Here is a 144,179-nt window from a genome sequence, read left to right as displayed (position 1 = left end):
ATCTATCTATCTATCTATCTATCTATCTATCTATCTATCTATCTATCTATCTATCTATCTATCTATCTATCTATCTATCTATCTATCTATCTATCTATCTATCTATCTATCTATCTATCTATCTATCTATCTATCTATCTATCTATCTATCTATCTATCTATCTATCTATCTATCTATCTATCTATCTATCTATCTATCTATCTATCTATCTATCTATCTATCTATCTATCTATCTATCTATCTATCTATCTATCTATCTATCTATCTATCTATCTATCTATCTATCTATCTATCTATCTATCTATCTATCTATCTATCTATCTATCTATCTATCTATCTATCTATCTATCTATCTATCTATCTATCTATCTATCTATCTATCTATCTATCTATCTATCTATCTATCTATCTATCTATCTATCTATCTATCTATCTATCTATCTATCTATCTATCTATCTATCTATCTATCTATCTATCTATCTATCTATCTATCTATCTATCTATCTATCTATCTATCTATCTATCTATCTATCTATCTATCTATCTATCTATCTATCTATCTATCTATCTATCTATCTATCTATCTATCTATCTATCTATCTATCTATCTATCTATCTATCTATCTATCTATCTATCTATCTATCTATCTATCTATCTATCTATCTATCTATCTATCTATCTATCTATCTATCTATCTATCTATCTATCTATCTATCTATCTATCTATCTATCTATCTATCTATCTATCTATCTATCTATCTATCTATCTATCTATCTATCTATCTATCTATCTATCTATCTATCTATCTATCTATCTATCTATCTATCTATCTATCTATCTATCTATCTATCTATCTATCTATCTATCTATTTATCTATATATATATATATATATATATATATATATATATATATATATATATATATATATACTTATAAAAGCTTAACATTATTGTAACTTACTTACATGTTTAGAGACGACGACATTTATATTATTAAGTGAAAGTGTTCTGATATTAGAAAAAATCTATTTTATGTTGTTATTGAGTGAGTGAAAAGTTTAAATGCTTTTATAGACACCTAACTGAAAACTAAACTTAATGACGTCGTAATCTTCCTTGAGTTACCAGTCGAGTTTAACCTTATACTTATTACCTCACGATAGCTAATATCGTTGACATTTATTTTTATTTGCCCACTGGTTGTTTTGTAAAACACCCTAGAAGTACCATCTAATCGACAGTGTCTAACAGGTTGTAAGACTGCAAGCTCCATCAAATTGTATGACAATTACTTTAAAGAATACAGAAAACTCGCAGTATGAACAAAATTCAGGCAATTTTATATGGCAGTCTCAAGCAAGGGAGACAAGCAACTGACAAGTCTTAACAATTTTAATTATGGTATTACAATAACTAGCTGGATAACCGTGCTCCGCCACGGTTAATCTTTTTTAATTGCACCAATTTGGGAACAGAACAAAACTAAACACCAACACAACAGAAACACATCAGAAACACAACACAGCACAACACAGCACAAACACAACACAACACAACACAAACACAACACAAACACGACACAAACACAACACAAACACAACACAAACACGACACAAACACAACACAAACACAACTCAAATGTAAACACAAACTCAAAAAAAAAACATAACGCTTTTATAGGCGCCCGCGTCCAGAGAGAGCCTTTCCAGCATTCTCTAAAAGTCTAATTTCATTATCCGTTTTAATAACACCCAAAAAACAAAAACAAAAAATATTGGTTTTGAGAGATCACGGACTAATTAGAAAATAATATTAGTAATCTTAACATTTTTCTGTTTTAATTATGAACCATAACATAAAAAAAAAATCAATGCAGTAGTAAAAGAAAAAATCACTTAAATTATTGAGAGTGAGTTGAATTTATATTTGAATTACCTCCCCTGGCAAAATTTTAAATAATTTAATTAATTCGTTTTTTCGACCCTACTGTTACTAAAATGTATCCAATTTTTAAAGGAATCTAAATGAAAATAGTATTTGACATTGATTCGTTTAATATATTTTAGCAATGTGCGTTTATTTAATATTTTCTTCACGTTATGCAAATAGTAAAAACAATGTAAACTATACAAAAAAGTTTATGTGTTATATAAACAAGCCCTTCTTTTACGAATATAATAAGGCAAATGCACCGTAAGGTGTGATGCTTATTTTAATGGTGCCAAAAGCTATCTTTTTATTAACAATTGTGAGGTGGTAGGAGAACGCCTTGGGGTGTCACAAAAAACTCGGCATATCTGGGAAAACTTCGTAAAGGGGTCAAAACTGACCAGTTGTATTTCCTTACATAATCCTTGTATTTTATGGGAAAAACAGAGTGAAATTCTCCTTATATGATATATATATATATATATATATATATATATATATATATATATATATATAAATTGACGAACGATCCCCTTAATTATATTATGTGACGTCGTAGACCGACCCTGGAGGGTAACATAAAAACTTTATTCCCGTTGGAAACAGCCATTGTAGTCGTTAAATATGTTCATATACCGTAATTTCTTATTTAAGCATAGCAACTGTTTGTTAAAAAAAAGTAAACAAAGACATACGTTATATGTTAAGTTTTCAAGGGAGGTAACTTTTATAAAATTATTATTTTTCAAATAATTGTATATTATTTTAAACAGAAACAGAAAATGACGAAGTATAGCATTTGTTTTGGTACAAAATTAAGTTGTTAATTCAGTTACGTATCCTAAATAAATAAATTAATTAATTTCAAAAGGCAATGTCGCATAAATTATGAGATATACTGCTCATGGAACCTGTGTAGTTCTAATTCCATTTTAGTTATAAATTGCGCACTTTCCAATAATTAAGTATACCATATTAAATGAATGAAAGCAGGCTGCAAGTAAGAAAGAAATATTACTATTGTAAATCTGTATCAGCCCTCACAAGCCTATGATGAAAACTGTAATACTAAAGCGAACACACAACTGACGCTATAAATTACGTGTCTGAGGCGGGAAAAAAAATTAAAAAAATAAAATAAAGCATTACTGTATAAATTTAAGCACTCCACACCCAATCCATCGCTAAATAATTAAGTATTCAAATTCTCAAATGTTTTTTTAAAAACCTAAGCCTAGTATATATATATATATGTCTGTCTGTCTGTCTGTCTGTCTGTCTGTCTGTCTGTCTGTCTGTCTGTCTGTCTGTCTGTCTGTCTGTCTGTCTGTCTGTCTGTCTGTCTGTCTGTCTGTCTTTCTGTCTGTCTGTCTGTCTGTCTGTCTGTCTGTCTGGCTGGCTGTCTGTCTGTCTGTCTGGCTGGCTGTCTGTCCTTTATGCATTACTACACCTCTCATCACATCGCCGTGAAACTTTGGGAAGTTGTTGAGAATATTCCTGGGGAGGTTTCTGCGAAAAAAAAATTTCAAATTCGCAGGGGTGGCGCCTCGACAGGGCGCGATTTGTTTTTTCGATATACGGTATATAAAAATAAAAGTCGATTTTGGTTTAGCATCGTTCATCCGATAGCCATAAGACTTTGGGGAGTTCATTATACCACTCTAGGGAAGGGTTCTGTAAAAAATAATTTTTAATTTCGCAATGGCGGCGCCACGGGAGTGTCCGATTTTTCTCTATATACGGTATATAAAAATAAAAGTCGATTTTGGTGTGACACCGTTATCCGATAGACATGAGACAGACTTTGAGGGAGTTGATTAGAACAATTCAGGGAAGGGTTCTGTAAAAAATTTTTTTTTAATTTCGCAAGGGCGGCGCCACAAGAGACTCTATATACTGTTAATAAAATTTCGGTTTCACACTGTTCATCCGTGTACCATGAAACGATTCCTCAATGGTAGGGTTCTGCAAAAAAATATTGTTTAATATTGCAAGGGCGGCGCTCCCGGGGGGTGCGATTTTTTTTTATCTATACACGGTATATAAAAAATAAAACTCGGATGCGGTTCATCCGAGTGCCATGAAATTTTAGGGAGTAGATGAGAATACTCCCGAGAATATTTCTGCGAAAAAGAAAACTAAAGTTTCTTATGGGCAGCGCCATATAGGGTACAACTTTCGTCAATACACGGTTTGGCGCCCAGAGATTTAGATCGACTATCTTGGCACTTGGCATCCGTTAATCGAGCGTCCTGCAAAGCGAGTAGGGGGTAATACTATAGTCAGCGGTAAAACTACAACAGGCTTCTAAAAATAGCTTTGTAACGCGAGGAAATCCTTCTGTACAGTCTCGTCACCTTGCGAAAGATGAAAAAAAAACTTTTTGAATATGAGGAGCCTACTGTAGAGTTTCGTCGTCGGGGGATGGGGGCCCTGAAAGCGCCCCTCTACGTCTCTGACACAGGGGCGGTCACCGAAGTGTGTTCTACCATATTATTTCGGTGAGTGATTAATGTACACTTAAGGTTTTCATGCGGTCGTGTAGCAGACATTGTTTACATTTAAATAACTCATTTTTAGAAAAGAAAGTCACGCGTCTAAGAACATATAATTTATAGCGCGTTGGTGAAATCCTTCTAATATATTTCGTCAAACTTTCTTCTATCCCCGCGGCAACGCGCGGGGGTCGGGTACGCTAGTATATATATATATATATATATATATATATATATATATATATATATATATATATATATATATATATATATATATAAAGCATGTGTCTATAGTTTTGACTCACCCCCTGAAGCACAAACATGCAAAGACGACATTCCTTTTATGGCCGGATTCCCTCGCCATGAGCTCCAGTGGTTTTTAGACACCCATGGCTTGCTTCAAAAGTGTGTCGCGTCGAACCTTGGCTTCACGATTACGGACGCCCTCGAGAATCAGGCGATACGATGTACACGTGAGGAAGGAAGGTCTGTTTCAAACCTTTTAGGTCCGAGCTACCCCTACGGTCGAGCCTGATACTGGGACGTGGGGTACGAGTTTTACCCTGCGTTCAGTGGGGTGGGAGAAAAATCTGGTGAGAACCAACGGACAAAAGCGACCGATAAATGGCTATAAAACATTTATCTTTATAAACCAGTTTGTAGGAGTTTGCCGTATTCAGATCTGCATGGTTTTAGGGAGAAGCTCATGACCCCCCCCCCCTATTCTTAAACGCTATCTCACCGATATTTATTACAATTATTTATGTGTAATTTACGTGTAAATGTTAATTAAAGTGTTGATGTTAAATTAACAATACTAAGTTTTATTAAATTTTATTATTATAGGGTAATATTTTAGGCAATATTTTTTTCGTAAACCTCAAAGAAGCCTGTTTATTTGTTTATAAAAATATGTTTTAATAACAAGTTTTATGTAATAATGCACTAAAAGAGAAAATAAATGCTTTTCTTTGAAGTCGTATAAAACACTACAAACTAAATAGCTGTAAAGAAAAGTCTGGTTTTATATATTTTCCATTGAATACCTTTACCAATATTTAGAAAGTGACCCACGCTTTTCTTAATGGTTATTTAAATAGTAGTGTATTATTATATATTTATTTTCTCTTTTTAGTGTATTGTTACATAAAAATTTGTTATTAAAATGTTTTATGCATTTTTTGTGACCTCGACAACCGAAAGGATAACATGGTCAGCACTATGCTCATATTAATCTATTGTTAGAACTAAAACAGTAGCATTCAACGAATACAATCTGGCTTTTAATACATTTTATAAATTAAATCACATTTTGAAAAAAAAAATGCAAATATCAGATCATTTTTCTTTTAGCTCTATCTGTATTATACTAATATTGACCCACTGTTACACGTTTGTATATATCAGTTTTGGGTATTTAATAAACTAATATGTATTTGTTTTGTTGATTTAAATGTTTATATTTAAGTTGTTATTTTAGGTACTAGTATGCGAATGCTCTATTTGATGTGAGGGAGTTACCACTAAGGTAACCTACCATTGGTACGTCCAAAAAACTCGACTTTTTAATGAAATTTTTGGGTCAATCTCATTTAACATTTATTTTTTCATCATATATAGGTTTTAATGTATGTCTTGTTTTAGAGCTGTGTGATCATAAACACTAGGATACAAAAATATGTGTCTTAAACTTTTTTTGGCGAATAAAAATTAATTATCACTTAATTATTCTTTTTCTTCGTAGTTCTTCACTGTATTTATGTCAAAGTGATCAAACAACAAAATCAATTTCAGCAAGGTTGTCCGCGACCCCATATCCTTGTATCTGGGTGTGGCCCGGGGTCCACTGCACCACTTTCTTACTGCAGATTATTTTGTTTATCCTTCCAAGGGTTGTCCTGAGCGATAGAGCATAGAAGGCTTCTGTGATTTTTAGAGACTGCACAACAGGTCTGGCATCTGCAAGAAAAACTAACAATTTGGGTAACAAAGTGACTTGACGGGAGATTAGCTCCTGGAAACTGTCATTCAATGATGTTTCCATAAAAAGTTATCCGTGTAATAATTTAAACAAACACCAACAATTTAGTAATTGCTAAAGGAGGCTATTTCCCTTTTCATGTTGGTGCGCGATGAGTTATATAATTTATTTCGGCATTTATCAGCAAATTTACAATCTATAAATATCATTTACCACGTTTATAAAAGCTACTGAGTCCTCTGGTCAGTTTTAACTGCCTCTCGGGTTTTTTTCCAATAATAATACTTTTTATTGCCACTTGGCATCGGTCTAGTACCTTAAGAAATATGTTGGGGTCTTAACATTAAGATTATTTTTCGATATATAGCTGATATAAGGATGTCGGATGGCGTGGACTTAGGACTGTATCATTCTGATGGGTACCAGACTCAACTTGGGGAAATTAAATATTACTGTGCATAGTGTTGACCACACCATCCCTTCATATGTTGAGGTCAAGAAAAAAATGAGCTTCATTTGCCGTATGGATATTTAGGTCTGAAAATGCAGCTCTGTTGATATAAGTACTTTTCACTGAAAGCCAATTTAACCACTTGGCGAGGTCGTACATGCTGACCGAATATTTCCCCGTATCACCTAGCCAATTACGGAGAGGACCAGGCAAATAAATGTCATTGAATGTAATAGCTTGAGTTTGAAATGTTGCGACCGGCGGTTGGCTGTTCCTGTTCCTTGTTCTACTCTAACATCTAAGAGACCTACACATTCTACAAATTGTGATGTGATCAGTTTAATTTTAATTCCAACAATAACATGGTTTCTTAGGTAACAGAAATCTGCAAAGCGTTTATTGTTTTCATTGTATGTGTGCACCACTTGTGTCCCATAATGAGCTCCTTACATGTGGTTTTTATCTTACATTTTGTGTTTGTACCGTGATTTTCTGTATGTCTCTTTTAGGTGTGCCGTCGAAAGTTTTGTAATTCTTTTTCAAATATTTTTGCGTCATTGGTAAGGTATAACATTGAACACGAGTCGGCTTGGCATTAAATCTTGAAGTTTTTTGTTTTGGCGATATTGATTAGATTAAACGACTTAAATGTTTCCGTTAAAACCCCGCTTTTCAGTGGTAATTTTATTGTTTTGGGCCAAGAAAATTGTAAAAAATTTGTAGCGTACGTCTTGATAAATAAATCTATAGATCTAAATCAAATTTGAATAAAATAATTCATTTGTTCATATTCTAAAATTGGATAATGTGGGAAGCGAATCTTCTTGAAGATGACGTCATTTTCAAATTTCGATATTTATTTAATTTTTTTATCCTACAATCAATGACGCCATTAATGTAGTGTACCTTCCTTAGTTAAACTTTTTATTAACATTGTTTCATCATGATATTCTCCTATTAGTTTCATGTGATATTTATCTATGTGTCTCATGTGACGTCATTCTTTTTTGCCATAGATAGTTTGTGTGCTACCTACATGTTGCATAATTATTGTTTCTACATTGAATACGCCTTCATTTTTATTTTCCTTCTCTTAATAAAATTTAGTTCACACAATTAGTTCACCCAACAAATTATTTTCTACATTCGTCCATATCATCAAATTCTCCATACATTGATGAAGATGCTGATTTCATAGCCTACGAAAATGTGTGACGAATATATTGAGAGAGAGAGAGAGAGAGAGAATTTGAGAGTGAGAGAGAAGTGCGCACACGGGCTTTTATATATTAGGATTTGGATGTCAGAATGATTGTGGTATATATCCATGTTGAGACAAAATGATTGTTATTTTGTACATAAATCAAAACTGATGTCTAGAAAACTCAATATTAAGAATTTTAAAAAAGTATGGATTTTTCATCGATACATTTTAATCAACGTAAATTACATAATACTTCACATACTTGTTTTTCATAAAGACCTGTGCAGTGCTTGAACGTCTTGAAGTACTATAAATACAACAGGATATTAACGCAGACACGTCAGATAAGTGACAACTCAGAATATTGCGATACTGTTTTTATTTTTAAAGACAATCTTATACAATTTTCGAAGTTCAACTAATTAAAAACTTTGGCTTGTATTTATTCTCTAGAGACAGATCTTGTGTAAATAAGTGTTAGAGAAATATGCGAATTTTTCAAATATCCCGCTCAAGCCTAGTTTTCTTCTCGCGTGTGTCTTGGCTGATTCCAAATTTTGGTCAAAGAAACAAAAAGTCTTTTTCTCATTACGTATGACAATAAGATGTACAGTCCTTCTGATCCATTCATGATGTTGTGTATTATCCAGACGCTAGTCGAGTCCACGGCCAGTGCTAGGAAATACAGTATCCAGCTGAAGCCCAGGAGCAATGAGAGGTTAATACACAGCAGCACTTGTCTGCCATGATGGCGGTGTACATTTGCGTTTCTAAATCGAAAACTCTTTATGACGGCAATCAAGATGGCAATGGAACTGCTCCAAGTCACAACAAGAAGACAAAACACTGGGATGGCAAAATAGAAGATCAAAGCTTTTGTGTTTCCAATCCAGCAGCTTCCGTTAAGTCCATAGCCCATGTTGGCATATCCAGACCAGTCTAGGCAAAACGATATGACAGCTAGAGAACACGGCAAACCCCAGCATAATATACACATTGCAAATAACGTGTGCATGCTTAATATATCTATTATAGAAGAGAATCTGTTGTATATAGTTAAAGCCAGGTGAACTGACATGGCAGCCAACCATGAAAACGAGGCCAACCAGGCACCGTGATGGATTGCAGCATATATTTTACAAGCCAGTCCTTTGGGTAGATCGCTACACAAGAAGAGAACTTGGGCCACTAGTAAAGTTGACGAAAGTGACATGACAATTTTTCCTGGTAAATTTCTTAACTCTGACACTAGAAAATAGACAACAAGAACCACGACCAATGCACTAATTGAAACAAGGGACGTTACTAGGGTCACTAACTCTTCAAGTTCTAGATTTTCTATCTCCATGGATTTGTCCTGTAACACATCTCCGAAATTCCAGCACACTAAAGCTTCGTCTCCAACAACTTTAAACCAGCCAGGGCCAAGTATGAGTACGTCTTTAGAATGGAGTAATTCCTTTCCCATATTTTGTCGTGTCAAGTTCTTTTCTGCATGAGACTTTAAGGTATTATAAATTTTTGATTGTTCAGAATTATTAATTAATATCAAGCTTTCTCCCATCTCAAAAAATTCCGATCGATTTACTTTAAAATAAGGGGATGATGGGCATCTTGAAAGAATGATGTTGAGACTGCACCATATAATAACGACCTTTTCAATTCTAAATTTTTTTAATGAAAACATAATATCAAACCAAATATGCTCTTTAATTTTCGTGTCAAAGTTTGTGACGTAAACTCCAAATTGGTCAACTTTAACTTGAATTTCCTTCTGGCGCGTTATCCAACCATAAGGACACAATGGAACAATCATTGTCTTATTTTGTATCGTAGAATTTACTGTACTTGTAAATTCATCTTCTTCAATACGAATCGAACCATTATTGAAATTAGACAGAGATAGATGGCTAATTCCAAAACTTAAATTAGCTGAAAACATGAGAATTTCTGGTACTAAACTTTCAATGGTATTCACTAGCCATTTAAAATTGCCGACATTCTGAATTTTAAAAACGTAAGCTACACATGCATTTATATCATCCTCTATACCTTTATGTTCTGAATTAAAATTGTAATTCGAAAGCTGTAAAGCAAGCCTCTGACAACACTGGAAAGGATCTCTCTGTTCAGATGTGTTAGCATTTTTGTTTTTAACTCTGTCTAGCAAGAAACGTGGTAAGTTACTTTGGAGTGGAATAAAGCAATCTGTTGCTGCAGAAATTATTTCATTTTCGTAGATAAAGCCTTCTTCACAAAAAACGCTTTTGAATATACGAAGCAGAGCATCTCGAATTTCGTAAATAAGACGAAACATTGCTTTATAAACATCAGAATGAGTCGAGTTATAGTTTGCTTTTAAATATTTAAATATATTTTTCCTGTTGATTAACTTTTTTAGTGTCTCCTCTTTATCTAAAAAACGAAAACTGTCTTCGTTGGATTCTGGTTTTTCGTCATCGGTCGAAGTTTGTAGTGAATAATAATTAAAAGCAAAGTTCATTCTTAAAAACATCGTGTTTGAATCTTTAATAGAGATTAAGTTCCATAAGTTAGATAAATAAAGTTCGTTCTCACTTTTCCTTTTGCCTTTTAAGTCGCTAACGTCGTCATTGCTGCAAGTGTTTCTACTAACGGTCATACCAGCTGGACAGTCAAGGTCAAAACATTTTCTGTAAAAAGGAACGTAGATTTGTCGCGGACTACAGAGGTGGGTGTAGATGTGCTCTGAAGAATGTTGTTTTTTTGTGGCTGGCAAGATATCTAATAATGAACGGAATTTAATGTCTTTGAAACTCGCTCTTTCTTTTGATAGCAAGCAGACGCTTTCAGTACCATCATATATGAAATCATTTTTGACGTATGATGCATTATGTTCTACCTCCAAGGATGTGTTCACCTTTGAAGCAAACAAACAATGTCTGTTTTTGTATACTTGGCCTGTTGCATTAGTTTGAAAGACATATTGATATTTTTCACATAATACTCTAACGTTGTATTTAACAACATCAAGTATTCTGCTGTAATTCATTTGTAGTTTTGGCATTGTTGCGATGATATCTTTATCGGCATAACACAAACGTGGATATTTAGGTGTATAATTTTTAGGGCAACAGCATGCAGATTTGTCTGGGCTTCGCTTTTTTGGATTTCGTATAAAATCAGAAAGAGATGGCGTGTAAAACAAACCTTTTGTTTTTTTTACAAATAAGGATAATTCATCTGCTGAAAAACCATTACATAATGCGCAGAAGATATTTTTAAAGAAAATGAAATTACGTCTCAATAAGGCGACAAATTGTTCTTTTGTATTTAATGTATCCAAGTGACATTTTTTAATAACTTCATCTTTAGTGTACTCATGAGACAAAAGCCTTGAATTTCTTATTTGAACATCAAATTTTAATTGTATTTCTTTATCTTCACTACATTTTGAAACCACTGTCATAAAAACACCATCATCTAGATACAGCTCGCAAGTTGAGTGCATAGCCAATTGTAGGCCTTGATAATATGTGTCTAACTGCCAGTATGACGTTAGTCTGCTTAGCTCTGTATTTAAAATATCAGAATAGCTGTGGTATATATCAATGTTGAGACAGACCGAGTAGTAATCAGAGCAACAGTCGCCGTAGGCCCAACACAGATTGTCGCAATGACAGGGGTAGCTGCTGCCAATTATCAGATATGTGCGGAGCCTTCCACACTGGCCGTTACAGGATTCCCAATTGCTATGATTTAGTTTGTAACAACTAACCGTATCACCTGAAATGTCATAATAGCTCGTTTTATCAAATATATTGTCAACCTTCATTTTGAACCAGGTACTTGGGTCGATATTTCCAATTGTTTTTTTCACAATAAGGAATCTTTCAGGTGGTGGTTGTATAGAAATCAATGTTTCTAACCAATCTAATTCGCTGACTCCTTTAGAAACATTGTGACTCTCAACCGAAGTTTTATTTTTACATGAGGTACTTAATGTGTTATTAACGGTTACACTATTCTCCTTGTGAACAATATTAAAGTTTTCCGCTTTTTTAAAGTCAGTCGAGTTTTCATTTATCTGAACAAAATTATTCATGGGGTTACCTTTGGTTAAAGTTGTAGATGTTGTCACCCAAGAGATATTCTGTTTGACTGTATTCAAATGTTTCAACGAATTTTGTTTTTCTGGTTGGTCAAAATTCCCATTTATATCTTTGCTGACGTTTGTCCATTGTGTTTCAACTTCATCACATATTCGCTTTTCTTGACTGCCATTCGTCATGAGATTTTCAAAAGCTTCAAAGATGAAAAAAATATATTTAAGCACAACTTACTCTGAAGTAGGGGCTGTGTTGTAGGGGGCTCGATTGCTACCTCAAAATCGTGAATTCGTATCTCCAACTCGAGTCTTTAGGAAACTGAAACTAACTGACTTTGCCAAAGTAAAAGCGGCTGTGCATATTGCTAAACACATCTTCACTTTATTTATATGCAGTAGTTAACCCTTTGAACGCCCGCCACCGTTTTATCAGTCCGATAAGGATGTCATGACTTAGGAACCTAACCTTGTATAACCTTACTGGTCGCAGAATGTTTAGCTGCCTAGTTAAGAAACAAATTTACTACACTTCATTTACATTTCCTCTGGGGTATTCAGTAGTAAAGAAGGAATAATACAGGTATTCTATTAAACTGTTGACACTACACAGTAAGTAGGGCGTACAGAGACCAGCTACTGTATACTTTGTATTTTACACAAACGTCAGCTGAGCCACTGTGCTGAGCATAATTTAATTACCAACCACTTTAAATTGGAGTTGTTTTCCATTGTGATATATTTGGCTATGTTCTTCTGAGATCCTTAACTTGAAAATATTTTCGATAACTCTCCGTTTAGAATTTTATCGTATATATATATATATATATATATATATATATATATATATATATATATATATATATATATATATATATATATATATATATATATATATATATATATATATATAGCTTACCTGCGTAGATGGGCACTAAAAAAATGGTGCAAAGTAAGACTACAACCATTTTCTGCGAAGAAACGAAAGTATACATGGTTAGTATCAGTTATTAAAACGGAGTTATGTGGTAAGTATTTTTGTTAAAAGCCTTTTTATTTTTTTTTGAGTTTAAAAAAAACAACACGATAAGCTGTTTTACAAAATCGGGGAGCTTACGTTGTAAAACCACCAGTCCCCGCAATAGGAGTGCGGCGGGCAAATTATTAGTTTTCCTAAAAGTTGTCGCCAAATTTATTCAGCTTTTTAAAACCCGAAATTTTCGTGTTTATTTGGTGCGCAGTTGTTTTTAGTAATGTAACTATTGATTAAAAATTTTTGAAGAACTGAAAAAAAATCCATTTTAAAAATTCATAAAAAAACATTTCAATAACAACTAAGAACCTTATCTATCAACTAGGAGTGCCTGTAATTTCGCTAGACTGAGGAAGTGAGTTAAATAAAAGCTTGTAAAAATATTTTAATAACAAGTTTTTTTTATGTGCTGCGCGCGGGTGCCGGTGGCACGGTCTTGTGTATGCATCGCATTGGCGCACCCCTTATGTAATTTTTGATTGGGACACAACTTTTCAAAACAAAACCCGTGATTCACGTATCCGGAATCAGAATCATAATAATTATGAGACGGTTTCCTTCTAGCGCGAACCTCATATGAATTATAAATAAATAAAAGAATAATAAAGAAATTATTAAAACATACGTCAAAAAATAGCAATCATTGAGAGCCATTCGTGTGCTATGGGAGTTACTTTTGTCCGCTTTTTGGATGGGAACATTAAAACTAAACCAATTCACAATGGGCCCGTACCCTTGAGTGATTACTTACTTACTTACTTACTTAATCCTCATCACTCCCTGTGGAGTATAGGGCAACAACAAATCTCCGCCATTCCACCCTGTCCTGGGCGAGCCACTTTAGTTCATGCCAGGTTTTGCCAGTAGCCTGTACTTCTTCTTCCATCTCCCTCCTCCATGTTCCCAGTGGTCTTCCTCTACTTCTCTTTCCGGGTGGGTTCCACTTCAGCGCCATGTTGGGGAGTCTTTTTTTGCTCATGCGTAGGACATGGCCCAGCCATCTCCATCTCCTCGTTCTAACTTCTGAGACAATGTCGTTTAATCCTGTCCTTCGCCATATTTCCTTGTTCGGGACTTTGTCGTCCCACTTTATCCTGAGGATGCGTTGGAGGGATCTTCTTTCAAAGCCTCTGAGTCGGCTGTCTACTTTCTTGTTTAGTTTCCATGACTCTGCAGCATAGAGGAGTACAGAACGTACATTAGACTTATAGATCCTTATTTTAGTTCTCTGCTGCAGTGAGGATGATTTCCAGATCTTAGCGAGTCTGTTAAAAGCTTGTGCTGCCATTGCTATTCTGGTGGCAATTTCTTTCTCCATGCTGCCATTTGCTGATATATAGCTGCCGAGGTACTTAAAGTCTTCGACCTCTTCTAGCTCTGCTCCATTCGCAAAGGTCTTGAGAGCACTTTTGGTTTTTATTTTCATTAGCTTGGTTTTTCCGGAGTTTATCTTTAGCCCAACGCTTTTGGCAATTTGCTCTATTCTTGTGGTTTTCGCTTGGATGTCTTTTTGGGCATGTGAAAGTAAAGCCAAGTCATCAGCAAAGTCACAGTCCTCTAGGTGGTTGGTAAGTTCCCAAACAATTCCTCTTGGCTTATCCTCAGTGGCTCTTCTCATAATCCAGTCTATTACCACCAAAAAGATGACAGGTGAGATGACACAGCCCTGTCTGACTCCTGTTTTTACCTTGAACCATTCACTTTGCTGATTTTCGTGTCGCACACAGCATTGGTTATCATAGTACATGTCCTTAAGTATGTTTATGACTTTTCCTGGAAAGCCATATAGCTCTAGTATCTTCCATAATGATGGATGGTGGATGCTATCAAATGCTTTCTCGAAATCTATGTAGTTGATGTAGAGAGACGAATTCCACTCCAGGGACTGTTCCACTATAGTGCGCAAGACAAATATTTGGTCGTTACATGACCTGTTGGCCCTGAAGCCAGCTTGTTCTTCACGAAGGATCCCATCAATTCCTTTCCTCATTCTTTGTAATAGGACTCTGCAGAAGACACCCTTGAGTGATTAGCTAAGGCGCTATCTTCTTGGCAAGAAACTCTCCGTCTATTCGCTTTTCTTTAAAGTTATTTAAATAGTAATGTATAATTTATTTTCTACTTTTTAGTGCATTATAACATAAAAGCTTGCTATTTAAACGTTTTTTATGAATATTTTTTTTAATTTGCAAGAAGTGTCGTCCCCGCGGGTTGCCGAGTGGTTAGAAATTCCGAGGACACATCGCACCCTACCGGGGGCGTCGGCGGAAGCACCTGATTCTGTTAAGTGAACGACAATAATGCTACATAGTATCCATTGTCTATCGCACTGTTTAAAACGAATTGATGCGCTTTAGCGCTCATGGGATAGCCCAAGGCGCCAAAATTGCACCCTTCCGGGGCTCTGGCCTGATTCAAAGTGATGAATGACTAAAACGCCCCATCTTTTCCATAGTCTATCGCACTGTTTAAAACGAACGTAGGTGCTATAGCTCTCACGGGATAGCCCGAGGTGCCAAATCGCGATCTATTTTAATAATTTAAAAGATGAATAAAACATACTACTGAAAAAAAAGAATTAATTCATGTTTAATGATTCTTCTATTTTAGAAGATACATTAATACGCACATAGAAACACAAACACAAACACACACACATACAAACACACACACACGCACACACACACACACACACACACATATATATATATATATATATATATATATATATATATATATATATATATATATATATATATATATATATATATATATATAAATATATATATATATGAATATATATATATATATATATATATATATATATATATATATATATATATATACATTCGAACATACATCAATAACAGTTCGCCACTAAAGAATTGACTGTACTTACTTGTAGGTTACCAGTTAACAACCACATTTATTTTATTTCATTTTGGTGTTTCGGAGTCATGTCAATTGTAGTTTGTGTGGTTTTTTAGTTACCGTAAAGATTAACTGCTTTTATAGACAGCAAAATGAAATGGAACCTTAATTATTTCGTAAATCTTTCTTAAGTTACAAAGCCATTTAACCTAATACGAATTACTCTACCTAAGCTACTTATGGTGACATTTGTTTTTATTGACATGGTAGTTATTTTTACAATTTTATTTTTGTAGATGTTTTAACTTTTTTTTTTTCTTTTACAAACGCAGATGAATGATTTTTTTTCAAACCTCGAAAGCTATAGTTCTACGAAAAATAAATAAAAGATGATGGAATAATATATGCTGTGAATTATATAATATGTTCAGTTCTGAAGGCAACATTCACCAAAGATCATTTCTCAAATAATTTTCTTTTATAGATTTTTGTTAGATATTGTCTACTTCGCAGGCTTCCGTTTATGTCTAAATTCATATTTGTCAACGATATCTATCTATCTATCTATCTATCTATCTATATATATATATATATATATATATATATATATATATATATATATATATATATATATATATATGCTACGGTCAAAGCCCGAAGTGCGGCCGGCCAATGTGCGCATTGGTCGGCTCTCTTGGCCAAAGCCCGAAGAACTTAGCACTAAGAGCTTATTACGTACATTGGCTGGCCTATGCGCGTACTGGCTGGGACAGCGTATTTTGTTCATTGGACTGCCAATGCGCGCACTGGCCATGATGTCCTGGCCAATGTTCTATCTAGACTAAGTTGTGATCGCGTTTTCATTTTCCTGGGTGCGGTTTCATTGTGAGTAACGTATTGTTTTGGCCTTTGTTTGTATAACATTCTATATGCAATGCAATATGGACCAAAAGGACCGTCAGACCACCAAGAGACAGACATACCAGATGGCTGCCTAAATAAATAACCCAAATCCTATTGGAAAAGAATTTGTGAATGAAGTTATTTCTGAACTAAAGAACATGTAGCATGAAACTTAAACTAGTTCACATAAAACCAAGGCATAGCCAAAGCCAATGTTCAGTCAAACGTGTCAACCAACTTGTTCAAAACATGATGATGACATGGATGCAGACAAATGAATCAGCTCATTGTCTTAAATTCATTCAATTTATGAATTTATGAATCAATGAATCCAGCAATCGCCATACGAAACCTTGTTTGGATGCAAAGCAAAAATGGGACTTAGCACTTCAAATCTACCAAGAGAGGCTTTCGATAATTTAGCTACTGAGGAAGATCCTTAGAACATTGAACAAGAAACGGAGGTTGCCATAAATGCAACGACATCCTCAGCTAACACATCTGCTGCCGTGGCGGAACGTCCAGACCAGCTGCGTGACAATAATAAGGCCAACAGATTCGGTGTATTTTGTGAAAAATATTGTAGTGCTGCCCATTCTTGTGGGTCCTGTGGCAACAATGTCCATGCAATATGCGGAATAGCCAATGAAGCAGACGAAGCGAGGCAACAGTACTCGCAGAATATGTCACAATAAACAAGAAACCATGGACAACAGGTCAGCAGCTCATACTAGCTTGTAAACTCAAGGTGCTAAGATACTAACAAAAGTTAAACAAGCGGAAGTGGGAGATACTGGTCGCATCCGTATTCCAGATGTTGGCAGAGGTCGCGGTGATCCCCGAAGCGTCATTGCAGTTGTCATGAGCGTCGAGGGCGCTTTCTACAAGCTAGGAACGGAACATGGTGTATTTAAACAACTATGTGCTAGAAGTGAGTTTTCAATTCCTCGCAAAAAACTGCTCTCATTGTCGCCCTGAGGAAAATCACTACGAACCATCGCATCTTCACAATCACTGACCGGCGGCCAAGGCTACATTTATTGCAATTGCACAATATAGTGCACAAAAAATCGCTGCAAGTGTAAAAATAACAATGTAATTCTAAATAATAATAAAACAAAGACTTAATTTTTATTGTCCTTACGGTATTAAAAAACCTAAATCTGCTCATGATCTTCTAATTCGGACTTTAACGAGTCGTCCCTAGCCAGATGATCTTCTAATTCGGACTGGCCGGTCTACCATGGCCAGTCCGCGGATTGGCTAGCCAAAAGACAAAATGAAGTTTCGGACTTTTGCCAGTCAATGCACGCTTTGGCCGACTTCGGACTTTTACCGTATATATATATATATATATATATATATATATATATATATATATATATATATATATATATATATATATATATATGTATATATATATGTATATATATATGTATATGTATATATATATATATATATATATATATATATATATATATATATATATATATATATATATATATATATATATATTAGATAGACACATGATTGCTTGACCTTTCACGAACGCACGAATGCGAAAAATGCCACGACTAGGATAAATATCCGAAAAAAACTTGCACGGAGGCCAGTTTCCTTACATTTACAACACTTGTATTCGGCGATTGGGTTGCAAAGCCGCTTTCGTTTGATTTAATCTTGTTAAACAAGTGTTGTGTAGTGATCATTCCTTACAAAAATGATAAGCTCCCACTGTAATTCTTTCCTTGCTAGAAATTACTCTCTTACCTCTAAATATTGATCTTCTCCTTCAAACTAAACACTTGCCACATTTTCTTATAGTCAAAGAGCTTTTACCGTGTCGTAAACTCACAGGTGTACACTACTTTTATTTACAAGTTACCTTTTGCTTTAAGTCATTTTATTTAGGGTGTTACAAGTGATTCAAAAATTATAGTCGTCAAATGCTTATTTTTCAACAAAAATTAAATAGTTTATAAAATGTGTGACATATGTACAACATGCCTTCTTGTTATATTAAGGCTAGATATATTCAAACAAGTTTAAAGTAATAATATAACATCTAGGCATAATCGTGCCTTGTCATTCCGTATAGGACATAAGCCACCGACATTAATTTTTCAGGCACCTCTATTCCGATGTAGTCTCTCTCTCCGCAGGCGTATTCCTTATTCTTCAAGTTCGGGTCTCCAGGTCCTACTGGGGCAGGGGGGGGGGCTATTTTTTTGTCCAGTGGCTTCTTTGTGATAACCTGTTTTGTTATGCCGGGTACAGGCTGTCTTAGTGAATGGCAAACCCATCTGCCTCTTCTGTGAAGGATCTTTTCTCCCGCTGGTAGATGGATTGTCTGCTGAAAATGTATCTCATGGCTGATGGTGTTAGGTCAGCCAATTCGAGGAATCTTTTTAAGTGTGCTGTGTGATGCATGGACAGTAATGCTTATAGTCTAAGTTTGTAGTAATGTTAATTGTAACGTTTAGTCCATTGGTTATGCTGTAAACTGGATATAAATTTGTGTTCTACAAAAATTTTTCATAAAAAATGTATCTTGACCCACGTACCAATTACGAATCGTATCTGTCAGTTAGAAGTGCCTGCAATTTCGCTCGGGCGTTTACATTAGTAAAGCTATCCAATAGATACTAAATTGACCCACGCTTTTCTTTATATTTATTTAAATAGTATATAATTTATTTTCTACTTTTTAGTGCATTAGTACATAAAAGCTTGTTATCAAAACGTTTTTTATGAAAACAATTGTAATACTTGAAAACCAATTCTCTAACTTTAGGTGTATTCTTTTAAGTGGGACGCTCAGAAGGAACAAGGTCTCGAAGTTACCCATCAATTAGACGTACCCTACATTCAAGCATAGGTTTGTCCCCTTGTGTGTCTGTTCCTATAACACTGATTTTTAAGCAGAGATATAAAAAGAAATCAATTGGTAATGCTGTATCCGATGCGCTAAATGAAATGTTTGGGACTAATCGCCAACCAATAGATGAAACCATTACATAAAGATTCACACGAACCAGCGTACACGTTAGATAGCTGAGCAAGAGCATAAGAATTAGAAATAGTGTTATGTCCAGGAGTATAGATTATTTTTTGTTTATTTACTGCAGAGACTAAAACATAATCATGTTAAAATCTCAAACTATGAGTCGCAGTACTATAACTGTATTTATTGATCAGCTGTGGTATTTTTACTTTAAATTGGAAATTAATTATCAATTAAAAAAAACACTCAAAATTATGTTTCAAAAGCTTTTAATCAATTTAGAGAAATGCATATTCAAGGCTAAGTTTGTTCTCGCTTGCCTGTCGATCAATTCCATTTTTTTTGTCAGAGAACTAAAAAAACCTTTTTTTTTTTATTGTATATTACTAAAATATGTACACTTCTTCTGATCCATTCTACCTAGCTTTGTTCCCGTGTGTGCCTGTTCCGATTCCACTTTTTAACCAACGACATAAAAAGCCTTTTTCTTATTATGTAAGACAAGAAGATGTAAAGTCCTTCTGATCCATTGGTGATGTTGTGGATTATCCAGAGACTAGTTGTATCCACGGCCAGTGCTAGGAAATACAGTATCCAGCTGAAGCCCAGGAGCAATGAGAGGTTAATACACAGCAGCACTTGTCTGCCATGATGGCGGTGTACGTTAGCGTTTCTAAATCGAAAACTTTTTCTGATAGCTATCAAGATGGCGATGGAACTGCTCCATGTCACAGCAAGCAGACAAAACACTGGGATCGCGAAAGAGATGATCAAAGCCTTTGTGTTTCCAATCCAGCAGATCCCTTTGAGTCCATAGCCCATGTTGGCATATCCAGACCAATCCAGGCAAAACGATATGACAGCCAGAGTATACGGCAAACCCCAGCATAATATACACATTGCAAAAAACGTGTGCATGCTTAATATATCTATTACAGAAGAGAATCTGTTGTATATAGTTAAAGCCAGGTGAACAGACATGGCAGCCAACCACGAAAACGAGGCCAACCAGGCACCGTGATGGATTGCACCATATATTTCACCAGCCAGTCCTTTAGGTAGATCGCTACACAAGAAGAGAACTTGGGCCACTAGTAATGTTGACGAGAGTGCCATGACAATTTTCCCCGGTAAATTTCTTAACTCTGACACTAGAGAATAGACAACAAGAACCACGACCAATGCACTAATTGAAACAAGGGACGTTACTAGGGTCACTAACGCTTCCAGTTCACTTGCACTGTCCTGGAAAACATCTCCAAAATTCCAGCAGACAAAAGCTTCATCTCCAACAACTTTAAACCAGCCTGGGTCAAGAATAATTATATTTTTAGACTGCTTTAATTGATGTTTTATATATTCTTGTGTAATATTTTCTTCTTCATTTTCTGACTTAAGTTGTTTAATAAGAGCCAACCGTTCAGATTTATTTACCAACAACAAATTTTCTCCAGCTACAATGTAATTTGATTTACTGATTTTAAAATAAGGGGATGAAGGACATCTTGAAAGATTCAAGTTTACGTCACACCAAAAAACAGAAACCTTTTCGACTTCTAACTTTTCTAACGAGAATTTGAGATGGAACCAAAGATGTTCACTGATGTTTAAATCAAAGTTTGTCACATAACCTCCGTATTGATCCAGTTCAATGTGTATTTCCTTTTGGTGTATTTCCCAACCTATAGGGCATACACGAGACGCTTTTTCATCATAGTTTATCGAAGAGTTTACAATATTTTCAGTATTCACATTTTCATTATTATATAAATTTATATTGAAGTTTGACAGTGATAGAGAGCTAACACTAAAACTCAAATTTCTAGAATATACGAAAATATCTGGTAACAAAGCTTCAATTGTACTAACAAGCTCTTCGAAAGAACTTATGTTTTCAATTTGAAAAGCGTAAGCAACACATGCAGTCATATCCGTGACTTTATTTTCTAAACTGATATTATAGTACGACAGGTGTGTAGCAAACCTCTGACAACACTGGAAGGGATCCCTAGGGTCCTTGTTCGACGCGTTTGTATGTTGAACATGAGCAGGTTGGAGTGAGAACATGGGCAAATATGATTGAAGTGGAATAAAGCAATCAGAGTTAACTGTATGCAGTTTATCTGGCAAAAAATCTACACTAAAAACCTTCATAAATGAATCAAGAAGAGAAATTTTAATTTCGAAAAGAAGGCGAAACCATACTTCAAGTAAATTTGAATGAGTAGATTCAGTGTTTGTTTTAAAATGTTTGAAAATATTTTTTCTGGTACATAGACTTTCAATTATTTCAAATCTGTCGTAGAAGCTGTGGTCATTATTATCAGAATTTGTTGTTGCTTCTTCAGGGTATTCTAGGTCTGAAACATAATTAAACGCAATCACGATTCTAAACAACGAATTACTTCGAAGTGTGGTGGATAGTAAGTGACTTAATTTGTTGAAGTTATATTCTTCCATTTTTTCCCTTTTTGGTTTGCTAACATCTTCAAAGCTGCATTTGTAGTCTTTAACGCTCATGCCAGCTGGGCAGTAGAGATTGAAGCATTCTCCGTAGAAAGGAACGTAGATTTGTCTAGGGCCACAAAGATGTTTCAATGCACGCACTGATAATTGTTGTGTATCTTCTGTAAATCGGAAAATATCGAATAATGTACGGAAAAAAACGTTCGTGTGCACGTTTGACATGCTCTCTTTTGACATCAAGCAAAGACTTTCATTTGTCTCATATGTAAACTCCATTTTATCATATGAATTATTAGGATTTACATTAAATGATGCATTCAGATTTGCAGCATAGAAGCAATGTCTGTTTTTGTAAGCATATCCTGTTATATTGTCTTGAAATACGTATTGATATTTATCGCATAGTGATCTAGTTTTGTATTTATCTACACTGATTACACTGGCATGATCTAATTTATCGTATGGTAATGTGCTGGTAGACGGAAAACAAAATCGTGGTATTCTATTTACAGGTAGGAATGTAGGAATTGAAGAAGAAATCAAGCCGATGCTTCGTTTAAATTTTTTAACCTTATACCCGGACAGTACATCAGCGGAAAATCCGTTACACAAGGCGCAGAAAACATTTCTAAAGAAAATAAAGCTTCGATTAATCAAAGCGATAACACGTTCTTTCGAGTTTGTTGTTTCAAAGTGGCATTTCTCAATAACTTTATCTCTAGTGTACTCATGAAACAAACTATTTAATTTTCTCATTTGTACATCGAATTTTAATTGCACTTCCTTTTCTTTGCTACACTTTGAAACCATTTGCATATAAAACCTTGCATCTTGATGAAATTCGCAAGTTGAGTGTATCGCCAGTTGCAAGCCTTGATAATATTTGTCTAACTGCCAGTATGATGTTAATCTGCTTAGCTCTTTATTTAAAATATCAGAATAGCTGTGGTATATATCAATGTTGAGACAGACCGAGTAGTAATCAGAGCAACAGTCGCCGTAGACCCAACACAGATTGTCGCAATGACAGGGGTATGTACTGCCTACACCTTTTGACGTGCGGATCATTCCACATATTCCGTAACAGGACTCCCATACGCTTTGATTTAAAATATAACAACTAAACGTAAAATCATTTTCCTTAGAACTTTGGGTTTCAGTTTGTGTTCTCTCCCCTTCTGTTTTATTCAAGAAAAAGGCATCCATGTTTGCCTGTGCGGTAATAATAATTACATAGGAATTCAATTCTCCGCTTAATATTGCTGAGTTAAAATGTTCATTCCAGTCTAATTCAATCGATTCATTTGTCAAAAAATTTCTGGTATGGCTAACGTCAGTAAGACTATTGTTGCTGTCTTGGATAATCCGTGTTGAAATGTCTTGCTTGTTAAAGTTAGTTAATTCAATATAGCTGTTGTTTTCTTTCTTTAATTGAGTCACATTTACAGGAGAATTCAAACAGGCTTTGTTCTTCACGTTGACACTTGGCCACATTTTTGACAAGTCGATAAGCTTTTGCCTCTTCAACCCAGTAGCAGCTATCACCTTGCTAGAAAATAAACTGTTTTCCTTGCTGATGTTTGACAACTGTGCGGTAATGTCATGAAATATGTGCTTCTCTTGGCTGCTATTTGTCTTCAGATTTTCTATCGGATTATCTACAAGATGTTAGATCATGTTATATGGATTCATGTATATATATATATATATATATATATATATATATATATATATATATATATATATATATATATATATATATATATATATATATGAATAAACAACAAAGCATCTTTGAAAACATCGTGTTGCCCGCCTTCAATTTAGTATTGCTACCTTTGGTCAAATCAAGGTTCTTTTAGTTGAAAAAAATGTTATATTCACATCCTCTTACAAAAAAATAGCCACGTTGAATTTTTTACTAGAGTTCATTAATCTTCTTTTTTTTTGGACTAACAGAAACATTTAAGCTGATTAATAGAAGCAAAATATATGCTTTTTACATAGATAACTATACTTTATATTACGTTGTAATTTATGGTAAAAGAAATTTTACCTGGTATTTTTTTTTGTATACTTCAGTTTCAGATACTTTGTTTTGGAATGTATGATTTTGTCATCATAAAGACAGATCTAAATACTTTATTATGTGTTATTTGCATAAACTTACCACCAAAAGCAGAACCTAAACAAATAACAAAAGCGCTGAAAAAAAGCGTCACCGTCATTTTTGACAAACCAATGAGTTTAGTCCTGCAATAATTTAAAAGAAATCAAGGTTTAGACCTAATCATTTAATAATAATAGTAATAATAATAATAATAATAATAATAATAATAATAATAATAATAATAATAATAATAATAATAATAATAATAATAATAATAATAATATATATAGAGAGAGACTCTATGCATATATATATATATATATATATATATATATATATATATATATATATATATATATATATATATATATATATATATATATATATATATATATATATATATATAATTTCATACGAACTGAAAAGGAGCTTAAGTTGTCGGTCCGTTTACCGAAAATTGTTCAATAATTGAAAAAATATACGAGCGAGCTCATGAGCGAACAAGGATTTCATTAAACGAGCCGACCCACAGTTAGTATTTAGTTGTTTTATTTTCTACTTTTCAGTAATTCATAATTTGTGAATTCGACAGTACCAATGCTGCCACTGAAAATATTTGCTTTAAAACACTAACCCCCCCCCCCCCTTTCCCCTAACCCCGACCCTACCTCCCCCCCCCCCCCCCGTGAAAGCAGCCTCCTCTTAGTTATTTCTTAGTTACCTCCTGTAAGTTTAAAATCGAACTAAATTATCTGCCCCTAATAGTAACCTGGCTCTACGGCTCTACGATTTGTAAACATTTAGCTTTTTAAACATTTAAACCCCCATTCCCCCCCCCCCCCCCCCCGTGAAAGCAGCCTCCTCTTAGTTACCTCCTCTAAGTTTAAAATAGTTTCAAACTGAATTATCTGCCCCTAATAGCCGTCACCAAACTAAACATTTAGAGTGAACTACAACTCACCTGACCATATGAGGGGGGTGGGGGGGGGGTGGTAGCGATAGAGAGGAAGAGAGGGGACTGCAAGGCGCGCGATTGCAGCTTGTTTTCTAACGGCTCCCAGAAGAGAATTATATATATAGATAAATAGCCGTCCCGGCCAGGCCCTGCTCTGGCTTCTGTGAAAAACCTTTCTGTTAAAGAACATTACCTGTGTGCTTATTAATCATCATAAACCCGGCATTGCCCACCCAAACCACAACCAATTAAAACCTAAACAACAAAACGCAAACATAACGCTAACACAATTACAAATACAAACGAAAACAAAAACCTAACAACAAACCCAACCACAACCACAAACACCAATACAAACACAAAGAAAAAACAAACAAAAAAGCAAACGAAAACAAAAACCTAACAACAAACCCAACCACAACCACAAACACCAATACGAACACAAAGAAAAAAAAACGAAAAAGCAAACGAAAACAAACCAAATCCAAACGCAAAACCAACCACAAACACAAACCCAAAGAAAAAAACAAATGAAAAAGCAAACGAAAACAAACCAAATCCAAACGCAAAACCAACCACAAACACAAATACAAACCCAAAGAAAAAACACAAACGAAAACGAAAAAAGAAAGAACAAAAAAATGAAACAAAACGCAATCACTAACGCAAACCCAACCTAAACACAAAGAAAACACTAACGCGTACATAAACGCAAAGTGCTCACAGTCTAGCCCGGGTGGAATCGCCTGTTTCAGCGTAATAAACGACTATAGTACCCCAACTTATTCATAGTCTTTTGCACTCACTTAAACGAACGTAGGCGCCAAACCGAACACGGGAGGCCCGGGGCCCCAAATAGAACCCCATCTGGGCACCAGAGGACTCCCGGATTCGATTCACTTAAAGACTATAATAACCTTTCTTATCCAAACTCTATCGCACTGTTTTATAGCAAAATTATGCACCATAGCGCTCACAGGATAGCCCAGAGCGCCAAATTGAACCTGGTGGGGCGCCGGCGGACGCGCCTGTTTCAATTTAATGAACAATTATAATACTCCAAGCTTAACCGTAAAATACCTACAACATTTGCACTTGATCAATCCCCGCTAATTATGTAATTATTTTTTTCCCAACACCAAAACAAAGTAATAAAAAGTAAATTCTTTCCCACTAATGCAATGTTTTATAAAGGGAAGTAATTGTGTTTTCCTAATTTATCAAAGGGAAGTAAGTGCTAAAGGACTAAATATAAATAATTTTCAGACATAATTAGAATTTTTGTAAAAGATGATATTTTCTTAAAATTGTGTTTCATGAACATGCCGACAATTATTACTATCAGTTTGAAAAATGAAAATTATTTCCCAACACTTTCAATAGTAATTTTTTAACTCATAAATTTAGACTATGAGCACGATAAAAATCTAACACTTAAATCCATAAAAGTATGTCAACGACAAACTTATTACATGTTACATACAGAATTGAGCTTTATATATTAGAAGTGAATTTGTTTTATTTTCTTAATTTCAGTGCGTTTAAACGCTTATTATTAAAGAATTTAATTTTTTTTAAAAATAAATGATTGATGCTAATATAGTTTTAACTTCATAAATATTTTAAGAAATGCCAACACATCACGTTTTAAATCTTTGGAGTAAAGAGTCCACAAGTTTGTATCAATTATTAACTTACTTGTTAAAATAAAATCATGTGTACTTGAATGGATTTAAATATTTCGATATGAATTTAAGATGAAAATATTTTTGTGTTTATGGCATTAAGGATAATTGTCCGTTCTTTTTATACATACGAAACCCTTTTTTTTTTATTCTTGAGAAACAAACACCCCTAATTGAATCTTAAATGCCACGGATAAACTTGCAGAGACGACATATTATTTCATTGGCTCGGTTTTATTTATAATTAATAATTTAATCTAAAAAATACGGATTTCGTTTAACGATATTTAGAACGCCATCAAATCTCACTCCACTGAAATCTTCCATCAGGCTTGTTGTTAAAGAACCGCTACAATGGAACTACATGTCTGTCTGCCTGCCTGCCTGCCTGCCTGCCTGCCTGCCTGTCTGTCTGTCTGTCTGTCTGTCTGTCTGTCTGTCTGTCTGTCTGTCTGTCTGTCTGTCTGTCTGTCTGTCTGTCTGTCTGTCTGTCTGTCTGTCTGTCTGTCTGTCTGTCTGTCTGTCTGTCTGCCTGCCTGCCTGCCTGCCTGCCTGCCTGCCTGCCTGCCTGCCTGTCTGTCTGTCTGTCTGTCTGTCTGTCTGCCTGCCTGTCTGTCTGTCTGTCTGTCTGTCTGTCTGTCTGTCTGTCTGTCTGTCTGTCTGTCTGTCTGTCTGTCTGTCTGTCTGTCTGTCTGTCTGTCTGTCTGTCTGTCTGTCTGTCTGTCTGTCTGTCTGTCTGTCTGTCTGTCTGTCTGTCTGTTTACTCTATGTGAGACTAATGTAGTCTTGAAGTTTTGTGTACTTTTAGTTTTAGTCTGGAAATAGTTTTACAACTTTTCTAATAGTGTTATTCATGCTTTTAGCATTTCTTTCTAATAAACATTTAATTAATTATCGATATTTATTTTTCAAATACTCAAAGGTGTATGTTAACACATTATATTTTTATTATGGTTGGAGTATCCCTGGCTGATATTTAAAAGGGAAAAAAATATTTTTTTATGTTTCAATTTATATTTCAATCAAGATTTTTGTGATTTTTTGTGATACATTGCTCAGGCTATGGATATTATCCCCCATGTCAATTCCCCCGTCTTCTCCCACATCCGCCCCATCCATCATTACCCCGGATCAATTATCAATCTTCCGTTAATGATCCCAGTAAGTTATACACTGGATAGACATTTTCAATATAAGTCTCATGTCATCAGATGATCAGTTTTTATCTTCTTTGCAACGTTTTTGACAATTCGCAAAAAAAAAAACAACAACACATGATCCAGGAAGTTACAACAAATCACGATCTAGGAAGTGGCAACGAATAATGAATTGGTATTGGTCACTGAAACCAGGTTAATGATCTATTGTGGTCGGTTTGCTGTCCACTGATCCATACATAGCCTTGTTATTGAGTTTGACAGTTCAGTCGATTGTTCATTTTTTAAATCTGTTATTTAATTTGTTTCTCATGTCTTTTCTAAATCATGTCTGTCTAGATCGAAATCGGAAAGCGAAATTTCGGACACTTTTATCTGATCAATGTCTTTATAATTCAGCACGTGGGTCAAGACCCGATGACAATGCAATATGACATTAAATTTGCATTTTTACAAGCTTCTATATAACTTGCTACCTCTGTCTGTCGTGCTTTTGTTGGTCTATCGTCATAATAATGTTTTAATAACAAGCTTTTATGTAATAATGCACAAAAAACTCTCTTTAAATATATAATAATACACTACTATTTAAGTAACTATAAAAAAAAGGGTCTTCCTAAATATTAGTAAAGGTATCCAATACATAATAAACTGACCCACGCTTTTCCTTATAGTTATTTAAATAGGAGTGTATTATTATATATTTAAAGAAAATTATTTAATTTATACTTTTTAGTGCATTATTACATAAAGCTTGTTATTAAAGCGTTTTTTACTTTTGCACATATGTAATTAAATTATAATGTCAAATAAGTAATAGTTTATTTTTTAATTATATTTTGTGTATGTTTCGATCATTTTGAAGTGGTAAAGGTTTGGTCAGTAAAATGTCTATAACGTTTTCTATTTTCCGCAAAAGAAAATATTTGTATACTGTTCATATTTCAAACTAATAAAATGATTGTTAATAACGTTTCAGGAATATGTAGCCTAATTTGAAATTTTACCACATTACCCTGTCCTAAAAAGTTTTTCATAAAAAATTGAAGTGGCGTTTCAGCAACCGTCTAGAAACAAAATATTCATAATTTTCAAGAATTTAGTGGACGAAATTACACTAATTGCAAAGAGACAAACAATTAATGCAGTGCGCAAAGCTTAAAATTTAAATAAGCCAAAGGTTTGAGAAAATGTTCGAAAAATCTAAGACGACTCATCATTTTTTGGTTTTATATGGTGTAGAAATTAATTTTCAAAAGTTGAGCTCTTACTTTGCCAATCCCGGAATTATCGTTTATCCGAAATATGTTAGTGAAAGTAAAGTGCTCACAACACAATCCCTTCATATGCCGTGGTCATGGAAACAGATAAACTCTACTTCATCGCCCTATCGACCGTAAGGTTAAAAAAATAAAATAATAATATACACGCTCTCAATCCCAGTGCTTATTTTTTCCCGCTCTGTGGGAATAGGACCAAGAAAACTCATTGTATGACTATTTTATCCTCCTAAATACTTGACATTCTAGCCTTATCTCGCTGTCGAAAGTCGACTCGTGGGTCAAGACATTAAGACAATGCAACCTGACATTAAATTTGACTTAATTGTATGCCTAATCAACTTTTTATTAATTCATAAAAAAATTAAATTAGCAGGCAGCCTACCAAACTATTCCGTACTATTATACGCGCGGTATCATGTTCATTCGATGCGCAACAGTTTTTAGTCCTGCAACTCCATTGTATTAAATAATTTAAAGTACTGAAATTTTTTTTAATAAAAATATTTAAATAACAAGCTTTTATGTAATATTGCACTTATAGGTAGAAAATAAATGACACCACCACGCAAGCATGCGTAACAGACCATATCGCTATCACCCCCACCCCAACAGTCTGGTGAGCAGTGGTTCACGTCGAATGTTTACAATCGTAGAGCCGGGTCAAATTAGTGACAGCTATTAGGGGCAGATAATTTAGTTTAAACGATTTGAAACTAATGGGAGGTAACAATTTCTGCTTGATCTTTTCATTGTCGGCAGTAAACTGTCGTCACTAACGGCTGCTTTCATGGGGCGGAGGGAGGGTAGTGTCGAATTCACAAATTTTGAATTACTAAAAAGTAAAAAATAAAACAACTAAATAGCGGCGTATGTAACGCCGCGGGTCGGCTCGTATATAACAGTACACTAATATTTAAATAACTATAAACACAAGCGTGGGTCTCTTCCTAAATATTAATAAAGGTATATAATAGATAATAAAGTGACCCACGCTTTTCTTTATAGTTGTTTGAATCGTAGTGAATTATTATATATTTAAAGAAAAAATTTATTTTCTTCTTTTCAGTGCATTATTAAATAAAAGTTTTTTTTTATTAAAACGTGTTTTGTGATTTTTTTTTACTTTCTCGTATACCAAGTATTGAGAAAGTATTGTAATCGTGAAAAAAATCGAGATTTTTGCAAATCTTGACGTCGGAAAAAATTAGTTTTGCAATTTTGTCCGTATGCCTCCGTGTGTATGTATGTGTGACTGTAAATACGATAACTTGAGTACCGTTGCAGCTAGGTTGATGCAATTTCATATATAAGAATTATATCAAATTTATAGATCCGTATCTATTTTTCAGCGATTTCCAATAACCTGAAGTGGAACTTTTTCTACTTTCGATTTTTCAAAAGCCTATAACTTGAGTGCTATTTCAGAGAGATAAATGAAATTTCACTTGTCAGTATAAGATCTAATTTTCTGCCATCTCACAAATTTTGAGCAATTTCTGTTGACTGGAAGTAGTAATTTACTCTATTTCCGATTTCTCAAAAAACGCATGTAAATGTATAAAGTACTAATAATATTCCTCGCTATTATAAACATTTTGTTTGGCGTTCACTTGGTGCGCAATTCTTTTCTCTACGAGATTCTATTATATTTTAAAGTTTAAGTAATTAAAAATGGATTTAAACTGTTGTCTTTATCCCGAGTTGCCATCTCCCGTAGTGTTATATAAGAATATTCGAGAAAGATTAGGGGAGATCACTCCCGGTTTTTTTTTAAAACTGTAATGTTGGAATGGATTTCCCAAAATAGTTTAGTGTTTCGTGTCAACATATTTTGCGCCATATACTATATTGACTGCGATTTCAGTCCGCTTTTATTTTTGGATATGCTCCTATAGCCTTTGTCCATCCAAACTTCAAGATGTTTGATTTTGGAGTTTTCTCCACTAAATAGATTGCTGTTCCAAGCTATCGAACCTTACCAGCCCGGGGGTTTAAATCCGGGACTCTGCTGTTTATCAAGTGTGTTTTTTACCTACCCGACCAAGCCGACCCAATATTCAGCCATTGAAACATGAAATAATTATTGTTGTGTTTATTCTATTTACTTCACAGACAAATATATAAAATTTTACAACTCAGATATATTCATTCCCATGCTCGGCGTGGTCGAGTCGGTAAAGCTCATGGTTGCTAAACCGAAAAGTCTCGAGTTCGAACCCTCGGGCAGATGAGGCTCGTTAGCTGGGGACAGCCACTCTTCTAGGAGAGACAACTCCAAAATCAAACAACTGCTGCCTTGTAGATTGTTCTTGGTTGGACAAAGGCTATGGAAGCAAATCCAAAATGAAAAGCAGGCTGAAATCGGAGTCAATGGCCTCAATGGCGCATAACCAGTTGACACGTAACGCTTAATTGTGTTGGAGGCGTGGTCGAGTCGGCAAAAAGCTCATGGTTGATAAATTCGAACAAAGTCTCGAGTTCGAACCCACTGGCAGATAAATCTCGATCCCCTTCAACACTAATAATTAAGAACGAAGAAGAAGAAGAAACATTCCCATGCTAATAATTTTATTGATAATATATTTCAGTTACTTATAATTCTTTATAATTTCTTTAGTATAAAATTAATCTTTAATAAGTGTAGTCTGAAAATTGTAAGCCTTTCATAGCTCTTTATTAATTTAAGCAATGGAAATTAAGGCTAGGCTTGTTCTCTAGTGGGTCTCAATAGACTCCACTTTTTAGTCAGAGAAACAAAAAGGCGCTTTCTCATTACATAAGACAAAAAGATGTACAGTCCCTCTGATCCATTGGTAATGTTGTGTATTATCCAGAGACTTGTTGTATCCACGGCCAGTGCTAGGAAATACAGTATCCAGCTGGACCCCAGGAGCAATGAGAGGTTAATACACAGCAGCAGTTGTCTGCCTTGGAGCCGATGTACGTTAGCGTTTCTGAATTGAAAACTTTTTCTGATAGCGATCAAGATGGCGATGGAACTGCTCCAAGTCACAGCAAGCAGACAAAACACTGGGATGGCGAAATTGATGATCAAAGCTTTTGTGTTTCCAATCCAGCAGCTTCCGTTGAGTCCATAGCCCATGTTGGCATATCCAGACCAGTCTAAGCAAAACGCTATGACAGCTAGAGAACACGGCAAACCCCAGCATAATACACACAGTGCTACAAATGTGTGCTTACTTAGCGTTTCTATTATAGTAGAGAACCTGTTGTATAAAGTAAAAGCCAGGTGAACAGACATGGCAGCCAACCACGAAAACGAGGCCAACCAGGCACCGTGATGGATTGCAGCATATATTTCACAAGCCAGTCCTTTGGGTAGATCGCTACACAAGAAGAGAACTTGGGCCACTAGTAAAGTTGACGAGAGTGCCATGACAATTTTCCCCGGTAAATTTCTTAACTCTGACACGAAAGAATAGACGACAAGAACAACGACCAATGCACTAATTGAAACAAGGGACGTAACTAGTGTCACCAGCTCTTCTAGCTCTGAGCTTTTAGTTGCTTTAGAATTTTCTAGCAACACATCACAGAAATTCCAGCAGACAAAAACTTGATCCCCAATAACTTCAAACCAGCCAGGGTCTAGAATAATTATATTTTTTAACTGCTGTAGTTGGTGTTTTATATCTTGTAGTGTCATGTTATTATCATTTCCAAACTTTGATTTTAATTGTTCAGTCAGAACCAACCGTTCAGGTTCATTTACCAACAACAAATTTTCTCCAGCTACAACGAATTTTGATTGATTTATTTTAATGTAAGGGGACGAAGGACATCTTGAAAGATTCAGGTTTACCTCACACCAAATAATAACGACATTTTCAGCTCTAAACTTTTCTAATGAGAAATTGAGATGAAACCAAATATATTCACTAATGTTTAAATCAAAGTTTGTCACGTAAAATCCGGATAGATCATATTTAACTGGTATCTCCTTTTGGTGCATTCCCCAACCTAAAGGACACACTTTTTTCATATTGTGTAACGTAGAGTTTGAATTTCTTGTAGGTTCATTTTTCTCGGTTGGAATAAAACCTTCATTAAAGTTAGTCAGGGAGAGAGATCTAACTCTATAAGCATAATTTATCGAATAGGAGATAATATCTGCTAACAAACCTTCAATTGTGTTCAAAATCACTTCGAAATTGCTGATATTTTGAATTTGAAAAACGTAAGCAATGCATGCCATACTGTCATCAACTGTACTTTTACTTTCCGAATCTATGTTGAAATACGACAGATGAATAGCAAACCTCTTACAACACTCAAATGGATCTTTCTGGTCTTTGATAGATGTATTTCTAATCTCACAATAAGGCAATGAGAATAACGGTAAGTTTGCTTGAAGTGGAATGAAACAATCGGTTGAAGAATTAATATTAAATGCTTCTTGATGAAACTCTTCTATATAAAATAGTTTGAAAAATTTCCGAAGAAAAGCGTTTCGTAATTCGTAAAAAAGAATTAATTCTGTTTTAAGCGCTTTAGATGGAATCGATATGGTCCTTGCCGTATGTCCCTCAAAGATACTTTTTCTGGTTAGCAATTTTTTAATTATTTGGACTCTATCCAATACCTTATGACCCACTTCACTGGGCTCAGTAATAGTTTCATCAGTGGCTTCAAAATTCGAAAAATTATTAAATTCGATCATGATTCTGAATAAAGTTTTTCTAGGACCTGAAATTAATAGAAAGTCATTGAGTTTATTTGAGTAATACTCGTGTACAATTTTCCTCTTACTTTTAGATTTGCTAATGTCTTCATTGCTACATCCGTTTCCTATAAAATTCATTCCAGCAGGGCAGTAGAGATTAAAACATTCTCCGTAGAAAGGAACGTAGATTTGTCGCGGGCCACAAAGGTTGTTCTGGGTGTGCACTGGGGAATCTAGTTCATTTGTTGCTGCTGGGAAGATATCAAACAGTGAACGAAATGTGACAACGTCTTTAAAAATATCATTCTGCTTCGAGATCAAACAGAAGCTTTCGTTCCCAACATATTGAAAATCCTTTTTTAAATATGATACATTCCTATTAACCTTGTTGTGTGCTTTTAGATTTGAAGCATACAAACAATGTATATTTTTCTGCATATATTCTGGTATGTTGTCTTGAAATACATATTGGTATTTTTTCGCATAATAATCTAGTACTGTACTCTTCATCGACTCCATTCGTAAAATCTTTAAGTTTATCGTGCAAGATGTTGCTATCGTTAGAAGGATAACAATAGCGGGGATATTTGTGTATCGCGCTTTCGCTTTTAGCTGAGAAAACGGACAAGTGAAGACTTCGCTTAACTTGCGTTCTGTATTTTAGATAAGATAATTCATCTGCTGGAAAACCATTACACAGCGCGCAGAAGATATTTTTAAAGAAAACGAAGGTACGTCTGTTTAAGGCGACAACTTGTTCTTTTGTTGTTGATGTATTAAATTGACATTTTTCAATAACTTCATCTTTAGTGTACTCTTGAGACAAACGCTTCACGTTCCTCATTTGAACTTCGAATTTTAATTGTACTTCTTTATTTTCACTACATTTTGAAACCATTGTCATAAAGTACCCAGCATCTTGATCAAATTCGCAAGTTGAGTGTATCGCCAATTGCAAGCCTTGATAATATCTGTCTAACTGCCAGTATGACGTTAATCTGCTTAGCTCTTTATTTAAAATATCAGAATAGCTGTGGTATATATCAATGTTGAGACAGACCGAGTAGTAATCAGAGCAACAGTCGCCGTAGACGCTGAGAAGAGCGCATCTTTCCACACAAGCCGTTGCAGGATTCCCATGTGCTTTGATTTAGAAGGAAACAACCAACCGTAAAATCTTTTTTCCAATTTGTTTGATGTTCTTCATATCTCATTTTCATTTCTGATTTGTTAAGAAATAATGTCATCGGATTTATGCCTTGTATCCCGGTAGCTACCCATGGATAATTACTTGCTGATAACTTTAGGGAATTCAAAGTGACCTCCCAATCAACTAACTCTTGTTAGATACGATATTGTTACTACCTACGAAACTACTTTTATTGATGCCTCTACAAAGCGTTTTGTTATCAAACATATTTCGCACCTTTTGAAGCAAAGAACCTTTTTTGTTGTTGATTGTCAAATGTTCAACCGAACAAAACGCTTTATTTATATTAGTCATGTTTATTAAAGGGCTAACGTCCGATTTTGTCTTTAAGTTCGGCTTGGTAAAATTCTCTCGCATATCATCATCTGTTCTGCCGTTTTTATTTACAGTCAAATTTTCTGCTAACTCTGAAATTATTTTTCCAATTTCTCCTTTGTTTCCTTCCAAACTAGTAAATACATTGTTGGCTTTGCTCGCATTTATCCATTGAATCTCCTCACTGACATTCATCTTTAGTTGTCCATAAAGCTTTTCTTTATTAAATAAAAAAAAAAAGTTAGGTTTATTTTAAAAATTTTCGAAGAATCTTCTTTTTAAAAAAATGGGAAATATAGTCACAGCTCAAAGTATAATGGTGTGGTTACGTGCATAGCTTTGAGTAGGGTTATGAGTATTGGTATGTAGATCTATATGGAACAGGTTGAGAGTGTGCGTGTACGAAGCTGTATCTGTAGGTATTGATGAAGCTATGGATGTTTGTGTGTGGATGTTGTTTTTGTTGTTGTAGTACTGTAGCTGTAGTTGTAGTTGTGATGTAGATGTAGTTAAGGTGTTGCTGAAGTTGTAGTTGTAGTTGTAGTTGTAGTTGTAGTTGTAGTTGTAGTTGTAGTTGTAGTTGTAGTTGTAGTTGTAGTTGTAGTTGTAGTTGTAGTTGTAGTTGTAGTTGTAGTTGTAGTTGTAGTTGTAGTTGTAGTTGTAGTTGTAGTTGTAGTTGTAGTTGTAGTTGTAGTTGTAGTTGTAGTTGTAGTTGTAGTTGTAGTTGTAGTTGTAGTTGTAGTTGTAGTTGTAGTTGTAGTTGTAGTTGTAGTTGTAGTTGTAGTTGTAGTTGTAGTTGTAGTTGTAGTTGTAGTTGTAGTTGTAGTTGTAGTTGTAGTTGTAGTTGTAGTTGTAGTTGTAGTTGTAGTTGTAGTTGTAGTTGTAGTTTAAGGAGTCGTTGTCGTTGTCGCTGTAGGTGTCGTTGTATTTGTAGATCAAGTTTTAGGTGTAGGTGTAGGTGTATGTGTATGTGTAGGTGTAGGTGTAGGTGTAGGTGTAGGTGTATGTGTATGTGTAGGTGTAGCTGTAGGTGTAGGTGAAGCTGTAGGTGTAGGTGTAGGTGTAGGTGTAGGTGTAGGTGTAGGTGTAGGTGTAGGTGTAGGTGTTGGTGTAGGAGTAGGTGTAGGTGTAGGTGTAGGTGTAGGTGTAGGTGTAGGTGTAGGTGTAGGTGTAGGTGTAGGTGTAGGTGTAGGTGTAGGTGTAGGTGTAGGTGTAGGTGTAGGTGTAGGTGTAGGTGTAGGTGTAGGTGTAGGTGTAGGTGTAGGTGTAGGTGTAGGTGTAGGTGTAGGTGTAGGTGTAGGTGTAGGTGTAGGTGTAGGTGTAGGTGTAGGTGTAGGTGTAGGTGTAGGTGTAGGTGTAGGTGTAGGTGTAGGTGTAGGTGTAGGTGTAGGTGTAGGTGTAGGTGTAGGTGTAGGTGTAGGTGTAGGTGTAGGTGTAGGTGTAGGTGTATGTGTAGGTGTAGGTGTAGGTGTAGGTGTAGGTGTAGGTGTAGGTGTAGGTGTAGGTGTAGGTGTAGGTGTAGGTGTAGGTGTAGGTGTAGGTGTAGGTGTAGGTGTAGGTGTAGGTGTAGGTGTAGGTGTATGTGTAGGTGTAGGTGTAGGTGTAGGTGTAGGTGTAGGTGTAGGTGTAGGTGTAGGTGTAGGTGTAGGTGTAGGTGTAGGTGTAGGTGTAGGTGTAGGTGTAGGTGTAGGTGTAGGTGTAGGTGTAGGTGTAGGTGTAGGTGTAGGTGTAGGTGTAGGTGTAGGTGTAGGTGTAGGTGTAGGTGTAGGTGTAGGTGTAGGTGTAGGTGTAGGTGTAGGTGTAGGTGTAGGTCTAGGTGTAGGTCTAGGTGTAGGTCTAGGTGTAGGTCTAGGTGTAGGTGATAACAATGGTGATGTTGGTATTAGTGTTGGTGTTGGTGTTGGCGTTGGTGTTGTGATGCTATGAATAATTTTCAGCCAAATGCTAAATTAACACACCATTACCTGTACTCATGCGTAGCAAACAAATAATTAATGTTGTAATGAATGTCATTATTGTCTGTTACGTATTGAAGCCTGCAATGAGATGAAAATAATCAGTGTTTGTATTTATATTGGAAAAAATAACAGTTATATATATTAGGATGGATTGATTAAATTCTTTGTGGTAGGTAAAACACGGGTCTTTGAAATACTACTAGTTATTTATTTTATCTGCCGAACGAACTGTTTACAAGTTTGCAGATTCAATGGGGGTATTACAGTCCATAACTAAATTGAATCAGGCGCGTCCGGCAGAGTGTGATTTGGCGCCGCGGGCTATACTGTAAACACTATTGCGTTTTTATTTGCGTTTAATATAGTTTTTATGTTCGCGTTCAATTTCGCATTATTTTCTGAAATATTTTATGGGTTTAGGTTTTGTTTGCGTTTGCGTTTTTGTTTGCTTTGTGATTGGATTGTGTGTTTGTGTTTACGTTTGCTTTTCTGTTTCCGTTTGTGTTTGCTTTCGTGTTTGCGTTACGTTTGTGTTTATGTTTGTGTTTGCTTTTGTCTTTAAGTTAGTGTTTGATTTTAGGTTTTGTTTGAGTTTTGTTTTTGCTTCTGGATTTGCGTTTGCGTTTGTGTGTATGTTTGCTTTACTTTTTTGCACTTATGTTTGTGTTTGAGTTTATGTTTGTGTTTTCGTTTGTGTTTCCGTCTGTGCATGTGTTTGCTTTTGTGTTTACGTTACGTTGGCGTTAATGTTTGTGTTTGCTTTTTTGTTTGCTTTTGGGTTTGGTTTTCGTTTGTGTTCACGTTTGTGTTTGCTTTTGGATTTGTGTTTGCACTTGTGTTTACGTTATTGTTTGTTTTTGCGCTTATGTTTGCCTTTGCGTTTTTGTTTGTTTGTATTTTTGTGTTTGATTTTAGGTTTGTGTTTGCGTTTCGTTTGCATTTGCATTTGTGTTTGCGTTTTTGTTTCTGTTTGCGTTTGTGTTTGTGTTTATTTTTGCGTTTGTGTTTGCGCTTGTGTTTGCGGTTGCGGTTGCATTTTTGTTTGCCTTGGTGTTTGCGTTTGTGTTTGTATTTGTATTTGCGTTTGTGTTTGCGTTTGCGTTTATGTTTGTGGTTGGGGTTAAGTCTAGAGTTACAGTTAGGTTTAGGGTTATGTGTCCATATTTGCATATAGACATTTAATAAAAAAAGTAATATATTTCCTAAACCAGGGCAATGCCGGGTATATGCTACTTAATATACACATAAGTCAGGGTCCTTTATAGATAGGTTTTTCACAGTGGCCAGTGTAGGGCCTCCCGGGACAGCAAGTTAGATATAAACGCGCTTAGCTTAGCTTGGTTCTTGGTAAGACACTTTTTATCTCAGTCATTTCATCTTTGAAATATTTAATCACGACAAATGTCTTAGTTGAGAAAATGTGTAATGGGTCAAAGACTTTAAAGTATTTATATATATTTTATATCAAGATCACCCAAACTAAATAATTAGTCTGGTATATTTTTGTCTATAGTCAGCGATATTTGGTCTTGTCATCTTTGTTCATTAATCATATCAACACAAATAAAGATGGGATTTGGGTAAAACAAGATTTTTGTTATGGGACAGGTTTTTACAGTCGGGGAGACGTCTGTGAGAGGCGGGGATTTGTGTGCAGGTGTATAGAGTATTGAAGAAAATGGCCCTTGTTTTTTTTTAGGTTGGGCGGGGGGGGGGGGGGGGAGGGGGTGGTATTCTTTTTGTGTTTTTCCGCAGGTTATCTTTATCTAGCGGGTCGTCAAGTAGAATACCTTTTTAAAGCTTTACTTTAAATAGTTAATTAAAACGTGGAATAGGTTTGTGCATTATATTTGTTTACTTAACCTACCTGATATACCTTTTCAGAAAAGGTATTTTTGCATGCAATCGAAGATGAGGACAGATTGTGGCAAAATGACTGTGGCAATACATGACTGGAAGCTGTTGGCTAAAACATCTGTTTAAGATTCACTTTTTATAACGTATAGAAAAAAGGTCTGTCAAGCATTTTGGGTGTGGAGTGGACTATTTGTTTGTTCTTTTTATTTAGACCTACGTATAATCATAATTTGATATGATGTTTGTGTTTCATTTGATTAGACATTTTATTAAATTTGACAGAATAATTTTTGTAATCAAACTTTTTAAAGACATGATCGGTGACGCCTTTCGTCCATTTTTACAAGCTTTTATTTAACTCACTTCCTCTGTCTGTCGTCAGTCTGTCGTCAGTCTGTCTAGATCGAAACGCTGGAGCGAAAATTCGGACACTTAGACTTGACCGATACGGTTCACAGTTGGCACGTGGGTCAAGACATGAAGACAATGCAATCTGAAATTAAATTTGACTTAATTGGATGCCTAATTAATTTTTTAATTTTTTTTTTGGGAATTAATTAAGATTTGGACCGAATTAGTAGGCATGTCTATCCCACCACACCACACGCGTCATCACGTTCAATAGCTGCACCATCAGGTTCAATAGCTGTGCCAACACGTTCAATAGACGGGCAATGTCATGTAACTCTATTGCAAATAAAACATGTAAAGTACTGGAAAAAAATTCATCAAAAACGTTTTAATAACAGGCTTATATGTACTATTGCACTAAAAAGTAGAAAATAAATTATACGCTACTATTTAAATTACTATAAAGAAAAGCGTGGGTCTCTTCTCAAATATTAGTAAAGGTATCCAATAGGTACTAAAGTGACCCACGCTTTTCTTTATAGTAATTTAAATAGTAGTGTATAATTTATTTTCTACTTTTTAGTGAAATAGTACATAAAAGCTTGTTATTAAAACGTCTTTTATGAATTTTTTTTTAAAGCTTTTGTCGCTAATTTTTTAAAGTTTTGGGTATTCAAAATAATAGAAGATTTCCCATTTTAAGATCATATGGCATATCGCTGTTTTAATCAAAGGGTAATTTTGAATTCTTGATAATGCTACACGTGTAATCAGATCTACGGGTGTTTTTATAAGAAAAAAAACATCTTTTAAAGTCTATTATCCCTTCTCTTTCCCCCTGACCTACCTTCTCTTCTAGCTTTCTTTGTATTATTATTATTATTATTATTATTATTATTATTATTATTATTATTATTATTATTATTATTATTATTATTATTATTATTATTATTATTATTATTATTATTATTATTATTATTATTATTATTATTATTATTATTATTATTATTTATTTATTTATTTTTTTATTATTATTATTTTTTGTATTATTATTATTTAATTTTTGTAAGGACTTTTAGAGCTTTTTCGAAAATTATTTAGTGTTTTAGATAATCAAGTATATTTTGTTCAAAAGGCGATATTTAAAAAAAAATATTAAGAGGGCGAAAGAAGCTATTTGAATTAGTTCAGATAGATGTTTAATGTCGAAAATAGATGTGGTATAAAGGGTAAGAGCAACAACCAGAGCAACTGTCACGACGGCTGGTGTTTCTGTTGACAATTAGCCTAATATAGCGTATCTCAAGTTTTGTTTTTACTTTCTCATATACACAGTATAGATGAAGTACTATAATCGTGAAAATAAGAACAAATCGAGATTTTCGCAAATCTTAATTTTTTACAACATCCTGGATTGGAAAAACTGAGTTTTGCAATTTTGTCTGTGTGTCTGCCTGTGTGTCGGTGTGTCTTTCTGTCTTTGAGCATGATAACTTGATTACCGTTAAAGCGACATTGACAAAATTTCATATTTAAGTTTTATATCAAATTTGTAGTTCTTTATCAACTTTTCACCTTTTTCCTGTAAACGGAAGTGGAACTTATTCCACTTTCAAATTTTCAAAAGTACGAGTGATTTTCGGTGAGTTTAACTATTTCTGATTTCTCTACATGCGCATATCAATTTATTTTTAACTTGATTTCTTTGACTTTCTTCCATCATAGTCGGAAACTTGTGAACAAATAATTACAACAGAGGCGTAGCGACCCTTCCCGGCGCCCGGGGACATACTTTCAATTTGGCGCCCCCCTCGGGAGCAAATTTTCGATTTGCACCCCCCCTCGAACTTTTCATTTGCACCCCCCCTCAAACTTTCCATTTGCATCCCCCCCCCCCTCGAACTTTTCATTTGCACCCCCCCCCCCTCAAACTTTCGATTTGCACCCCCCACCCCTCGAACTTTTCATTTGCACCCCCCCCCCTCAAACTTTCAATTTGGCGCCCCCCCTAAGGTCGGCGCCCGGGGACATATGTCCCCCCCCCCCCCCGCCCCCCCCCCTCGCTACGCCTCTGAATTACAACACTATTACCGACCGAATTATTTTAAAATTTTCACATAGGCTTTATTTATTTATTTATTCATATAAATAATAAATGGGACATAAATGATTTCACTTACTTGTTAAAGAATGACCATGCTTATTATGGCGAACTAAGTTTTTCAATATAAAGACTCCTACAAAATACTACCCAATAGTATGATTCCCTGCTTTTATAAAGATACCGGACTTAAATCGAACTTTATAATATTTAAAAAAAAAGCTTTCTTGAGTTACACATTTCTTTAACAAAACCTAATTATCACATCTTAATGTGACAATGTGACATTTCATTTCATTGGTTGATTTTCATTTTAAAATAATAAATTCAATTTAATGATTTATGTACTTTGTCAGCCTTTTATTACAAAAACGGAGGTACATTTCAAATGACATCTGCTCAGTCAATATTTTTATCAAGAGAAGACGTATTCAACCCTCTTTTTGTATATTACATCAGTTTGAGTTTTAGGGTTGGTACTCAACCATTCCCAACGATTAACAAACACCCAAAATCTGTTCATGACTTTATTTCGACTTTGGCCAATCGCCCCATTCGAGTTCGCAAAATAATTAGCCAAATTTCGAAATCGAGAAAAACGATTGGTTATTGGCTGGTCAATGCAAGGTGATAGTAGCCATCTGCCGATTTAGCCGTAGAGTTCCCATACTGGCCAATTTGGAGCTTAGACGTAGAATACTCACTGAACTCACAGATAACATTGAGACTATTGAAATGTAGATGCCCAAGAAAATGTAAAGATTCACGACATGAACTCTGGAAAGTTCCAGTTGAGAATGATAAAATTTTACAATGCAAATGTGACACAAAATTATTTAATATATTTCTTTCCTTTATGCTTATGTCAATAGAAACCGAGGTTTTAAGTGAAATTAATAATGACGCAATCATACACTATGATACCCAGCTATAAAAGAAGTGCATTATACCATAAACAATTCTACAATGTAATAGAAAATTGGTTTGCTGCTTCAAATCGGGAGGTTTAATGTTTAATTTCAAAAATATACTTTATTGTAAATATTATTTTATTATTATTTTATTATGCACTTTGTAAAGATGTCAGTAAATTTGTAGTCGTCACCAGCCTTCAAAATTTTATGAAAGAATTTTAAAAAATGTTTACTCCCCGAGGTGGTCTGTTGAACACGAGGCAATGGCTGCGAGGCTAGTTTGGACACCAATAGCTAGTCAGCTAAGATTGAGTTCAATGGAGAAGTGTCTTTTGTCAGGGATTAGTACGCTTTAGATTTCTTTTACGTTTATTTATACTATTAAAATACAAATTTAAAAATTTTAAAATTAAAATAATCTATGGTTGGTTTTTATTTTATTTTAATTATCTTAAATACTATAGGTATATTGTCATGAGATAGTTTTTTCTGAGATGTTAAGAGTGTGATATTTTTTCCATGATTTATTTTGTCCTGATGTATATGTTGTGCTGAGATTTTTGGTCTCTGGAATATATTGTCAGTGAGATCGCATGCCAGTAGATTTTCATCGTGAGATATGATGTCACTTAGATATTTTGTTAATATATATATATATATATATATATATATATATATATATATATATATATATATATATATATATATATATATATATATATATATATATATATATATATATATATATATATATATATAAGTTTACATAAGGGAATACGGCTTCTTGTCAGTTTTAACGTTTTATTTTTTGGTTTTATTTTTAGGTTTTCTAGAAGGAAACACCGTTTGTTTTTGTTTAGCCCCGGGATCGGTCTACGGCCTCATGAAGCAGCTTAAGGGTCGTCGATGTTTTTTTCTTATGTATAGCTTATACTCAAATTTAGGTATAGATCCGGTTGTTTGTGGATACACCACATTTATTTTGTTTTTCCGTCTAGTTCACTAAAAAGCAAGTTTTTAAGGACTTTAGGTGAAATAAAGCTCATTGGTGAGATAGGGCTGCCATGAGTCATTCAGCTTTGACTCGCCTGAGACCGTCCCGATAGAATGGTAGAGTTTTGGTCAGCTAGCCTGAAGGTCTTGAGTTTGAAACTTGGTTAGCACATGTGTCTGTATGATGTCCCTAAGTCCGCCCAGCTATGATAGGTACCTGACTTACGTCGGAGAATGTAAAAGCAGCTGGAACTCCATCCCTTCAAATGACGCAGTCAAGAAACATATGAAATCTACTTCCTCTGCCCATTGGATCGCTAGCTCTAAGGAAGAACTTTACTTACTTACATTAGAATGCGAAGAAAACAGTTCAAAACATGTTTAGTCTCTTTCTATGTAAACCAGGCATAATGAGTGAATTTTATTTCTAAACTAGCCGTCCCGGCCAGGCCCTGCACTGGCATCTCTGAAAAACGTATCTGTAAAGGACCATAACTTGTGTGTTTGGTAATCAACATTTATCCGGCATTGCCCACTCTAACCACAACCAACCAAAACACACAAAAAACGCAAACATAACACTACCAAAAAAAAACACAAACGAAAACACAAAAACAAATGCAAAGACAAACCCAACCACAAACACTAAGAAAACATAAACACAAACGCAAATACAAACACAAACGAAAACACAAAAACAAACGCAAACACAAAACCAATCACAAACACAAAGAAAACACAAACGCAAAGAAAAAAAGCAAACGAAAACAAACCCAAACCCAAATCCGAACGCAAACACAACCACAAACGCAAACCCAAACTCAAACACAAAGAAAACACACGCAAAGATAAACTCAAAGTGTCCACAGTCTAGCCCGGGGGCGCCAAATTGCACCATGACGACGTGCGGCGTAACCGCCTGATTCAACTTAGTAAACGACTATAGTACCCAAATTATTCATAGTCTTTTGAACTCACTTACGCGAACGTAGATACCATAGCGTACGCGGGAAGGCCCGGGGCGCCAAATAGCACCCTGTCGGGGTGCCGGAGGACGCCCGGATTCGATTCACTTAAAGACTATAGTAACCTTTCTTTAAAACAAAATTATGCAGCATAGCGCTCACATGATAGCCCAGGGCGCCAAATCGAACCGTGCAGGGGCAAGGGCGGGCGTGCCTGTTTCCATTTAGTGAACTAAATTATAATACTCCAAGCTTATCCGTAAATGGAAAGAAATAAACATATAGGATTTGTATGACCTGGCTTATTAAATGTTATTGATTTTTTTTAAAAATATTAGTAAACAGTATGTTCAGTGTATAGAATAAATAAAAGGCAGTATTTAAAATACCAACGACATTGCACATAATCAATCCCCGCTAATTGTGTTATTTTTTTTTTCTTAACACCAAAGCAAAGTAATAAAAAGTAAATTCTTTCTTCGCCCGATTTAATGGTTCTTTAAAGGGAAGTAACTGTGTTTTCCAAATCAAGGGACGTTATGAGAACTAAAGGACAAAATGCAAATACATTTCAGACACAATTTTTGAATTTTTTAAACGTCGATACACTTTTCATAATTGAAAATTATTATTCTAAGTATATAAAATGAAAATTGTTTTTAAAGACTTTCAATAGTAATTTTTTAACTCATAAATTTAGACCTTGAGCACTATAATAATCTAACACTTAAAGCCATTGAAGTATCCACGACAATCATTGCAATTATCTTACAAAAAAACATACAGAATTAAACATTATATATTAGATGCTCTAATTCACAATCATTATTTCAAAATAAAGAAGTAAAAAAATCTGTAGGCCTATATTTTTATATTTTAATGCATGTAAAGGACTCTCTGTTTATCGGCAATACGTGGTTAATAAGCTGAAAGCAAAACCACAGATGACGTTTAAAAATGAAATAACCACTCACTAGTTAGTACATAGAATATTCTGAAAACGTTGAAGAGTCGCTAGGGTGCATAACTATTTTAATCTTATATTATTCTACCTTGAGATGCTTAACATAAGCCATTAAAATATATTATATATATATATATATATATATATATATATATATATATATATATATATATATATATATAAAACTAAATACGTTGTGTACTCTAATTTACATTCTAAACAAAATCTTTAAAGTTAATTAGTATTAATATGCTAATTGTCACAAAATAAACTTTCTACTCTAGACTTTTTGTTTTCTTCTACTGCGACACAGCAAAAACTTAACAAAAGAGTGTTTAGATGACCTTATGTTTACTTCATTCACAAATCAGTTTATTGTTAGGTTGAATATACAAAATAAATAATGAGTGATTGGAAATTATGCTATTTTAATTGATTTCTAAATGTGACTTGACATTTATTGCCATCAATCAAGACTCTCCAACCTAGGTTTGTTCTCGCGTGTGCCTCGTCTGATTCCACTTTTTAGTCAGAGAAACAAAGAGTCTCTTTCTCATAACATAAGACAAAAAAATGTACAATCCTTCTGATCCATTCATGATGTTGTGAATTATCCAAACAGTAGTTGAGTCCACGGCCAGTGCTAGGAAATACAGTATCCAGCTGAAACCCAGGAGCAATGAGAGGTTAATACACAGCAGCACTTGTCTGCCATGATGGCGGTGTACGTTTGCGTTTCTGAATCGAAAACTTTTTCTGATAGCAATCAAGATGGCGATGGAACTGCTCCATGTCACAGCAAGCAGACAAAACACTGGGATGGCAAAATTTATTATCAATGCTTTTGTGTATCCAATCCAGCAGCTTCCGTTGAGTCCATAGCCCATGTTGGCATATCCAGACCAGTCTAGGCAAAACGATATGAACGCTACAAATCCCGGCAAGCCCCAGCACAAAACACACAGAGCAAAATAAGTGTACGTGTTCAATATTTGTATAATTGTAGATAATCTGTTGTATATAGTTAAAGCCAGGTGAACAGACATGGCAGCCAACCACGAAAACGAGGCCAACCAGGCACCGTGATGGATTGCAGCATATATTTCACAAGCCAGTCCTTTGGGTAGATCGCTACACAAGAAGAGAACTTGGGCCAATAGTAATGTGGACGAGAGTGCCATGACAATTTTCCCCGGTAAATTTCTTAATTCTGACACTAGAGAATAGACGACAAGAACAACGACCAATGCACTAATTGAAACAAGGGACGTTACTAGCGTCACTAACTCTTCTAGCTCTGAGATTTTAGTTGCTTTTGAGTTATCCAGAGACACATCCCCAAAATTCCAGCAGACAAAAGCTTCATCGCCGACAACTTCAAACCAGCCAGGGTCTAGAATAATTATATTTTTTAACTGCTGTAGTTGGTGTTTTATATCTTGTAGTGTCATGTTATTATCATTTCCAAACTTTGATTTTAATTGTTCAATCAGAACCAACCGTTCAGGTTCATTGACCAACAACAAATTTTCTCCAGCCACAACGAATTTTGATTGATTTATTTTAATGTAAGGGGACGAAGGACATCTTGAAAGATTCAAGTTTACCTCACACCAAATAATAACGACATTTTCAGCTCTAAACTTTTCTAATGAGAAATTGAGATGAAACCAAATGTATTTACTAATGTTTAAATCAAAGTTTGTCACGTAAAATCCGGATAGATCAACTTCAATTGGTATCTCCTTGAGGTGCACTCTCCAACCTAAAGGACACACATTTTTCATATTGTGTAATGTAGAGTTTGAATTTCTTGTAGGTTCATTTTTCTCGGTTGGAATAAAACCTTCATTAAAGTTAGTCAGGGAGAGAGATCTAACTCTATAAGCATAATTTATCGAATAGGAGATAATATCTGCTAGCAAACCTTCAATTGTGTTTAAAATCAATTCGAAATTGCTGATATTTTGAATTTGAAAAACGTAAGCTATGCATGCATTACTATTATCTTCTGTATTATTATTTACCGAATGGATATTATAATACAACAGAGGAACAGCAAACCTCTTACAACACTCAAATGGATCTCTCTGGTCTTTGTTAAATGTATTTCTGATCTCACAATAAGGCAATGAGAATAACGGTAAGTTTGTTTGAAGTGGAATGAAACAATCGGTTGAAGAAGGAATATCGTTGCTCTCATGATCAAACTCTTCTACATAAAATAGTTTGTAAAATTTTCGAAGAAGAGCATTTCGTAGTTCGTGAAAAAGAATTAATTCTGTTTTTAGCACTTCAGTTGGAATCGATATAGCCTTTCCGGTGAATCCCTTAAAGATATTTTTTCTGGTTAGCAATTTTTTAATTATTTGAACTCTATCCAATACCTTATGATTCACTTCACTGGGCTCAGTAATAGAATCATCAGTGGCTTCAAAATTCAAAAAATTATTAAATTCGATCATAATTCTGAATAAAGTTTTTCTAGAACCTGAAATTAATAGAAAGTCATTGAGTTTATTTGAGTAATACTCGTGTACAATTTTCCTCTTACTTTTGGATTTGCTAATGTCTTCATTGCTACATCCGTTTCCTATAAAATTCATTCCAGCAGGGCAGTAGAGATTAAAACATTCTCCGTAGAAAGGAACGTAGATTTGTCGCGGGCCACAAAGTTTGTTCTGGGTGTGCACTGGGGAATCTAGTTCATTTGTTGCTGCTGGGAATATATCAAACAGTGAACGAAATGTAACAACGTCTTTAAAAATATCATTCTGCTTCGATATCAAACAGAAGCTTTCATTCCCAGCATATGCAAAATCTTTTTTTAAATATGATATATTCTTAACAACTTGAGTGTGTGCTTTTAGATTTGAAGCATACAAACAATGTCTATTTTTCTGCAAATATTCTGGTATGTTGTCTTGAAATACGTATTGGTATTTTTCGCATAATAATCTAGTACTGTACTCTTCATCGACTCCATTCGTAAAATCTTTACGTTTATCGTGCAAGATGTTGCTATCGTTAGAAGGATAACAAAAGCGGGGATATTTGTGTATTGCTCCCTCGCTAATAGCTGAGAAAACGGACAAGTGAAGACTGCGCTTAACTTGCGTTCTGTATTTTAGATAAGATAATTCATCTGCAGGAAAACCATTACACAGCGCGCAGAAGATATTTTTAAAGAAAACGAAGGTACGTCTGTTTAAGGCGACAACTTGTTCTTTTGTTGTTGTTGTATTAAATTGACATTTTGAAATAACTTCATCTTTAGTGTACTCATGAGACAAACGCTTCAAATTTCTCATTTGAACTTCGAATTTTAATTGTACTTCTTTATTTTCACTACATTTTGAAACCATTGTCATAAAGTACCCAGCATCTTGATCAAATTCGCAAGTTGAGTGTATAGCCAATTGTAGGCCTTGATAATATCTGTCTAACTGCCAGTATGATGTCAATCTGCTTAGCTCTTTATTTAAAATATCAGAATAGCTGTGGTATATATCAATGTTGAGACAGACCGAGTAGTAATCAGAGCAACAGTCGCCGTAGACCCAACACAGATTGTCGCAATGACAGGGGTATCTGCTGCCAAACAGCTGAGAAGTGCGCAGCTTTCCACACAAGCCATTGCAGGATTCCCATGTGCTTTGATTTAGAAGGAAACAACCAACCGTAAAATCTTTTTTCCAATTTTTTCCGTGTTCCACATATCTCATTTTCATTTCTGATTGGTTAAGAAATAATGTCATCGGATTTATGCCTTGTATCAGGGTAGGTACCCATGGATAATTACTTGCTGATAATTTAAAGGAATTCAAAGTGACCTCCCAATCAATCAAGTCACTCTTGTTAGATACGATATTGTTACTACCTACAAAACTACTATTATTGATGCCTCTACACAACGTTTTGTCATCAAATATGTTTTGCACCTTTTGAGGCAAAGAATATTTCTCGTTGTTTGTCAAATTTTCAACCGAACGAAGTGCTTTATTACCATTTATATTAATCGTGTTTATTAAAGAGCTAAAGTCAGATTTTGTCTTTATTTTCGACTGAGTCAAATTATCTCGCATATCATCATCGGTATAGCCATCTTTATTTAAAGTCAAATTTTCTGCTAAGTTTGAAAACATTTTTCCAATTTCTCCTTTTTTTCTTCCCGAAGTAGTAAATCCATTGATTGCTTTGCTGGCATTTGTCCATTGAATCTCCTCACTGACATTCATCTTTAGTTGTCCATAAAGCTTTTCTTTATTAAATAAATAAAATTTAATTTTATCTTTAGATTTTAGATGAAACACTTTAAATAAAGAGATAGCAAATGTAGTCATTGTGTGAAGTATAATGAAATGGTTGCATGTATTGGTTTGTGTATGGTTATGGGTATGTATTTGGAATAGTTTGAGGGTGTAGTTTTGAGCGCGGGCGCTGCAAGGTGTACCTGTAGCGTTTGCTGTAGCTATGAATGTTTGTGTGTGGATGTAGTTGTAGTTGTATTTGTTGTTTGTATTTATAGGTACATGTGTAGGTGTGGTTGTAGGTGCAGGTGTGGTGGTTGGTGTTGGTAATTATAAATAATTAACTTAAATGCAAAAATAACATACCATTACCTGAACATATCGGAAGTAAACCAATTATTAATGTTGTAACGAATATCATAATTCTCATTTTCTTACGTTCTAAAGCCTGCAATGAGACAAGAATTATATATATATATATATATATATATATATATATATATATATATATATATATATATATATATATATATATATATATATATATATATATACTCAAGCTATAGCTCAATAATACAATACCTGATTAAAAATGCCCATTGAAATGTTTTAGTTAAGTTAAAATATTTGGTTTTGAAATTATAAGAAATTCTGAAAGTTACTTACAATATTATTGAAATATTTCATGCTTTTATAATATCTAGTTTACAACGAACTTAATTTTTTAAAGATATAGATCTTCCTTGATTTACAAAACCCTTTAAATGAAATTCAATTACCGCATATTAGCTTACATTATTATATTTCGTTTTATTGGCCTTAACTATTTGTCCATCAATCTTAAAATTTATCTACTTTGTATTACACACAAACACAACTACTCCAATTGATCTATTTTTATTCGATTTTCCGAACTATTTGTTTTCAAAAAGGCAAACATTTGGGTAACTTTTCTTAACAATATATTAATAGATTAGCTGGGTACTTGATAAGCCACTTTCTATCTGTCTTTTCATCCTCGAAATATTTTGTAATGACGTTTGTCTTAGTTCAAAAAAATTGTAATATGATATAAACTTTCAAATATTTAACGATATTTTATTTCAGGATCATTTTAACTAAATAATTAGTCTGATATATTTTTGTCTTGAGATAATTAGTCTGCGATATTTGTTCCTGTCATCTCTGCTTATTAATCATGTCGACACATAAAGATCAACGAAAAACGATATTTTTAAAATCGGGGTGGGGAAGGTTTGGCAGTCGCGGAGACGTCTGTGAGAGGCGGGGATTTGTGTGCAGGTGTAAAGAGTATTGAAGAAAATGGCCCTTGGTTATTTTTTTAGGTCGGTCGGTGGGGGGGGGGGTGGTATTTTTTATGTGTTTTTCCACAGGTTATCTTTATCCAGCGGTTCGTCAAGAGGAATACCTTTTTAAAGCTCTACTTTAAATAGTTAATTAAAACGTGGAATAGGTTTGTGCATAATATGTGTGTTAACTTACTTGATATACCTTTGCAGAAAGAGTATTTTTGGATGCAATCGAAGGTGTGGACAGATTGTGGCAAAATGATCCAATACATGACTGGAAGCTGTTGGCTAAATCATCTGTTTAAGATTAACATTTTACAACGTACAACATTTCGGGGTGGAGTCGACTTTAATTGTTTGTTCTTTTTATTTAGATCTACGTATAATCATGATTCGATATGAGGTTTGGGTTTCATTTAATTAGACGTTTTATTAAATTTAAGACAATGATGTTTGTAATCAAAACTTTTAAAAATAGATCAATGACGCCTTTCGTCCATTTTTTAAAGCTTCTGTCGCTAATTTTTAAAGTTTTGGATATTCAAAATAGTATAAGATTTCACATTCTAAGATCATACACCATATTATTATAAAAAGTATCGCTATGTTTTAATTAATACGTTATTCTGTATTTTTGATAAGGTTTTACGTGTGATAAGATCAACGAGTGTTTTTATAAATTAAAAAAAATTATAATTATAATTATAATTATTATAATTTATTATAATTTATAATAATTTATTATAATTTATTATAATTTATTATTATTATTATTATTATTATTATTATTATTATTATTATTATTATTATTATTATTATTATTATTATTATTATTATTATTATTATTATTATTATTATTATTATTCGGTTCTAGTTTTTAATATTTTTAGAGTTTTTTTGTTATTTATTGTTATTGATAATCAAGTATATTTTTCTAATAAGGCGATATTTTAAAAATAAATATTTAGAAGGCGAAAAAAGCAATAATAATTTAGTCACATAAATGTCTACAATCTTAATTGTAAGTGCCAACTGCGTCTATTGAATATTTGCGTAACGTCGAAATAGCTGTGGAGTATATTAAGGGTGGTAGGTTGTCATTCATTCTATTATATTCTCTTGTATAAGCAGATCTTTATTCTGTCATTAGATCAAGTATATGATCTTATTATCTAAACGGCTGCAGCAAAGAGCACGTATAGGCTAATTGTATAACTGTTGGTCGCCACTACTAGCATCACGATTTTAAAAAGTGACGTGTTATATAACCTGTTGTAACTGTTTCAAAATAAGAGAACTAGTTTAGCTCACCCGTTTAAAAGGCGAGGTAATTATGAATTGATTTCATGCAATATTTTGAGGCCGTTTTTTTTTTTAATTTCGATTTTTAAAAATGCTTGAATATTTAATTATTTCTCTTAAAAACCACGCTTATTTTATGTATGTGGTTTTCTTTTTGTTTTATCTTTTCAATTTTTATTCATGTTTACTTTCGTGGTTTTAATCATTTCAATAATTGTTTCATAATAATTTGTGTTTCGCTATTTTTTAAAAATCCCTATTCGTACGAAAATACCAACGTCACTTCCGACTCTTATTTTCTGTTCTTTCCTGTCTGTTAGTCGATGGCTTTGTTTGGTGCTGTACTTCTAATGTCGTGCTAGACGGCAGAAGATAGCATCATGTCTGTAGAAGAGAGAAGCTCGTCGCCTAAAGAGGCGGAAATAGCTTTGGTTGCAGCTGTTTCTTTGACTGATTTTGATGAGGTTTCTTTGAGAAAAGGAGAAGTTGAAACTCGTCCTTTTCTGTAAGTTTGTATACTGTATGTACTACTAGACTAGATCTAGATTTAGATCTATCTAACTTGGCTGCAGAGGCGTAGCGACCCTTCCCGACGCCCGGGGACGAACTTTCGATTTGCACCCCCTCTCAAACTTTTGATTTGTACGTCCCCCCTCAAACGATTTGCACCCCCCCCCCCTCAAACTTTCGATTACTTTTTCCAACCCGTTTTGGCGCCCCCAAGGTCGGCGCCCGTGGACATATGCCCCCCTCTCCCCCCCCCCCCCCCCCCCAATCGCTACGCCTCTTCTTGGCTGGGATGAACTGTTTGTGTCCAAGCGGCCCGGGATAAAGGAAAGTGTCCTGTACGACTTAAGTTTTTGTTTCTTTATAACTTGTGCATGCATCTTACTCTACTGGGCATGGGTGAGATGAGGGAAATGGTAACATGGAAGACGCGAACAATGGGCTGGTGTTAGACCAGTGTTCGTTTGACAGCAAATTTATTTTTTAAATCAAGCCACAAATATGCCTATTGTAACACTACTCCGGACGGTCCACCGGTAAATTTTCCTATTTCCCGGAAAGATTCCTCTTTAGACCTAGCAATCCAGTGGGCAGATGAAGTAGAGTTCATTTGTTTCTTAACCTCGGCCTATGAAGAGATGATGTGGTCAGCACTATGCCCAGCCACTTACTTTCCCCAATATAAGTCAGTTACCCATCAGAACTGTGTAGACTTATGGACGTCCTACAATCACATTTCCGAACAAAGATCCGAACTCAAGAGCTAAGTATTATTGAATTACTAGACTGTTAGGTTGTCATCGTAACGCCTCGCCCTTAGTTGAATCAGCTGTTTGGATGGAGGGGAACTGATACATGGGTAACCTCTGGCTCTCCCCAACTTACTGTCCAGGCTTTACGTCTTATTATCAAAGGCGAAATAATCCAGCCGTCTATCATACTGTGGACCATTTTATTTATTTAGGTATATGGGTTATGTTCAGAGGCGTAGCGAGGGGGGGGGTGCGGACCGCACCGGGTGACACCATTTAGGGGGGGTGACACCAAGGCAAAATAAGAGTTAAAATATATAGAGAAATCGAGGGGGGGGGGGGGGTTGCAAATCGAAAGATTGAGGGGGGGGGGTGCAAATCGAAAATTGAAAGTTTGTCCCCGGGAAGAGTCGCTACGCCTCTGGGGGGGGGGGTGACACCATTAAATGCCCACCGGGTGACACCCGACCTCGCTACGCCACTGGTTATGTTTTAAATCTATGGAACGTATTTTATTACCACAAGAAAACTGTTCCTTTTTACCCCATCAGACTGGAGGCACCTCAAGCCCTGCATATTGTCATATTATTGGAAGAATTTGTTGACAAGTTAGAAGTCCTGACGTCGGCATATAAATCAAGGTACATCGATGTTCGAGCCAAGCAATCAATCATATTTGAGCACGCGAGAAATCGGCGGTTTTTTAAAACAGGACGTATAGGTCAAATGGTGAGATGAAGACGTGTATTTTATCTATTAGTGTTACTTAAATATGTCCAGGGTTGTTCGGCGCATTTGTGAATATTGTTTGGTGTTTCAGATATCCAACGAGAACAAGAACTACTTGGTGAAACAACACTACGGCTCAAGTATTCCAAGAAAACTTGTATACGCTTTTAGAAAACAACCCTACACGGAGATTGACTTAGAGACATTTGTAAGTACCCTCTGTGTATAAGTCTAATTACCAACCGCGAACATTTATCGCAATTTATGCGATTACGCCACACTTTTCTTTCGGCACTTTCATTGAAACCTTCACGATCCAGTGCTAGATTTACACTTTACAAGATTTCTAGCCCCACTTATTTCTGCGCGTATTTTCTTATGTTAGTAATTTTATATAGTGAGTTTTTGTCTTTATTTCGATCGATTTTTAACCACTTTTTTAATATATATTTAATACACATCCGAAAAGTAGTAACCTCAAATATTGGGCGACTCCTGTCATGAATTCTGTGTAGACAAATATATCTCTGTATACTTGAGTAGTATAACAATATGGCTACATTTACATGGAACAAGAGCATATGGGCTTTGTGCTTATACGCCGTATAGAATCCTGTCCATATTATATGACGCACATGTAACCCATACCCGTACAATTTAACAATAAAAACTATCTAGGAACCTCTCCACCTTCCTCCGCCCATATTCCTAGCCACTCCACATATTAGTACCTAAAAGCTGATATTTACTTTGTTAGGCTAAGAGCAAATCGGTTCTATAGAAATTAGCCTATTCGTGTTAGTCAGGGGTGAAAGCTATCAATTTGACTATTCTTATAGTATAGAAACATTGCAAAGTAGGAATTAAGAATATCACTTTCTACCTTATAAAATAGCATAGTATAACAGACTGATAAACAGACGCCTATCTTTATGTGCTACAGAGGCGTAGCGACCCTTCCCGGGGACAATCTTTCGATTTGCACCCCCCTCGAACTTTTGATTTGCACCCCCCCTCAAACTTTCGATTTGTTTTTCCATCCCATTTTGGCGCCCCCCCCCCTAAGGTCGGCGCCCGGGGACATATGCCCCCCCCCCCCCCTGATGTGCTATATACTTACGTTCTCGATCTCTAAAGGTCTCATGTGGCTAAAAGAAATGGTGTCGGCGTTTGTATCATGTTAGAAAGTTGATGGCTAAACACGGCGAGGTTTAGTTTGTGTTTAAATAACCAAAATTTAACGGCGTCTTTTCGGTGTACATTATCAGCAAAGATAAAGACGGAGAAAGATGTATCCAGCATGTTTTTTTGGTTTTTTTATATTTATAGGCGAAAGAAAAGGGACAGAAATTCGACTCAGAAGATAGCAAACTTCAGTACGATCGAGCGTTTTTTGAGCTGATTATTACGAAAACAATGAACAACTTACTAAGGGTATACTTATTAGACATTATTTTGTTACATTTGTTCAGTTGTTCTATGGCGATTTATTCATAACGATTGTATAATACAAATGATAAAATAAACTAGTTGAGCATCAATCAGCTCTGTCAACTCTAGATTTAATGAGTGACTTGTTGCTTACAACTGTCATCTGTTGACATTCTAAAACTAGTAGGCAAAACGTTAGATCGTTTGTTTGATACGAAATTTCTCAATGTTACTTGTGTTGGAAACTTACTTTGTCAGCATGTATAGTAGATCTAAAGAAATGTTCGTTTCGGTTAACTTAAGTATCCGTGGAAGATCCATATCGGATACAATTTGCATTGGTTAACTGAGGCACCGCCGTATTCAATTAATTAAAGACATTTGAATTGTCTAAAATAAAACTTCATGGTGGCATTTCGAAAATAGTTTTTAAAATACCTATAAATGTGTTCGAATCCCAGATTCGATTCTGACTCACTGGGCTTTGACGGGTAAAGGCGATGATTAAATTTAGGGGGATTTTGAAATGATATACTGTATGTAGAATCAGTGGCGTAGCGAGGTCGGGTGTCACCCGGTGCGGCACTTAATGGTGTCACCCCCCCCCCAGAGGCGTAGCTACTCTTCCCGGGGACAAACTTTCTATTTTCGACTTGTACCCCTCCCCCTCGATCTTTCGATTTGCACCCCCCCCCCGTCCCTCAAACTTTCAATTTGCACCCCCCCCCCCTCAAATTTTTCTCTATATATTTTACTATTTTTTGCCTTGGTGTCACCCCCCTAAATGGTGTCACCCGGTGCGATCCGCACCCCCCGACCCCCCCCCCCCTCGCTACGCTTCTGTGTGGGATTACGTTATTGCTCTTAAAAATTGTATTTAAACATTCGTTTTGAATTACAGAATAACTCCTACGAGTACTTGGCCCAGGTTGTTAACGATGAAAAGGATAAAAAAATCCATATGCTAACAATGTTTAAGAAGATCATAGACGACACGGCACGGATCAAATTCCTGAAGGTACAATACAAGACAGTACTGCTGTAGCAGAACATAACTTACTTATAACGCCAATTTGATTGTCTCAATTTTGAAACTTAGTTGTTTTTTTTTTTTACTTTCTTGCAGAGCATAGAGGAAATAATGTAATCGTGAACAAAAAGTATAGGATGGGTTTTTGTTTTCAGTTTTCGCCGTTTTAAATCTATTTACATTACACGGAATATAAGGAATGTATTGTAATAGTGCGAAAAATCCAAATCGAGATTTTGACAAATTTTGACGATTTATATTCTTTCGGAGCTGTGAAACTTGGCTTTGCAATTTCGTCCGTGTCTGTCTGCCATTCTTGATTATCAGTTAGGTTGTCGAAATTACATGTGAAAAAATGTACATTTGTAAGTAAAAACCTGCATTTTTACATCAGAAGTGGCCTACAATAAATACCCCCTTTTGTTTTCCAGCAAGAAAAAAACCAATTAAAGAAAGAAAAACTCAAAGAAATCGACGCATTGGATGCCCAGATTGTTCAAGTTAAAAACTCTATCCTAGAATTGCAGTTTAGAAAACCCCTTGAGGCTGAATATGTCAAAAACTTTGGTTCGTATATCCAAGACAAATATTGACGATTATGTTTAGTAAAGAGATACATACTTTTACACAAACATACACAACGAATATATATATATATATATATATATATATATATATATATATATATATATATATATATATATATATATATATATATATATATATATATATATATATATATAATATATATATATATATATATATATATATATATATATATATATATATATATATATATATATATATATATATATGATCTATATATATTGAGTTTTATCTGTTATTATTAAAAGGCCGTGTGATGGTCGAACGAGTGAGGAAAATGTGCAGTATAAACGAGGGCCAAATGGCCGAGAAACTGAAGGCTGTCAAGGGGGCGATGTTTAACGAGATCTCGTGCCACGACAGCATGATGAAGATTATCAAGCGTCAGCATCACAAGTTAAAGGTGCGCCACGACGTCACTTAGCCGGGTGTTACACGTTGCTTGTCTCCTTGGTGAATGGCAACCTGCCATGGGTCAGAGGCGTAACGACCCCTACCGGCGCCCTGGGATAAACTTTCAATTTTGCTACATTCCCCCCCCCCCCCCCCCATATATATTTTTATATTTATAATTCAAAACTGCAGCTAAACTGAGCTTTTAATTTTTTTCCAACTTATTTTGGAGCCCCTTGGGTCGGCGCCCGGGGACAATTGTACCCCCCCCCCCCCCACGTCACTACGCCTCTGCTATGGGTAGTGGTGTATATAACAGTTTATAACAGTTTTTAATATAAAATTAGCCAATTTTCTTTCGTTGTAACATTTCAGCCGTATTCCTCCCGTAGGATGTTGACAATCATCATCATCTTTTCCCGATCTTGTCCAAGACACATGGGGCAGATGAAGTAGAGTTTATCTGTCTCAAATACTACTTTATATCTTGGAGGATGCGCATTTCAATATGGCAAACCAGCAATTTCCTAATTATCCCCGTAGATGCCACTTTAGCAGACGTAGTTTTTAAAATATCAAACATTTTTTTTCTCTTCTAAAACAGCGTGTAATAATATCCTAAATGTAATGTCAGTGTTTTGGGTCGGATTGTCAGCTGTAATTGCAAGGGCACACCCAACGGCAGTTTAAACTTGGCCTCTGAGCTAAAGGAGTAGGCGCAAGGCCCGTGTATAATACACTGACCATGCAAAAGAAAAGCTTCCCCCCCCCAGAACGAAATGGAAATTTATATAGAAAATATATTCTTTTACCAGTGTTCGCCCCCCCCCCCCCCCGACCCCGGAAAATTTAGTTTGCTCCTCCAAAAATATCAAGTGCCCCCCCCCCCCCCCCAGGAGAAAAAAGTCTGAAGAAACACTGCATAAAATTGGACCGGAGTAGTAATTAATCCAAAGATTTGAATAATCCAATACTGTAACATTAACAACGAACTGCTCCGACAGAAAGTTCTCAGCTTCTGGGTGGAGAAATTCGAAAAAGACAATTCAAGACTGCAGGCAGAACTGGACGAGCTCAAGACCGAGAGAGCCAAAGCGCTGGCGAGAATAGCTTTCCTCAGAGAAAAGATTGTAGACTATCAGGAGATTGTTGACGACGACAGGTGAGTTGACCTACCTGTGGGGCATCAGATAGGTGAGTTGACCTACCTGTGAGGCATCAGACAGGTGAGTTGACCTAGCTGTGGGGCATCAGATAGGTGAGTTGACCTACCTGTGAGGCATCAGATAGGTGAGTTGACCTACATGTGAGGCATCAGATAGGTGAGTTGACCTACCTGTGAGGCATCAGACAGGTGAGTTGACCTACCTGTGAGGCATCAGATAGGTGAGTTGATCTACCTGTGAGGCATCAGATAGGTGAGTTGACCTACCTGTGAGGCATCAGGTGAGTTGACCTACCTGTGAGGCATCAGGTGAGTTGACCTACCTGTGGGGCATCAGATAGGTGAGTTGACCTACCTGTGAGGCATCAGATAGGTGAGTCGACCTACCTGTGAGGCATCAGGTGAGTTGACCAACCTGTGAGGCATCAGATACTTCTCTTTTGCTCAGATTTTGTGTCTTAGTGTGAACATTCCTAAGCGCTTTAGCTGAGTGATCGTGTGTGAAGGTAAATAGTTCTTTGACAAGCAAGAGCTAACGTGACAAGATGTCAATGACAAGATGTCGGTGACAAGTTCCTAAGATATTGAAACAATCTTAGTCAATGACAAGTTCTGTGATAGTGACACAATCTTAGTCAATGACAAGTTCTAAGATAGCGATACAATCTCAGTCAATGACACTTTCTAAGATAGTGACACAATCTTTGCCAATGACTATTTTTAAGATAGTGACACAATCTTAATCAATGGCAAGTTCTAAGATATTGAAACAATCTTAGTCAATGACAAGTTCTGTGATAGTGACACAATCTTAATCAATGACAAGTTCTAAAATAGTGACACAATCTTAGTCAATGACACTTTCTAAGATAGTGACACAATCTTTGCCAATGACTATTTTTAAGATAGTGACACAATCTTAATCAATGGCAAGTTCTAAGATATTGAAACAATCTTAGCCAATGACAAGCTCTGAGATAGTGACGCAATCTTAATCAATGACAAGCTCTGAGATAGTGACAAGATCCAGGTCAACATTTGAGCTAGTGACAACATAGACGTCAGAGACAGCATCTTGGCCTAATGACATGATCCAAGCCAAATACAAGAACTAAAGCATCCATTTTTTTTTTACCACGACAAGACCCAAGACCTACACAAGACGTTATCCAACTTATATATTTTAAAGCTTTCATTTATCCTATTCAGACGTATCAAGAAAAAAGCTGACGACTTACAAGAGAGGAAGATCTTTGAGGGCAAGCGCGCCACAAGAATACAAGCCTGGTGGCGCGGCACTATGTGCCGAAACAACCTAGGGCCTTACAGGAACCTTTTCAAAGACCTGGTATCCAAACATATCAATAAGAAAAAATAGACTGGAGCTCAGGGTCAAACAATTCAATCATCCTGGTCTCAAAATATTTTTTTGCTATTTAAAATTTTTTTTTTAAAAAAGTATACATTATTTTTATATGACGTTTACGAAATATCTACTTACTCTACTAATTTATTAATTATTTTTTTTTACTTTTTATGACTTTTACAATGACTTTACACTGACAGTTACTACAGATTTTTATATGTGTATACAAACTGTTTTTACATAGTAAATAAATTATACAATTTTAAAAAAAAATTGTTATTTCTAATGTGATTGATGTAAATGTGTAGTCTTTAAAGCAGCAAGTGTTCGTCCCTTCCCTGGAAGATACAAGGCAAAAGCCCCCTATAACCAAGTTGTTCTCGAGAGTTCGTGAACATACAATGGGCTATGTGCCCACCCACAGTAATGTAACACCTCACTACTGTTTTGGTGCTCACTATACGCAGATACTGCAAACAGTACAAGTCTTTGTCAAAAAAAAAAGGAGGGGGCGGGGTCTGTTTTTTTACTCAGATAAGCCTACTTACCCTCCCTGTAATTCAGAACGCTTGATTATACAAGAATGGTGTAAAAAAAAACCTCCCCCACCCCAGTTAAAACTTAAATGCTTTTTAAAAATAACACCTATTACTCTTAATGATCGCTAGTAGAAATGATACGTGCGTACAATTATTAGAAGCTTTATTATGTACTGGATAAATTTGCCTAATCATTTATCTTTTAGAGACGCTAATTGATCTCATTAGTAGCCTTTTTTTAATGTAGGCCTACTAACTTTAGTGAGCAGTGTTTTTCTGTGCATTAATATCAGTGAGCGGCAATCCCTATCACTCCAACAAATAAAAACACATTTCCGCAAAAGAATAATTTAATGATATGCAAATTTGGTATGAAATGACAAACATTCTTTCCCGTTGACTGCAACATTTACCACCATTCAATTTCATTTTTACTTCAATTTTTTTTTAAAAACAATAACCTCACAAGATAAACAGTCTCACAACGATTTGCTTTGAACATCTCTTATGTACAGATAATATTCTAGTTAGCAAATAAAATATTCCAGAAATATTTATCACACCAAAGTCGGATATTATCTACTGGTTGGGTTCGCCACAAAGCCATTACATAATGCAGCACACAAGGGAGGCAACAACACAAATAGGGGAAAAACAGAATTACCTGACTTGCTGGGATAAAAGTTTCTTATTGAACATTTATCAACATGTAAGTAGAGGACAAACAGTTGGAAATTGATGATGTGCAGACTTTGGTTAAGATTTAAACCAATAAACAAATGCAAAAACAATTATTTGTTCCAAAGCTAGCAAAGTTCATTTCAAATGAAAGACGGTTACTTATCAGAAGTGGTTATAATACAATATTACTAGGAAAAAAAATACCTGGTTCTAAATATCCACCATCAATGCTGTCTCAGCTTTCATTTTAATTCACTAGAGAGTTGTCACAAAACAAATTTTGAATTCCCAATCAAAAAGATGAATAATGAACAAAGTGAAGTTACAAGTAATGACTATGAGACAAAAATCATACTTAGGAAACAAAAATTATGCTGAATTGACATCAAGCCAATAGATGCAACATGAAGTGAGAAAACAAGCACAGTATACATTTATACAGTCAAGTGAAGCATTTGCATAAACACATCTGACGTTAAAGGATTTCATTTTAAGGAAGTGACACTTGTAGCCCTATGTTTACATAGAGTAGCAGTAATTACAAAGAATATTTCCACACCAAATTAAAGCATTTTTGTTGTCAACAACAAATTAAGTTTCTAATTAAAAAAAACTTGATAATACTCAATCAGCATTCAAATTTTTACTTAACTGCAAATTTTATTTTTGTAGAAAATTGTTTTTTTTTTAAATTTATAACCTTTTCCATTAGATATTTAGAATTCAAGACCATGCATGAAAGGCAGATTAGACTAAACATGAGTAAAATGGAATGTTGGGAAATATACACGCTAAACTTAGACAATCACAGAAATACATTTGGGTGGAGGCTAGTAAAGAAGCAAGAAAAAACACTAACAAAATTTTTGTATGGGCTGGGTTGGTTTCATGTTGACAATTTCTTTTCATGGTCAAGATTGAGGTTATCAACTTGTTCATGGCTGTGTTCATGTGAAGGAGTTAGTTGTTTGAAAATTGATTTGTATTAAACATGTAGAGTTATCACAGAGGGTGTGTTAACAAGAGCATATATACAACAAGTAGTAAACTACACACCCGGCCTTGATTGGATGCACTTGTACAATATCTAGGTCATGATACAACACTTTTTGCTGTCTAGCTAAATGTAAGGGAAAAAATGTATACACAAAAATGATGATTTTTATGAACTATTTAGGTTGAAGAAAGTTTTTAACAGCAGTTTAAGCAGTGTTTAACTTTAAAGCAAACAAAAAAAACTAAATGGTTTATAGTTCAATTTTAAATATTTTTTTTTACTCTTTTTCCTTTTAATCAACAATATAACTTTTTATAATTCGAGATATTCTAGGGCTAACCCTCTTTTACATCTCATGGTATTAATTATATTTTAGTACACTTTAGGTAGGTCTAGTTAAAAGAACTGATAAAAAAATATTTTTGGTGAAATTGTGGTTATTAAATACCTAGATTGTGGTACATTCGTTTTTCAGGCAAGAAAAACAAGCATTCAAGCAGTAACATTCAACATTACATATTTAATGACACGAAAATAACTTTCTATTTTTAAAAAAAATCTGATAAATATCAAGCAAATCATACAACTGTACAACACTAACCCCTAGAATAGCTTCAGAAACTAAAAATATCAAGAGGCAGAAGGAGTAATAATTCTTTAGTTTGATGCATAGTGACAAAAGAAAGAAATAAGATAAACCCACATAATTCTAATAAGATTTAAAAGCAAATTGACATAAAAATTCTTACCAGCAGTACAAAGTGAACAAAGCCCACAAATGATGACATACATAAGTAATCTCTACCAGACCATTCGCTAGTTTTAAACTTCAGGTTATCAGTTAAACAGCTTATTAATGTAAGAAAATACTAATATTGACTTCAGGCTTTTTGAAAAACTCTTAAAACTAAAAGTAACTGCCTTGGTGAAGTGTGTTCGTTTTAGTAATTATTTTACCATGCATTAAACTATTATAAAACTTGTTTTTTTTTACAATGATAGTCTTCAAAATATGAAACTTCTATTCAACTGTAACTAGCATACAAGTTCATTTTTAGATGTTAAACAAAATTTATAGTGGATTTCAAATTTAACAATTTCAATGTACACAAACTAGTGAAATAGGCCAATTTAAAAAGTAAGCCTGCAGGATCAGCTGACTGAGGTTCATTGCCATCTAATATTTCAACATTTGTGGTAAAAAGAAAAAGTTTCAAATCCAGAGCAATCCACAGAGTTGCATCAACACACATACTACAAGCCATAGTCTTCTCAGCTTTTATGTAGTGGGGGTCGTGGTCCCCTTTGTGTAAGGCCCTCAAATCTTTTGAACGTGTAGTTGATAAAAACCCAATCTTTGTATTTAGGATCCTTGAACTCTTCTTCATTTTGTTGGGAAGCAGCTGAAAATTGGGAGAGTAAAACATTTTGAACTAGTGCATGAAATTTTAAAGTTTGTTTAATAATCTTAAGTTCTGTTTCCGATTTTAGTCTATTAACTTCATTAACCCCAAGTAATCCTTATGATTTATTGATTTCTACGAAAAATTAAAAAAAAAAACCTTTTATTTTTATTACACAACATTTTAAAGCTATTTGTATTGCAGATGTGCTGATCCATGGCATTAGCACTGTGAGTTTATGAAATGTATATAGATACGGCAAAGGGTGTAGTAAGAGCAAATTCTAAACTATAATGAAAATATTTAGATATCTTTAGAAAGAATAACAGAAATGAAACATCTTTAATGGGCATAACAAGTATGTTATAAAATTCTAAATTTCATAAGCTTTGCACACTAGAACAAAAGATGATCAAGTAATACATCAGCTATGATTTAAACAAAACTATGAGAAAGATAAGTTAACTTTTCTCAAAGTATGTGTTACAGCAAACTTCAGATTAGCATTGGATACCTTGAATAGAATACTTTGGATAATGTGTAAATAGTAAAGGCTTTTTAATTGCTTTATTATCACAACAGTAATGTTCAAAATCTTATGAAACTGAAGAAAGCCATGCAATAATAGTTTTTACATGTGACTCAGTAGTTTCAGCGCATAATATATCTCTAGAGTCATTAACACTAACTGTAGCAAAATGTCCAAAATCAATAATAACTTACGAAGCTTCAGGTCAATTTCAGGGAAATCATCAAAGTTTGATGTATCATCAATACCTTTGACATCAACTGGTATGAGTGCTGGTCGTTCCCTAAAAAAAATAAGAATTTTTTTTACTAAGTTTTGTCAGAAACATGATAAAATATTTTTGTTATGAAGTGAATAAAAATAGATGTTCAAACAAACCTAATGTGTTCCCAGTCAACACCTCTGAAGAATGGATGTGAGGTTATCTCTTCAACACTGTTTGCACCAATTCTGTGGTCCGGATCACAGCAGAATCTGTAAAGTTATCAACTCTCATTTACAAGTGATCAATAAAACTAAGTAAAGTAATGTTCAAAAGGGCACAATATAGCATTACACCTACGGCATGATAATTTATAACTAAACTAATCAGTTAAAAGTGGGACAGGGTGGTCTAGCGGTAGAGAGCTGGACTGCTAACCCGTATGGATCGAGTTCAAATCCAGGTTCAAGTCAGTAGACCGTCCATGAGTCCACCCAACTCTGATGGGTACCTAACTCACGTTAGGGAAAGTAAAGGCGGCTGGGCATAGTGCAGATCACACTATATGCCAGGGTCACAGAGACAAGTGAACTCTACTTCACTTGCCCCATAGACCGTCAGGTTTGAAAGGTGTCACAGCCCTTTTGTATGACTCGGTTCATGGCACAAACTAAAGGCAAATGCAAACCACATTATTGGTGATTTTACAGTCTTTTATTGATATCAGATAATATAGCAGCTACACTACTAGAACCACGACTTCAGTTTCGTCATCTCCTCGCGCTCTCTCTACCTCTCTCTGCTTCCTTTCCTTAGCGCACACCCATCCTATATTTTTATATTCATATTGCCTTTTTAAGATACATAGTCGAAACATACATTCATCTACATTTAACTGTTACAAAAGGGAAACTTTACTTTTACTTTTTAATCAGTTAAAAACAACCTAAAATGATAAAGTTTTAATGCAACCCTCTTGTAGAAATACGAAGGCCAGAGACACAAACTATAAATTAGTCAGCATTTGATAAAATGTTAACCTTTTGATGAGATCTCTGGCTTCATTAGAGATTGGCATTTCTGGAGGGAAGATAAGAGTTTCTCTCCAGTTCATCACCTTTCTGTATGTTTCCTGAGGGTTTTCTGAGCAGAATGGGGGATAACCTGCCAAAAAACAAGACCATTAAATAGCTGAGCTAAACAAATTACAACTCAAATATTTTAAAAGAATAATATAGAAAGATGAATAAGCTGCATACAACCCGCTTTAAAGGAAAAAGAACAGAATACCAAATAAAACTGTCTGGTATATTTCACATAATTTGGTCTCCACAAAATTTAGGAAACTCCAAATCATTTTTACCAATTTTATTTCTCATTATAAACTTTTCTGAAACTGTGAATTTACTACAAATAAAACTGTGATTTAGCATTTCTGGGTGATAAATGGACCAAACTCACCAATCAACATCTCATACATGATGACACCAAGTGACCACCAATCACAAGAGCTGGAATAACCATTCTGCATAAAAACTTCTGGTGCTATGTAATCTGGTGTTCCAACTGTTGAATAGGCCTGTACAGATACAATTAAAACAGTTATCAATTAAAATTATGCTGTAGGTGGCATTTTAGTTTGTTATGTCCATGTATCTTTGTTAGTACTGTAACTATATACATGTTTACTAAAAAGCTTTTTGGATCTTACAAGTATCAGAGCATGCACCCTGACATAAATGGTGGTGGGAAATATTTAAGCTGAGGATTTTTACTATCAATAGAATAAAGAATGAAATCAACATACTAATGCCCTCCTATTTCTTTTCCAGCTTTCTGCTTTCCTTTTAGAGTCCATTGGATTTCCATCTGAGAAATAAAAATAAAATAATACAATTATAGAATCAAACAACATTTTGCACTTTTTTGTTTGTTTTTTTATCTCCCTTGTATTTCTCCCTGAGAAGTAATTCTGTTGTATCCTAATGCTCCTTTGCATGTGAAGTGCTGTGGTCATTTGGGCAATTTTCACTCATCAGGAATTCAGGTACCAAGGTACTAAGTGTAAAAATAAGCCTAGCGATTCATTTAATCTTTAAAAATCTTTTTCAAATGAAAAGAACTTGTACCTGACCAAGGGTATTATACATTTATTTTTTAAAAAGGAAAAAAAGTTTTAAAATTTTATTTTCAACGGTTAAATGCGGCATTATAAGTCAAAAGGCCACATCGAATTCAGTGACCTTTTTTTCATACTGTGCTTACCACAGAGGAATGATTTGTGTACAAGTAAATACCATGATTAATTACATGCTGAGCTGTTTTATTTTAATTAAATCAGAGCAATAGTTCAAATGTATAAATTAATTAAGAAGTCCAAGCTACATTCTTTGCGTTTGCAGAATAGCTATTTTGACATTCAATTAGAAGATGTAAACATCCACAACCCCCCGCCCAAAGTCCAGTTGTTTTTGGACCCCCTTCAGCATGGACACAATAAATGGATGATCCCTCATATTGTTACCTTTATAATGATACATTTATTCTTAACTTTTTAAAAATAGATTTTTAAAATAGGACAGGTCTGGAATATAAATATCCATGTATTATGTGTAATAAAAACCTGTAAATAATTCAGATTTTTTTTCTTGGCCAAAATACAATGTGCTGTGTACTTCAAGTTAGGCAACATCTGTGGACTGGCTACAAACTTCAGAGCTGTGTGTGACTCACCAGGCTATAAATAAACTGATCTTGTTTACAAGGTGTACTTACTGCAAAAATCTTTCCCTAAGTTAGAACTTTTAGAATGCGATGTTAAATCCTTGTAGAAGTCTGTTCTGTGGGATTTTTTCATGCCTGTACATAAACCAAAATCTGACAACTTGATATGACCCTGTCATAGAAGAAACAAAACATTGCAGGACATAAGTTTGATTAACTGGGTCACATTTAGTCTGATCTTGAACCTAAAGTTTTGAGATTGTGTTATTATAATAAAAATTGGACAAACGTCAAGTTTTCTGATACAATAATGGTTGAATAAAATACAGTTAAAAATAATTATAATTCAATAATGTTTCTCATATTTAATTGATAAAAAGTGTTACCCTATTGTCTAACAAAAGATTATCTGGCTTGATGTCTCTGTGTATAAAGCCCAACTTGTGTATAGAATCTATGGCCAGCACTGTTTCAGCTACATAAAACTGGGTTTGTTCCTCTGTTAGTGTATCTTTTTTCATTAGTAGTGTCATCATGTCCCCTGAAACAATGGATTGCGACATTAGTTCAAGCAGTCATTACAGGCAGTTGAATATTTTAGCAGTCATTACAGGCAGTTGAATATTTTAGCAGTCATTACAAGCAGCTGCAAGTAGCAATTTTTATAGGTTTTTCTGTCATCTACAGGTCTATATAGTATTGTGTGTAAGAGGGTGGGCAATATTTACAAACTTATTTTTCTCTAGTAATAAAATGCTTTTTTGTTTTTAGAAAATAAATGACAGGAACATGGACACCTACCAGCAGCACACTAATTATATCACCAGTGAACTTAAGAATTCAGCAGAGTTAAGACAAGTCATTACAGTAATTACTAATGAAAATTACAGTCACCAATCTACATAAAGAACTGGTCCACAGGGAAGAAATCCCAGACAATTTGATTGATGATTATTGCCACTAATACTAGAGCATGGCCAGAGGGGAGATTTGGAGATAGAGCATTCATGTCAACTTGGTGACCAGCCAAATGACCAGTAATTACCACTAATAGCCCCTTCTTATCAAACACAGTCTGGTGGGATAAGGTTGGTAGCAGAGAATGTAAATCATTGGGATCCTGTCTGATCTCCTAACAACAGAGTACTACAAAACATACCCATTTGTATTTGACAGAGCAATGTATTTTGGACGGTGCCTGTTCATGAACTGATGTACAGGTGTCTGTTCATTAACTGATGTACAAAGTGTACCTGTGCTAAACATTAGTTGTTCAGTTTTTCTAAGTTGGCACATAAACAGTAAACCATTTTGCAGTGAAACTAAAATCAATGCTTGGTTAAAATACCAAACTGTGTAAACAGTAACAGAGCACATCAGTTACACATCTACAGACACATGCTGGCTTGGTTAGGGAGCAGGGGAGAGAAGGGGAGGAGACAACATTATACAAGCTTAATAAAAGAGGCGACAGCTTGCTGTTTTCTGAAAAACAATGTAGAGGTGGATATGCTGGTTTTAAAATGGGCAATACTGCTCAATGTTTCTTTACATTTAACTACATTGTGTACAGCTATTTAGCACACAGCTTACAATAATATTTATAAAAAAAAAACCACACGTGTATAAGGGCAGCACTAATGACAAGCAATCAGGTGACTAACTCTGATCCTCTCCCACCAGTTACAGTGGAGCTCACCTCTGCCCTGCTATGTCCAGTGGGTCAGCATTATTTGCCTCTCAAGTTAAAGCTATTTAACCTAATTAAATTCACCAGTTTAACTTGTACCAATGGGATTTCACATGTTTTAACGTGATTTCACGTGTTTTACCGTGGTTTCACGTGTTTTAACGTGGTTTCACATGTTTTAACGTGGTTTCACGTGTTTTAACGTGGTTTCACATGTTTTAACGTGGTTTCACGTGTATCAATGTGATTTCACATGTTTTAACGTGATTTCACATGTATCAATTTGATTTCTCGTGTATCAATGAGATTTCACTTATTTTAACGCGATTTCACGTGCATCAACGTGATTTCGCGTGTATCAACGTGATTTCACATGTTTTAACGTGATTTCACATGTTTTAACGTGATTTCACATGTATCAATGTGATTTCAAGAGTATTAATGTGATTTAACCATCCTCTGTGATTTGTCGCAGCAGTTTTCACACCCACGTAGTGTAATTTTTTTTATATAAATACCGCCCGTACGCAGCAGACCCGAGGTCCTTACACTTGTATGACACAGTGGTTTCACCAAGCAAGTAATAAATCTAAACCTACATTCAACATTTTGGCTAATGCAAATTTTTTTTCAATTTTCCTTAGGGTTTAGATCTAAACGTTTCTAATAAATGAAAACTATCCAATGGAATACGTGTCAGCTGTGTTACGTCATGGCCATGGGCTACAAGGACGGCTGATAACCCTGAGGGGCAACCGTCTATTATTTCAAGGGGAAGCAAACCTGTCTTGTTGTTCAACATTCAGGCTAGCTAGGATACCACACGTGTGTTAATCTAGTAATGACTCAAATGCGCTCTACTCAAAATTTATTGCGTATATTCTTATAGACAGAGAAGTCCGCCAAGTAAATGTCAGTGTACACACCATTACAGAAAGTATGCTGCGTATTGATTCAAATTCATGGGGGGGGGGGGGGGGAGGCGGACTGTTGAATATCATAACTAAACATGACAATCGGTAGTTTAACTGGGGGAAGGGGAGGGAGCGGGTAGAAAATATAATCAAAGTGACATCTACCTTTGACGGCAAGCATCCAATATTGATTTGAGGCAACAAATCGTGATGGTAAAAAATCGATACACATTTGCTGTGTGTAACAGTATTGGTATAAGAGCTTTGTACAAAGCTGCTATGACGATGGTTACAGTTTTTAAGACATACAAAATTTCACCAGCAGACTAGTTTCATTGCTCGGTGTGTGTGTTTAGCTCATGCCCTAACAATAGCAGACTGAGTAGAATAAGTCTGAACAACTAGCCCAGTGCTAGTGTTATTTTTTTCTATTGCTCATCTCAAGTACCCAAAGACTAATAACACAAATAACACTATACATTTTTTCACACTAAACAAACCCAACGTTTTTTAGAAGGCATCAAAGTGGTGTGAACAAAGTACAAATCAATCTAATTGATTTTTAAGGTTCCTAGCATAACTAGCAGCTGCTTGCTATCAAAGGCCACTTACTTGACTGGCATATGCTTAATATCAAAGGCAACTTGGATAGCATAACCAATATACATTTTTATCTAATAAGAAACTCAACTTTCTTTCATCCACCAACCCCAACTTCAACAGAGTTTGGAAACCCAATATTAAATGCGTATTTCTTCAACAGTTGATTGGTAGGAGAGATTAAAGTTTTCACTATCCAGCTGTGTATCAAACACATCCATCCGTTTCAACAGTACTTACCTCCCGGCAAAAACTCCATAATAAGGTACAGACTGCCTGTGTCTTGAAAAGAGTAATACATCTTGACCACCCACTGATGATCCGCCTCTGCTAAAATATCACGTTCAGCTCTGACGTGGGCTATCTGTTGGTACATACGGGAGAAATAGCAGTAGTCTGTGTAGTTAGTAAAAGCTTCAAGTTCACAACACCCTTCCTCATTTAAATAGTAATCATTATCTTGTATGTATCAAATGGACGTGTGTGTATCAAATGGACGTGTATGTATCAAATGGACGTGCATGTATCAAATGGGCGTGCATGTATCAAATGGACGTGCATGTATCAAATGGACGTGTATGTATCAAATGGACGTGTATGTATCAAATGGACGTGTATGTATCAAATGGACGTGTATGTATCAAATGGACGTGTATGTATCATATGGACGTGTATGTATCAAATGGACGTGTATGTATCAAATGGACGTGTATGTATCAAATGGGCGTGTATGTATCAAATGGACGTGTATGTATCAAATGGACGTGTATGTATCAAATGGACGTGTATGTATCAAATGGACGTGTATGTATCAAATGGGCGTGTATGTATCAAATGGACGTGTATGTATCAAATGGACGTGTATGTATCAAATGGACGTGTATGTATCAAATGGACGTGTATGTATCAAATGGGCGTGTATGTATCAAATGGACGTGTATGTATCAAATGGACGTGTATGTATCAAATGGACGTGTATGTATCAAATGGACGTGTATGTATCAAATGGACGTGTATGTATCAAATGGGCGTGTATGTATCAAATGGACGTGTATGTATCAAATGGACGTGTATGTATCAAATGGACGTCTCGTCTTACCTGATCTTTCTCCACCATATCAGCTTTACGTAAAATTTTCATGGCGTACACATGACCCGTGTCTTTTTTCTGTACTAACCGGACCTGAAAAGTGGGTAGTGGTGGGATAACAGCATGTCACCAAAGTAGGGTACAGTTGTAAATAAAAACAGTCCAAGTTCAACCAACAAGAGTTGTGACCAACAAAATATAAATCGTCCAAGACACAAGTATTCACCAATCAACTAGGTATTGATGGTATAAAAAACATTTTAAAATGCGACAACAGTTATTTTAAAGTGATCAACCTAAGAATGAGATCAGAGCATAAGCTGTCTTATCAAGTCAGCTATTAAGATGTTACAACGGTGACCACATATAAATAGTCATATTGAAGAATCTAATAGTTTTGGGGTATTCATATACACTTTCAACTAAGGACAGGTTTCCTTGCTTTCATATAAGATCTGTACAATTCTCCAAGGAGACTCACCAGCTAACCCGGGAGGTAAAATAAGGTTTCGTGTACTCAAAGTGTCATTTAACACCTTGTTCTACCGGGGGAAAATTCGATATGGAATTATCGATTAGATTCATTAAGAAAAGGACCCCTAAAAATCGATTTTTTTTCTTCTCAAGTTCAGCGTCCAACAATTATTTTATCTGAATGATGTTTGAGTTAAAACTATAACCAGGGGAATCGAATTGTGTGTGTATATATGTGTGTATGTATATATACATATATATATATATATATATATATATATAATATATATATATATATATATATATATATATATATATATATATATATATATATATATATATATATATATATATATATATATATATATATATATATATATATATATTATAAAACCACCCAGTAGGCTCCCGATTACACTGAACCTTTACTTAAGAAACAATAGCCTTTAAACACCATTAGGTGCCCGGTTCTCATTTAATATATCGAACGTGAAAACGTTTTTTAATAACAATATCGATCATAAGAGAACGTTTTAAAGCCACACCAACAACAAAACTATCGACCATAGGACAATTTGTTTAATAGAATGGGCTGTGGAGACACCCACGAGTGCTAAAAATAGCTAAACTATGGTTAGGTGGTCAGAGAAGGTTATACTATAGACGTATGGATCACATTTATATTTTTTAGATGTAACTTTTGAAGAGTACTAATGTAAGGTGTGTCAAGGCTGTCATTCAACCAAATACACAAAGAAAAAATGAAAACTAATTTCTGCCCAGCTAAAACCGGATTTTTTTTTTTTGCCGCCGAAGAGTACATAACTATCTACAAGCACGTATACAAGCCTGTGTCAATACCTACACCCTAATGACGTCAATAGCTGACAAATAACAAGCACGTTAAATAAACCACACCAACGTTTACGTGATCAGCCAAGCATGTCTTGATTAACAGCTGCACAGGTATTAATAACTATCTCAATCAGATTACAGCCAAGTTAGCCTGCTTGAGTGCTGCTGTTGGCTAATGACCACTTTATTACTGAGCACATTCCAACTACATTCACGCTAATACTTATATTATAAAACACTAAACTAGACGTTTCAATGGGAATATAATGTCACTACCTAACATAGTCTAACACAAGGACACATGGTTAAGAGCTACGAGGAAGAAAAACGATCGGGTTTGCGAATCAATGTAACCTTTGACTGACAAGTTTACAACTGATTGGAGAATTCGTGAGGTTCCCATGTGTAGGTATGTTGTAATTTCAACAATCACCACCAGGTCGACTACGCCTTTACGACTACCGTCGAAGGTAACCCTGGGCCCTCGCGGGTATCATTCGTAGGGTTACTGTACTACAACACTGCCTCTTTAACGGCCCTGTTTTACCGAACAATTTAATATGAAAAGTTCACCATGCGGTGATCAAGCAACTAAAAATGTAGAGAACTACATAAACTAGATACGGCATGCTACAGGGCTTTAATTATCAATCCAGAGGATAAATTGCTGCAAACACTAATAAATTTTGCTTTGATAAACTTTAACCCGTATTTGATAATGGTGCAAGCCAAACGTCCACCAGGTCTTAACACTGACGTTATTTCATACAAGACCCCCCCCCCCCCGATTTAGGCCAGGTTTACTGGCGCTGCATGTTGAAATTTCGTGACCCAAAGCTAACATTAGGTATCAACGTTAAATCAAGCAGATCACTGGTTCTAAAAATAAATAGTCAATACTGAGAGCAAGGCTGGGTTGGATCAGTTTTCTAGATCAGTACAAATCGAACTGACAGGAAACAAAAGATATCAACGTATTTAACCTGAAATGAAACCATTCACAGGCGAGGTTTAAGGATGAAGACACCATTGTCAAGGTTCGCAACCTAAAGGTAGTCAAAACGAAATCATAGAACCGTTGAAAAAGGAACGTTCCAAGTCAGGAAATCTTGAAGTGGTGTCGAATAATAGAACAGGAAATACGGTGTTTGATTTAAAACTACACGATAAGGCTTCAGTAGCATATTTTTTTATGTGTTAAAAATGCAATCTCTAAAACTTTCAACTTGTCCATATTTCAACTACAGTGACAACTAAATGTTCCACTTGGCTGGGTAGTGATGTCACAAGACTAGATAAACACGGTGTGACAATGGCTAATGCAAGCTTTAACTAGCATCAAACTTCTCAGGTTATTTTAAATCTTTATTGCAGTTACTATTGACATAGTCAACGTTTCTTGTTGCGCCAAAAACTATTTATGGTGGTCTCTAGTTACTAAAATATTTGGTCCCATTACTAATCACATGGGAACTATCACATTACAAAAACAATTGATTTTTTCCCCAACGCATGGATTCAAGTCAGCAATCAATATGTCGATGCAATCAATAAAATGAAAGGCTTTAACCAAGTTGCAAATCTAATTGGCCAGTGCATTCAAATGCATTTAATAATGTATCCGTTATTTGCAAAATGACACACAATGTGTTAAACTGAAATCCACGAAATGGCCAATAAAACAATTTAATCAGTAGGTAAGTTATGTTTTTTAAAGAGTTAAAGTACGGAAAATATTTTTTAAACTTTTTCCCCAGAAAGAAATGTGTCAATAAGCTCTGAATCCTATTATAGAAAGTTAAACCAATTTTTTAAAAAAAAAACATATTCAAGTTGTCTGTTTTTATTGCGAATTTTATATTCCTTCAAATTTTAATAACCTGTCATAATCCATTTAAACTTAGTTCTAAAAACTTTGTTTTACATTCAGACCATCGGTCGATCCAGATGTGGGTCATATAATTATATAATCTTTGCTTCATGCAAAGATTTAACATAGCAATAGTGTGTACAAGCATCCAAAATCGGTCAGATCTGACCACAACAGCCCTAACGGGGAGATTATATCTATTTGAATATTAGAGCGATATTCCCGCTGGAACGGTTGTACACAACGCCAATCCACCCCCCCCCTCCCCCCATTACCCTTAGAACGGCCATGTAAAATGCATAGGGTTGTAGTGAATCTATGTGTCTGGGGTCTGTCAACTAGAGTTGTCGAATTAGTTCCGTTGTTGTTTCCCATTGTCTAGTTTAAACATTTAGGCAAACGTTTTGACAAACTATCGATCAATACATAACTATTAAATCATAAAATTGTGTATCAGCTAGCGATCTAGAATAATAAAACTTAAATAAGATGAATCATAGCCTGTTGTCTGATTAAAATGACATAATGTAGACCCTAATGACATTTTTTCATAAAAGTCTATTAAGAAGTTAAAGACTACGTTTTCTGAATAATTAACTTCAACAGGCCTACTAATTTTGACGCAACAGACAGACCGTGTCAACTAGATCCTGCACGCCATGTAAACAGGGTGAGAAGTTGATAAATAGACATCAAGGTAAGATACGCCCTGATTCATCGGTGGCACGCCTTAACAAGGGAGAAAAAACAAGGATTGACGTGTCTTTGTCAACAAAACAAACCTCTATCCAAAACAAAGACCGATGTCTCGTGACTATCTAAACATGTCTTCGCAATGTTTTGTCAATAAAGAAGGATATTACAAGGTTAAGTTAATGAGAAGGTTCTAGGGGCTGCTTGCTGCTGTTGGTGGGGGCTGTGTACATGGGCTTGATCAATACGTTTAGCCACACATGAGCTACTGTACATTCAGTGTTTCTTCCAGACTTTTTTCTCCGGGGGGGGGGCGTTGGGGGGAGGTGGGAAGAGGAGATTGCACTTGAAATTTTCGGGGGGACATGACGACACTGTTAGATGTATGTATTTTCTATATAATTTACTTTTCATTCGGGGGGGGGGGGGGGAAGCCTGGAAGAAACTCTGTGTACATTATTAGCCTCTTGTGCTGGGTCATGCTCAATGACTACCACAACAGCAGTACATGTCAGAATAGTTGAATTAACAGTCCAGGAGATACACATAACACAACAAAATTGGAATGTCTATGTATAAGAAAAAAAAAACCTCTCTTAGTTTCTACAAACTTAAGGGTCAGATAAATACAACTGCATACAATTTGCAACCTCGAGCCGTAAAACCAATGAGATAGAATACATTAGCATCTACAACATACTTAAGTTGAATGGCTGTCGAGAGATGGTTCAGATTAGAGCTAGCGTTAAATACATGGTGTTTAAGTATTCTCTCAACATGAGGTCTTTTTGTTCAGGCCCTCTCCTTAACGTTGCCTCTGCCATTCAATGAATTACATAGCAACAGTTTATTTTCAGCTCAAACCTGATGATGTAAGCCGCTAAATAAAGGAACACATTCATCTATTCATAGATTTTCTCAAGAGAATAAAGTAGTGCTATTGTTTTTCCCCCTTACGCCAGTTAATCTTCCTGTTTAGGACGGGACGAATATTCAAGTAGTTAAACAAACTTACCTCCCCGAAAGCTCCTCGCCCTATAACCTTTAGTGACTCGAAGTCATCCACGCCCAATCTTGACCTTTTAAGTCGAAGAAATTCTGTTTCTTTTAGAGCGTGTTGCTGCCGCCGTTCACTTTTCTGTCAACAAAAGAAAACAATTATTCAAGACTATAGATATAAACTTGGCTTAATGCCATCACATAGTACTTAGTAGTTCAGTAAACAAAAAACAAAAATTACTTTTTTTCTTCGTCTCATAAAAGAAGCCCAAACTTTGTTATTATATCTCATCATATTATGGTACAATAGTACAGTAGCTTCCCCTGAGTGGGATCATTCCTGCATACAAATGGGATTAAAGGGGTGCAGATGTGGAACATACAGCAATAGTTTAACAGGGTAGACGAAGCCAGTTGAGATGTTAGGATGGTATGGTGTCGCTGTTTTAACAGCGTGACTAAGCGCGTGCATGTTTAGAGATGAGTCACGCACGCAGACAATGCGAGCTGCCACTTGTTACGATGATGCTCGGTGACTCAAGAACCATGACAAACGGTGCCCAGATTGTCAAGTAAAGACCAAACTATAAGTCTGTTACAGAGAGATACATAGTAATAGGTTTCTAATCACGAAATACTTCTCAATCGGGGGAAGACAAATGTTTTAAGTCATTTGGTTTAAAAATCGGTTTTATTCTTCAATGATTTGATCCTACTATAATTTTGGCAGAATGTGAAGGACAACTTTACACGAGGCTGTCCCCTAACTGCTAGTATCGCTTTAGTTACATTTTACTACATGCAACTTTTATTATGTGTGGCAATGTAATATTCATCTGTTGCCGCACAGCATGCATCTACACAAGCACGTAATGGTTATAGTTAGATCAACAGACAAGAAGCTTCGTGAAAACCCCATTAATTAGTAAAACATTGCTATTAATTGAATGCTGTTGAAATATTTTAGCGCGTATTAAAATGTGACAATAAACCCATTAGCCTAAACTATACACGAAGCTAAACAGAAATAGAAAACCCAACACGCATACATGATCTTTTTAGCAATTTTGCAAGGCTTGAAGACGACAGATAGGCATCTTCACATCTTAATGCGGACGTCAGCCACACAACAAAATACGACAAGGTGAAAACAGTTGCAATCAGATTAGAAGATACAAACTGGCGGACCTATCACTTTAATCTGGTTGGACAAAAATATTTAACTGACTCAAGTTGTAACATGAATACCGGATTTCGTGGCTTTACAGTCCCATTAATAGCAGAATAAATTAAACTTTAAAATATCTTACTGGGAAAGCAGGGACAGAACTTGCGATTTTTTAAGTAATAAGATACGATAGTGTGTGTGTGTGTGTGTGTGTGTGTGCGTGTGTGTGGGGGGGGGGGGGGATAGAACAAGAAGCAGGGTTGCTGGAAGAATTGCTATCAAATGTCACCAGATATAACAAGTTTTAAGAGAAATTCTAAATCAACTGAGAGAAGAGCAAAGAAGGTTAGAGGGTTAAATAACATTCAAGAGTAAAACTGATGGCAGCTATCTGTGATAAACATGCCGATAAATTATCTTAATATATACTGAACGGCTAACATATTTGATACAAAAATGACAAAGTACGCGTTTATGACAACCATGGATTTTTATAGGTCTACTTATTGCTGTTGTATGTTGGCTACTAAATATTCCAAACTAGCATAACCTAACTTCACTATGTTACTTTAGCACTAGAGCCCGTGAAACGAGCCTACATTTCAATGAGTGTTTACTACAACTGTGACACTAAGCAATTGATACCCTGAAGTTTATTGCACGCTGGCGCCAAATTTAACAGAAACTCTACACTCGAGCTGATGTCACAACAATACATTATCTGATATTCATGTGATCCGACAATGTTAAAAGAAGCTAGCGTTTTGAATGTCAACTATTTTTAACTGTCCAAAATGTCAAAACAACGCGGATATACTAGATAAAGATCATATTTACAACAAGGCGCAAGTGGCCTAGCATGTACAGAATATTCAATGCACGGTCAATGTTGGTTTTATAAAAATAATTTTACAACTTTTTTATCAAGTGGATGTAAACTAAATAGCTCTGTGTGGCTTAACCGCGTGTAAAAGACCCTTGTTTAAGCTACTATGATAGCTAACCTCTTTGTTAACGTTACCTGCATCAGTCCTCATTTCTTACTAATAGCTGTGTTTGACTGTGGTAAAATGTGCATGTATGTCTACAGTCTATCTTGTTGCCTTTATTTTTACCAGAAGCCAAGGGATTATAGTGGTCTGTCACCATGTCTGATACCCCCCTCCCCTTGCACTATTGTAGGGGAACTAGACACCCATAGCCAAGTGTTTTAAACTGAACAATGCTAGCCCTGTACCAAGGATGAGGAATCAATAACCCATTAACCATCTACACATGTTTGTTACAAACAGACGTAGGCCCAGCATACCACAACATTTTAATACTGGATTAAACAGACAACATCAGAATGAACGGGCAGGTGATCTTAATTAATTTATTAAAGTGATTGTAAGCGTTTACGAAACAAATATCCAACAAAGACGAGTGGTTTTAATCAGTTATTTAACCAAACAGTGTTCAAAATGCTGATCGCGAAGTATCTAAGTGGAAGGCGAGTGTATCTACAACATGAGTATTCGGCAGATCAAAAGTATTAGTGATGCTTAAAATACATCACCCTAATACAATGATTTAGAATCTATAGAGTGTAGTACATAATTCAAGAGGGCTGAGAATAGCTGATGAATAAGAATCTGTTTTCTGTTTTGAAGCTATAAATAGAAACAGGAAACGAACTCACGCCACTGTGTCTGCAGTGGTTGGTTCATACGTCCAGGTGCTGGTTTAGCTCGTGTACTAAACCAATTGTACTCGCGAGCAGGGGTATGCGAGGCGGAAGGAAATTTGATTGTGTGGGCGTGGGATGGGGGGGTGGGGGGCTAAAGAGCAGTGCTGCTTTGGCTTTAAGATAATGAGAAGTAAAATCACAAGGCTTGACCTTTAAACGCCATCTTCAGGTCTAACGGCGCGACGGGGTCAGCACCGAGCACTTCACAAATCAAGCTTGGAGGGCATGTTAATAAAGCACACAAGAAAATACTTCAGACAGCTTCGAGTGATCTCTGGTATCAAGTAGAAATAGCAGACAGATAAGCTGATACTAACAGTTGATGGAGTTGCTTATAAAGGGGAGGGGAGGGGGTGAAACAGACTTTCTACCGGCACTAAAAGTACACCTGCGCTAAAGCTGATTCCATTTCAATAAACTCCCACACGCGTACTACACAAAAAAATAGCCTCAAGGAAAGCCATCTACTATATGTTTAACCGTTCCCTCAATTTATTCTACATCTTTACTCACAAATCCTAATTAAACAGCACCAGAAAAAAATAATTAAAGTGCTGAGTCAGTAAAGTTATCTAAACGCACTAACAATAGTTACTCGGGCGAATTGTTCCTCGGCTTTAAACAACACCAACCAAAAAAGGCTTCGCTCTAGTGCTGACCCAATAGAATAGTTCTCCATGCTTCAGTAATCACCAGCTTGATGGCTACAGCCACCTGTAGCACCTGTCGTTAAGACATGTGGGAGCGCCTGGGAATGTTGACATACACTCAACAGGCATTTAGACACCGTATAGCATCAGGTGACTCACAAATATGGTCAAAACTGTGCAGGGGAATTAGCGTTACCATGCCAACATACGTGTATGTCTTATACATATTATACGTACAAGTTTCCACACAAGAGCATAAATAAAAACATAACCAAGAGCCTAATATTTACACATTCACAAATATTATGGTTATTTACTTCAGCTTTTTCTTCAAATAAAATTTCGTTTAAATTACTTACTACATTACTAGTACATTAGAGCGTTCTAAAATAAAACGCTAATATTGAAGAAAACTGATTTTTCAGCAAATTAGATACATACACCTAAAGTGTTAACTTAAAAAGTGTTAACTTAAAAGAATATTTCAATCTCCATTGTGCAGACTAGAGTATTTAGTAAAGTACGTGGAGGACTTTTTTTTTTTAAACGGCCGATCAGAAAGATTGTAAGGCTTTTAACTTGTGGTCTTGAAAACAAGATTAACAACCACTGTCATTTAGGGCTTCAATTATTTACCCGTGCCATTTCAGTCAACCTTTTTTTTTGAGCTTGTTTTTCATTCAGATGACATGTCAAGCTGAATGACCTACAACACACAATAAGACGTGCATTTGCAGGTCACGACTGCAGCTCACTAGCGTGTCAAACATGTATACCTAGACGGACGTGAACAATGCACTAGTTGCGAACAATGCTAAGCTCGTGTCTGTTAATGAACAAACGTTGTGTATTGATTTTGTTAGCAGCTTTGAGAAAAAACAAAACATGAGATATTCTAATGCTATATATGTTGAACCTGACGAAACGACCGAACAATACTAAATTAGCATAATGTAGACAATCTACTTAGCATACAAGTAATTTGACCATCTAAACAGGGTGCAAATATCAGTATAAACTATAACAAGGATATTGTTTTTAAAAAAATATAGTCAAGGTTATAATTACTTAACTTTTAAAAAATAAAATGACAATAAAAGTATGGATTTTTTTTTAACTGCAGAAATTAAGCCGTATTTTAAAATCCCCAGTGACCCAGGCAAAGCACATGTTGCCACAGATGTGAAATGTTTGGTCTACTTATCCAGCACGCTCCTATTTTCACTTTATAGCTCGGCTGTTTTAAACGCAGAGCTGGCAAGACTAATTACACATCAGAAACGGCTTCAATGGTATCAGTGGGGGCGACCACCACAAAAAGGTTGGGACCCATCGGCTTTGAGCTTGGTTTTATGTTAACTGTGACCTTCCCATAACCTCGGCATAGGTGGCCAATGGTTACGCTTCAGTGACCAGCAGTACTAGGTAGTAGAAAGGTGATTGTCCTAATAACAATAAAATGTCTTGACCTAAGTGTATTCACCCCTTGTACCAACCTACACAGCACTCATGCCTACCTGTGCCCGCCTCGAGATTGTGATAGTACGTTGATCGCAGTATCAACTACAACACTAGGACTGGTAGTGTTTATCAGTCTCAAAGTTCGATTTAGTTTAAAAACAGTTCAGAAAACCAGAGTTTCTTCCAGGCATCTCTTCGGGGGGGGGGGGGGGGGGGGGGGGGCGAAGCCCCCCCCCCCCCCCGAAAAATATTTACCGCCCCCCCCCCCCCGAACGAAATGAAATTTATATAATTTATATAGAAAATATATACTTTTAACAGTGTCCGCCCCCCCCCCCCCCCGAAGAAAGTCTACAGCCCCTCCGAAAATTTCAAGTGCCCCCCCCCCCGGAGAAAAAAGTCTGGAAGAAACACTGCAGAAAACCAACATTAAGTCAGTAGTGCTTATACTTGTCCTGGCCTTTTTAACAATATTTTCCAGCTAGCAAAGAAAAAAAATTCCACACTGACTTTACAACGAACTTGCTTACAAACAAAACAAAAATATAAGGCAAAACCCATTCCATGCCATGCCTTAAACAATCTTGCTTTCTAACAATAAAGAAACCACATAAAGAAAACTAACGGGGGAAAAGTGTTACCCACACCTTTGAGTTTAATAAAAAAAAAAAATTCTTATAAAGCATGTATCACCAAGCTGGATCACAGAGACCCTCCCGGAAGTTCGATTATTACACACGAAAGTTTCTTATATTGACTTTACAAACGATCAAAGCAAGAAGAAGAAAAGCAAGCAACTGTTCACGTTTTTCACCTCTACTTGAAGTGAGCTAAAACAAATAAAAACGCCATTCTACAAGAAGCAAGTATGTACCTGTTCTTCCGAGAGGCCTTCTTCATCCATCGTCTTTTCCAATCGACGGTACCTGAAACATACAAGTTCTAATGTAAAGTATGCACAACAAAGCTATTGTGGTCGGATTGTTGTGCACAGTTTTGGATGAGTAGAGTTTAGTAAACTCTTGTCATTTCTTCTGCATTTTCTAGAGATATATTTATCATAATGCGTTTTCCTAATTCGTATGAAAAGCGTCTTTTAAAAAGTGATGCCAATAGCATGATTTTTTCTCCTTTTGTTTAAATCAGATAACTTATTTGGAGTAAAAACACTGACAAATTCGGCCAGACATTTTTTGAACTGCATAACCTCGAGTTCCCCCCCCCCCCCTCTCCCCTCCCGTTTCCTTGTGCACGTGAATGTAAAGGTTGGTGTAAATTGTAACCAGGGGGTAGTAAAAAAAATCTTGACCTAGATACTTAAAAGCTGTTTTATTGGGATACTGTTAGCTTACAGGTAAATTGAAATATGACAAAATATGCAGTCAGTTGGTCCACTAACCTAGTACTTTAAACGCTGTACCAGTGTACCAGAAAGGTGGGGTGTTACGGGCCAGTTGTAGGTTAGTTTAGAATAGGTTAGAATAGTCTAGAACTAGGGGAGAGTGCCTGTGTGAGTGGAGTTCACCTTACTGTGTAGTTACCCTTGTGTGTTTATGTCTTGTAATCCCAAGGTCGAATGCGGGTATAAAAGGGCGAGTGAACGATTGTGGGGGGAGAGTCAGCGGGTTAGTAGCGGTTAGGGACGAGGGCTGTTCTGGTACGCTTGAATGCATTGAGACGAATAAAAGTAGTGAAGTTAAACACGAAGCGTTGTTATTGATTTGAAATGAACCCAGAACGTAACATGGGGCGTGTAAAAAAAAAACGTGTGGTGTAGGGTTACCGACAGGAGAACCTATGGAAACACTCCCTTATTGATGATGTCCGTTACATTGTAAGGATCGCTAACACATGTTGAGCACACGTGTATTTAAAATGCAGACCAATAAACTAGCGAATGTACAAATCCAAACCGAATTTTATGACAGTACTAGGCATTCTGCCTAGCTTCGCTTAGGTTTTCAAAAACATTTGATAATTTGAATACTAATTATTTGGTGATGGATGAGGCGTGGAGTTCTTAAATCTAAACAGTAATGCTAATTTTAGAGAAGATGTTGTATGTTGTTTAATATCCGCTTTCGAAAATACGCAATTTATAACTAAAACTAGAATACCCGTCATCCCTTGGATAACTGTGGGTTTCGGGGGTCATCCATCAAAAAACATCACGTCTGTCACTCAGAGGCATAGCGAGCCTTCCCGGCGCCCGGGGACAAACTTTTCGATTTTAACCCCCCCCCCCCCCCAAGATTTCGATTTTCAACCCCCCCCCCCCCTCAAACTTTTGATGTGCACCCCCTCCCCCCCCCCCACTCAAACGTTCGATTTGAACCCCCTCAACCTTTCAATTTATTTTTCCAAACCATTTTGGCGCCCCAACATACGTCACCCCGCCCCCCCCCCTTCACCTCCCCCCGCCTCCCCTTCCCCCCCCCCCGCCTCCCCCCCCCCCCCGCCTCCCCACCCGCCCCCCCCCCCTCCTCGCTACGCTACTGCAGTGTCACTTATCGTCACAAAAACAGAGCCCACATTCAAAAATATGTTTCTTATCTTTTAAAAACACCGAAAACACCGATTTCGGACTATCCCTTCATATACTGACGTCACATGTGACCTACTCAACTCTACTTCACCTGCCCAGTGTCCCGCCAAGTCTCAGACAACATGTTTTTATCGTTTAAAAAACGATTCCAGCCGAGCATGTCTCTGACCACACTATCCTTTCATATGGTTAGGACAAAGAAACAGATGAACTCTACTTCACCTGCCCTGTATCCTGCCAAGTTCAGATAGGCAACTTTATCATTAACATCTAAAAAAAAAAATTGAAAAAAAAATATCATTGACATATTGGTCTAGAACCTGTACCACTCGCATGAGAGCGGACTACGCTACAAACTTAGCTATTTACTCGTGACGTCACAAATGAATTTTTATACTATACTTTGATGCAACTTGATTTCGAGCGTCTAGTCTAGAAGTAGTAACTTTCAAATTAAATTTTATCTTAAATTAGCCAAACAAAGATTTATATAAAATAATTTAGGCCTGAAATAGATTCTAGATGTATTAAGGCCTGAAATAGATTCTAGATGTAGAATTTACATTAAGTCTAGATTTAGAATTTACATTGAGTTTAGTGATCTAGATCTAGGCTAGATTCATAAATTTCCTTCGACAGCTGATCTTTAGATCTAGAGAAATTTATTGTAAAACTAAATGAAAAAAGACAGTTGAAAATTGATATAAGTGTGGAACGTAATAAATACAGCAAACGGACGTATTGTTAAAGTTATGACCGACAGAAAATTAGATTTAGAACGCGTTAAACTTTGGAATGGGAACACAATTTTCTTCGATAGACGCCGCCATTTTATTGTACTAATTTAACTAAAGAGTCAACAAAAAACTCTGACGTCACTATCAAGGGACGTCACTATCCCCACAAAGTTTATTCAAAGTATTAACATTTTTAAAAAAATACGGTTAATTTAACAATGAATAAATCAATAAATTAATTAACGTCTTTTAATAAATTTGTGATTAACAGTCTGTCTGCATTAAAAAATTATTCTCTACCTACATACTATTTTACAGCGCTCCAGATAGAGCCGAACATATCAGGATACTTGATCAGGCAAACAAACAAAAAAACAAACAAACAAAAAAATAAATATTCAAACATGTAAACAAACTTGACTTTTAGTAGTATATAGATGGAAATAGAACTACAGAGGTTCCGTGAACAGCATATCTCACAATTTATATTACATTGACTTTTAAAATTAATTTTTTATTTAATTATGATACGTAGCTTAATTAACAACTTATTTTTTTTTAAACAAATGCTATACTTTGTCGTTTTCTGTTTCTGTTTAAAATAGTATACAATAATTTGACAAAAAAAATTATTTAAAAAGGTTACCTCCCTTGAAAATTAACCGAATGACGTATGTCAGTGTTTACTTTTTTTTTTAAACAGTTACTATGCTTATATAAGAAAATACGATATATAAACATATTTAACGTCTACAATGGCTTTTTCCGACGGGAATAAAGTTTTTTTGTTACCCTCCAGGGTCGGTCTACGACCTCAAATAATATTAAGGGGATCGATCGTCAATTTATTTATATATATCTCATATAAGGAGAATTTCACTCGCGGTCATCTTTTAGCACTGGTCGAGGGCTTTGAGTCTGACCAACAGTTTTTCCATACGGCCTAGTCATCTATAGAAGTGTATGCAAAACATTAGCATGATGTACAGAGGTTAAGTAACGTAAAAATTGTGTTGAAATTACCCTGTTTTTCCCATAAAATACAAAGATTATATAGGGAAATACGACTGGTCAGTTTTGACCCCTTTACGAAGTTTTCCCAGATATGCCGAGTTTTTTGTGACACCCCAAGGCGTTCTCCTACCACCTCACAAAATATCAAGGGGGGTCGTCGGAGGAAAAAGTTTTTCGTAATAGAGCTCATATAAAGAGAATTTCACTCGCGGTCACTTTTTAGCCCTCCTCGAGGGCTTTGAGTGAAACCGACAGTTTTCCCTAAAGGTCAAGCCATTTACCTAAGAGTATGCAAAAAATTAGCCAGATATACTGAGTTTAAGTACCCTAAAGTCTGCGTTGAAATGACCCTATGTTTTTCCCATAAAATACAAAGATTATATAGGGAAATACAACTGGTCAGTTTTGACCCCTTTACGAAGTTTTCCCAGATATGCCGAGTTTTTTGTGACACCCCAAGGCGTTCTCCTACCACCTAACAAAATATCAAGGGGGGTCGTCGGAGGAAAAAATTGTTCGTAATATAGCTCATATAAAGAGAATTTCACTCGCGGTCACTTTTTAGCCCTCGTCGAGGGCTTTGAGTAAAACCGACAGTTTTCCCTAAAGGTCAAGCCATTTACCTAAGAGTATGCAAAAAATTAGCCAGATATACTGAGTTTAAGTACCCTAAAGTCTGCGTTGAAATGACCCTATGTTTTTCCCATAAAATACAAAGATTATATAGGGAAATACGACTGGTCAGTTTTGACCCCTTTACGAAGTTTTCCCAGATATGCCAAGTTTTTTGTGACACCCCCAGGCATTCTCCTACCACCTTACAAAATTTCAAGGGGGGTCGTCGGAGGAAATTTTTTTTCGTAATAGAGCTCATATAAAGAGAATTTCACTTGCGGTCACTTTTTAGCCCTCGTCGAGGGCTCTGAGTAAAACCGACAGTTTTCCCTAAAGGTCAAGCCATTTACCTAAGAGCATGCAAAAATGTAGCCAGAAGTAAAGAGGGTAAGTGCCCTAAAATCCGTTTTGAAATGACCCTCTGTTTTTCCCATAAAATACAAAGATTATATAGGGAAATACGACTGGTCAGTTTTGACCCATTTCCCGATTTTTCCCGGACATGGCGAGTTTTTTGTGACACCCCAAGTCGTTCTCCTACCACCTCACAAAATTTCAAGGGGGGTCGTCGGAGGAAAAAAATTTTCGTAATAGAGCTCATATACAGAGAATTTCACTCGCGGTCCTTTTTTTAGCCCTCGTCGAGGGCTTTGAGTGAAACCGACAGTTTTCCCTAAAGGTCAAGCCATTTACCTAAGAGCATGCAAAAATGTAGCCAGAAGTAAAGAGGGTAAGTGCCCTAAAATCCGTTTTGAAATGACCCTCTGTTTTTCCCATAAAATACAAAGATTATATAGGGAAATACGACTGGTCAGTTTTGACCCATTTCCCGATTTTTCCCGGACATGGCGAGTTTTTTGTGACACCCCAAGTCGTTCTCCTACCACCTCACAAAATTTCAAGGGGGGTCGTCGGAGGAAAAAATTTTTCGTAATAGAGCTCATATAAAGAGAATTTCACTCGCGGTCACTTTTTAGCCCTCGTCGAGGGCTTTGAGTAAAACCGACAGTTTTCCCTAAAGGTCAAGCCATTTACCTAAGAGCATGCAAAAATGTAGCCAGAAGTAAAGAGGGTAAGTGCCCTAAAATCCGTTTTGAAATGACCCTCTGTTTTTCCCATAAAATACAAAGATTATATAGGGAAATACGACTGGTCAGTTTTGACCCATTTCCCGATTTTTCCCGGACATGGCGAGTTTTTTGTGACACCCCAAGTCGTTCTCCTACCACCTCACAAAATATCAAGGGGGGTCGTCGGAGGAAATTTTTTTTCGTAATAGAGCTCATATAAAGAGAATTTCACTCGCGGTCACATTTTAGCCCTCGTCGAGGGCTTTGAGTGAAACCGACAGTTTTCCCTAAAGGTCAAGCCATTGTCCTAAGAGTATGCAAAAATTTAGCCAGATATACTGAGTTTAAGTACCCTAAAGCCTGCGTTGAAATGACCCTCTGTTTTTCAAATAAAATACAAAGATTATATAGGGAAATACAACTGGTCAGTTTTGACCGCTTTACGAAGTTTTCCCAGATATGCCGAGTTTTTTGTGACACCCCAAGGCGTTCTCCTACCACCTCACAAAATATCAAGGGGGGTCGTCGGAGGAATTTTTTTTTCGTAATAGAGCTCATATAAAGAGAATTTCACTCGCGGTCACATTTTAGCCCTCGTCGAGGGCTTTGAGTGAAACCGACAGTTTTCCCTAAAGGTCAAGCCATTGACCTAAGAGTATGCAAAAAAATAGCCAGATATACTGAGTTTAAGTACCCTAAAGCCTGCGTTGAAATGACCCTCTGTTTTTCCAATAAAATACAAAGATTATATAGGGAAATACAACTGGTCAGTTTTGACCCACTTCCCGATTTTTCCGAGATATGCCGAGTTTTTTTTGACACCCCAAGGCGTTCTCCTACCACCTCACAAAATATCAAGGGGGGTCGTCGGAGGAAATTTTTTTTCGTAATAGAGCTCATATAAAGAGAATTTCACTCGCGGTCACTTTTTAGCCCTCGTCGAGGGCTTTGAGTGAAACTGACAGGTCAGCCGTACGGCCAAGCCATTTACCTATAAACATGCCGAAAATTAGCGAGATGTAAAGAGGGTAAGTGCCCTAAAATCCGTTTTGAAATGACCCTCTGTTTTTCCCATAAAATACAAAGATTATATAGGGAAATACGACTGGTCAGTTTTGACCCACTTCCCGATTTTTCCGAGATATGCCGAGTTTTTTGTGACACCCCAAGGCGTTCTCCTACCACCTCACAAAATATCAAGGGGGGTCGTCGGAGGAAAAAGTTTTTCGTAATAGAGCTCATATAAAGAGAATTTCACTCGCGGTCACTTTTTAGCCCTCCTCGAGGGCTTTGAGTGAAACCGACAGTTTTCCCTAAAGGTCAAGCCATTTACCTAAGAGCATGCAAAAATGTAGCCAGAAGTAAAGAGGGTAAGTGCCCTAAAATCCGTTTTGAAATGACCCTCTGTTTTTCCCATAAAATACAAAGATTATATAGGGAAATACGACTGGTCAGTTTTGACCCATTTCCCGATTTTTCCCGGACATGGCGAGTTTTTTGTGACACCCCAAGTCGTTCTCCTACCACCTCACAAAATATCAAGGGGGGTCGTCGGAGGAAATTTTTTTTCGTAATAGAGCTCATATAAAGAGAATTTCACTCGCGGTCACATTTTAGCCCTCGTCGAGGGCTTTGAGTGAAACCGACAGTTTTCCCTAAAGGTCAAGCCATTGTCCTAAGAGTATGCAAAAATTTAGCCAGATATACTGAGTTTAAGTACCCTAAAGCCTGCGTTGAAATGACCCTCTGTTTTTCAAATAAAATACAAAGATTATATAGGGAAATACAACTGGTCAGTTTTGACCGCTTTACGAAGTTTTCCCAGATATGCCGAGTTTTTTGTGACACCCCAAGGCGTTCTCCTACCACCTCACAAAATATCAAGGGGGGTCGTCGGAGGAATTTTTTTTTCGTAATAGAGCTCATATAAAGAGAATTTCACTCGCGGTCACATTTTAGCCCTCGTCGAGGGCTTTGAGTGAAACCGACAGTTTTCCCTAAAGGTCAAGCCATTGACCTAAGAGTATGCAAAAAAATAGCCAGATATACTGAGTTTAAGTACCCTAAAGCCTGCGTTGAAATGACCCTCTGTTTTTCCAATAAAATACAAAGATTATATAGGGAAATACAACTGGTCAGTTTTGACCCACTTCCCGATTTTTCCGAGATATGCCGAGTTTTTTTTGACACCCCAAGGCGTTCTCCTACCACCTCACAAAATATCAAGGGGGGTCGTCGGAGGAAATTTTTTTTCGTAATAGAGCTCATATAAAGAGAATTTCACTCGCGGTCACTTTTTAGCCCTCGTCGAGGGCTTTGAGTGAAACTGACAGGTCAGCCGTACGGCCAAGCCATTTACCTATAAACATGCCGAAAATTAGCGAGATGTAAAGAGGGTAAGTGCCCTAAAATCCGTTTTGAAATGACCCTCTGTTTTTCCCATAAAATACAAAGATTATATAGGGAAATACGACTGGTCAGTTTTGACCCATTTCCCGATTTTTCCCGGACATGGCGAGTTTTTTGTGACACCCCAAGTCGTTCTCCTACCACCTCACAAAATTTCAAGGGGGGTCGTCGGAGGAAAAAAATTTTCGTAATAGAGCTCATATACAGAGAATTTCACTCGCGGTCCTTTTTTTAGCCCTCGTCGAGGGCTTTGAGTGAAACCGACAGTTTTCCCTAAAGGTCAAGCCATTTACCTAAGAGCATGCAAAAATGTAGCCAGAAGTAAAGAGGGTAAGTGCCCTAAAATCCGTTTTGAAATGACCCTCTGTTTTTCCCATAAAATACAAAGATTATATAGGGAAATACGACTGGTCAGTTTTGACCCATTTCCCGATTTTTCCCGGACATGGCGAGTTTTTTGTGACACCCCAAGTCGTTCTCCTACCACCTCACAAAATTTCAAGGGGGGTCGTCGGAGGAAAAAAATTTTCGTAATAGAGCTCATATACAGAGAATTTCACTCGCGGTCCTTTTTTTAGCCCTCGTCGAGGGCTTTGAGTGAAACCGACAGTTTTCCCTAAAGGTCAAGCCATTTACCTAAGAGCATGCAAAAATGTAGCCAGAAGTAAAGAGGGTAAGTGCCCTAAAATCCGTTTTGAAATGACCCTCTGTTTTTCCCATAAAATACAAAGATTATATAGGGAAATACGACTGGTCAGTTTTGACCCATTTCCCGATTTTTCCCGGACATGGCGAGTTTTTTGTGACACCCCAAGTCGTTCTCCTACCACCTCACAAAATTTCAAGGGGGGTCGTCGGAGGAAAAAATTTTTCGTAATAGAGCTCATATAAAGAGAATTTCACTCGCGGTCACTTTTTAGCCCTCGTCGAGGGCTTTGAGTAAAACCGACAGTTTTCCCTAAAGGTCAAGCCATTTACCTAAGAGCATGCAAAAATGTAGCCAGAAGTAAAGAGGGTAAGTGCCCTAAAATCCGTTTTGAAATGACCCTCTGTTTTTCCCATAAAATACAAAGATTATATAGGGAAATACGACTGGTCAGTTTTGACCCATTTCCCGATTTTTCCCGGACATGGCGAGTTTTTTGTGACACCCCAAGTCGTTCTCCTACCACCTCACAAAATATCAAGGGGGGTCGTCGGAGGAAATTTTTTTTCGTAATAGAGCTCATATAAAGAGAATTTCACTCGCGGTCACATTTTAGCCCTCGTCGAGGGCTTTGAGTGAAACCGACAGTTTTCCCTAAAGGTCAAGCCATTGTCCTAAGAGTATGCAAAAATTTAGCCAGATATACTGAGTTTAAGTACCCTAAAGCCTGCGTTGAAATGACCCTCTGTTTTTCAAATAAAATACAAAGATTATATAGGGAAATACAACTGGTCAGTTTTGACCGCTTTACGAAGTTTTCCCAGATATGCCGAGTTTTTTGTGACACCCCAAGGCGTTCTCCTACCACCTCACAAAATATCAAGGGGGGTCGTCGGAGGAATTTTTTTTTCGTAATAGAGCTCATATAAAGAGAATTTCACTCGCGGTCACATTTTAGCCCTCGTCGAGGGCTTTGAGTGAAACCGACAGTTTTCCCTAAAGGTCAAGCCATTGACCTAAGAGTATGCAAAAAAATAGCCAGATATACTGAGTTTAAGTACCCTAAAGCCTGCGTTGAAATGACCCTCTGTTTTTCCAATAAAATACAAAGATTATATAGGGAAATACAACTGGTCAGTTTTGACCCACTTCCCGATTTTTCCGAGATATGCCGAGTTTTTTTTGACACCCCAAGGCGTTCTCCTACCACCTCACAAAATATCAAGGGGGGTCGTCGGAGGAATTTTTTTTTCGTAATAGAGCTCATATAAAGAGAATTTCACTCGCGGTCACTTTTTAGCCCTCGTCGAGGGCTTTGAGTGAAACTGACAGGTCAGCCGTACGGCCAAGCCATTTACCTATAAACATGCCGAAAATTAGCGAGATGTAAAGAGGGTAAGTGCCCTAAAATCCGTTTTGAAATGACCCTCTGTTTTTCCCATAAAATACAAAGATTATATAGGGAAATACGACTGGTCAGTTTTGACCCACTTCCCGATTTTTCCGAGATATGCCGAGTTTTTTGTGACACCCCAAGGCGTTCTCCTACCACCTCACAAAATATCAAGGGGGGTCGTCGGAGGAAAAAGTTTTTCGTAATAGAGCTCATATAAAGAGAATTTCACTCGCGGTCACTTTTTAGCCCTCCTCGAGGGCTTTGAGTGAAACCGACAGTTTTCCCTAAAGGTCAAGCCATTTACCTAAGAGCATGCAAAAATGTAGCCAGAAGTAAAGAGGGTAAGTGCCCTAAAATCCGTTTTGAAATGACCCTCTGTTTTTCCCATAAAATACAAAGATTATATAGGGAAATACGACTGGTCAGTTTTGACCCATTTCCCGATTTTTCCCGGACATGGCGAGTTGTTTGTGACACCCCAAGTCGTTCTCCTACCACCTCACAAAATATCAAGGGGGGTCGTCGGAGGAAATTTTTTTTCGTAATAGAGCTCATATAAAGAGAATTTCACTCGCGGTCACATTTTAGCCCTCGTCGAGGGCTTTGAGTGAAACCGACAGTTTTCCCTAAAGGTCAAGCCATTGTCCTAAGAGTATGCAAAAATTTAGCCAGATATACTGAGTTTAAGTACCCTAAAGCCTGCGTTGAAATGACCCTCTGTTTTTCAAATAAAATACAAAGATTATATAGGGAAATACAACTGGTCAGTTTTGACCGCTTTACGAAGTTTTCCCAGATATGCCGAGTTTTTTGTGACACCCCAAGGCGTTCTCCTACCACCTCACAAAATATCAAGGGGGGTCGTCGGAGGAATTTTTTTTTCGTAATAGAGCTCATATAAAGAGAATTTCACTCGCGGTCACATTTTAGCCCTCGTCGAGGGCTTTGAGTGAAACCGACAGTTTTCCCTAAAGGTCAAGCCATTGACCTAAGAGTATGCAAAAAAATAGCCAGATATACTGAGTTTAAGTACCCTAAAGCCTGCGTTGAAATGACCCTCTGTTTTTCCAATAAAATACAAAGATTATATAGGGAAATACAACTGGTCAGTTTTGACCCACTTCCCGATTTTTCCGAGATATGCCGAGTTTTTTTTGACACCCCAAGGCGTTCTCCTACCACCTCACAAAATATCAAGGGGGGTCGTCGGAGGAAATTTTTTTTCGTAATAGAGCTCATATAAAGAGAATTTCACTCGCGGTCACTTTTTAGCCCTCGTCGAGGGCTTTGAGTGAAACTGACAGGTCAGCCGTACGGCCAAGCCATTTACCTATAAACATGCCGAAAATTAGCGAGATGTAAAGAGGGTAAGTGCCCTAAAATCCGTTTTGAAATGACCCTCTGTTTTTCCCATAAAATACAAAGATTATATAGGGAAATACGACTGGTCAGTTATGACCCACTTCCCGATTTTTCCGAGATATGCCGAGTTTTTTTGTGACACCCCTAGGCGTTCTCCTACCACCTCACAAAATTTCAAGGGGGGTCGTCGGAGGAAATTTTTTTTCGTAATATAGCCCATATAAGGCGCCGGTCAGTCGAGGTCAGTTTTGACCCCCTCTCCGTATATTTTTCGGCCAACCGTCACCGGCCCTCGTGTTCTATCGCCCGAAGGCACAATCGTGCCAAATTTGACGCGCCTGCGGCGCCGGGAAGTGCCCTATCGGGCACTTGACCACTTTGCTTTATATATATAGATCTGTAACAATTACATTAAATATAAAAATATTATGCACACTAACTCATTCAAATACACACACACCCCAGAAAAATATGCTCTATAGCCTACATACTTCAACGACATAGGCAATCTATGGACAAGTATAGTAATTCAATTCATCGATATACCTAAAGAAAATAATGGGGGGGGGGGGGGGGTTAATCCTACACCACCAACAGTTTGGTGGACTGGTGGCCTAATTAAACAACCGAAACAGTAGCTGTACAATGTGTAGTGTTTTGACTACAATGCTCTATTGTTTACATGAAACACTACAAGTGGACATTTTTAAGCCTAGAGGAAACCCTTGAACCTAACAAATACGACTGGTGTTATCGATTAGTGTTTTATTTTGGGGGTGGGGGTGGGGGTGGAGGGAGGTTACACCATGGGGAAAATGTTTTCAAGGACGCGATCCAAAGCCAGGGCGGGCCCAGTAGAAGTTGAAACCAAATAGACAAACATTTACAGTGCTATCAGAGGCGAACCTACAAACCGCCACCTCCGGCGTGCGTCTTCCCACCGTATCAACACCAGCTCAGCTCGCTACAAAGTGCTACATCCGATAGGGAGAGTTTTCTACACACAGCTAAATCGCTTGTTTTTCTTTTCGGTCGCCTGTTGTTTTACTCCGTGTTGATTTGTAAGCTTTTTATCCCCTTCGTTAATACTGTTTTAATTTGCAATTTAAATTGCTAAGTATTTTGTAAACTTCTAAAAAGTTGCCACCTGAAGAAAATGCAGCGCTGAGTTATGGTCACACAAGCTTCACTTGACAAAGCCTCAGCTCAACACACTACTGTGTTCACTTGAGTAACACAACTGTACAGTGTTTAAATACTGAGCAACTTGAGTTTTAACAAAGCGTTAGTAGATCAGTCAAGTCAACTAGTGTGCCTGAACTAAAGCAACCCTGATAAGTTAAAATAGATTAATTTAAAATACAATACATACCTGCTCTCTCTTTCATCGTTCTGTGAAACGAGGTTACTGTAGTAATTTTCCAACGTGACTTTTGCCTTGGTCACCTTGTCTATCGTGTGATTGCTGATTTGTATACTTTCTCCCACTGTGGCCATTTTGGAGCGGCGACTCTGAAGAAAATATACAAGGGTTTTGTTAGTAATATATGTATCTTGTGGAAGTAAGCTTTTAGCTACAAAAAAAAAAGAGTAAACAGTAATGATTAAAACTACAGTGGCTTACTAGTTTTCTAAACCATCGACAACTCTGAGCACACAACGGAAACATGTCACACTATAAAATCAACCAAGAAAACAGAGGTAAACAACTCAACATAACCCTAGCCAAACACCGTTCAGAGCACAGAAATGAATCACCATATACAATCGCTAGAGAACACCAGCTGTGTACATCAGTATGGCCACATCAAACTTATTCACCAAGCAGATATCCACGTCTAGAAAGAAAACGAAATGAGCACACAACCTATCACAACTATAAATAAAAACATTACCCCTCCCATGTTTGTGAAGCTATCCGATGTATCCAATAAGTTGATTCTTATCCATCAACAAACAGGGTCAGTAACTCGAGTAAAAAGCGCGTGTGCACACCTCTACATTATGTATGCAATAACTGGGAATAATAAATACGATGGCGCAGATCACCTGACTCACACACAAGCAGTTATCGGCCCTGTGGCTTGCTGTTATTGCCACAGGTTTAGTCACTCTCCATTTCATTACACGCTTCATTCATGTTACACCAAGCCATGAACTATATTCAGTGATCGAACACGCGTGTTCTGCTCGTACACATGTTAAGTATATTTACGTCTAAATATAACTTAAACAAAAAAAAAATGCCGACGTCACTTTTACACATTGTGTGCAGAAAGTTACAGGTAAAAAAAGAAGAAATACGATTTACATCTGTTAATTAATGCTGAAACAGATCTCTAGTATAGTGTAAGTCCATACATCTACACATTACTACGTGGAATGTTTACCATTTAAACAAACCGTGTATGATTAGAGCTGTTAAGACGTAGTGGAGCTAGATTTGTCACAAAAACCAACCATGCCGACGACACACTAACTTAAATGCGCTCTCTCAACTGTTTGAATGACAGCGAAGGGCGAGTTCAAGATTATTTGTGAATATTAGATTAACAGGCTTAACATTTATAAGATGCACACCTTTAGAGTGGATTAAACTACGTAAAAATGTGTAGGTATTTAGAATAGATACTCGCTGAGCTGTCAAATATAGCCTTGTCGATGCGGTTAACGCACGGGGGGGGGGGGGGGTATTGGAGGTCTAATGTGTTTTACACATGACATAAATTCTAATATCTAGAATGCGGAAACTAAAATACGATACATATTTAAATACTACTATTGAGTTTTTTTTTTAATTTAAAATATGGGCCTACAATGGGACACTAGTTATTTACCTGATAACAACCAAATTTGGTCAATGTGATGATGTGTATATGTTGAACTAACTCATTATAATAGGAACATGCTAATGCCACAGGCTAGCATAGGTATAGGTGGCAACTTAGCAAAATAATAAATGAAATACCTGAGCGTAGCGGATCAATCAATTTTCTTTTCACCTTAGTTGATTAGGATTCGTCTTAGCATGAGCATCAGCCCCGGGCAAGGGTTTGCTAGCAAACAACAACGCTAGTCCCATGTCATGCTCTGACCGACTCGGCCCTTCGATCATACCGTTGTAACAACATTTTCCCCCCCAAACAAATGCAAGGTCGTTTGTTTTTCGTCCTCCCACTTCCCGTGCAAGAAGGAATATTGTTGACACACCAGGTGATTGACAACGTACAAAGACGGTCCAGCTTCTGGGGTTTATCCGCGTGTCGCTTCTAGCATAAAGAACCGCCATTTAACACAAAAAAGCTTTATCTAAATGGGGTGACCGATACTAATATGTAAGATAAACCGAAGATATTTTAACTTTAATTACATTTTCGAGGGGGGGGGGGGGGCTTAGACACCCCCCCCCCCCGAACGAAATGAAATTTATATACATTATATTGAAAATATATACTTCAACATTGTCTGCCCCCCCCCCCCCGAGAAAAAGTCTGGAAGAAACACTGTATAATATGTAACGTAATATAATAGGAACAGTGAATAAAGTAAGATATGAATGGATGGAAAACTTTTAAAAAATTAAATATTCACTGCAAAGGAATAACGATTCATATGATGAATATTAATTACAGTCTTATAAACGTAGACATGCTAAAAAAAAAATTCAATACACAACATCAGAAAAGTAGGTTATCTCACAGCACAATCGATACAATAAACCATCGGCTGTGATTGACTAAGGGAGTTATCTGCATAAGGTCACAGTTGTCCATGAGCCTACTGCTGTGTATAGGTAGGTTTTAATTCTTATTTCATGCTAACGTGATTGTGTATTGAACAATAACAGTCATCGAGTTAAAGAAACCATATTCATTTGACACTTTATTTGATGTGAGCCTAATCGTATGTTCATGTGTGATGAAAATGACATCAAAATAAAAATAAAACAGCACTAACGCAAACGATGATGTATTATAGAGATTAGGGACTTAAAAAGTGCGTCATAAGAGTTCGACAGAAAGATATGGCACGAATAATACTTTATCAACTGTTTACAGAAGCAAAAATTGGAAACCAATGAAGTTTGTATTAAAAGTGTATGGTATAGGGAACACGGTGGGGTGGTGGTGAGAATCAGTCTTTCATCAAGTGACAGTTCTTTTATGCGCAGAACGTCGCCCTAGCTTGGCCCCGCGTCTGGGTCGGGTAATCGCCGTGACAATGTCTGTTACTGGATCAGTTTCCCCTGGCATAAAGGTCAGGTCAGGACACTGGTTCTTCGCACTACAGTACACAAGTAGGATACGAGTGCTGTGGTCGGAAAGTTTATACCGACTGTACCGCACAATGTGCTCTGATGCACTCACTTTTAAATATATATTTCAACAATTGTTCGCTCAATTCAGTGAAACGGTTACAAGTACTTATTAAGAAAAACTACAATTGAAAAGGATTTAGAAATACACAATACATAGAGGCCCAGAACTTTAAAAAATATACGACTGTTTTTAAAAATATGATTCTAATCTTAAAATAGCTATTATGTAAGTGTGTCATTCCTAGAGGTCAAAACCCATCTAAATATAGTTAACAGATTGTAGCGTATCAGGATGGTGCTATAAATAAAATGGGTTAATGATACTGTAAATGTTAATATGATATGTTTTAGTGTGTGCTACAGCCAAAAGGTCACATTTTATGCAATAGATTTCTCCTAACTTTGAAAAGAATCAAATCACCAAATAATAGTAATGTCAGTGTCAACAGCCTATTTAAGATGTCAATGACATTTATAGCCTCCTCACTGCTGGTTACAGAAAAATGGCGGGCGTTTCTTTTAATTCATTTCATCTGAACATTCATGATTTTTAAGTACACATAAAGAACAAGTTTCTTTGTATTTATAACGTAAACGATGCAGGACGAAAAACACAAGTAAAGAACCGTTCATTAATCCACAAGAAGGTGTCATAGTAAGTAATTCCCTACCTTATTAGTAGTTTCAGACCTATACACTGGCGACGGGGTAACCCTGTAACTAGAAGTTCTAGCGAATCCCATTGTAGCAACAAGGCTTTTTAAATCCCTTCAAACAATGTCATAACTGATACCAGAAACAAATCAACAGTGATGCGCGAATGCAGCACAAGCTATGTAAGCCAACATACATGTGACGAGTTTCACACAACTTATCTCATTGACTGATGATACACAGATACACGGCACACACACAAAAATACTATAACCAGATAGTATAGCACGCATCCCAACTTGACCCAGACTCAGAGAGAGAAAAAATAAGGAAGGGGGCGGAAAGGGGAAGAACAAAGATTCGGAGTTCTTTCAATCATCCTGAATACATAGCCGAGTTTTTCTTTAGACAAGTTTAGATGCAGCCCAAATAAACCTTGAAAATTAATGGAACATAAGATTGTTTAGCACACTCGAGCTAACAGTAACCTTCATCTGGCCTGCGGTAAACCAACAGACCGTTGCAGGAAGGCGGTTATTTGAAGATAGCGCTAAAACCTGTGTTGGCAATAACAAGTCGTTACACACACGCACCAGGAATATTTCGAATTCGTTAAACGTGAAACTACGTTGTTAGTGTTGGCGGATGAAACTCAATAAACATACTTAAAAACAACAGACTAAAAATTAGAAATCTAAATATAATGTGTTTTAGTATAGTGTAAATATATTAAATACCACATACTCAACTGTACAAACCCCAGAAAGTATAGGAAGGCAAGAAAGCAATAAATCCATTTTCACCACACTCCTCACAAAGGAACAACTGTTGAAGATAACCTCATAGATTACAAACTGAGCTTAACCTTTGAGCAGAGTAGCTACTGCAGTACAAAATGCTTCTTAATCTATTACATATAAAACATTGAAACCGAAAGCCACCTGCCACCAGGACCACGTGACACATGAAACCAAGTAAACAAATGATGTTATATGCCTTTTAATTTTAATGGTGTGAGTTTTTACAGTTATATTATAAGTAAGTGTATGTTAGAATTTGGGTGCTCTAATGTCTGACCATGCAATGTCATAGCTAAACAAAAAAATAACCGAAGTTTTTTTTAATTTTGCCTAGAGTTAAAAATAAGGACCAATAAATGCAATGTCAATTAGATACTAGCCAGATAGTATTACGTCACAAAAGTAGGTTTATATATTTAGTTTTGCAGATATAGCTGTTAAGCAGCAATCATGAGAGAAACTTTACAGATTAGATGTACACAGACTTCTAGAAATAAATGACAAATAAGCATTACATCTTGCATGTTAAAATATTTTAAATGTCACTAAGTTAATCAGCAATTTTCACACAGACACCACTAGACTTAAGTGTATTGGCATATAAAATAACACAACTTATTTGAGAATATAAATAAAAAAGTGGATAATTTCAAAGTGCTTCATTATGTAGGCCCCTATACAACTTGTTTTATTAGAATTTAGATCCTCAAATTTCAGCACATTAAAAAGTTTTAAATATTGAGGATGGTGGAACGGTGTGGCCTAGTGGTAGAGTGCTAAACAGAAAGTCTAGAGTTTGAGTCCAAGTTCCAGTGGCGTAGCCAGGATCGTCTCAAGGGGGGGGGGGGGGGGGTCCAATTTTTACCCGGGGACAAACTTTCGATTTGCACCCCCCCCCCCTCAAACTTTCGATTTGCACCCCCCCCCCCCTCAAACTTTCGATTTGCACCCCCCTCAAACTTTCGATTTGCACCCCCCCTCTCAAACTTTCAATTTGCACCCCCCTCATACTTTTTCTATATACCGATGGGTCTATGGGGGGGGGGGGGTTATGACCCCCTAACCCCCCCTGCCTACGCCACTGCCAGGTTCAATTCAGTAGATCCTCCCTGAGTTCACCCAGCTCTGGTCAATATCTAACTCATATTATGAAAAGTAAAGGCAGTTCATCATAGTGTTGATCAAGGTCACTGAAACAAGTGAACTCTACTTCACTTGCCCCCTGGACCATCAGGTTCAAACTGGGAACTTTAGTATATTGAAGATTCCAATGATAGACTACTAGGAGAGGTGGAAATGGAAGGAGTTTGCGAAATAATTTAAAAAGGAGATGGTGCTCAAGGCGCACATATAAAAATGAATACAGACGATAACGCAGGAATGGCACTTTACACCTCAAGGAAAAAGAAAGCAGGAAAGGCCAAGGGAGACCAAGAAGAGCCAAGGGTGGAGGAGCCAGGAAAATTGTCTGTGGGACCTTTCTGTGACAGCCCTGTATGTTTTGGGCACAAGAGGGAAAAAGAAGATAATATTGAAGATGCAAAACTGTATAAAATCAAAGTTTAAGGGCAAACTTTTATGACAGGGAAACAGATTTTTACAGGACAATTTTTTGCCAACGCTACTGTTCATAACCTCATTAACATTCAGATTTTATGAACAAATAGACTGCTAAACGTGTATATATAATTATTTCAAATATAGGCCTACTAAACTGCAGATCATTAAATTGTTACACACAATGTTACTGTTTAAAGTTATAAATAAAACTTTCTGAGCAAATTAAGTTTCTAAAAAGAAAAGTTTTAATAATAGTGTCTAAAATGAAACAAACTTTTTTCTCATAAATATATAACAGATGCAGCAGGGAGTAGATGAAAACCATAAAATGAATTTTTTTTCCAAATAACGTAACTTAGGCAACTTCACTTTGTGAATGTAATAAACCACATGAAGGCTATTCTTTCTTTTGGCTATTCTTTCTTTTAGTCTTCAACCATTAGTTGCTGTACATTTTAACACCATTTTTAAAAAAATTATGATTAGAAAAGATATCTTCTGGTGAATCTATTTTTACAAGGCGATTGTTGCTGTCAAAAAAATAATTTCTGTTGGTTTTTTTTTGCCATTCTCGAGTTAAATTTTATCGATCAACGTCATAATAGTTTTATTGTTTAGATAATAGCTAAATATACATGATTCAGTTAATTTTGTCCACTAGCTTGCACTTTGAAAAAAAGTTTGAACATTTATTGTAATGGCGTTCCTAATGCCATTTTTGCAAGTTTATCATTGATTAGACAACTAAATGTAACAATAGTATAGGGGTTTATTACACAAAATGTATTAATTGTTAAACAGTCTGGTCTCCAAATCATAGTAATACAATTCTTGCCTGCAAATATTAATTAAGAAATCTGATGTTAGCCAGAAAATTTTGAATTGGCACATATCCTTAATTGCCCTATACATGCAAAACAACCAACTTTAAATCTCTTTGTAGGTAAAAGGGATTAATATCTTCAATATCAGAGATTGAAGATATTTTATGTCATTTTATGACCATCATGGTCAGACAGGGAGGTGATCAAAGAGCACTTAGTACCAATGCTCTCCATCAACCTCTAAAAAACCATGTTATGTCATTACACCATCATAGGTGATTGTCAGGGAAAGCATAAAGACAGTTTATACTTGACATTCAAGAATTTTCTCAAAACAGCAATTTTACCTATTTTAACACAAGGTCTAGTATCAACTGCTCATTAAACAACAAGAGTAAGGCAGTATGAATACATTAAAAAATGTAATATGCCTAAATGCTAAATTGAACCATTTTGAACAGTGTTGAATTGAATGTACAAGACATGTAAGATGTATTAAACAAGAAGGGAGTGATTCCCTAAACTTTCTCTAATATTCTCATATAACACTACAGGCTACAGGGGATGAAAACTCGGGCAGGATATAGACATGATTTTTAATCAAGTTTAAAATTCTAACTTTCAAAAATAGAATAGAATCCCATAGAAAAAAGCGGGAGTGATCTCCCATAAACTTTCTCAAAACTTTTTATATAACACTACAGGGGATGGTAACTTGAGATACAGATATGATTTTAATCAATTTTTAAATACTCTAACTTTTTAAAATAGAATAAAATCTCGCAGAAAAAAAGAATTGAGCACCAAGTGAACGACAAACAATTTGTGAACAATAGTGCAGAATATTAGCATTTAATTCAAAAGCATTTTTTGATAAATCAGAAATAGCGTAAAGTACTACTTCCTGTATAGGGACATTACTCATATTTGACAAAAAGCAGAGAATTCATCTTTTGAAATTTCATCTATCTATCTGAAAACAGTACTCAACTTTTAGGATCTTAAAAACCAAAAGTAGAATAAGTTTCACTTCCACTTACTGGAAATCACTGAAAAATTGACACAGAACTGTGAGAACTACAAATTTGATATAATACTTATATAAGAAATTTCATAAACCTAGCTGTAACGGTACTCAAGTTATTGTGTTTAGAGACACACATCCACACAGACACAAACACCAGACTAATGGACACAATAGCAAAACTATGTTTTCCAACTCAGTGAGGTGTAAAATGTTGAAATTTTTGCACGATTACAAAACTTTCTCTATACTTCGTACACGAGAAAGTAAAAAACAACAACTAAATAATGGTGATATTTAATGCAATGACAGAAAATATTTGGAGTAGTTAGAATTCTTCAAAGATGTACAAGTGCTAAACAAATTCATAAAAAACATTTAATAACAAGCTTTTATGTAATAATGCACTAAAAAGTAGAAAATAAATTATACAATACTATTTAAATAACTAGATTTCTATAACTATACTAATATATAGGAAGAGACCTACACTTTTCTTTAGTAGCATTTTAAATATAAACAAACAATAAATTACATTTTTTTTTTTTATTGTTTTTAGGCCCTACTACACTGTAACAGTTAACTCCATTTTAGCGAATTTTATTCCCTGCTTCATGTTCACCTCCAGTTGAGCGTATTTTATTATTAACACAACCAAAACATACAAATATGTCAGGAAAACATTTATTTATGTTTTTTTGGAGGGAATTTTTATACCAGTTTCTGATAATAGAATCTTCTTTAAAAAAGGGGTGTTAAGCTACTGGTTGTATGTTAACTAAATACACACATTGCAGTGCTAACCCTGTCCCTAACCCCAACCCTAGGCCTACCATATTTATGCCTAACCCTAATTTCTAACCATAACATTAGTTAGTTATTATGTGTACTGGTAATCTATCGTTTTAGGTATGTAAAATCGCCCGCGGCTAGTAATGTACGAAAAAGTTACCTCATTGTCAAGGCTTTAATAGAAGTATATAGGGTAAAGGAGGGCGTTAAGAGCCGTGTGGTATTAAGCCCCAATCAACACCCCACCCCCACAAAACCCCCAATAACTCTGCTAATCTACTTCTGAGGTAACAACCACTGCTGTTCTTTGATAACAGAGAAGCAGAGGATTCATTTTATGTAATTTATGACCCACTTGGTCCAATAGGGAGAGGATGAGACAGAATTAAATCCCACTGCTCTTTCCCTAAAATTTCTCATCTCCATAAAACCATTTTGTGAACTTTTTTTCCAAATCGACATAACTTAGGAAACTTCACTTTGTAATAAACCAAATGAGTTTTTCAAGCCCATTATTTGTTCCTGTATTAGAGCATTGGTTGTTGTACATTTTAACACTATTTTCATAGCTATGGCTAGAATAGTTTTATTTTGGTGAATTTTTTTTGCACAGTGATTATTGGTGCCAAAACAAAATGGCCGACATTTGTCCCATTTTACCATGCTATAAAGTTTTTATCATTATCAGAGTAAAACTTGACTGATCATTAACATAATGGTTTTATTTGTTAGATAATAACTAAATCTACATGAATACATTAATTTTGTCCACTAGCTTGCCTGTTTAGAAAAGTTATAACAGATACTGTTATGTGGCTCTTGAAACCCTAAGTGCAAGTTTCTCATTTATTAGACCACTGAATATGACACTGGTATAGGAATAGTTAACACAAAATGTATTAATTGTTAAACAGACTTGTGTCTAAATGATAGAAATACAATTCTAACCTGCTAAAAAGTAAATATTAAGCCATCTGATGTTAGCAAGGTAATTTTTAAAATGGTACAGGTACTTATTACCCCTAAGGGGCAATACAGCCGACTCAGCCCCCACCTGTTTCTAACCAACCATAAAACTTCTAATCTCTTTGTAGGTAACAGGAATAAATGTTCTTATGTCTCAGCCAATCTGGGGTGGTATGTTATGTAATTTATGACCATCATGGTCCAGCAGGGAAGTAAACAGACACATTAATACCACTGCTCCCCCCTTACAATTTCTTACCCCCATGATACCCAGCACCCACCAGTTTCTGGCCCACCATAAAACTTCATCTCTTTGTAGGTAACATGGACTAAGTTCTTAGATCTCAGCCAACCAGAGATAGCATCTCCTTATGTAATTTATGGCCCTCAGGGTCCAGCAAGGAGAAAAAAGGGGAAAACAGTACCACTGCTCTCCCCTCACAATTTCTCACCCCCATGATACCCAGCCCCCACCTGTATCTAACCCACCATAAAACTTATCTCTTTGTAGGTAACATGGACTAAGTTCTTAGATCTCAGCCAACCAGAGATAGCATCTCCTTATGTAATTTATGGCCTTCAGGGTCCAGCAAGGAGAACAAAGGGGAAACCAGTACCACTGCTCTCCCCTCAACATTTCTCACCTCTATGTCATGTTATGTAATGTATAGCACACATGGCTTATCAGGGGAAAGCATTAAGGCAGATTAGTTAGTACCACCCCTTTTTACATACAAGAATGTTAACTCTGGACATCTACACACTAGTATACTAGCTACACACTAGGCATACTAATGTGCCTACTGTAAACTACTAGACTTTAGGCCCTATGTACACCTGCAATTGTATCAATTGTAGACTGGGCCCATTGGGGCCTAGTGATAGTTAGTATCAGTTAAAGTGTGTGTACACAGCTTTAACTATTTTGGGGTTAGAAATTAATTATTTCTATTGCAGAGTTAGTCTAAACTATCATAATGCTTATTGCCCCATTGCCCGGCTCCTTTCGCCCCAAATGCTGATTTCGGGGGTATGACAATAAATGTTCAATTAAACCCTTTTAAAGTATATTTAATACACTTTGTTATTATTTTTAAATTGTGTAAGATATGTTAGAATAATTTTGCCATATTTTCAATACTAAAAAATTCTTAGATTAGTAGAAATCTTTAAAAATGTACAGGTGCTAAAAAGTGTGGCTCTTAACGCCCTCCTTTACCCTAGTATATTGTGATATATTTGTGTCAAATATTATAGATAAATGAATAATAAACCTAAATATATCAATATAGGCAAGAAATTAACTTTAAACAGCAGTGTTTGCAAGCAAGATTTGCTATATAAAAAGCGGCCATCTGTAAGTTAGAGTGTGGCTTCCCCTGAATCTTGTGCTATAAGTTTACAATAAAAAAAAATAAACAAGATGGCTACTATAGTAATTGAGCATGGTTGCATCTGTCAGAAACATCGCTAGTCTTCACTTATTACTGAAAAGTTTTAATTCTGTTGTTTAAAAACATGTAGATCTAGATCTACATAAATGAAACAAGGGAACATTTTTGTATTTTTCAAAACACAAATCCTCCTCAAAATGTGAAATTATTATTAAAATAAAAGGAGTCACCTGTTTTTCACATTACTAGTCGCGGGCGATTTTACGTACCTAAAACGATAGATTACCGGTGTACTTAATAATAATATAAGTGTACTTTAGATCTAGATCTAGATCTAGAATCTAGATCTAGCTAGATCTAGAAATCTGGATCTAGATCTAGATGTCTAGTTCTAGATGACTAGATTTGACTAGATCTAGATCTAGATCTAGATCTAGATCTAGAATCTAGACTAGATTAGATGTAGGGTAAAGGAGGGCGTTAAGAGCCGTGTGGTATTAAGCCCCAATCAACACCCCACCCCCACAAAACCCCCAATAACTCTGCTAATCTACTTCTGAGGTAACAACCACTGCTGTTCTTTGATAACAGAGAAGCAGAGGATTCATTTTATGTAATTTATGACCCACTTGGTCCAATAGGGAGAGGATGAGACAGAATTAAATCCCACTGCTCTTTCCCTAAAATTTCTCATCTCCATAAAACCATTTTGTGAACTTTTTTTCCAAATCGACATAACTTAGGAAACTTCACTTTGTAATAAACCAAATGAGTTTTTCAAGCCCATTATTTGTTCCTGTATTAGAGCATTGGTTGTTGTACATTTTAACACTATTTTCATAGCTATGGCTAGAATAGTTTTATTTTGGTGAATTTTTTTTGCACAGTGATTATTGGTGCCAAAACAAAATGGCCGACATTTGTCCCATTTTACCATGCTATAAAGTTTTTATCATTATCAGAGTAAAACTTGACTGATCATTAACATAATGGTTTTATTTGTTAGATAATAACTAAATCTACATGAATACATTAATTTTGTCCACTAGCTTGCCTGTTTAGAAAAGTTATAACAGATACTGTTATGTGGCTCTTGAAACCCTAAGTGCAAGTTTCTCATTTATTAGACCACTGAATATGACACTGGTATAGGAATAGTTAACACAAAATGTATTAATTGTTAAACAGACTTGTGTCTAAATGATAGAAATACAATTCTAACCTGCTAAAAAGTAAATATTAAGCCATCTGATGTTAGCAAGGTAATTTTTAAAATGGTACAGGTACTTATTACCCCTAAGGGGCAATACAGCCGACTCAGCCCCCACCTGTTTCTAACCAACCATAAAACTTCTAATCTCTTTGTAGGTAACAGGAATAAATGTTCTTATGTCTCAGCCAATCTGGGGTGGTATGTTATGTAATTTATGACCATCATGGTCCAGCAGGGAAGTAAACAGACACATTAATACCACTGCTCCCCCCTTACAATTTCTTACCCCCATGATACCCAGCACCCACCAGTTTCTGGCCCACCATAAAACTTCATCTCTTTGTAGGTAACATGGACTAAGTTCTTAGATCTCAGCCAACCAGAGATAGCATCTCCTTATGTAATTTATGGCCCTCAGGGTCCAGCAAGGAGAAAAAAGGGGAAAACAGTACCACTGCTCTCCCCTCACAATTTCTCACCCCCATGATACCCAGCCCCCACCTGTATCTAACCCACCATAAAACTTATCTCTTTGTAGGTAACATGGACTAAGTTCTTAGATCTCAGCCAACCAGAGATAGCATCTCCTTATGTAATTTATGGCCTTCAGGGTCCAGCAAGGAGAACAAAGGGGAAACCAGTACCACTGCTCTCCCCTCAACATTTCTCACCTCTATGTCATGTTATGTAATGTATAGCACACATGGCTTATCAGGGGAAAGCATTAAGGCAGATTAGTTAGTACCACCCCTTTTTACATACAAGAATGTTAACTCTGGACATCTACACACTAGTATACTAGCTACACACTAGGCATACTAATGTGCCTACTGTAAACTACTAGACTTTAGGCCCTATGTACACCTGCAATTGTATCAATTGTAGACTGGGCCCATTGGGGCCTAGTGATAGTTAGTATCAGTTAAAGTGTGTGTACACAGCTTTAACTATTTTGGGGTTAGAAATTAATTATTTCTATTGCAGAGTTAGTCTAAACTATCATAATGCTTATTGCCCCATTGCCCGGCTCCTTTCGCCCCAAATGCTGATTTCGGGGGTATGACAATAAATGTTCAATTAAACCCTTTTAAAGTATATTTAATACACTTTGTTATTATTTTTAAATTGTGTAAGATATGTTAGAATAATTTTGCCATATTTTCAATACTAAAAAATTCTTAGATTAGTAGAAATCTTTAAAAATGTACAGGTGCTAAAAAGTGTGGCTCTTAACGCCCTCCTTTACCCTAGATCTAGACTAGATCTAGATGTCTAGGTCTCCTACTACATTTATTAACTACTCAGTACTAGAATCTAGATCTAGATCTAGATATAAATCTAGATCTAGAATCTAGCTCTACACTTACACTACACTATATTTTATAATTGTAGGCCTATTTGTATCGGCATTAGGCCTATTATTAGTAGGCCTAATTATTGGGAGTAGGCCTATTATATTAGGCCTACAAACTTATAAGGCTAATAACTTAATAAGGTACATAAGCCGCAAGGGGGTATTAATTATATTTTTTTTATATTAGACATTATTAGACCTAACAAAACTAAATTTTAAAATTTTACAAAAAAAAACATACCCTGGCCTTTAGGAGTTTATTCTTAAGTCTCCAAATCTCAACGGTTGGCTGTAACCAGTTTAAAAAATAATCCTAAGAATAAAATATGCAGATGTCTAAATCCCCTAGAATCTAGAAAAATGTAAACAACTTTCAGTTTCCAGTTATGAATAATTTTTATGAATATTATTATTATTTTTCAGTTTCAAGGATGACTCCACCATAGGAATGAACTAAAAAGTTAAAAAGTGTAAGCAATTTGGAACAGATTTACCCATAGTCTTAACCTGATAACACCTTGACGGACATATTAACGAGCGTAGCAAAACAAAATAATCCCAAAGAAATATTGTTTTCATTTGAAAACAGCTTTAAAATGATTAGTTTCAGTGATTCTAAAAATTGTTTTGTAATTTATTTTACTAAACAGCTTCTATGTTGTTTAAAGTTTCTAAATCATTAGGCATTAAGTTTTTAAAGATTTTTCCATAAATGGGAAAGTAGTACGAGATCAAGATCTAGTATATGAAAGCCTAGGACTGAAACAAAATATGAACTAGGCCTAGGCCTAGTCTTGATTTAGATCTGATCTAGATCTAGATCTAGACTGCTAAAATAATAGTCCTGGAATAACAATTTGTCTTTTTTTGTTTATTTATAAATGAAAGTGTCATTTTTATGTATTCAAAAAAGTAACAATTAAATAATTCTCAAATGACTGGTTTTAGAAATAAACTATTAACTAGGATATAGATCTAAGATCTAGATTTAGATCTCTAGAAAGAATCTAGCTAGTCTATCTCTAATACTTAGTAATACTAAGTAGAGTCTAGTCCTAAGAAATAAAAGTTTGATGAAAAAAAGTGTAAGTGATTAAAATTTAAAGCAAATAAAGTATTTATTACACAGATGTATATATTTTGACATTTAACTGCATAAGAATAATCAAGTTTAAAATATATATTGGGGCCTAAAGATTAGGCTAATAATAGTAATACTGATATTCACCAATTATGATTATATTAATGAAAATAATTATTGCTTTTAAAGAATATTTAAAATGTATATTTCATAATTTGCTACTTTCTAAAAGTTTAAAAAAAAAAACAGGGGACATAAGAAATTGATATTAAATCTATATTCTGTTGCAACAGTTATCTCCATTTATGTCAATAGAACTAAAAATAGAAGGCCTGCCGTAAAACTTGAGTTCTTGTGTAAGTTATTTCCCCCTTAACAATTCGATCAGTGCAAATAATGAAGATCTGTCATATGGTGAGATTTTCGACTGTAAAATTAAAATACTCTTTTAAAGTAATAGTTCTACAAGAAGTGACAGCCGAAGAAGAAACAATGAACAAATACCGCTTCCACTTTCAAAAGATCTTATATCCACGGCGTACCTACGGAAGGGCGGGTGGGGCAGTCGCCCCGGGCACCTACCCTGAAGGGGAAGTCAAAGGGAGTAAAAAATAATTAAAATAGCTCATTTAGGCTGAAGTTTTGAATAATACATAATTAAGGTTACGAAAATAAACGACCAGAAGGAATAACACATTGATTTAACTGTTGACCAAAATAGAAAAATGTTATGGGGTAGTAACTGATAAGAAGCACCACAAACCTTTCCAACCGGAGGGGGAAGGGCGTATTTTTCGCAAAAGGACTATAGATAGAAAAAGAAGGAAGGGGTCAAAATTGAAATCCACCCCTGGTGCCGGAATGGGTCGCCACGCCTCTGTCTTACCTTTACAGCTAACATTGAGGGAAACTGTGTAAGCAATGACAAATACAGTAGCGAAGGCAGGATTCGGATGTATATTCACAGTATATGTCTACACTTGCTACTTAGCTATAGAGTATGAGAAAAACTGTTTGTTAGAGTGCCGCCTTAGCAAGTTAATTAGTTAATATGATCGTAATAAAACATTCTCTCCCCACCCCCCAATGGGTATCAGGTGTTATTTATTTGAAATCATGCCCTTCTATTAAACAGCTGGGAGGGGGGATTGTAAGTTTATCAAACATAGTTGTGCTTTTGCAAATATTATTCCATCGTATGTAATACGGTACCACATTAAAGAATGTTCAATTGATCAATCGTCGCTCAGCCTTAATTACTGTTTTAGGAGCACCACGGCTGACTCTCTCATTCTCTGCCACCTTTCTCAGTCCTCTGTTGCTCTAAGGGTTTGAAACGGGCACCCCAAGCTAATCTTTGATGTCCTCAATCCAGTTACGTCTTTACCCTCCGACCTTTTCTACGCAAATGGCTCCGCGCCCTGCATATGATTGTTTGTGTGGGCTGTTGGCTCGTAACATTTTAATTGAGATAGTGGTTTTTGTGAAGATGTGTGATGAGGGGGGAGGAGGGAGGGGAAGATACTCTTTTGCAAAAAAAAAAATTATAAATTGAATTTTAGCCATTTTCAAACGTCTGTTGTTTTTTTTTTTTACTTTTTTTTATTTGGGGAAATTTTTTGTTGTTATAAAAATGGATTGTATAGGCCTACTCGATGTTGACCGAGCTTACAAAATTACAAAATTATTTAAAAATAAACCAATGTTTTTTTTTAAAACAAAACAAAAAAACAACAACTAAAAATGCAAAATTTTGATGGGAGGGGTGTAAGTTGTGGGAATCTGCCTTTTTGAGATGATATGTGAAGATGAAAGAGTTAGGCCAGAGTTTCTTGCAGAATCCCCCCCCCCCCCCACCCCCGAAAGCATAATTACCCCCACGAATGAAATATAATTTATATTAACCAGTGTCCGCCCCCCCTTTCAGACGATGGGCGCCGTAAGCCAGAAGTTCGAGTATTTCAAGGATTAAAATCTTAAAAAAACATTTTCATTGCCACACAGGGCATTTGTTGAAGATGGGGTTAGATATGTATAACGCCATCGCGGGGATGTTCTAATTTTTTAACAATTTAACAAACTATGACCATAAAGCGAGGGGGTTACAAAATGCAATTTAAAAAAAAATGCATTTAATTAGATCTACTCTATGTGTTTTCACTAAAAATCCATTATGATCTGTTATTCAGATAATAATTGAGGCAATATACTATACCTATTAAATCGAAAGTATAAAATAGAAATTTCTAACATAATGTTGTAATATTAATCGTATAATAGGTAGACCTATTGTCTATTGTCTAGATCTACTTTGAATTATTATTTTAATCATTAATATAATAATTATATTTTTCTAAGACAGGTAGGCTATCGTAGAAGCGTTTGTAGTCAGATCTAAATATAGATCATTTTGTCATGGCTATTTATAACTAATCTTATTTTTAGTCCGGTTTTAAATAATTTATTTCCAAAATAGTTTTTTTTAACTAATAAACAAATATGAATATGGATAAGAAAAGGATAAAGACTATTTTTAAATATTACCGATTAATATGTTAAATTTTTTGGGGTTGATTACGTAGGTTCTCTAATGCTATGAATCTTCCCATGATGCGTCATTAAAATAGCATGCATTGTGGGTTGTATCCTGATAGAGAAGTAGGATCTTGTTGACGACTGTCGACAAGCGTTTAACATTAATTTCTTTGTGATAATCATCAGACCCAACACAATTTGGTAAGAACGTAATTTAGTAAGATAGTATGATATAGAAATCTAGTTCGAGAATTAAACCTAGAAAATTTTTAAAATTGACAGATAATTTAAGTCTAGCCTGGTCACTGTACTGTAGTCACTTCCTTCTTATTCCAAAGCCTACTCTTTCTGGACTGTGCTGCGTCATAGAAACCAAGCCTTGAATCGCAGGAGTTTTCAACCAATATTGAAACTAATTGCGACACATTTTAAAGTATTCGTATAACTTATGATAGTATATTTATTTAAATCGTTCATTAAAGTAAATTCTACACGAACTTGCAGTAGCAGTTGAGTTCTTAGTTCTTTCAATCCGAATTTTCTCTTTGTCTTTGTCTCTTCTCATCTTTTGCTTTCTTTCTTAAGAATAGAAATAGATTTAGATCTAGATTATCTAGAATCTACTTATGATCTTATCAATATCTGGTTACTGATCTTATCAATTATCTGGTTACTGGTAGATCTAGATCATGTAGATTGTGTGAAAGACTGGTAGATTTATACTATAGGCCTAGCTACTTGGTAGTCAATATCTTAGCAGTTCTTAACTTTTCTATAAATCTAGATCTAGATAATACTGTTCCCCTTAGCCAAAAGTGCCCATGAGCTAAACCATAAGATAACTCACTATTTGATTTGAGTCTTTATCCTTTTCCTATTTTGAGTTTGGGGTTGTGAATTGAGCTGTGCTCATTTTATAGTAGTTTTAGTGGCTTGCTATTTAGTTGGCCAGTGCTTTGGGACCTACCCTTAAAAAATAGGATTAGGACATAAGTAACGTTGGAGCCAGTAAGCTGTCATTTAAGCTATTTCATAATTTGGGGAAACTTAAATTTTGTAACATTCATGAAAAGGTCAAATTACATTTTTATGAATTAGACAGCATATAGAAGTCTACTTTTTCGTTCCCTCCAGGTGATCCACAGCAAATACAGCTTACCTTGTGATATTTTTTTTATGTGCAAGAGCTTGTAACTGACGGTCAAAGATAAGCAGCATACTGGACTCACAGTCATCCAAGGGTGGTGTTTCTCCACACTTAGGAGGACGGTAAGTTAACTGTTAAACATGAATTGTCTGTCAAAATTTTCTTTTGCATAATTATTTATTTAATACATGTTAAAATTTATTCTAGGGACGAGAGACCACCCACTCTCAAATCCGGTTCAGGCGCATCGTCGCCTATTCCTAACAATCGATGGGTACCACCCAGCAGTGGTCCAAGGGATGGTGTCAAACCCAAAGACAAAAATGACCAGATATTTAGACGTGTCAGAGGGTAAGCATAAAACTTCATGCATATATTTCTGTTTGCAAAGGATTTAAAATTGAAATATTATTAAACATTATATTCCATTTTCAGAATTCTTAATAAGCTCACACCAGAAAAGTTTGATAAGCTGAGTTTAGAACTTCTAAATGTAGGGATTGAAACCCAAGTTATCCTTAAAGGAATTATACTTCTGGTAAGGGTATTATTTTTTTTATTTAGATATTAAAAATGTTAACGCAGGTTTTGTACATTTAATGATTTGTGTATTTTAAAACATTTCAGATATTTGAGAAGGCTTTGGAAGAACCTAAGTACAGCTCATTGTATGCCCAGCTGTGTCATAGATTATGTGAGGATTCCCCAAACTTTGATCCCCCATCTAGTAACGTCTCAGTAAGTTTACCAGTTAAAAAATATTTAAAGTTATATAATTTGTTAATTCCATCTATTATAAAATTTTTAGTAGTTGTTATTAAGTAAAACATGCTCTTTCAGACTTTCCGAAGGCTCTTGTTGAACAAGTGTCAAGATGAGTTTGAGAACAGATCTCATGCTACAGAAGGTAATTATTTGTTTATTTGGATTCAAAATGTCTTATACTTAGACCTATTTTGCCCTAATTTTTAACATTGTTGATTAAATTTAAAGAAATAATTAACATTTTAAAGTATTCCTTTCGAGTGAAATGACTTGTATCTTACAGCATTTGACAAGAAGGATGTGGCTCTCACGGAGGAGGAATGTGAGCAGTACCACATTGTCAAGAAAAAGATGCTTGGCAACATCAAGTTCATCGGTAAAAAAATTTTTTTAATGTTCAAGATTCTTTATGCCTTTACATTAAGTTTGATATTTATTGTTTTAGACAAACAGCAACCTGGACAATGCTTATTTTAAAATGACTTTCAGGTGAACTTGGCAAACTGGACATGTTGCATGAAGGGATTCTGCATAAGTGCATCAAGCAACTTTTGGAGAAGAAAAAGAATGCTCAGCTTAAGGATATGTCAGAAGACCTTGAGTGTCTGTGTCAGATAATGCGCACCATTGGCCCGCGCATTGATACACCAAAGGCGCGGGTTAGTTGATTATATTTTTTTTACATTTGTAGAATTAGGGATAATTTGTAAAATTACCACCAATAATATGTGGAATAATTTTATGTTAGTGTACGCTGAGATTTTTTTTTTCTTTCACAGGCATGGATGGACACTTACTTTGAGCGAATAAATCAGTTTGCTACCAATAGCGACCTGGCCTCTCGCATTCGTTTCATGCTTCAGGATGTTATAGAGCTTCGTGAGAATGAAGTAATATGTTTTTCTGACTTTGTTTTAGGTTTTTAAAATGCTTAGGCTGTAAAAAATTTTTTTAGTTCAAAGATGTTCTTATGCTTAATATATTCTCTACAGTGGAAACCAAGAAAAATAGCCTCAGAAGCAGGGCCTAAAACTATCACACAGATAAGACAAGAAGCCAATGTTAATGTAAGTTTTAAACATTTCTTAACACATGGTTTCAAACTTTGTGAATACCTTTTAAATTAAAAAGTTTTCAGTATTCAATAACACAATTTTTACAAATATATTTAGGGTCGTGGTAATCAAAACAACCAATCATTGCTCCAGTCTCGAATGAATATGACAAATATTCCTGGGAGTAGCTGGAAAGGTGGAATGGGAGATATATTTAGCATGCCAGTTGGCTCTATGGGTAAGTTATTTTCTTTTTTGGTTTATTTAAATGCAATATTTTAGAGCAGGGGTCTCCAAACTTTTCAGTCCGAGGGCCGCATTAACTATCAAATTTCACTTCGGGGACCAGTTTCTTCCAGGCAATTCTTTGATTTTTCTGGGCAAAGTTCCTTAGCAATCACCGACAAACGATTTTTTGTTGGAAAAAAACATCTCCGCGGGCCGGATGAGAGGACTTTGCGGGCCGTAGTTTGGAGACCCCTGTTTTAGAGCAACGACTTTTTTTTTTTTTTATTTTCATTCAATTTTTCCCCATTATACTTCACTTAGGCAATGCAATTGGTGTTGGTCCAGGAGTTATACAGATGGACCCGTTTTCTTCCATGCCTTCAACATTCAACAATTTGAATAGAAATAGATTCAACCAGCAGAATCCTAGTAAGTCTTTTTAACACCCAAGTTTAATCCAATCCACCATTAAACTTTCTTATTTGCTCTATTTAAAATGCATTATTGTTTTAACAGGTTACCAAAACAATTTCCAAAATAATTTCAACAATAAAGGGCGTGGTAAACCTCAACAGCAGGAGGGTGCCAATAATACTAGCCCAAACAACCAGCGCAGAAACAATCAAGGTGGTTATAATAATCAGCAGGGAGGAGGAGCTGTTTACAACAACCAGCAGCAAAACTTTCAACCAAATAATCACTTTCAGCAACAGCAGCACCAAAACAAACAAGGAACTGGTAAGCTTTCTGCATTACTTGATCTTGGCTGATGTACGTCAATTATTCATTTTTCCTTTGTGGCCCCTGGGGAGCAAAGGGATTCCTGATTTACCTCCCCCCGTAGTTTTGGGCTGTTCCCTTTATCTATGCCCGCGTGAGCCCCATTCTTCTCCATGTTCTCTTTGGCCGACCCATTTTCCTTTTTTCCCCTGGGGATTCCAGTCCATAACTCTCTTTGCAATATTATCTTCTTCCCTTCTCACAGAATGCCCAATCTATCTTTATTTACGGGCTTTGATGTCCTTACAGGCTGATTCTTCTTTGAATAAATATTTTGTTAATTTAATATTTTGTTGAATTTTTGAGTGATGTAAAAATTTTTATTTCATTAGCTGGAGTGAACAGAGATTTACCTCCAAGATTCCAACGTATGGCACAGCAACAGAATCAACAGACACAAGTTGGACCTGTAACCAATGGCATCCACAACATGTCTGGCTCAGTTGGATCTGCTCCTCTGGGAGCACCTAACCAACCTTCTCCATCTAGCTCTCCACCACTGACCATTACTCCACCTGTGGTTAATGGTATCAAGGAAGAAGTAAGCCTTCGTCCTGTGAAAAATTTCACTATGTTTAAACCCAACACTCCATCAATGCTGCCACGCTCAGCACAAGCCCAAAATCCAGCACCAAGGGAGACAGGATTTGCAGCCAAGAAAAGCACAGATATTTCTGAAATGCTTAACCCACTATTGGACAAACAGGTATTTGGAGATTTTATTGCTCAAGTTAAGAAATTATTCCACATGTGTATTTTACTATATGTGTATTACAAACTAAATGCGTATTACAAACTATATGTGTGTTACACTTTTTTCAGCAACAACAGCAGAACCAACCATCTGCAACCAAGCAAACAAAAGATGAAAAAACCAAATCACCAGTGAAAGAGAAATTGACTAAAGAGAAGATGATTGATAAATTGGTACGTTACTAAATCTGTAGTGTAGCAATGTAATAAGCCTGAAAATCTTCACAACTATAAAATATTTGCATTCATTGTGAATGTTTAAAGTTAAAAAAAAATTCTCTTTGGACTTAGCTGTCTTATAAGGCAGATGAAGTTAAGTTCATGTTTCTATGAATGGATGGTGTGGTCAGCACTATGCCGATCTGCCTTTATTTTCTCCAACATAAGTCAGTTATCCATCAAAACTGGGCAGACTTGGAGTATCCTACAGTCACAAGTCTGAATTGAGATCGGAACTCAAGACCTTCAAGCTAGAAACCAAATTCTGTGAATGTTCAATATGCGCTTCATTTCTTTTTCATTTTTTGTTCTTGCAGACTTACCTTTTGTCAGAATGTTATATAAGCCACAGCCTGTCTGATGCTGTGGCTGACATTAAAGATATGAGTGTCCCACGCAAGATGATTCCAGATCTTCTTGCAAAAATAATGCTTGATTCACTTGAGAAGACTGGTAATGAATTTCTGTATTTTTAAAATTCTTATTAGATAACAAGGTTGATTACTGAATATTGTAACACATGTAGAGTATTATAATCGTAATTCATAGGTTGTGCTAATATTTTTTATGAGAAAAAACAAATTGGCACCAGTGTTTTTGTCACACATTCAAATCTTTGTTTTTAAGAGCTGTAAAAAAAAAGCAATAACACAAAGTGTACTAACTATAAACACTAGAAACTACAACTATATCTCTCAAATTTTAACTATGCTTTTCATTCCTTCAATAGAGTCAGAGCAGGAACTATCAATGAGATTAATTGATGAGTTGAAAACTGAGCACATCATTACTTCTGATCAGTTTATGGAGGTTTGTTTTTTTTACACGCAGACATATTTAGGTGCACATTTCATATTTTACAAGTAGGCCTACTATTAAAAATGTTTTCTTCCTATAGGGTTTTCAGCAAGTGTGTAACAAGATGAGTGAATTGGAAACTGATGTGCCTCTTATCAAATCAATTATGGCAAGGTTTGGTGCCATGGCAACAACTTTAGATTTAGTCACCTTATCCGACCTGGCTGTGCCATTTGAAGGGGGTGTTCATTACCCGTTGTTTCTTCTGTGCCTCCAAAACATGCACAGAATCAAAGACAAAGAATGGCTGGTTGATACTTTCAGCAGAAGTAAACTTGATCTACAAAGAATGTTGCCCGGTAAGATGCAGCTGATGGTCTCAAAGCTAAATTACAAATTTATTAGGCAGATAACAAAAAACGTTTAACCATTTATATTAAGTTAAATATTTTTTTTACTGATTCTAAAATTTATTACAACAGAACTTGACCAAAACAAAGAGCGCTTCATGGAAATATTGGAAGATCGTGGGCTCAGTTTTATGTTTCCATTACTTCGTATACAAGCGGAGCTTGCAAGACAAATTGCAGCAGAACCATCTGCTACTGCATTATACAAATGGATCAAAGAGAAAGTAGAGGTACCTCTACAAACTGACCCTGGCTTCATTAACATTCTTGTTACCAGGTATGCACTATTTGCTTTAAAATTATTTATGGAACTTCCCCATTCTAGTCCGCATTGTTTCTTTCATAAAATATTTTATTTTAAATTTTCATTTCAGCCTCCTCAAGTACATTACTTCAGAAAGTACACTTAAACCAAACTCAGATGCAACTGTGACACCAGAAAAAGCACTGATGGAGAAAGAAAAAGATTTATTGGACCAGCTTAAAGTAAGAAAATGAATGCTTATTATTAGTTGTAGTTTTGTCTGTAATCTTGCTGAGGAGGAACATGTAATGGCTAAAATATAAATTATGTTTGAAAGTAAATCTCTTTCTAGTTGGAATTGGAGGTGGTGGATGACAGAGGAATTTCAGAAAGAAATATTGAATATATATTGAAATCAGTTTCTTAATTAAAAAAGCAGTGTCTGTCATTACATGGGCATAAGTGATAGACTGCAAAATTAATACATTAGTCTTAGCAGATGTTGGAGGACTGAAAAATTTGAGCACATGATTTGATTTTTAAGATACACAGCATTTCAGTTTTGCTTGTATGTGAAAAATATGCATAGAAATAGATTGCCCATTCTCACATTTTATGATAATTTACCTAAGGTCTTAATTATGTAAACAATTTTTTAAATACACATTATTCTTTATAAAAATTAAAATTATAGAAAACTTAAGTTTTTTTAAACGAAATTTATATTTGGTGGCGACACAAATAGTATATGGTGTGTATGTTTTTAAGGAGTAAATCTGTTAATGCCTTGGTATAATATCTTCCAGGGCGTACTTCAACTATTTTTACAAGACCATGCAAACCTGCAAATGGCTGCCCTGTATGCAGTCCAGGTTTTCTGCCACTCACATGGATTTCCTAAAGGTTAATCTCTTCCTCTTTTCCCTCTCTTTCTGGACACGTTTATCTTGTTTTAGATTTCAGCAACTTTTTTTTTTTATTAAGTACTAGGCTGGTTAGTATGTAGTATCTAGGCTGTTTCTATGACACCATAACAAATTGATGTCCATTTTCTATATTGCTTCATGAGGTATTTCTCTTTTAGGAATGTTTCTACGCTTCTTTGTCAATTTGTATGACATGGAGGTTATTGATGAAGAAGTTTACCTGCGATGGAAGGAAGAAGTAAATGACCAGTACCCTGGTAAAGGAAAGGCTCTTTTCCAGGTTTGTTTGAATTGAATTACCTTGCGCTAACTCTAATATTGCATCTATATTTGAATATACTGACGTAATTTTAAAATCATTGCAGGTGAACCAGTGGTTAAACTGGCTACAGACAGATAACGATGATGAAGAATCTGAAGAGGAAGATGATTAGTGACTTGATTGTCCCTGCAATTATTAAGTCAACCAATTCAGTACAACCCACTCACTGGGTTGTTACTAAAGACAATTTCTAAAATTCCTGGCTGAGTTAAGCATGGAATTTTGATCAGAGTTCAGTGTAGTTAGGTGTAGGCTATGTGGAATAGAATTAGCTGACTTTAAAAAAAAACTTTTATCTACAGAGCACATACTCAAGTTTGTAGGTGTATTTTTTAAATTGTAATTTTAAAATGTATCTGTTCTTAGCTATACAGAACTTAAAATGACCAGGAGAATATGTTTGGAGGACGAAGTGGACAAAGTGCTTATTTTTTTGAAGGTTACTTTTGAGAAAACATTTAAAATTGATGCCGTGATACAGCTATGTGATTATTTGATAACAGACATTATTGTCAGTGATGTCTCAGATAAGGATATTCACTGTGTCATATTTGAATGTATCAGAAAAATTCATTTCTAACTGTTCATAGAGATCTGAACATTGCAAAAAACAAAACAAAAAAAAACAGACAATCAAGTGTGGAATTCAAGACTGTTATTCCCAAGGAACCATACTAATCTCTTTTAATTCATTTTTTGCCATTAGTCTAAGACACAATGTTTTGTATCATCATTTTTTCCCTGAGATTTTTAACATTTATCTATTCTGTAAGTTTATGCTTTGTTGTAAGAGGAGGTGCACTCATAACTTGTTGGAAAAGTGTGCCCAACTGGTATTTGTGTGGAGCATGATTATGGGATTAGTTTGTAGTATCAATGTAAGACCCTTGTATTGGTTACATCTATTCAGGAAACAAACTTGTTTTTTTTTTTAAAGCATTGTCACTAAAATCTTTTTCTTCAATTAGCAACACATTCAACCTTAGACATCTTTCAAACCAAAAAAAAAAATTCATGGTTCTTGTAACTGTTGCTTGTTCTAAAGAACTGGAACAAACCGTTATATTTAACAAACTCGAATTTAATAGGGTTTTAAGAGGTTATTAAAGTAAATATTTGAGTATGATTTTATTTAAATCCCACTGATGTGATGAGAAGCATAGAATTTTCCACTAATTTTGAAGAGAAACAAATGTAATTGATTAATGTATCTTCATTGCTGAATTGATTATTTGTGTCTGATTGCTGAGGTATTTATCCCGACCACTTGCCCCCACCAGCACATTGCATGTTGATCATTTTCTTCTCATTTATGCATGTTTATACTGACCTGTATTCCAGAACTTGTTCTACATTTGTGGTCATATCTCTAACCATAATTCATCCTTAACCCCCCACTATTGTCACTCAAGATAACATCAAGAAATGTACTAGCAATATAAAAGGGACACAACTTCTAATTGGCTTTCCATCAAATAAATTTGTGTTGTCCTTCTGGCTCAAGTCCTTGCATACTTAACTGGGCATTTTGAAAAGTTCCTTTTCTTTTGGAACTAATTAATTTGTATGCATGGCTTTTTTTTTTAGTTTTATCGGTATATTTATTTACAGAAAATAGTCACATTTTTAAAGTTTAGTTATTGTACAAATCTTGTAACAAAAACGCTTCCACTTTTTCATGTCGATTTGCGTTCTAGCAGATGCATTTATCTATTTGTATTAGTATGTGTGTCAGCTGGATCTTCATTAAGTTTGGCGTAAGCCAAACGTCATAAACTTTCTGTCGGGGAGGTAGCCATTTTTATATTCCTACCACCTTCACTTTTTTAGTAGCTAATTGTTTATAGTTCCATAGTCACATTTTTTAACTCATAAAACTTTTATATTTTGTATAACTACTTCACTATTGTCTAATTATTTACAGTCATTTTGGCTTTTGTGTGAATGTTTTTCTTTGACTTTTTTTTTTGTATTTCTAGCTTTCATTAACAGTTGTTGGTATGATATAGTGAGTGTTTTAATGTATGTGAACTAGATTTTTAATTGGTTGTATTTAGAAACTAAATTGCTTCTGAATTTTGGTGGTCTTCAAACTGTAGACCAGACTTTTTTTCCACAATTTGGTTAAGGGATCTTTGAATAAAGTTTAATGTCATAACTTTCACATTGTAATTTTTGTACTCTTTCAGTCATTCTCTTAGGCCTGTTGTAATCTAAGTTTTCTTCAATTTCATTCTATGAAAAAACTAATTGTATTTTTAACTTGTATGAATTTGTATTAAAATGTGCATAGTAAAAAATAGTTTTATCTTCCTTGTTTCAAATATAATACGGATGGTATCACTGTTTTGACACTTTTTTTTTTAAGAGGTTCCTTCATTTTGATTTAGTTATTTTAAACCACTCCTAAAATTAATTTTTCTAACGAACTTAAAAATGGCTGAACTTCAATTTGTCCACTAAGGATAAAACATACACAAAATTATTTTATGACTAGACGTGAGGTGACATACAATTTTTCATTGCATAAGTGTTGTTTTTTGCAGTTCAGTTGGAATTTTTCATGCAAGACTAAGTTTTAGGAAAGATTGATATAATAGTTGTGACTGGTTTGCTTATATAAAAGATACATTCATGGTTACATTTCAATTTTTATTTTATGAAACCAATTTTATGAGATGGTTAAACTGAAGTATTTCTATATTAATTTTTTTTAAAATTTACAAAGTTTCAAATATTGAATTGAAGGGATGTGCACATTAAAAAATCGCCAAAATTCTGATTTTTTGTCATATTGAGTTTTCTGCACATTTAGATACTTTGTCCAAGTTTGTATAAGAAAATAATTTTGAGAAATTTTATTTATTGTGTTAAAGATACTTTTTTATAACCCCATTAATTAAAAAAACTACCAAAACTTACAATTGACGTAACAAATGAAACAGAAATGGTATTATCGTGACTTACTTTTCGTTACTTTTTGCTGCTTTTCTCAGTTCGAAGTTATTTATCACTTAAAAGCCACTCAGTTTTATTTTTTAAACAATGCCCACCATATTTTCAGTAATTGTTCTTTATGTAAAAATAAAACATGTCACTAGGGAATTGTGATGGCTTTCATAGAAAAAAAGTTTGTTAAATAATAATTTTGAAACTTTTGAATCCTAAAAAGGGTGCGATTGTAGAATTCTTACCAGTAGTTGTTTCAAAAATTTGTCTTGACAGAAGTTTTAATATATACTTAAATATAAGCCGTATAAATTTGATTGCTGTTAGAAAGTACCCAAAAATTTAAAATGGCGGATGTTTTTCTGGATTTTCAAGACAACCGAAAAAGTTTTCGAACCCCCCCCCCCCTTTTTTTTTTTGCTAATAATAATATTTATTTTCATGTTCCAAACATGGTAAAAATATTAAAAACTCTTTAGATAATAAATTGTAAAAAGTAGAAATAAACTGAGCACATCCCCTTAATTGCTTACACCTTCAAATAAGTATCACAGAAACGTACAGAAGTTTTTGATAATATACTGTAAAAACGGTAAAACATTATTTCAGCTCAAAGTATACTTTCAAAGATGGCTTGTGACACATCAATCAACTGTGACAAGGTGATGCAGATCCCGCTTGAAAGACCATGACAAGAATTGGATTATATGTATTGTGCATTTGTTTGTTTTTTTATGCATTACACACCTTTCATCCGATTGCCATGCAACTTTGGGAACTTGTTGAGAATACTTTTGGAAAGCCCTCATTTAAAAAAAAATTCAATTTTAGACGGAGCGGCGCCTCTGTAGCAGGGTGCGGTCTGGCGCTCACAGTTACACGGCGGCGATCCTAGCATCTGGCATACAGCGCCTACGTTTATTGTAAAGAAGATAATGCCATCGAGTTCGAATCCGGGTTCCATCAGTGGAACGACCCTGATTCCACCCAGCTCTGATGGGTACCTAATTCATGTTAGGGAAACAAAGGCGGCTGGGCATAATCAGTGTTTCTTCCAGACTTTTTTCTCCGGGGGAAGGGGGGGCGGCACTAACAATTTTCGGGGGGCTGTAGACTTTCTTCGGGGGGCGGACACTGTTAAAAGTATATATTTTCTATATAAATTATATAGGGTAAAGGAGGGCGTTAAGAGCCGTGTGGTATTAAGCCCCAATCAACACCCCACCCCCACAAAACCCCCAATAACACTGCTAATCTTTTTCTGAGGTAACAACCACTGCTGTTCTTTGATAACAGAGAAGCAGGGGATTCATTTTATGTAATTTATAACCCACTTGGTCCAATAGGGAGAGGATGAGACAGGATTTAATCCCACTGCTCTTTCCCTAAAATTTCTCATCTCCATAAAACCATTTTGTGAACTTTTTTTCCAAATAGACATAACTTGAGAAACTTCACTTTGTAATAAACCAAATGAGTTTTTCAAGCCCATTCTTTGTTCCTGTATTAGAGCATTGGTTGTTGTACATTTTAACACTATTTTTATAGCTATGGCTAGAATAGTTTTATTTTGGTGAATTTTTTTTGCACAGTGATTATTGGTGCCAAAACAAAATGGCCGACATTTGTCCCATTTTACCATGCTATAAAGTTTTTATCATTATCAGAGTAAAACTTGAGTAATCATTACCATAATGGTTTTATTTGTTAGATAATAACTAAATCTACATGAATACATTAATTTTGTCCACTAGCTTGCCTGATGAGAAAAGTTATAACAGATACTGTTATGTGGCTCTTGAAACCCTATGTGCAAGTTTCTCATTTATTAGACCACTGAATATGACACTGGTATAGGAATAGTTAACACAAAATGTATTAATTGTTAAACAGACTTGTGTCTAAATGATAGAAATACAATTCTAACCTGCTAAAAAGTAAAAATTCAGCCATCTGATGTTAGCCAGGTAATTTTTAAAATGGTACAGGTACTTATTACCCCTAAGGGGCAATACTGCAGACTCAGCCCCCACCTGTTTCTAACCAACCGTAAAACTTCTAATCTCTTTGTAGGTAACAGGAATAAATGTTCTTAGGTCTCAGCCAATCTGGGGTGGTATGTTATGTAATTTATGACCCTCATGGTCCAGCAGGGAAGTAAACAGACACATTAATACCACTGCTCCCCCCTTACAATGTCTTACCCCCATGATACCAAGCCCCCACCAGTTTCTGGCCCACTATAAAACTTCATCTCTTTGTAGGTAACATGGATTACAGTTACAGATCTCAGACAAACTGGGGTGGCATGTTATGTAATATATGACCTTCATGGTCTAGCAGGGTGGAGACCAAAGAGGAATCAGTACCACTGCTCTCCCCTCACAATTTCTCACCTCCATGATAGCCAGACCCCACCTGTATCTAACCCACCATAAAACTTCATCTCTTTGTAGGTAGCATGGACTAAGTTCTTAGATCTCAGCCAACCAGAGATAGCATCTCCTTATGTAATTTATGGCCCTCAGGGTCCAACAAGGAGAAAAAAGGGGAAACCAGTACCACTGCTCTCCCCTCACAATTTCTCACCCCCATGATACCCAGCCCCCACCTGTATCTAACCCACCATAAAACTTCATCTCTTTGTAGGTAGCATGGACTTAGTTCTTAGATCTCAGCCAACCAGATAGCATCCCCTTATGTAATTTATGGCCCTCAGGGTCCAGCAAGGAGAACAAAGGGGAAACCAGTACCACTGCTCTCCCCTCAACATTTCTCACCTCCATGTCATGTTATGTAATGTATAGCACACATGGCTTATCAGGGGAAAGCATTAAGGCAGATTAGTTAGTACCACCCCTTTTTACATACAAGAATGTTAACTCTGGACAGCTACACACTAGTATACTAGCTACACACTAGGCTTACTAATGTGCCTACTGTAAACTACTAGACTTTAGGCCCTATGTACACCTGCAATTGTATCAATTGTAGACTGGGCCCATTGGGGCCTAGTGATAGCTAGTATCAGTTAAAGTGTGTGTACACAGCATTAACTATTTTGGGATTAGAAATTAATTATTTTTATTGCTGAGTTAGTCTAAACTAGGAGATAATACTTATTGCCCCATTGCCCGGCTCCTTTCGCCCCAAATGCTGATTTTGGGGGTATGACAATAAATGTTCAATTAAACCCATTTAAAGTATATTTAATAGACTTTGTTATTATTTTTATATTGTGTAAGATATGTTAGAATAATTTTGCCATATGTTCAATACTAAAAAATTCTTAGATTAGTAGAAATCTTTAAAAATGTACAGGTGCTAAAAAGTGTGGCTCTTAACGCCCTCCTTTACCCTAAATTTCGTTCGGGGGGGGGGGGGGGGGGCAAAGCCCTCCCGAAGAAATGCCTGGAAGAAAATCTGGGCATAACTCCGACCACATTATCCGTTGTAACAGATAAACTCTACTTCATCTGCCCCGTGTGTCTTAGGTACAAACGGGAAAAGATGTAATGAACGAGCGCCATATACTATGACTACTACAAATGTTGACTAAATCGAACAAGATGCGTCCGCCCCTCCGAATTTAAACTTTTTTTTAAATCGCAGAAATCCTGTAATTATAAAGGTTTTTATATATTTTATTTTTCACATTTTAGTCATTCATTAGAAATGAAGTTGCATCTACATAGGCTATGACTAAAATACTTCCTTTAAAACCCGACCAGTAGCTTATGATCTCTAAAATCTACCTTTACTTGGTCTATGGTCGACGATCAGGTAAGAAATCAGTCAACCGTGACTAACAGTTCACACTCGACGGTTAGCTGATCAAGTGATTTCATCTTCTATTTTGAATATCGTAATTTTTAAATTAAATTCTCCAATTAGATTAAAATTCAGATATTCTTGCATTAGCATCGATGAAGGTATTTGGAAAGTCTGAACGAAATCGATGCACTAGAGGTGGGTAAAAGTGAATTAAAGGTTTGCCACACACAAACTATGCAGAGGCGTAGCGAGGGGGGGGGGGGGCGGGGAGTGCGGACCGTACCGGGTGACCCCATTTAGGGGGGGGTGACACCAAGGCAAAAAATAGTAAAATATATAGAGAAAAACTTGAGGGGGGGGGGTTGCACATCGAAAGTTCGAGGGGGGGGGTGCAAATCGAAAGTTTGAGGGGTAGGGGGTGCAAATCGAAAATTAAATTAAGTTTGTCCCCAGGAAGGGTCGCTACGCCCCTGGGGGGGGTGCACCATTAACTGCTGCACCGGGTGACACCCGACCTCGCTACGCCACTGAAACTATTTGAACTATGTAAAAGCTTGTAAAAAGAATTAAGACGCATTTCAATAACTTACAATGCCTAATTCAATCAATAAGAAAACAATTAGCGTCATATCGTAAACAACCTATAAATCTGCAAAGGCCAAATCACTAACTATTAATTCCAAATAAAATAACTTCAAGGATCGTTTTTGTTTTGTTACACAGGAGTCTTAAATATCTTTGTCAATTCATTCTTATTTCTTCATATTAAGCTATGATCGCATAGCAGAGCCAGTATCACTTAGTCTACCTTATACTACCTTTGTTTCGCAACGGATAACTTTTTTCCTATGCTACTTCGTACTTGGGAGCCAGCTTTCAAAAATAAAAGGTGAGATAGATTCTAGTTACACGAGTGATTGAAAAAAAAAACGTTTTGCTTTATAAATGGGGACAGCTAGTAGTTGTCATAAAGTATTGATTTTATTTTATTTGTTATCTAACAGTTATTTCTTTAAATAAATTTAAATAATGCATCTTTCAATCAAATAAAAACAACGTTTTGCTTTATAAATGGGGACAGCTAGTGGTTGCTTTAAAGTATTGATTTAATTTTATTTGTTATATAAGAGTTATTTCTTTAAATACATTTAAATAATGCATCTTTCAATCAAATATATGAATTTATTTCGAACTTAAAGTTACTACTCAAAAAACCTTCTATTGATTTTAATGTCCATTCCAATTTGTTCACCAATGGACAATAGAATTTAAAAAAAAAAAACCTGGTAAAAACGGTTGGGGGGGGGGGGGAGGAGGGAAGTGTTCAGTTCAGCATGCGATTTTAAGCTTGCGTCAACTCCGTGTCGATCTCCTAAGCTTATCTGATGACCACTGTGAGAAGCACCGGGTGACCACCGGGTGAATCACCAAGTTTCACAGGTTCACCAGTTAGTGTGAGAAAAGCTGTGTCACCACCGAATCACCAAGTTTCACAGGTTCACCATTTAGTGTGAGAAAAGCTGTGTCACCACCGAATCACCAAGTTTCACAGGTTCACCATTTAGTGTGAGAAAAGCTGTGTCACCACCGAATCACCAAGTTTCACAGGTTTACCATTTAGTGTGAGAAAAGCTGTGTCACTACCGAATCACCAAGTTTCACAGGTTCACCATTTAGTGTGAGAAAAGCTGTGTCACCACCGAATCACCAAGTTTCACAGGTTCACCATTTAGTGTGAGAAAAGCTGTGTCACCACCGAATCACCAAGTTTCACAGGTTCACCATTTAGTGTGAGAAAAGCTGTGTCACCACCGTATCACCAAGTTTCACAGGTTCACCATTTAGTGTGAGAAAAGCTGTGTCACCACCGAATCACCAAGTTTCATAGGTTCACCATTTAGTGTGAGAAAAGCTGTGTCACCACCGTATCACCAAGTTTCACAGGTTCACCATTTAGTGTGAGAAAAGCTGTGTCACTACCGAATCACCAAGTTTCACAGGTTCACCATTTAGTGTGAGAAAAGCTGTGTCACCACCGAATCACAAAGTTTCACAGGTTCACCATTTAGTGTGAGAAAAGCTGTGTCACCACCGAATCACCAAGTTTCACAGGTTCACCATTTAGTGTGAGAAAAGCTGTGTCACCACCGAATCATCAAGTTTCACAGGTTCACCATTTAGTGTGAGAAAAGCTGTGTCACCACCGAATCACCAAGTTTCACAGGTTCACCATTTAGTGTGAGAAAAGCTGTGTCACCACCGAATCATCAAGTTTCACAGGTTCACCATTTAGTGTGAGAAAAGCTGTGTCACCACCGAATCACCAAGTTTCACAGGTTCACCATTTAGTGTGAGAAAAGCTGTGTCACCACCGAATCATCAAGTTTTACAGGTTCACCATTTAGTGTGAGAAAAGCTGTGTCACCACCGAATCACCAAGTTTCACAGGCTCACCATTTAGTGTGAGAAAAGCTGTCACAACTGAATCACCAAGTTTCACAGGTTCACCATTTAGTGTGAGAAAAGCTGTGTCACCACCATATCACCAAGTTTCACAGGTTCACCATTTAGTGTGAGAAAAGCTGTCACAACTGAATCACCAAGTTTCACAGGTTCACCATTTAGTGTGAGAAAAGCTGTGTCACCACCGTATCACCAAGTTTCACAGGTTCACCATTTAGTGTGAGAAAAGCTGTGTCACTACCGAATCACCAAGTTTCACAGGTTCACCATTTAGTGTGAGAAAAGCTGTGTCACCACCGAATCACCAAGTTTCACAGGCTCACCATTTAGTGTGAGAAAAGCTGTCACAACTGAATCACCAAGTTTCACAGGTTCACCATTTAGTGTGAGAAAAGCTGTGTCACCACCGTATCACCAAGTTTCACAGGTTCACCATTTAGTGTGAGAAAAGCTGTGTCACTACCGAATCACCAAGTTTCACAGGTTCACCATTTAGTGTGAGAAAAGCTGTCACCACTGAATCACCAAGTTTCACAGGCTCACCATTTAGTGTGAGAAAAGCTGTCACCACTGAATCACCAAGTTTCACGGGTTCACCATTTAGTGTGAGAAAAGCTGTGTCACCACCGAATCACCAAGTTTCACAGGCTCACCATTTAGTGTGAGAAAAGCTGTGTCACCACCGAATCACCAAGTTTCACAGGTTCACCATTTAGTGTGAGAAAAGCTGTGTCACCACCGAATCACCAAGTTTCACAGGCTCACCATTTAGTGTGAGAAAAGCTGTCACCACTGAATCACCAAGTTTCACAGGTTCACCATTTAGTGTGAGAAAAGCTGTGTCACTACCGAATCACCAAGTTTCACAGGTTCACCATTTAGTGTGAGAAAAGCTGTCACCACTGAATCACCAAGTTTCACAGGCTCACCATTTAGTGTGAGAAAAGCTGTCACCACTGAATCACCAAGTTTCACGGGTTCACCATTTAGTGTGAGAAAAGCTGTGTCACCACCGAATCACCAAGTTTCACAGGTTCACCATTTAGTGTGAGAAAAGCTGTGTCACCACCGAATCACCAAGTTTCACAGGTTCCCCCATTTAGTGTGAGAAAAGCTGTGTCACCACCGAATCACCAAGTTTCATAGGTTCACCATTTGGTGTGAGAAAAGCTGTGTCACCACCGTATCACCAAGTTTCACAGGTTCACCATTTAGTGTGAGAAAAGCTGTCACCACTGAATCACCAAGTTTCACAGGTTCACCATTTAGTGTGAGAAAAGCTGTGTCACCACCGAATCACCAAGTTTCACAGGTTCACCATTTAGTGTGAGAAAAGCTGTCACCACTGAATCACCAAGTTTCACAGGTTCACCGTTTAGTGTGAGAAAAGCTGTGTCACCACCGAATCACCAAGTTTCACAGGTTCACCATTTAGTGTGAGAAAAGCTGTCACCACTGAATCACCAAGTTTCACAGGTTCACCGTTTAGTGTGAGAAAAGCTGTGTCACCACCGAATCACCAAGTTTCACAGGCTCACCATTTAGTGTGAGAAAAGCTGTGTCACCACCGAATCACCAAGTTTCACAGGTTCACCATTTAGTGTGAGAAAAGCTGTGTCACCACCGTATCACCAAGTTTCACAGGTTCACCATTTAGTGTGAGAAAAGCTGTCACCACTGAATCACCAAGTTTCACAGGTTCACCGTTTAGTGTGAGAAAAGCTGTGTCACCACCGTATCACCAAGTTTCACCATTTAGTGTGAGAAAAGCTGTGTCACCACCGAATCACCAAGTTTCATAGGTTCACAGTTTAGGGTGAGAAACACTGTGTCACCACTGAGAGATGCACTAAACACCACCACAAGATGCGACATATTGAAACAGTTTTCTGTTTGCTACGGGAGGTAACCGAACAGGTTGTTCGACGAAACAGCGGCCCGGGTTACATTATTCAAGTGTGCACAGATGCTACTGCTTTTTCGCTTTCAACTTTTTATCAAGTTTTCAATTACATTTCTATTTGAAATTAAATTGATTACTGCTAATCAATAACCCTTTTTGAACTTCGGTGGAGCAGTCACATAGGTAGGCCTACGCATGACCTGTCCCGAATCTACAGTAGCATAACATCTGGTCAAGTGTGAAGGAAGTTTTCAAGTTCATAGAGGTAAGGCCTCACACTCAGTTTATATCACCAACACATTATCATGTCGACATTTTTGTATTGCAATCTAATGAAGAAGATCATATATAGTGACCTTTCTATAGTGATGATGCATTACTTATAATGTTTACTTTGCTGTTTATTTTACATTCACAAAATCTAATATATAAAGCTCAATTCTGTAACGCATATGTTTGTTTGTCGCTGCTTATCTATGGATTTAAGTGTTAGAAAATTATCGTGCGCGTTTCTCTAAATTTATGAGTTAAAAAATTACTATTAAAAGTGTTGGGAAATAGTTTTCATTTTTCAAATTATAGTAATAATTGTCGGCATGTTCAGTAAACACAAGTTTTAAAAAAAATATCATCTTTTACAAAAATTCTAATTATGTCTTTATTTAGTCCTATAGCGCTTACTTCCCTTTGATAAATTAGGCAAAACACAATTACTTCCCTTTATAAAACCATTGCATTAGTTGAAAAGCATTTACTTTTTAATTACTTTGTTTTGGTGTTGGGAAAAAAAATAATTACATAATTAGCGGGGATTGATCAAGTGCAAATGTTGTAGGTATTTTACGGATAAGCTTGGAGTATTATAATTGTTCGTTACATTGAAACAGGCGCGTTCGTTTAAGTGAGTGCAAAAACTATGAATAAGTTGGGGTACTATAGTCGTTCATTAAGCTAAAACAGGCGATTCTGCCCCGGGCGTTTATGTTCGCGTTAGTGTTTTCTTTGTGTTTAGGTGGGTTTGCGTTAGTGGTTGCGTTTTGATTTGGTTCGTTTTTGTTCTTTCTTTTTTCGTTTTTGTTTGTGTTTTTTTTTGTTTGGGTTTGTATTTGTGTTTTTGGTTGGTTTTGCGTTTGGATTTGGTTTGTTTTCGTTTGCTTTTTCGTTGTTTTTTTTTTTGGTATTGGTGTTTGTGGTTGGGTTTGTTGTTAGGTTTTCGTTTTCGTTTGTTTTTTCTTTGTGTTTGTATTGGTGTTTGTGGTTGTGGTTGGGTTTGTTGCTAGGTTTTTGTTTTCGTTTGTATTTGTAATTGTGTTAGCGTTATGTTTGCGTTTTGTTGTTTTGGTTGGTTGTGGTTTGGGTGGGCAATGCCGGGTTTATGATGATTACTAAACACACAGGTAATGGTCTTTAACGGAAAGGTTTTTCACAGAAGCCAGAGCAGGGCCTGGCCGGGACGGCTAGTATATAATAAATTAGATTAGATTAACTATCCAACGAAAAAAAAAACAAGAGCGTCAGCTTCAAATTTAGAGCTAATTAATTTTTTTTAAACAGAAAAACCATAACGTCAGCGTGCTTCTATAAGCATTTCAAATCCAGCAAATTGATTGGTTCCCAGGGATGGTAAACTTGAGGGTGGATCATAAGTTTAATTAATTATTCCAATTTGAATTATTATCTAGCATGTCTCATTTAGTCTCTGTCGTCTTGCATTGCTTGTGTAATTAGGCCTTACACCAAAATGGTAGACATGATTCAATCCATTTTCGTCTGTTTGGTAATCCAGTGAAAGTTTTCGGTCAACCATAAACCTATAAGTAGTTTCTTTCAACAAGTCGAATGTTGGGATTAACACAGTATCATCAACACTAAAAACATATCGACTTGGATATGCTATGTATGTCAAAGGTATTTGAGGTGAGGGGGATATATTGTGTATCATGTAAGGGTCGGCGTGGTCGAGTCGGTAAAGCTCATGGTTGCTAAACAGAAAAATCTCAAGTTCGAACCCTCGGGCAGATGAGGCTCGTTAGCTGGGGACAGCCACTCTTCTAGGAGAAACAACTCCAAAAAAACAAAGAACTGCTGCCTTGTAGTTTGTTCTTGGTTGGACAAAGGCTATGGAAGCAAATCCAAAATCCAAAAAGAAAAGCAGGCTGAAATCGGAGTCAATGGCCTCAATGGCGCATAACCAATTGACACGTATCCTTAATTGTGATGGAGGCGTGGTCGAGTCGGCGAAAGCAAATCGTTGATAAATTCGAAAAAGTCTCGAGTTCAAATCCTCTGGCAGATGAGGCTCGATCCCTTCCAACACTAAAAATTAAGAACGAAGAAGAAGAAGAAAAGTCTCATGTCTTGCGCGCTATACTAAGGCTGCATTGAATTGTTATTTTCAATGCTGACGTTTTGTTGGTAAGTGTGAATGCAAGGATCGAAAATAAAGTGTTTTTTCCCCATGGTACCTTAATTATAGTTTCCACCATAACTGGATGTAATACACTCTCATCAACATATTTTTTTTTCTCGTTCGTGTCCATGACAAACGGGCCAGATGAAGTAGAGTTCATCTATTTCAATGTCCTCGGCATACTTGGCATATAGAGGATAGTGTAGTCAGCACTATGCCCAGCGGCCTTAGTTTTCCTAACGTGTCGGTGTCCATCAGAGCTGGGTGGACTGCAAAAGAATCACAAGCATAAAGGAAACAGAGTATTAAACAGTTGCATTAACTTATGAACACGAACTGAATTTCAGTCCTTTCAAAGTATGCTAGAAGAATATCATACTCATGTTACCCACATCAACTAATCAAGTAGTATTGTTCAGTATTACGGGCTTATATCTTTGTGTAGAATGCACACATTCAACTCAATAGTTTACTTCATACATTATATATTGTATCACTTTATTAAAACGAGCTAGAGTAGGCCTATACACAAAAGAATCAGAGTGCATTACATATTGTGACAGTTGTTCTTTTTACGTATATTAGCCACGATATATTCTGGTACATGTAATCATACTAAATTTTGGAAAAAAAATCTTTTGAAAAATATGGCAAGCGATTAAATTATTGTTACATTTTAAAAACTTAAAGATGTTTAGGGACCATCGATTACACTCATTTTAACATTTTTGTATTGAATATAAGCTGTTGAAAAGCCGTTTAGAACTATTTTATCAATTCAAATATTTAAAAAAAAAACGTCCTCAAAATTTCCTCGAAGTCAACCGGAATGACCAGGGAGAGTGAAACAATGAAAATCAGATCGATTTATTTTCCATGATAAAATACACAATAGTGTTCTGTGGTGTATAGCGCAGTATCGTATTTGTATTAAATAGTATAACATCAACCCTGTCAACCTTTTGTGGAGTAACGCTTGGGAAAATATTTTGTATTTCACTTTTTTTTAATTTATATTTTTGGCAGTTCGCTTGGTTGTAGATCACTATTTAGCCCTTCCTTCACCAGTGTCTTTGTTCGATTGTACGCGAATATAAACATTGATTTTACTCGTGTTTGTCTAGATGTTATATCAATAAGATCTGAACATGAAAAGCAGCCTGTATCTTACTCAATAAGTATACACTTTTTTCTCCACTCTTTAGCACGTTTTATCTTGTTTAAATATTTTGACAACCAGTTCATTGAGTTGGACAAAACAGAAGGTTTAGGCCTACCTCACAAGCTTTGCTATTTTGTGTTGTAAATCAATGTGAGAGTTAAATATCAAACTTTAATTAAATTTGACTTAAACATGAACGTTTTACTTAGGCCTTTAATTTATATATATAAAAAATAACGAATACCTTAGTTAAAATATTATTTTTTGAAAAAGGTTTAAATAACGTTTTTAATTAAAGACAAATACTACGAACTTATTTTCATGTATAAACTATGTAGAAAACATTAGCTTTACAAAGTGTAACCGTTTAGAAAAAACATGTCACATCCTGTGTTGTTTCTATAGACCCGCATCAAATAAACGACTCGCTTCTATTGTACGCTTACTTTTAGTCGCGCATAAGAGCCAACAATGGTATGACGACACAATTAGACTCGGCGATAACACCGTGTGTGAACCTAGCGAAGGGACACAACTAGGTTTAAAGCTCACGAATTATAGACTATTTTTTATAGCTCTAAAAACATGGACGTCTGATAATCAGAAGTTCAAAATTGGCCCTAACTCCCCGAGTGCCGTGTAAAAAGAAAGGCCAGTGATATATTAAAAAAAATATCTAAATATAGCAGCAAATATAATTTAGATTCGGCCACATCCGCGCCTTGATTTCCAACACACAATTGTTGAGGCTACTTATACAGTGAATAAAAGGTGGGGGAATGGGGGGGGGGGGAGAAGGGGTTACTCTGTAGATAAAAAAACTTAACCCAGACTACAAGAAAACAGTCATGTATACATTCTGTTTCGTCCTTTTTTCAAAAGCATGTAGCTATTCTAACAGCCACGTAGCCATTGTAATTCTGTTTCCTCATTTTGTTTTTAAAAGTCATATAGCCATTCCCTTTTGTCGGTTTTCTAACTGTATTATTGTGATTCTGTTTATTGGTTATTTTCAAAGTCATGTAGAATTTCTAACAGTCATATAGCCATTCTATTTCGTCGGTTTTCTCACATTGATATATCAATTCTAACAGTCATATAAGCATTCTAACAGTCATATGACCATTCTCATAATCATATCACCATTCTAACAATCATATAACCGTTCTAACAGTCATATAACCATTCTATTTCCTTGGTTTTCACCACCTTTTGGCTTGAGACCAACTTTAAACTGGGGGTTGGGAAATTGACAATATTTTATAAACGTTTTGCAATTTATCTATTCCATGTTGTAATTTCATGAGTTATTATTTTATTGACGCTTAAACACGAAAACGCTGTTTTTTTTTTTTAGCTTTCCCATATAGATGTTAGTCTAACGTATGTGACATTTTGAGTACAGTTATTGCCGATTTACCATCGGTTCGTTAATTGGCGCACCAAGTACTCGTGTTGGGAAAACTAATTACAGACTTCTGGGTTAGCAAACATGCGATCTACCCAGAGGCGTAGCGAGGGCAGGGCGGGGGGGGGGGTGCGGACCGCACCGGGTGTCCCCAATTAGTGGGGGGGGGGGGGACACCAAGGCAAAAAATTATAAAATGTACAGACATTTATTTTTATTTTTGCCAGTTCCATTAATGAGTAATTAAAGTTAAATCGCCGTTTAAGTAAAAATCGACAATTATTACAAGCGGGTTGGAGTGACACTATGTGGAAAACGCTCTAACTATAAAGAAAACCATGTTACATCCAACTGTATTATTAACAGACTAAAGATAAACATCGTTACTATTAGGTCTGCAGTGAGTAAAGCTTATACACATACATATACGCGTATGTGAAATATATATAAATTATAGGCCTATGTAGGCCAACACACACATATAATAGTATATATATATATATATATATATATATATATATATATATATATATATATATATATATATATATATATATATATATATATATATATATATATATATATATATATATATATATATATATATATATATATATATATACTTTGTTTCTTGGGAGGGGGGTGGGAGTGGGGGGTGACACCACCAAGTGCCGCACCAGGTGACACCCGACCTAGCAACGCCACTGGATCTACCTAATTGGTAATGTATCTGATCCATGGGATCATTTGTCTGACTAGTGTGTCGTAATTTGGCTGGATGGTGTGGTAATTTGACTGACTTGTGTGTCGTAATTTGGCTGGATGGTGTGGTAATTTGACTGACTTGTGTGTCGTAATTTGGCAGAATGGTGTTGTAATTTGTCTCGTGTATAATTTATGCCGTGAGAGGATTCAACTCACAGTTTTTTATTGCCCCTGGTCACGCCGCCTGCTTGAATAAAACCGCGCCAGGTAATGTTGGTAAAACGCGCGTCAACTGTCGTCTGCTGCAGGTGTGTTAGGAGGTCGGTGATGGTTGAACACAGGTGAGGCAGTGATCGAAGGATTAGCGGCTGATCATTGACCGTGGCAGGACCTAATGGCTTGTGTTTTATTGTTTATATTGTTTGAACTGTGTTCAGTGGACTTGTAAGTGTCAACACAAATCTACGTCGCCGAGTTTTCTTATAACACGAGACACACCATTAAAAAAATTTAAAACTATTTTTAAATATTTAAAAAAATTACAGAAGTTCGACGGAGGACCATTTGAGATTAAAAAAAAATATTAATCCAAACTGCATTGACTAATACAAGCCAAAAAAAAAAAGACCTGCTAGAAGCAAGTCTTAATAATGTCAGGTAATCGACTTTTAATTTAACACTTCATTTAACCAAACGATATTCCGTCATACTCGATTACTTATGATCTATCAAACGTGGAGTTACCGTTCAATCAATGTCTTACAACCACCTGTTTATATACTCGATTACTTATCATCTAAATAACCATGCATATACACAGAAATACTAAAACAAGTAGAAACTTAGGTCAGTTTATTCGAACCTAATCTATACTTTAAAAAATAGCAGCAGCTAATTCTATTTAATCAAACATAGTCTGAATAATTTTAATATTAATGTCTTTGATTGTATACAACACATAAGCCTACGTATTATACACGGTTTATGTTTGTTTATCTGAGTAAGATTAATATTTAAATGTGATGCAAGTGTGATATAAAGACTAAGTAGTCAACTATTTTTTTAATTCTTTAGTTTGGACGTAACTCTCAACCCCGTCTTACCAACACTAAAATTGTTGATTGCAAATTAAATTAAATAGTACACTTATATGAAATTAAGATTGGCATGGCGCATGCGCAACCAACAGCTGGAATGTTTCCTTAAGATAAAAACCTGTTCCTTTGTTAAACGACGACTTCCTAAGATAAATAAAGACCTGTTGTCACAACACATCGTGGCAAGATAAGTTAAAGAGATTTTTACTTACAAACTGGTTTACTAAAGCTACAACTGTACGGGATTTATACGAATTTAAAAACCGGATGTAAATAATTTTTTTTCTCTTTGATACCAGCACATTAGAAAACATAATATTTTTAAAACCACCTTTAGAATGGACTAGTAATCAATCCTTCAACAAGAATTATACTGCATGGTTTAAGGTTTGGTTACTTGAGCATAATCTTCTACCACAGCAAGCCCCTGTTTTATTGCTGATGTTAGTGATCTTGCTAGATTTAACCCTGGGGGTTGTCAGCGTGATATTAATCTTGATTAATCCTTTTCTTGTTTTCATTTCGCGAATCAGGTGGTGACGGCAAGTTATTGCTGTCCTTACATTATATTGTTTGACATGAATATATCATAACTAGATATTTCTTTAAAAAAATACGTTGGTGACTTTGTTTAATGGGCCCAGTGTTTCTTCCAGACTTTTTTCTCCGGGGGTGCACTTGAAATTTTCGGGAGGGGGGGGGGGGGGGGGGGGGGCGGACATTATCAAAAGTATATATTTTCGATATAAATTCCATTTCGTTCGGGGGGGGGGGGGGTGGGGGGGGGCTTTTTTTATTTCACGGCTGAGTGTTTTTTTGACTTGACGTTGACCACTGACTAAGACGTAGCAGATAATTGTCTTATAGAGATTGCAAGCTGCTGATCGGCTCTTAACGCAAATTTTTAAAGTCGTTGCCTAAAGGTGTCAGCTTCATTTACAATGTATACGAAAAGTGGAAAACAAAAAATTAAAAACCTTTATAGTAGTAATAATATGTTGTTTTTTTTTAAATGTATTGGGAATAAAAAATAAATAAAACAAACTTGCTTTCTTTAAAAACAAAAAACTTTAATCGCTAAAATATGTAAGAAATCTCTATAGCGACCAAAGCTTTATTTTAATCTTTTCGGTGTATTATACAATTTTTAAAATATTAGTTGTTATATCATAGATCAGAATAAAATTGCGTACAGTTCGCTTGTTTCTAACATACTATTTTTAACAAGCATTAAAGATTTTTAAAAATACACTTTAATCTCTGTATGTATGGTAAACTAACCCAACAGCATTTCGATCGTTTAAATTTACCTCATTATGTTCACGACACCTACCTCAAGTTTTGTAAACCGATCAATAGTGAGAGTCCGTTAATTAAGAGCAAGAAAGAGAAAAAAAACGTAATTAAACGTTTAAACGGTGTCCAGGTGTCTCAGTTTTGTATTCTAGTTGTTCTTAAGAAGGGACGCGTGGTAAGAGCAGTACACGACTTGTTTGTGTAGCCTGTATCAATCATTGATGATGGATGTTTATGTCACTGCCTTGGCTTTTAGTTTTATTGAAGCTGAAGAGATTACATTTATTGTTTCGTTAATTTTTTAAATATTTTTTTATACTCCACAGAAATGTTCAACATTTTGCCTGGAGTTTAAATTTGATCAAGCAAACATTTCGAGTGGAGTTTAAATTTGATGAAAAAAACATTTTGCCTGGAGTTTAAATTTGATCAAGCAAACATTTCGAGTGGAGTTTAAATTTGATGAAAAAAACATTTTGCCTGGAGTTTAAATTTGATCAAGCAAACATTTCGAGTGGAGTTTAAATTTGATGAAAAAAACATTTTGCCTGGAGTTTAAATTTGCTCAAGCAAACATTTCGAGTGGAGTTTAAATTTGATGAAAAAAACATTTTGCCTGGAGTTTAAATTTGCTCAAGCAAACATTTCGAGTGGAGTTTAAATTTGATGAAAAAAACATTTTGCCTGGAGTTTAAATTTGATCAAGAAAGCATCGTGTCTGGAGTTTAAATTTGATGAAAAAAACATTTTGTCTGGAGTTTAAATTTGATGAAAAAAACATTTTGTCTGGAGTTTAAATTTGCTCATAAATAAGTTTGAATCCAACGCCTTGAAGCATGTCGCCATATTTGTTGGGCTATTCCATGCTAGTGTGTGTCCTGAGCGTGAGTCATGTCGCACACAGTCTGACCAGCAGTGAGTACCTTCAGCTGAGGGAGGAAATTTTACTCAAGGAAAAACAGCGGATGTTGGGAGGGCAAATCACGCTCACGCCAGACGAGCAGTTAGTTAATCAGATCCTCATGAAGGTAGTTGAAGTAGATTCGCTCTGAGCTCCAGCTTGTTATGTGTATGTTTTTGTGTAATTCGTGTTCTTAACATCTGGTCCAGGGCTTTGTAGTGGTAGTGATATCCAGGTGTCTAAATAGATCTCTAAATATAACAATACAAACGATATCTACCTAGCTGGCATATCTACGTATAAAGTTATTCATACTTAAATAACTTGACAGATTAAACTTGTGTGGAGACTGGCTGAACATTTGTCGCTGGTTTTTGTAGTTGGCGTTTCTCTAGGCCCAGCAGAGTAGGTAGATAGTCGCACGTTTTATCTGATATAGATGTAACCGTAGAGAATTGAAGGAAAGATTAATTCCAGTCTTATTAATAAAGCACATTGTTACTACAAACTGAATACGTTCAGGCTACAACGTTTGAGTTTTATATTATAAAATCCTTCTGTATGCCTGTGTTTATGTTCGTATGGGCTTGTCTTTAAGAGATGGATTCTTGCACCACCAATTACAACAATTTCAGCTTTAAAAAACCATACAAACACAACAACCTAGATCCTCACACACCACACAAATTCACCATCCCCCTCATAAATCAGCCCGACCCTCTGTTGTCTACATGCCAATCTCACACAATGTGATGTTGACTTACAGGAGAAAACACAACAAATCGAGGACAGCCGCTACAAGAATGTTCCCTTCTTGGCCGCTCAGAATTTCCTGGACGTCAAGGAACGGATAGAGAATACGGAGGTGTACAACATTATTCACCGGATGCCTAAAGGTATTGGGTGTTTTTTTTCCTAGATCTAGTAGAAAAACAAATCAGCTATGAGTTTGGTAATTGAAAGTAAACACACTATGAACACACTTCTCGTAGAGTCTAATTGGCTCACTATAGTAGGGACCTTTTCCTACAGTCTAGTTGGCTCACTAGAGTGGGGGACCTTTCCTACAGTCTAGTGGGCTCAGTGGGGGACCTTTTCTTACAGTCTAGTTGGCTCAGTGGGGGACATTTTCTTACAGTCTAGTTGGCTCAGTAGAGTCAGGACCTTTTCTTACAGTCTAGTTGGCTCAGTGGGGGACATTTTCTTACAGTCTAGTTGGCTCACTAGAGTGGGGGACCTTTTCTTACAGTCTAGTTGGCTCACTAGAGTGAGGACCTTTCTTACAGTCTAGTTGGCTCACTAGAGTGAGGACCTTTCTTACAGTCTAGTTGGCTCAGTAGAGTCAGGACCTTTTCTTACAGTCTAGTTGGCTCAGTGGGGGACATTTTCTTACAGTCTAGTTGGCTCACTAGAGTGGGGGACCTTTTCTTACAGTCTAGTTGGCTCAGTGGGGGACATTTTCTTACAGTCTAGTTGGCTCAGTGGGGGACCTTTTCTTACAGTCTAGTTGGCTCACTAGAGTGGGGGACCTTTTCTTACATTCTAGTTGGCTCACTAGAGTGAGGACCTTTTCTTACAGTCTAGTTGGCTCAGTGGGGGACCTTTTCTTACAGTCTAGTTGGCTCACTAGAGTAGGGGACCTTTCCTTACAGTCTAGTTGGCTCAGTGGGGGACCTTTTCTTACAGTCTAGTTGGCTCACTAGAGTGGGGGACCTTTCCTTACAGTCTAGTTGGCTCAGTGGGGGACATTTTCTTACAGTCTAGTTGGCTCAGTAGAGTCAGGACCTTTTCTTACAGTCTAGTTGGCTCACTAGAGTCAGGACCTTTCCTTACAGTCTAGTTGGCTCAGTGGGGGACATTTTCTTACAGTCTAGTTGGCTCACTAGAGTGGGGGACCTTTTCTTACAGTCTAGTTGGCTCAGTGGGGGACATTTTCTTACAGTCTAGTTGGCTCAGTAGAGTCAGGACCTTTTCTTACAGTCTAGTTGGCTCAGTGGGGGACCTTTTCTTACAGTCTAGTTGGCTCAGTGGGGGACATTTTCTTACAGTCTAGTTGGCTCAGTAGAGTCAGGACCTTTTCTTACAGTCTAGTTGGCTCACTAGAGTCAGGACCTTTCCTTACAGTCTAGTTGGCTCAGTGGGGGACATTTTCTTACAGTCTAGTTGGCTCACTAGAGTGGGGGACCTTTTCTTACAGTCTAGTTGGCTCAGTGGGGGACATTTTCTTACAGTCTAGTTGGCTCAGTAGAGTCAGGACCTTTTCTTACAGTCTAGTTGGCTCAGTGGGGGACCTTTTCTTACAGTCTAGTTGGCTCAGTGGGGGACCTTTTCTTATAGTCTAGTTGGCTCAGTGGGGGACATTTTCTTACAGTCTAGTTGGCTCAGTAGAGTCAGGACCTTTTCTTACAGTCTAGTTGGCTCACTAGAGTGAGGACCTTTCTTACAGTCTAGTTGGCTCACTAGAGTGGGGGACCTTTTCTTACATTCTAGTTGGCTCACTAGAGTGAGGACCTTTTCTTACAGTCTACTAGTTGGCTCACTAGAGTGAGGACCTTTTCTTACAGTCTAGTTGGCTCACTAGATTGAATGACCTTTTCTTACAGTCTAGTTGGCTCAGTAGAGTCAGGACCTTTTCTTCAGTCTAGTTGGCTCACTAGAGTGGGGGACCTTTTCTTACAGTCTAGTTGGCTCAGTGGGGGACCTGTCCTTACAGTCTAGTTGGCTCACTAGAGTGGGGGAGCTTTTCTTACAGTCTAGTTGGGTCACTAGAGTGAGGACCTTTCTTACAGTCTAGTTGGCTCACTAGAGTAGGGGAACTTTTCTTACATAGTTGACTCATTGGGGGACCTTTTCTTACAGTCTAGTTGGCTCACTAGAGTAGGGGAACTTTTCTTACATAGTTGACTCAGTGGGGGACCTTTTCTTAGTTGGCTCACTAGAGTCATGACCTTTTCTTACAGTCTAGTTGGCTCACTAGAGTAGGGGAACTTTTCTTACATAGTTGACTCAGTGGGGGACCTTTTCTTAGTTGGCTCACTAGAGTCATGACCTTTTCTTACAGTCTAGTTGGCTCACTAGAATGAATAACCTTTTCTTACAGTCGAGTTGGCTCACTAGAATGGCGGATCTATTTATATATTAGTTTGATTATCTCTGCAGTGATAGCACGGTTATGTTCTGCAAATATTGAAAAGATTAATCATTTAATAACAGTTTCTAAACTTATAATAAAATGAAGCTTGCCGTTTATTCATGGTTACAACAATGAGTAATCTATAAAAAGGGCCATACATATTTTTAAGATTTTGTTTATTTTTAGTTCCCTTTTACACTTCTGTCGTCATGGTTGGCATCTTACGACCAAAGTGTTCCACTTTTTATTTTATTTATAGACATGCAATCGTAATTTTCTTTTCTTTCTAAGACAACTAAGTGTATTTTTAAAATTATGTAAACCCTTGTTATTGTGTACGATTTTAGAGCCTTATTTCAAAGCGAACTAATTACAATCAATTGTGTAAAACCTCGTTCCCCGGGGGCATTTTACAATTTGCAAGCAATAAAATAGTTATTGAGTTGAAGAACTATTTTTACAGATTTCTTGATAGACTTTGCTTGGCTGCTCATTTAAGAGCTATTAGCGCCTTTTAAAGCTGTTCAGACGTGCTTTATGTGCAAGCTAACCCTACAAATATGTAGCGCTATTAATAATCTATAACTACATATACATACATACACCCATACACGTTTTTTTTTAGTCCGGAGGGATTATGACCAGAAGGTTATTTGTCCGGGTTCTTCCCCCTACCCCCCCCCCCCCCCCCCCCCGACACCTTATTGCAGATAGACGTATAGACGTATAGATGTATAGACGCCTGAATCTTTGTTCGCGATTAGCATGCATAATTATAGACATTCGAGGCTCGAAATACCAGTTTTGAATTCACTGCCGTTAAAATTACGCGTTTTTTAATAAATAAATTTGAATCCAGTGATTTTATATTTATAACAAAAATTACGCGTTATTTAATTAATAAATTTCAATCGAGTGATTATATATTTATAACAAAAATTACGCGTTATTTAATAAATAAATTGGAATCCAGTGATTCTATATT

At 36.0% G+C, this 144,179-nt stretch overlaps 4 protein-coding genes across 8 annotated transcripts in view; 3 read left to right on the top strand and 1 right to left on the bottom strand.

The window, feature by feature from the left end:
• Nucleotides 1-53,095: 53,095 nt before the first annotated feature.
• LOC131945039 (dynein regulatory complex protein 9) lies at nucleotides 53,096-61,008 on the top strand. The gene is made up of 9 exons (XM_059306020.1): nucleotides 53,096-53,295; nucleotides 54,601-54,778; nucleotides 54,870-54,986; nucleotides 56,108-56,212; nucleotides 57,111-57,227; nucleotides 57,671-57,806; nucleotides 58,094-58,248; nucleotides 59,243-59,400; nucleotides 60,613-61,008. The coding sequence occupies exons 1-9, from the start codon at nucleotides 53,171-53,173 to the stop codon at nucleotides 60,779-60,781; spliced, it is 1,260 nt and encodes a 419-aa protein (XP_059162003.1). The 5' UTR covers nucleotides 53,096-53,170; the 3' UTR covers nucleotides 60,782-61,008.
• Nucleotides 61,009-61,640: 632 nt separating this feature from the next.
• On the bottom strand, nucleotides 61,641-109,236 carry LOC131945032 (serine/threonine-protein kinase tricornered). 5 transcript variants are annotated; one of them, XM_059306009.1, is made up of 14 exons: nucleotides 108,972-109,236; nucleotides 95,204-95,343; nucleotides 82,912-82,963; nucleotides 77,046-77,168; nucleotides 72,148-72,231; nucleotides 71,289-71,412; nucleotides 68,231-68,385; nucleotides 67,896-68,016; nucleotides 66,928-66,989; nucleotides 66,582-66,699; nucleotides 66,161-66,284; nucleotides 65,297-65,392; nucleotides 65,113-65,201; nucleotides 61,641-64,389 (listed from the first exon to the last, which is right to left on the bottom strand). In XM_059306009.1, the coding sequence occupies exons 2-14, from the start codon at nucleotides 95,326-95,328 to the stop codon at nucleotides 64,259-64,261; spliced, it is 1,404 nt and encodes a 467-aa protein (XP_059161992.1). In that variant the 5' UTR covers nucleotides 95,329-95,343; nucleotides 108,972-109,236; the 3' UTR covers nucleotides 61,641-64,258. The 5 variants fall into 5 exon arrangements, with proteins under 5 accessions (XP_059161992.1, XP_059161990.1, XP_059161988.1 ...); XM_059306007.1 differs by lacking the exon at nucleotides 108,972-109,236 and adding an exon at nucleotides 99,562-99,656; XM_059306005.1 differs by lacking the exon at nucleotides 108,972-109,236 and adding an exon at nucleotides 98,821-98,973.
• LOC131945016 (eukaryotic translation initiation factor 4 gamma 2) lies at nucleotides 100,960-122,595 on the top strand. The gene is made up of 23 exons (XM_059305960.1): nucleotides 100,960-101,150; nucleotides 113,544-113,615; nucleotides 113,701-113,844; nucleotides 113,929-114,031; nucleotides 114,121-114,231; nucleotides 114,334-114,400; nucleotides 114,542-114,634; nucleotides 114,748-114,917; nucleotides 115,038-115,148; nucleotides 115,251-115,325; nucleotides 115,431-115,551; nucleotides 115,863-115,970; nucleotides 116,058-116,279; nucleotides 116,654-117,027; nucleotides 117,144-117,248; nucleotides 117,611-117,746; nucleotides 118,024-118,103; nucleotides 118,192-118,450; nucleotides 118,574-118,778; nucleotides 118,876-118,987; nucleotides 119,552-119,648; nucleotides 119,830-119,951; nucleotides 120,037-122,595. The coding sequence occupies exons 1-23, from the start codon at nucleotides 100,960-100,962 to the stop codon at nucleotides 120,103-120,105; spliced, it is 3,147 nt and encodes a 1,048-aa protein (XP_059161943.1). The 3' UTR covers nucleotides 120,106-122,595.
• A 17,198-nt stretch (nucleotides 122,596-139,793) lies between these two features.
• Nucleotides 139,794-144,179, top strand: part of LOC131945037 (adenosine deaminase AGSA) — a 13,669-nt gene continuing 9,283 nt past the window's right edge. The window contains exons 1-2 of the mRNA XM_059306015.1: nucleotides 139,794-140,188; nucleotides 140,828-140,957. Coding sequence (XP_059161998.1) covers nucleotides 139,997-140,188; nucleotides 140,828-140,957 — 322 coding nt within the window. The 5' untranslated portion in view covers nucleotides 139,794-139,996. The remainder of the gene's footprint in view (nucleotides 140,189-140,827; nucleotides 140,958-144,179) is intronic.

This window comes from Physella acuta, unplaced genomic scaffold (genome assembly GCF_028476545.2).
Source record: "Physella acuta isolate Inbredline_101_S28 unplaced genomic scaffold, ASM2847654v3 ptg000519l, whole genome shotgun sequence".
Classification (NCBI taxonomy): Eukaryota; Metazoa; Mollusca; class Gastropoda; family Physidae; genus Physella; species Physella acuta.
This window is presented reverse-complemented; position numbering and strand designations above follow the sequence as displayed.

Bases quoted from the DNA above. Each gene is read 5' to 3' on its own strand.
- LOC131945032 (XM_059306005.1), bottom strand. From the start codon at position 98,892: ATGGGATTCGCTAGAACTTCTAGTTACAGGGTTACCCCGTCGCCAGTG. The intron at 72,232-77,045 runs GTAAGTTTGTTT...CCCACTTTTCAG, and splicing joins GGCGAGGAGCTTTCGGGGAG to GTCCGGTTAGTACAGAAAAA. The intron at 68,386-71,288 runs GTAAGTACTGTT...CCATTGTTTCAG, and splicing joins TATGGAGTTTTTGCCGGGAG to GGGACATGATGACACTACTA.
- LOC131945039 (XM_059306020.1), top strand. From the start codon at position 53,171: ATGTCTGTAGAAGAGAGAAGCTCGTCGCCTAAAGAGGCGGAAATAGCT. The intron at 57,807-58,093 runs GTTCGTATATCC...TATTATTAAAAG, and splicing joins TGAATATGTCAAAAACTTTG to GCCGTGTGATGGTCGAACGA. The intron at 58,249-59,242 runs GTGCGCCACGAC...CTGCTCCGACAG, and splicing joins GTCAGCATCACAAGTTAAAG to AAAGTTCTCAGCTTCTGGGT.
- LOC131945016 (XM_059305960.1), top strand. From the start codon at position 100,960: ATGAATACAGACGATAACGCAGGAATGGCACTTTACACCTCAAGGAAA. The intron at 117,747-118,023 runs GTAATGAATTTC...TTCCTTCAATAG, and splicing joins TGATTCACTTGAGAAGACTG to AGTCAGAGCAGGAACTATCA. The intron at 119,649-119,829 runs GTTAATCTCTTC...TTTCTCTTTTAG, and splicing joins CTCACATGGATTTCCTAAAG to GAATGTTTCTACGCTTCTTT.